The following is a 144,179-nucleotide window of genomic DNA, read 5'->3' on the forward strand; positions in this document are numbered from 1 at the left end:
AAAAAATTATTTTGCCTTGCGGCTCAGGGTGGCTTAAGTCACTCTTGATTTCCGCTCAGGTCAAGATCTCTGGGTCGTGGGATCAAGCCATGGGTCTTGGGGCTCCGTGCTCACTGGGGAGTCTGCTTGAGATTCTCTCCCTCCCTCTCCCTCCCCACCCCCACCCTGTGCTCTCACTCTCTTGCTCTAAAATAAAAAAATCTTGAAAAAAAAAATAGTGTTTTGCCTTTGCTTTCAGCCCTGCCTCTTCTACCTCCAGCTCCAGGCTGACAGCAGAGAAAGACCCTTACAAATCTTGGTTTCATAGTTCCACTCTCAAATACAAGGAGAGGTATGCTTTGGTTCCTAAATGTTGCAGAAATGTAGTAGTCACTCAAATTTAGTGTACACCAGAATTGCATGGGATATGTGTTAAAAATGCAGATTCCTGAACCCTTTCCCCAGAGATTCTGATTAATTCTTGGATTGGGCCCAAGAATCTGAATTTTAACCCCCTTCCTAGATGATACTGATGCAGGTGGTCTAAGAATCTTAATTTGAGAGAAAATTAACTATTTCCCTGCCCTTGAATATACAGTCTCCTATATTTTTCTCTTACTAGTCTTTTTTTGTCTTCTGTAAAGTGTTGGTCATTGGGGCAACTAATTGTGCCTGAAACTGAATATACAGTCAAAAGGATAAGTTGTGTGGAGATAGTATTTTCCCCAGAGTTAGAAGTTTTTCTATGACTCTGAATTCTAACAGCAAAAAGTTAGATCATCAGTAAATATGTTTTTGTGAACATCTTTCCTACTAGAAGAGAGAAGAGAGTCCCAGACTTTCCCAAAATTATTGTTCTATATTATTTTTTCAGAATTATCTATAGCCTATCCCTTGAGAAGAATATATGGTCAAGAGATTTAGGAAAAAATAGGGGCACCTGGGTGGCTCAGTCATTAAGCGTCTGCCTTCGGCTCAGGTCATGATCCCAGAGTCCTGGGATCGAGCCCCGCATCTGGCTCCCTGCTCTGCGGGAAGCCTGCTTCTCCTTCTCCCACTCCCCCTGCTTGTGTTCCCTCTCTCGCTGTGTCTCTCTGTCAAATAAATAAATAAAGTCTTTAAAAAAAAAAGAGATTTAGGAAAAAATAAAACTATTCTCCTAAAAACATAAATATATGTATATGTATGTATGTGTGTATAGTGTATAAACTATGTGCTGTGTATATACATACATAATGAATGAATTATATATGTATACATACATATGTGTGTATGTAGGTATGTAGTTTTGTATCGAAGATCGTCATTGACATGCTCTCTGTAGTACATCATTTCCCCTCTCTGAAGACTTACCTTTACCATGTAGTTAAACTTCCATTTGGTCAATTTAGAATCTTTCTGTACTTTGCCTACATTTCTATGTTTCACTTACAATTTAGGGAAAATTTCCTAGTAGTTCTCCATGTAAAACCAACAATAATTTTTTTAATCCCTTCAACTTTGGTTTACCAAGGAGATTAAGTGACTCATTTTGATATACATAGGTTATTGTTAAGGAAAAGAAACAGATACAAACATTTGGAAGATTCAGGAGATCTGCAACACCTAGCACAGTCTCCATGGATTCTTTTGTTTACCAGTGCTCTGTGGTCCTGTACTGCTAATAGAACCTCTGGCATAAAATAGATGACTTCAGTGAGTGTGAGTCAGCCCATGATTTACAGAGACAATCTAAGTGCCTAGGAGCTAGACTAACATTGATTTTATTTTATGATCTAAACACAAATTGCATGAGATGTTTGCTGAGGTTTTACTCTAAAAATATAGAGTAAAGTGAATGCTGTCCCCTTGGTCTGTAGTAACAGCTAAATTATATCCCACTTGGGGATTTCTGGGAATTTACAAGTCATTTCTTTAATTTAAATTTCCACACGGCCATAGGATAAAAGTAATTTCCTTCCCAGTAAACAGTTGCAGGAGAGACAATGCCACACACGATGTGAACTGAGGCATTGAGGGACAGTTCTCATTACTATAAAGAATGAAGTAAGGGTAGGGAGACCCTTTAGACCTTAATTCCAATTTCGTAGAGCACTTTCTCATTCATTTGTTAGGCTTACTCTGCCAGAGTGTATCTTATGTTAATATAACTGATTATAATTTTACCTCCGGGCAGGAGACTAGGATATCATAACATTCAACCACATACTAGTGGTTTTTTTCCTATTATGATCATATCTCCTTGAATTGTTGAGCAGCTATTTTGTGCAGAACACATTTTGCTTGAGACATTCTAGATTTTTTTTAAGTAGCACTTAAGTTAGGAGCTAAATTAAATTAAATGGGTAATATACTTGCGTAGAATAAGAGGACTACTATAAATACAGGAAATTTTCTATAAAATAAGAAACATTTTACTTGTGGGAAAATAGGGAAGAAGAAAAAGGATCTTTCTATGAAATCCCCACTTGAATTGTCAAATTTCCCTGCAACATAATTGTTCTCTCCTGTTTTTCCATGCATTGTTTTGGCTAAATTTTATAAGGTATATAATCTTTTACAAAATGTCACGTGCCTTTTTTTTCTTGCCACATGCATTAGTATTCAAGGTTTTCTGTTTTGTATCATAATTTTTAAGAAAATTAAGCAGTCTACTAAAGTTAATTGATTCTTACTGACATTATGACTGAACAGTAAATCAACTCTGCTCCTTGGATTCCTTTTCCCTAACATTTTATTACTATGGCAATAATTCTTCAAAAGTATTCACTCTTTATCATTGACCTATTTCTTCTAAGCTGGGCAATGTCCAGTGGTTGTCTTTTTTTTTTTTTTTTTTTTAGGTAGGGTACTTTTAAAAAATTAAATTTGTATGTAATACAATAATTGTTGTACAGTTCAATAAATTTTATTTTTATTTTTTTTTAAAGATTTTATTTATTTATTTGAGAGAGAGAATGAGAGAAAGAGAGAGAGCACATGAAAGGGGGAGAGTCAGAGGGAGAAGCAGACTCCCTGCTGAGCAGGGAGCCCAATGCGGGACTTGATCCTGGGACTCCAGGATCATGACCTGAGCCGAAGGCAGTCGCTTAACCAACTGAGCCACCCAGGCGCCCAGTTCAATAAATTTTAGTATACTCACAGAGTTATACAACCATCACAATTAATTTTACATATATTTTTTAAGTAGGCTGCATGCATGCCCAGTGTGGAGCCCAACTCAGGGCTTGAACTCAACAACCCTGAGATAAAGACCTGAGTTGAGATCAGAGTTGGACACTTACCGACTGAGCCACCCAGGCGCCCCCATTACAATTTTAGAATGTTTTTCTTTTTGGGGCACCTGGGTGGCTCAGTCGTTAAGCATCTGCCTTCTGCTCAGGTCATGATCCCAGGGTCCTGGGATCGAGCCCCACATCGGGCTCCCTGCTCTGCGGGAAGCCTGCTTCTCCCTCTCCCACTCCCCCTGCTTGTGTTCTCTCTCTTGCTGTGTCTCTCTGTCAAATAAATAAATAAAATCTTTAAAAAAACGAAACAAAACAAAAACATTTTTCTTATCAAAAAGAAATCCCCATACCTATTAGTGGTCAATCCCCCCTTTTCCCCAACTCCCTAAACAACTACCAAACTACTTTATCTATTTGCCTATTCTAGAAATTTCCTAATAATTCCTAAAGCTCAATTCTTTCTTTATATTCATAGTAAAAAAAAATTGATTATCTGAGAAATTCATACAGTAAAACATTTCTGCTTTTAATTTTTGTTTCAAAAATATGATAGGTGTTTTTTGAAAATCAAAATGAACCAGACACAGATTCCAACTCCACGGAATAAATCACTCTGTGTACACAAAAAGTCAAATCTTTTGCACATGTAAGAGCTGGAATCAATGGTATAAGGGATGTAATAATAGTAAAAACCTAGAGCTTGGTTTATGACTGAATAGTAGAAAGTCAATGGAAAGGAGAGTGAAGAATAATTAGGAATTTAACAACTAAAACATCTCCATATACCTAGATTATTCCCAATTCTCTGAAAGCCAGGTAATTAATCCAACAGGAAACAAAGTGATACCAATTTTCTGCTCTTTCATGGAAAATAGAAGCATGTCCAAAATAAAATACTCTTCCTCTGGAATCAGAAATTTTATACATTCTCTCAATCTCTCAAATCATTGTTTAATCACTGGAAGCATGAAGGAAGTCTTTAATTGAACCCCAAATTTCTACAGCAATTTAGCCAGACTTTGTTTAGTTCTTGGAAGGTTGGAAAATAATAACTTCTGTTTAAAGTCCTATATTATCTCAAGTGATCAGCGGTATTAAAATTGCAGATATAGGAGGCTCAACTTCTATAATTCTGGATCAGCTTTCACCTATTAAAAGGTGGCCTCAGGTGTCACTAGAATATGAAAAACAAGCTCGGACCTTTTCCACACACATAAACTAGGAAAACATCAGCAAGACAGAATTAGGTTGAAACTCCCAGTCTGATCATAGAATCCTCTAGTCTGTTCTTTGATGATCACAAGACAAGGTCTCAGCAATTCTCCTTTAAATTACCTGTACAGTTGGCTAAACCCACGAACGACTCCTAGAGGTACAGCAATGAGTGTGAAACATACATAATCATTTGTTCTTAAAACCAGGTCCAGAACATTTACGAACTGTTATTTCAAATTAAATAGGAGCCATTCATTGAAATGACACATTTGAATAATTGAACTTAAAAACCCATCACCTGATTATAATAAAAAGGATTTTGTACATTTTGCCAAAATACAATTTATGGCTATCTAAATTACATATTAAAAAGGCTTGATGGATTATTTAAATTCTAAAAATAATTTAAAAATAGATTTTAATACTTAAAATCTCTTGGTGTTGCCTATACTCAATATGGGCAGTAATTCTGTAAATTGATTTAACGGCATTCTAAAGGTTTGTTTCTATGGCAACCAAATTCAGAAAACTAACCTCTTAAAGATGGTTGTCATAGGATTAAAGCAGGTGGCTGACTAATCTTAACTACTGCTTTTCTTTCTCATTTTTCCATGGCTTTTCTCTCAGCTTCTTTCTCTGGGTCTCATAAGATTACATACAAAGCAATTACACAGGCTTTCTTACCCATTTGTGAGTGTCTCGTTCACATAATACTGTCTGTTGTTCATCCCCATGAGATCTGCCCAGTGACAGATCTTTTTCTTCCTGCTACAATTATACACTAAAAGAAGCACTAAGTGGAAAATACCTCCATGAGTAATGTGTTAAAGATTTCTCAATTACACATGTATTTTGGCTCCTCAAAATCATTGCCCAGGGTAGGGTTCTTTAGACAATAACTCCAGTTAGAAGAAAAGGCAACATTGTCATCAATAATTTTTTTAAATGGTCTCTTTGGATAACCCTCATTTATGACCATCTTTCACACTTGTTCACATTTCTGGTATGCTAGATCAACATATTTATCTGTGCATAGCTCTTAGGTTACCCTGACAGGAACATGGAATATATGCATATATTACCTTTATACTTAATTAATTTCCTTGCTTGCCTCTGACTTCTGAGAGAAGAGGCTATGATATGCTTTTTACATCTTTGTAGCAAAAATGCAATTTCTGGTACAGGTGTTCCATAAATGTCTCTTGTTAAATTAGGCATGTTGAAGAACTTCTGTAAGTAAACTATGCATTTGTAGTTCATAAAATAATGGGCCTAGTTGGTTCTATATCAGTACATTTGGTTCCTTACAGGCACTAAGATCAGTGTTCCTAGCCTTCCACGTCTGCCCATGAAGGAAAACTGCTATGAGGCTTGCCGTCCTATTGTAAGCAACTGGAAAACTGGGCAAAATACACAAGACAACTTGGGTCAGACATTGGATAGCAGGCAGAACAGGATTGTTTCTCAAGAGAAAGGAGACAAATGAGATGAGACCTACAATTACCTCAGCTTTTGGCTTGGAGGCAATTCCTGAACCATAAATGGCAAAGAGAAGGGAAACAAAACAGAGCCCAGTTGTCTTGTGGGGTTGAAGAAACAGATCAGAGTTCAGGAAGGTCCAAGCAGTTAGAGTTTGTGGGACAGAGTTCTGCAGAAAACTAAATGGAAAAGAAATTCAGACATTTGCATTTTAGTCATCGATTGAATACCAGTCTATGCATGCAGATGATGAATCTCCACAAGGTTGAGGAAAGAATAACTGTTGGGAGCTGGGCACCCAAAACTTTCCAGAGCTCAAGCAAAACTGGGACTTGTTCACATTTCTACCAGCCAGGATCAACTTATGGATTTCATGGAACATTTATTAGAGCCCGTATGGGAGTCATACCTTAGTAGAAGGGCTAAAGTAGCCGTAGAATTAAAGCTACACTAGACCTGTCCTAAAGTTTATAAACAAGCCTTAAATGGGCCAACCTGATCCTTAAATAACTGACTGCCCAAACAAAGTCCAACAACCTTTAAAGGAATACAAAAAAAACCCATTACTCAACAACATAAAATTCACGAAGTCTGGCATCCAATGAATAATTGCAAGAGACACAAAGAGGCAGGAGATAAATCAATACATACAAATAGATTAAAAACTGACAGGTGATGGAATTAGCATAAGGTAATTTAAAACAGCTATTAAAATATAAGTATGATCAGAGACTTAAAGGAAAATATATATGAGATAAATGAATGATATAAATAAAAAGAACCAAATAGAACTCCAAGGGATGAAAAATAAAATATCCAATATAAAAATTTTACTGATGGTTGGGGCGCCTGGGTGGCCAGTCAGTTAAGCATCTGCCTTTGGCAAAGGTCATGATCCCAGGGTCTTGGGATCGAGCCCCACATCGGGCTCCCTGCTCAGTGGGGAGTCTGCTTCTCCCTCTCCTTCTGTCTGCCGCTCTGCCTACTTGTGCTCTCTCTCTGTATCTCAAATAAATAAAATCTTAAAAAAAAAAAAATCACTGATGGTATTAATAGTAGATTAGAGCTGCAGAAGAAAAGATAAGTGAACTCGAAGAAATACTAATTATTTAAAATAAAATACTCAAAATAAAGCACAGAGAGAAAAAAGACTGATGGAGGTTGGGGGCATAGAACAGAAACTTAGTGACCTGTAGGACAATATCAAGTGGTCATATATATATATATATATATATATATATATATATATATAATTGGAGTCCCTGAATTTGGGAGGGGCAGTGTACAGTGTGTAAAATATGTGTAGAAATAATGGCCCAAAATTTTCCTAATTTGATGAAAACTATAAACCTACAGATCAAGAAGCTTAATGAACCCTAGTGGGATAAACACAATAAAAAAAAAAAAAAACAGACTAAGGTACATCATAATCCTATTGCTCAAAGCCTGTTTTTTTTTTCCCCCAGAGCCTGTGTTAAAGAGAAAACTCTTAAAAGCAGTCATAGGAGGGGAAAAGGATAGATTGTATACAGAGGAAGAAAGATAATCAAACACAGACTTTTCTTCAGAAACTTTGCAAGTCTTGTGACAATGTTTTATGATAACAGAATGGTACCTTTAAAGTGCTGAGAGAAAAAAACCTCTCAGCCAAAAATCATATACCCAATGAAAATGTTTCAAAAATGAAAGGGATGTAATGACTTTTTCAAACAAAACTGGAGAGAGTTCACTACCATCAAATTGCACCTCCAATAAATGACAGCAATGACATTGAAGGTGAGGAGGGGTGGGGCTTTGAAGGATGCTGTTGACAGTGTTTTGTATTATACCTGAAATTATATGATTTGAAGGTAGACAGTGATAGGTTTAAGATGCATATTGTAAATCCTAGAGTTATCGAAAGTAAAACACACAGTATGATTAATAAACCCATGATGGATATAAAATGGAATACTAAAAAAACCCTCAGTTCTTCAAAAGAAGGCAAGTAAAAAGCGGGGGAAAAAAAAAAGAGAGAGAGAAACAAAGAACAGATGGAACAAATGGAAGTAGCAAGATGTTAATTTATAACCCACCATCTTGATAATTCCATTAAATATCAATGGTTTGAGCCAGAGTTTCTCAACCTCAGTACTATTGACATTTAGGGCCAGATAATTCCTGGTGTGGGAGGTTGTGCTTTGTATCCTAGGGTGTTAATAGCATCCCTGGCCTCTGTGCACTGGATACCAGTAGAGACCTCCCCCACCTCTGCCATTTTGACAACCAAAAATATCTCCAGACATTGCCAAATGTTAAGAGATGCTGATCTAAACACTCTAATTAAAAGGCAAAGAGTGTCTGAATGAAAAGCAGGACCCAATTATATTCAGTCTTTAAAAAAAACCAAAACCTATACTAACATAAAGAGAGAAATAGGTTAAAAGTAAAAGGGCGGTTTCCATGGTTGGACTATTTGCACAATAAGGTCCTTTTGTGCTCCAAGAGTGTATGACCACTGCTCCATTCTGCAGTATTCCACTGATTCCCTCAGCCTTCTCCCACTATCCATTCACTCATGTGGCAAACCACAAGCACAGGAATAACATTCAAAAGACATGAAAAAAAAAGCCTCCTTGCCTCCCCTGAATTCTGTTTCCCAATTCTCCTTTCTGGTGGCATCTATTATTACAGTTTCTTCTGTATTCTTCTGAAGATATCCCATGCATTTGCAAATATGAGTACGGTCATATTTTTCCCCCACAAATGATAACACACACAGTATTGTGCACATGGTTCTGTCCTCTCATCTCCCTTAATATGGGTTGGAAATCTTTCATATCAGTACATAGAGATAGATCTTCCCCATTTTTAAACTTTTATAGCTGGATAGCATTCCATTGTATTGATGTGCTGTAATATATTTAACAGTCCTTTATTGATGGACATTTGCTTCCAGTCTTTGCTAGCACAAATAATGTAGCAATGGATGACATTGTACTCATATCACTTCACACCTCTATCAGTATATCCGTAGGATAAATTACAGAAGTGGAATCCTTGGATCAAAGACTATATATGTATTTGTTATTGGAGGACATATTGCAAAATTGTCTCCCGTGGAGGTTATAAAAACTTTTTTACTTTTGCTAATCTTATAGATGGAAAATGCTTCCTTGTATATTTTATTTGCAGCTAAGTGAGCCTGAATATCTTTTCATGTGCCTGAGCGGTATTGCGTTTGTTTTCTTGTGAACTATCTCTTCATATCCTTTGAGTTGGTCTTTTCTTGTCAATTTGTAAGAGGTAGAGTCTGTGATCTGGTAACAGATGGATGGTCATGTCCTGACCAATGACCTCGATGCCAGCATCAACACACCTGTCACCTGTCTGTGGATTTATTACCCCAGGTATGGAATCTTGGCTTTGCTATTTGCTGTGTGACCTTGGGCGAGTTTCTTAACCTCTTTGGGCTTCGATGTCCACATGAACTCAGCATAGGGTCTCGCTTAGCAACATGGCGCAGGACAGCACCTTTAAAACCAGGGAGTCGGCTTGGACTTGTGAGTCAAGTCCAATTTTCCGTGGGGAAATTTTGCTTAGGCACCGAGGCCCGCACGTGGCAAGCCTACTGCGGAGTTCGGGAGTGCGAGCGGAGGAAGTGGGGCCCGGCTCCGTAAAGGCCGAGCTCTCCCTTTCGAGAGAGCCGCAATCCCGGCCGTGACCAAGAACTAAAAATCGGCCGTGACCAAGAACTAAAAATCGAGCCAAGAGGGAGCTACTTTCCGCGGCGACAGTCGTCCTCTCGGCCGCTCCCCTGCTCCCAGGCGCCGTCCCCTACCAGGCCAAGGGCGGCGCTGCAGCCCCGGCGCCCAGACGCTGCGGGTGCGGCGCGGCCCCGGGGCCCGGGTGGGGGAGGCGGGGGTGGGCCCCGCGGTCACGTGAGCCGGGCCAGCTGTTCGTAGGGGGCGGAGGGCCCGAGCGCCGGGAGTCTGGGGAGGGGGAAGCTCCCGACGGTCGCCTCCGCCACTGCAGCTGCAGCCCCCGATGTCGCCGCAGTAATCGTCGCCGCGGCAGCACCCGCACCCTCGGCGGCCGCAGCATCAGCACCGCAGAGCCGAGCCCGGAGCCCGCCGCCCCGCAGGTGAGCCGCGGCGGGCACGGCTGGGAGCGCGGCGCGTCCTCAGCCGCTTCTCCCCGAGCGTTTCAGCCGCGTCCGCCATCGCCGTCCCCTGTGCCTCGTTGCCAACCCCTGTCCCTCCGAACCCGCGGGGAGCGCTACCCCGGGCCGAAACCCGGCGGGTGGTGGCTAGGGCAGACTGGGGTCTCTGGGGGAACGGGGGAGAGGTGGCTTCGGCCCGGGTGGCGGTGACTCGGGCTAGTAGGTTGAAGGGGCGCAGGAGAGGGACGCCCCACCCCGGGGCGCGGGCACTGCCGCCTGGTTTGAGCCCGTCTCCCCGCTGTACACCCCAACCCCATCCTTTGCCCTGACCTCCGGGTGCTTTTCCTGTGTTTCCATTTCCTGGTAGCCAAGTTGCTGCCCCGCTGGCGTGTGTGCCTGTGCCCCTCTCCCAACCCCGCCACCTCTCGGGCTGCTCCCGGGGTTCGCAGCTCGCTCGGTGGTGGCATTGCTGGTGGTGGAGTGGGCCTGACACCTTGCCGGGAGGTAGCGCACCTGCCACCCGGGTAGCGCGAACATGGCTGCCTGGTGGGGCCCGCTGTCCTTGACCTGGCTCTGCGCCTACGTCCATCCGGTTTGCGATCGCGAATCCTGACCAGGGGACTGCCCTCCCCTAAGGGCTGTTGCTGTCGTCTATGCGGGCTGCAGGACTTGACACAACAACCCCCCCCCTCCCCGCCCCCAGCCACACTCGGGGAGGTTCTTGGGTGTGTGTGGGGGGTGCCAGGACAGGTACGCCATGGCGCCAGGACACTTACTGGTAGAAGGTACTCGTGCATTTCTCCTATGATTATGCACTTCAGTCCTCGGTTCGCTTGAATGTCCGGGCGCTGATTATTTGGCGTCATCACTGCTGAGGTCTGAGACTAGTGTGGTCTGCAAAACAGGGGGGAAGCTTGAACTTTTAGGGAATTGACGAGAACTCGGATTTAGGGCTTTAAAATCTCCATTAAACCCAAGTGCATCTAAGGAAGCTGTCATTCGCTCTGACTCAAAACTGAGTTGGTAGGGTTTTACATATGGGCTTTCTGGATTTGCTATTTAATTCTGACTTGCGATTGTCTCGAATTACACTTGTGTCCAGCTTCCCCGGTGTGTGTGTGTGTGTGTGTGTGTGTGTGCGCGCCAACTGTGTTCCAAGCCTGACCAGAAGATGCCATGGGTTGCAGAGGAAACCTATGTTAATTCAAAATGGCAGCATGAAAAAAACCAGGCCAGGCGGAAGCCGTACAAACCACAGCTAACATCAGCTGCCCCCTGACTTAAGCCTTGGTGAGGAAATCGGCAGCAGGAAGGCTGTCCTGGGTGTTGCTGCCGCTGGTCCTAAGAGGTAGGGAGTGATTCTTGCAGCAGGCTAGATTTTAGGGGGCAGTAGGGTCGTGGGGAGGTGAAGTGGGAAGTTTGGGGAGCTGTAATTATCTTCTCTAATTTATTGAAAGCTGGTGTAAGACCTAATTAGAATTCTCTGTGATTTTGATCTGATTTTCTCCAGGCTCCACTAAGGATGATTTATGTGGCTGCTTGTGTCTGTTTGATGCATAACTTCTGTTTATTTTATACCTACGAGTGGCTCTTAAAAGAAATGATTGTCGGGGCTCCTGGGTGGCTCAGTCCTTAAGCGTTTGCCTTCAGTTCAGGTCATGATCCCGGGGTCCTGGGATCGAGCCACGCATCATTGGGCTCCCTGCTCCACGGGAAGCCTGCTTCTCCCTCTCCCCCTCCCCCTGCTTGTGTTCCCTCTCTCGCTGTGTCTCTGTCTGTCAAATAAATAAATAAAATCTTTAAAAAAAAAAAAAGAAATGAGTGTCTAGTGTAAACATCACCCGAGAACAGTACATAACAAATACCAGGTTCTTAGAGCAAGTTTCAATGGAAGAACTGATATAGCTCCATGATCAAGCACCCAGGCATCAGAGAATGATAAATTCTTGAAAGGTGACTCATTTTAGGATTTTTTTTTTTCTTTAAAGATTTTGTTTATTTATTTGACAGAGAGAGACATAGTGAGAGCAGGAACACAAGCAGGGGGAGTAGGAGAGGGAGAAGCAGGCTTCCCGCGGAGCAGGGAGCCCGATGCGGGACTCGATCCCAGGACCCCGGGATCATGACCTGAGCCGAAGGCAGACGCTTAACGACTGAGCCACCCAGGCGCCCTAGGATTTTTTTTTTTTAACAGCCTTTCTTTCTGGTTTTGCTGCTGTCTGCCAGCCATCTCCTCATTTAGGAAGGGGGAGATGCATGAGGAGGCAAGTGTTTCAGGGATAATGGAATAGAGGATGATCAGTGCTATGGTCAGGAATGGCGAGCTGGAAGCACTCTGCTGTCAACCCCCTTTTTACAGCCTGGGAGGCTGAATCCAGCCGGGTGACTGGGCAGCACCCAAGGTCATACAGCTGGTTGGCAACTGGCAGTGAGGATCGAAATCCAGGTCTCGTAACTGCCCAGGTCAGGGTTCCACATGCTACCTTTCACAGCCTGGGTAAAAGGGACAAACCTGTCATTATGAGGATGGCAAACAGAGCAATTCAAAAGCAAACTGTAACATGAATTTAAAAATCAATGGGTATTTAAAGTAAGTGACTACATCTTAGTTTCCAAATTCAGAACCATTTAACTTCTTTTTAAAGATTTAATTAATTTATTTATTTGAGAGAGAGAGAGAGAGAGAGCGTGCACAAGCAGAGGGAATAGCAGAGGGAGAGTGAGAAGCATGCCCCCCGTTGAGCAGGGAGCCTGATGAGATGCCGGACTGGATCCCAGGACCCAAAGGCAGACGCTTAACCGGCTGAGCCACCCAGGCGCCCCCAAACCATTTAACTTCTTAAACTGTGTGCACCTCATATCCACATTTTCCAGTGACTAGACTGCTTCTATATTTAAGCACCAAAAACATAATTTTAGTCATATTCTTTAAGGTGAAAAACACATCCTTTGATTAAAAAATGGGTGGCTTGTGTTTGTGGAGAATCATTAGGTCAATTTCTTTTTAAAAGAAACCAAGTGGGATATGTAATAGCTTTTGAGTATGTAAAAGGTAAACAAGGAACCTTTTTTTTTTTTTTTTCAAGATTTTAAAGCGAGAGAGGGAACACAAGCAGGGGCAGTGGGAGAGGGACAAGCAGGCTTCCCGCTGAGCAGGGAGCCCGATGTGGGGCTCGATCCCAGGACCCTGGGATCATGACCTGAGCCGAAGGCAGACGCTTAACGACTGAGCCACCCAGGCGCCCCAGGAACCTATTTAAAATAACTTTGAAGCAGCACTGGATAGAGAGGCTTTTTCTAGAATTTAATTTGAATTCTCTTGGTCATATACCAGTAACCACAGATCTACTAAAGCCAAACTGGAAAGTGTGCATGGGTTAATATTTGCGCAGAAGTGGTGAGGATACAAAATATTTCTTCTGGGCATTCCATTTCTTCAGCCCAGTGATCTGTAGAAGGAGAAGGTGCGCAGGTTGCAGGGAATAGAAGAATAATTTGCAATGGTGAAGCGGATGGGAGCTAGGTATGGGTGATTATGTGCAAGGGAAGACTGATGATGATGCCACACATGCTGTTTAAAAAGAACTGGAAAAAAAATAAAAAATAAAAAAGAACTTGCATTAGGACATGAATGTGAAGATTCATTCACTTAAATTCCCCTGATATGCCAAAGATATTTAAAATCACAAGGTTTGGAAATACTTACCCATGTGCAATTTGTGTTTGTTGGAGAACAATAATCCAAAGTTATTTTTAGAAAGTCACCCATGATCTCTTCATCCAGCAATAATCAGTCCTTAGGAAAGTTTGGGGCCATTTTCATTGGAATGAGAGCCTACGTCTGTGCTGTCCAATTCAATAGCCAGTAGCCACTACCCGCATGGGGCTCTTGAGCACTTGAAATGTGGCTAGTCCAACCGAGATGTGTGAACTACCCCCAGATTTCAAAATTTGTATGAAAAAAAAGAATTTAAAATACCTCATTAATAATTTGTGTATTGATTATATATTGAAGTAATATTTTAGATATATTCAGTTTGCATAGAATATATTATTAACAATAGTTTCACCAGTTTCTCTTTATTTTTTTAGATGTGGCTCCTAGAAAACATAAGATTACATGATGTGGTTTGCATCTATCTTTCATTAGACTGTATTGGTCTAGATCATTAACAGAGAGTGGAGGTTGGTTGAGGTGTGTGGTACTGTGCACAGAACTGGGTGTGTAAGGAGAGAGACACTTGAACAGAAGCTGGAGGGAGACAGAGTGGATGGAGAAGGACTACCAGGAGGGAGTGCTCAGGGACCCTTGGTAGTTGGAGAGCATGAGTATGAAGTGTGCTAGGGCTGCTGAGTTATGAGACTTCTGAGGTGGAAAAAGCAGAGTGTGCAGTTATCCAGGGTTTGAAGTCAATGGAATTGTGGTTGGCAGGGGTTGTGGTGGTAGGACAGGAACCAGAGTGGTAGAAAGGCAGCATGGACACAACTGGAAAGTAACTTCCAAGTCTGAGATGTCTGGTTTCACAAATATATCTAACACATCAAAATGAGATGAACACATCTCATTCAGGGTCCAAGCTCTGGTTCTGCCTCTAATTAAGGGTGTGACCTTGAGCAAGTCATTCGTCAAGATGCTTCTCAGTCTCCTTCTTTTTAAAATGGGATGAACAAGAGCTGTCCACCAACTTGTTAGGTGATTTCCGTGGAATGAGATATGGCATATTAAAACATAAGGGTTTATTAGAATTTATATTGCTTTATTACAACACTACACCCTGAGATCACTTTTACTTCTACATATGTGCATACGAGGACAACAACAACAAAAAGACCAGCCTTCCTCTGGTTCTACCAATATGTGTTCTAAAAATTAAAAATTTTGAGTAATAATATTTTGGGGGGGATTAAGAGTGAGTTGGGGATCTGCACAGATTTCTCCCCTGCTTTCCCCATCCCAAATAGTTAATTATCCCAACAACATTTATTGTTCAAGACATCCTTTCACCTTGCCTTCAAATTCAGCCTTCATCGTACACTAATTTCCTACATTATATGGGTATATTTCAGTAGTGTCTACTCTGTTAATCTGTCTATTCTTGTGTCAGTATTGAACTGTTGTAATTACTGAAACTTCATAACATGGTTTAATACCATGCAGGGCTACTTTTTCCTCATTAGTTTTCATTTATGAAACTTCTTGGCTTGTCCCACATCCTTTCTAGATGAGCTTCAGGATCATTTTTGGTCAGGTTGTATCCAAGATTGATTGCTGCCTAGTGACTCCATGGATTACTGTAGGGAAGACTGACACCTCCATATAGCATTGGATCTTCCCAGCAAAGCCCAGTCATCTCTCCCTGCCCTTCAGATCTTCTATGTCCCCGTAAAGCCTTACAGTTTTCTTCATCGAGGAGTTGTACATCTCTCTCTAGTAAACTTATCAGAAAATGGGCAGAAGCCCTATAAAGAAAACTACAGAACGCCAGTGATAGGCTTAGAAGCTCACACCAACAGACATGCTTCCAGCCTTTGGATGGCAGGTAGAGTTGGGATGGTTAGGGCATTCTGGAGTCTGGGTTCTCTCTCTCCTACTTTCTTGTTATATGACTCCGGACAAGACTTAACCACTCTTGATCTCAATTTTCTCATCTTTAAAAAGGGGATAATAAGCGTCTCCTGGGTAGCTCAGTCAGTTAAGTGGGCTCAGGTCACTATCTCAGAGTTCTGGGATCCAGTCCTGTGTTGGGCTCCGCACTCAGCAGGGAGCCTGTTTCTCCCTTCCCCTCTGCACCTCTCCCCACTCATGCATGTGCTCTCTCTCTCTCAAATAAATGAATAAAATCTTTAAAAAAGGGGGGAATAATGATACCTTTGTGATGTGGTTATTATAAGGATTAAATTATTGTATTATTTATATATTATATAGATTTATATATATTGCTTAGCATGTTACTAAGCACATAGTGAATGCTTCATACTCTTAAGAATAATAGTAATATTTAGGATTGTAAGATTTTACATGTTTTACATTATTATGTATAATAATGTAAGATTTTGTGATTTTAATTATTTTAGTTACTCCTGTCAAATGAATCTATAAAGCCAGTATCATTTTTGGATCATAGGTCCAGAGAGACTCTGGAAACATTTTGCCAAATTTTTAAAAAGTTCAATGGAACTTGGGAAAGAAATGGATGGAAGAGCTAAGAAATGTAAAAGACAGTTATTGGGGGTGAGGTAGGATCTGTACTTGCTTTGTCTCTGAGGTAGATGAGCCACAACCCTCTAGCACTTTGTTCCTGCCCTGTACCAAGGATAGGCACATCCTCTCCCATCGTTCTGTGGGTCTCTTCTACCCTCACTGTCATCCTTACCCCCAGTCTGGGCCTTATATGGAATGGTCTTCTCAGCAACTCTTAAGGATGGTTACAAAGCTCTTGTAGTGAAAGAGATGGCTAAGATCACATGTCCCATTTCCTTTGGGACGGAGGAGCAACCTGCCATCCAAGAAAGCAAGAGTGACGTAAGCATTAATCACACCCTCTTCTAGAAGCTCCCCATGTTTAGGATGGTGGTGAGCTGAACTGGATGGAATGTGAGGTCACTCAGTCAGGGTGACTGGGAGGGGAGGGGGCTGAGGGCTAACCAGCTTGAGCTTCACCTGAAGCAGAGACAGGTTAATGTTCCCTTCTTCTGTTCTTAATAGTTAGCCTAAATCTCCCAGTGCTTAATATACTCCCCTAAGGTGAGCTACATATCCTTGAAAGCTCCTATAAGCATTTCCAATCATTATTTTAAGTTGGGTTGCTGCCCTTCTCTCTTGGTTGTGTTCATGAGCACCTCTTCTAGGTGGTAAAGACCTTGAAAACATCGTTTTAGTTCCATTTTCTCTTTGGTTGAACAAGGTGCTTGTAGGTGGTTAGGGGCTCAAAATACGTATTGGTAATTGATCTGACTTCTTAAAAGTTCTATTAAAGTAAGGTAGTGATCAGAGGCTCCTCTGAATATCTTTTTCTCCTCTCAAAGTAAAACCTTAGTGTATTTTTAAAATTGCACTTAGAAGTGCCCTAGTGACCTAAAAGAATTAAATGAAATGTCTTAAAATGTCTTTCTTAAGCACTAAAGGAATCGGATTTTTTAAATAATTAAAAACCCAATAAAGTAATATGAGCTTGCTATAAATTTAAAATGACATAACTAGATAAAGTAAAATTTAAAGCTTCTGTCTCTGTATCCCATCCTTACTTTCACTGCCAGTTCTCAGTTAGATATTAATCCATTAATCCTTCAAGGTTCTTTTCTCTCTTTCTCCCCCCCTTTTGTATATAGTTATATTTACATAAATGTATGAATACACATACATATATGTATATACATATATACATGCATATATTCACATATACGAATACAGGTTTATTTTGATAATAAAATGGGATACATTTTCTAATGGTAAAACACAGCAAATGGCTCTAGCATTAATGGGTATTTACAAAGTAGTTTTTAAGTCAAATTTTGCCAGACGTAATAAAGTTATCCTCTGGTTACCAGCAAGATTTAAGTCTTACTACTTTATTTCTTCTGTAGGAAATGAATTGTTAGCCAATTTTTTACAGGGACAGAATGTGAATCAACATTTTAAGAATGATTGAGAAGAGTTTTTGAAATCCCGGTTTGCAGAGTTAACAGGTACGTATCAAATCACATTCGTGGGAAAAGATCAGAATAGACAATGCATTATTTAGATGGGAGACGAAAGCAGATGGTGGGAATAGGAAGGTCATAATTCAAAGCAACCTTGCCAAATTGGTGGACACCATGGCAGCAATGTCAGAAACGAGAACAGAAGGAAATGAAAGGGCCCTAGATGTGGCTTGCTTAGTAGCTTCCAGATCTTTCCCACAGAGAATGCTTTTGGCAGCTAACCACGTACCTGCCTACCTCAAACACATTCTTCCTTTATCTCCATTATCATTATGTCTCAAGAACTTTGTTTTTTTTAGAACAAGTTAAAGGAGCAAGACTTGAGTGTTTCTGTATTCTGTATATGCTATATGTATTATCTCATTTAATCCCCATAATAGTTCGTGGTGGACATCATGGCTACACTTTATAGATGAAGAATTTAGTAAGTGGAGCAACTGTGCGTGGAAGTGGGGCCTGCCTGATCCTTTCTTAAGAAGCTATAATGTAACCTCTTCGAGAGATTAACTTAACTGCACAGTCTAACCTGTATCATTAATGTGATACAAGTCGTTTGCTTTCTTTGTGTTACTGTGAAAGATGGAAAATGTCTTCCAACCTGCCACATATTGGAAAACATCTTCCTTACAATGAACTTGATATGACTATATTTTTCTAATTTGGCAAGCTTGAGTGGAAAATTAATCTTGCTTGTGCTATTTATCTACTCTTTCCTGCAATTAAAAAAAATTGTTATATGCATGAGAAATGGATGCCATTCAACTAATCTCTCTTCTTTCCTTCACTCTAATAAAATCCCTAAAAAGGCTCTTCTTTTTTCTGGCTCAAATTCTCACTTTCTATCCAAGGTAGAGGAGTCATGATAGTTGCCAATCTTGCAGCCCTGAGTTTTCTTGTAAGTGATACCATATTTTAAATACCCCAGAGTGATGGACAGACCACTGGGTGTGGTGGAGTTTTTGCAGATGGTCCTTAAATTCACATGTGTCCCAACCTTGAATGTACACAAACTAAATAATGACCATATATATCTGCACTACTGTTTTTCAAATAGTATAGGATTCTCTTGCCATTTAGTACATGCAAACCCATTGGAAGTGTTACCAAAGCCAACTACAATGACTGTTATGTGGGGGTTTCCATGAAAAGTTTTTGACATTTATAAGTTGGAAAACATCATATTAGAATATTTTGCCTTATAGAGAAATTCCTGGAGTGATGTGAAGAATACTTTTGTGAAGTGACCATTTACCACTTAACTTATTCTATGAATAAATGCAGATTTTGATGTACAGCATTCCATTTGACTATATATAGAAAGCTCTCTCTACGTTTCCTTAGTTTATCACATGAATCATTAAGTTAGACATTTGGCCTTACTCATATTTCTCATTGTGACCATATATTGCAAATGAAGCAGAATCAGATTTGGCCCAAAGGTAAACATGAGTTCATTTGCCATGACTGAGTTATACGGTTCTCCCCAATTCCCGGGTCTCTGCCCTATTGCAAGACTATATTTATTACCTGCAGTGAGTTAGGATAATAGATTATTTTGATTGCAACTCTTCCTTTTCTTTTTTTTTTTTCTTTTTAAATATTTTCATTACAAATTCTGTGCTTTGGGAAATTTGAAAATACCTGAATATATGGAGGTTAAGAAATCGTGATTCTGCAACCCAGAGATACTATCACTCTTAAAAATTTTGTTGCATTTCCTTATGATCTTTTTGCATCATCTATTTAGATAATATACATAATTTGAATGATACCATATTTAATTTGTGTGACCTCTTTTCATTTCACCAGGTTGACTCTGTGTTTTATATATTTTCCAGCTTTCCATGATATGTATAGATAGCCAATTACATATCATATGTTTGTTTTGTTTTGTTTTTTGATTCTTATTGTCATCTAAATGCTGTATTTTGGGGGAGGCGAATGAAGCAGCAGGGCCCATTAAATTATCAGGGGTTATGATGAAGTTGAATAGTCATTAATTACCTGGAATTTTGGTTTTACAATTTTTATTTATTTAAAATTGCGAGCGGGGTGGGGAGGGGCAGTGGACGAGAATCTTTTTTTTTTTTTTTAAGATTTATTTATTTATTATTTGAGAGAGATAGAGTGCAAGAATGGGGGGCAGGGTAGAAGGAGAGGCAGAGGGAGAGGGAGAGAGAGTCTCCGGGCCCAGTGCAGAGCCTGACGTGGGGCCCGATCCCACAACCCCGAGATCACAACCCCAGCTGAAACAAAGAGTCTGATGCCCAACTGACTGAGCCACCCAGGCACCCTGAGAGAAAGAATCTCAGGCAGACTCCATGCCCAGCATGGAGCCCAACACTGGGCTCGATCTCATGACCCTGAGATCATGACCTGAGCCGAAACCAAGAGTCAGACCCTTAACTGACTGAGCCACCCAGGCACCCCAGTTTTGCAGTTTTTAAATAGACACTCTTTTCATTTCTTCTAGCCAATAACCTTTATTATAGTATGTTTGGAATGAGTAACGACTAAGTTTGTGATCATTTCAATCATTAAGAAAAAAGTATACAGAGGATATTTCTTAGCCGTCTTACTGATTTAGAAATATTCAGCTACTTGAGATTATATTTAACTCTTCTTTTTTTTCTGGCTCAAATTCTCACTTTCTATCCAAGGCAGAGGAGTCATGATAGTTGCCCAATCTTGGATCTGTTCAATGAAGAACTTTTTTTTTTTTAAGGCATTTTTAAAGAGTTGGATGAAACTTTACTTCCTTAAAGTAGTAAAAATGCAAAACATTGAAATAACAATTAACAATCCAAATCTTCCTGATGATCATGCACTCTGATTTCCCTGTGTTAAAGCTAGAGACCAGGAAAGCATAGCCTCCTACTCCTCCATTTGTCATATTAGGGAAAAGAAAACCCTGCTTTCTCAAGTTAACCAGAGATGGGTTTCACCCTCCTTTGTCCTGAAGGCAGAGAGTATTGCTGCCAGTGCTGTTGCTGAATTGAGCAACATTCAATTAAAATTAAATGGTTTCCTTAAAAATAAAATTGAGAAAGAAGAAGGCAGAAAGTTGATGGCCTTTGAGGCTGGTGGATGCCTTGAGGGGGTTCATAGTACTGTTACGTGTGTGCTGCAAATTTCCACAGTCAAAGAGCCAGGCAGAAAGAATGAGTAATGCTTTTGAGGAGCAAAGAGGTTAAATAACCTGCACTTGTGGGTATTGTATACCAGTCTAAACTGGCTGCGTCAGAATCACCTGGGCATTTGTTAGAAATCTCCTGCCTGTAATCTCAGCCTAGATGTACTGAACAGAATCTACAAGGAGGGTGTGCCTAGGAATCTGCCATTTTAACAAACTCTCCAGATGATTTTGATGCGTGGTCAAATATGAGTACCATGCATGGAACCACAGCATGGGAGCCCGTTGGCAAAATGAGATTTTCCTGCTCTTTTTCTCTCATTGAAAGTAAAATATAGATATGTCCCTTCCCCTTCATTTATTCAACAAACATTTTTCAGGGTCTTATTATGTGCCAGTCTGTGCGCTAGGTGCCAGGGAAGTAAGGGTTTATGTAAGAGTTCTTGCCTTCATGGGAATTACAGTCTGATGAGCAGAGACAGGTATCTTGAAACTTGAGGGAAAGAGATACGGCAGGGTAGTGGGAACCAGAGGCTCACCTTTTTCCCCATTGCACTAACATACCAAACCAAACTAAGATCCCTCTCCATCCCCCTACTCCAATAATCCTCCCTCAAAGAGGTATCTAAGCCCCAAACAAGTTACGAGTAATAACTCCAAGAAAACATTCCCCGTATTAGATCAGTCCAGTGCTATTTCTAACCTTAAAAGAAATTTGAACATCTCATCATGTGCTGTGCTTTATTTTATTTTATTTATTTTTTAAAAATTTATTTTTTAATTTCGGAAGAGGAGAGAGAGAGAGGACCCTGAGATCATGACCTGAGCCGAAATCAAAAGTCACATGCTTAACCAACTGACCCATCCAGGCACCCCTCGTGTGCTTTGCTTTAAAAAGTTATTTATTATAGAAAATTACAAGCATATACAGTATAGAACAGTATATTAAACCACTGTGTACCCATTACCCAACTTCAGCCATTTTTATTACATAGCCAAACTTGTCTCATCTGGACTTTCACTGTTTCTTCCCACACTGGATTACTTTCATTATATCATTTCACATGGAAATATTCCACTATGTATCTCTAAAAGATACGGGCTCTTTTTTCAGACATAACCATAATGTCAGAATATCTAAAACAAGAATTCCTCCATATTATCGAATATTCAATCAGTGTTCACATTTCCCCAGCTGTCTTATAAAGTTTTTGTATCGTTTATTTAAATCAGGATCCAAATAAATTCCATGCAGTTGGCTGATATATATCTTAAGTAACTTTGTCTCTTAATCTTTCTTTCCTTGCAGGTTTTGTTGTTGTTACTGAAGAAATCAGATTTGTCCTATAGTTTCTCCCAGTCTAGACTTTCCTGATTGCCTCTCTCTGGTGTCATCTGCATTCTCTGTAAACCGATGGTTAAGATCTGGAGGCTCTATCACTCCAGTTTGATTCTTTATGCACATTTTAGTTACACTTTGGACCATGTGTCTGATGTGCCAGGTGTAAACTGTTGGTGAGAAAGGGTGAGGAGCCATAGTAGGGATTGGTGTTAATGATGGCAAACCATCACCAGTGAGTAAGAGGGAGGAAAGTAAACATTTATTAATCGCCCACTGTATACAGCCACAGGACCTGGTGCTTTCCATATGCTCTCACATAAATGCAAGTGCTATGTTGTGTATGGGGGATTAGTTCCATTTTCACATGTGGAAATTCTGGTGCAGAGAGTTCATAACCTGCCTATTTCTTGCAGATGGCGGGTGGAGTCAGATATGAGCAAGAGTCTGTTTGTCTTAAAGTGTATCATTCTCTTGCTTCTGTACACACGGGGCTGCAGGGCCAAGTAGGCATGGTAAATGAGTACAGCTGACCCAACACTGAGAAAAGAAAGAACGAGAAAAGCAATAGCCCTAGGATGAGGCTAGGTGGCACTGTCTTTGGCCTCAGTGTCAGGGCGTGGAGGGGACTGTGGGGAGGAGCCCCTACTCAGCTCCAGTCTTGATGTCATGCAGGAATGTGGACGCAGTGTTGCCAGATCTTTTGAGTTTTCTGAAGTCAAGTATCTGAATTTCTATGAAAAAGCTCTAGATATAAAAATGCTAGCTGCTAATTCAGATTTTAAAAAACACTACCTAGGACAACATTGTGGGCCAAACCAAACCACCGTGCAGCCTGCCACCCCTGTCCCACCTCATGCTGCTCAGAGGTATGTCAGCTGAAGACTGTGCTGATGACCAAGGCAGTTAACTGTCACAGGGAGGTGTTGCCCCTGAAATTAGAGAAGGGGCCAAGACATCAAGTGACAATGAACCAAATCTTCAAAAGGTGACAGAGCATTTAGATACGTCAAGGAAAAAGCCAATTTCTGAAGTCTGAACAGATCAGACCTTGACAAAGGAACAGCGCTCCTCACGTACCTTTTCTCATCCTCTTGAGGACTGAGTCCTTACTGTGTTCCGGATGGTATTCTGAGTACTTGGTACATATTTGCAAGTTTCAGCTCATTTTCGCCTCACCACAGCCTCATCATTATCCTGTCATGGAAAGGTGATGGGTCTGAGATTCGAACCTAGGTTGACTCCAAAGCCTGCTTACTTACTTACTACCCTGTGTGGTCTTTCTTCTGTGAAATAGCTCCTCATTCAAGGCATTGAGTATTAGAAACTGGAATTCCCTGGCTGTGGGCTCCCAAAGCCTTATGCTCTACTATCTTGAGCTTTCAACAAAACACTTAGTAGGATCTTTCTTTCTTTGAGGCAGAGCTTGAGGACCCTTTTTTTAAAAACTTTTTTTTTTAAGATTTTATTTATTCATTTGACACACAGAGATACAGAGAGAGAGAGAGCATGAGCAGGGGGAGAGGCAGAGGGAGAGGGAGAAGCAGGCTCCCCACTGAGCCAGGAGCCCGATGCGGGACTGGATCCCAGGACCCTGGGATCATGACCTGAGCTGAAGGCAGACGCTTAACCATCTGAGCCACCCAGGCACCCTCTGAGGACCCTTTCATCGGTTTCAGTTAGCATTTACATCCAATTTCTAGTTAGATAATTCCTTTCCCAAACACCTTATATATTCTTTACAATCCCAACAGTAGATCTACGACAGAAAAACCAAGTCGTAAGTGACTACCCTTTATCCTGTTTTCACTTCAGCAGGAATGTCAATAATTAAATGAATTTATCAATAAATAGTATAAAATAATGTCTCCCTGGCTTTTCTGGAAGCTGGTAATTCACACACCCTGGATTTAAGCTTACCCAGTCCGCTTGGTAAAACTGGGAGCTTGCAGAGTAAGGAAGCCTTGTTGGACATTTGGGTTTCATTTTTGTGTGCAAGTAAAAGCACTTTGTCACAGTTCCTTGCGAGACAGTTAATAAGCCTCTAGCTTATAGAGACAGTCATTTTCTTCCTCTCAGGCAATTGAAGGGTTTCTTCTTATTGGGTAAGGTGACTGATGAGGGACAGACCCTCGGGAGCTTCACGGAGATAAAAGGGCAAGACGGTTTGGCAGTCAGGCAAAGAAAACCCCTGCTCGACTCAGGCGCAGAGCATTCATGCCCTGCAATAACAACTCACTGGACTTGAGGACAAAGACCTTCTCTCGCTTGCGGCTTCCTGCCTCCTTGTCTAGACATTCTGTAAGTGGTCTCCTAGTTACAGGGGTACCAAGCTCCAGCCCTGCAAGCCTGCACGCAGCCTGCAGTCACCAGCCAGAGCGTGAAGATCCAGCCTCTGTGCAGGGAGCCCCGGGGATGCTTGAACATCTTGTTCCCATGAGGAGCCGCGACTCCTGAAAGCAGCTTGATAAGGAGGACAGTGGTGGTTAGAAAGAGCGTAGGGGGACATCACCACAGCGGACAGCACCATCTCTAAAGCTGTGGGGTTGCGGTTCCGCCGCCTCTAGCCATATGTGGCTGTTTAATTAAAAAAAAAATTTTAAGTGTGGTGAAATTCACATAACATAAATTTATCATCTTAACGACAGTTTTTAAGTACACAGTTTAGTTTTGTTAAGTATATTCACATTGTTGTGCAACCAACCTCCAGAACTTTTTTGGCTTGCAAAGCTGAAACTCTGTCCCCGTTAAACAACAATGCCCATTCCCCCTCCCCACCCCGGCCCCTGGCAACCACCTTTCTACTTTCTGTCTCTATGAATGTGACTACTGTAGCAGCCTCAAAGAAGTGAGATTATACAGTATTTGTTTTTGTGTGGTTGGCTTATTTCACTTAGTATAATGTTACCTCTTTAATTTTAAATTAATTAAAAATTCAGCTCCTCATGTGCACTAGCCATATTTGAAGTACTCAGTAGCCCCATCGGGCTAGTGGCCACTGTATTGGACAGCACAGACAAAGAACATTTCCATTATTGCAGAAATTTCTCCTGGACAGGGCTCATCTAAAGGAAGCCGGGCGGCTCATACAGAGATGTGGCTGGAGGGGGGGGGCTGGGAGAAGGAATTTTTCTTACCATTCCAACTGGTGAATAATCTGACTCCTTTTCTCCACCACAGAAACAATACTGGCTACCTGATGTTTTAATATTTGCCACTCACATCCTTCTCCCAGCCTCCAGTCTTCCAGCAGCATAGAACGTGAAAAATAATCCAGTTTGAGAAAATATACAGTACAGGTTACAGATAAATGTACTTTAAAATATTCTTAGCAAGTACATCTTAGGAAATGTCTGTCAGTTTAACCATCTATGGGAGTTGAATTGGAGTGTTTCATGAATGGGGACTATTAGTTTATCGCTAACTTGGCAAGAATCCTAATTGGTATTTATCACAAAGAAGCCTTATTCAGTAGACCTACCCTTTAAGCTGTTGCTTTTAAAGATTTTTGCATGAGACCCACAGTAAGAGAGATGTTGTATCTCAACTCAGTACGTGCACACACTTACATGTGTATGTGTATATACCCGAACTTAAAGGTTCTTGTAACAACACTTACCCTTATTAAGTGTGCTGCCTGTATTCCTTTATTAAAAAAATGCTTGCCTATTCAAAAAAAACCGCTGATCCTATCCACTGAAATGATTTCGTAACCCTGAAAAGGGCCACAACATGCAGTTTGGAAAACACGGTTTTAAATCCACCTAGGTTCCATTTCAGGCCTGGAGTGTAATGCTGCTCCCCACCCGCTCCTCAGGTCCCCATGACTCAGAAAATGGCTTACGAATTGCATCTCAAAACAAGCAAGTTTTTGTTTTGGGTTTTTTTCTTTTAAGATTTTATTTATTTGAGAGAGAGCCAGAGAGCACAAGAGAGAGCACAAGCAATGGGAGGGAGGGTGAGAAGCAGTCTCCCCACTGAGCTGGGGCCCAGGACCCCGGGATCATGACCTTAGCTGAAGGCAGACGCTTAAATGACTGAGCCACCCAGGTGCCCCAAACAAGCAAGTTTTTTAAAAAGCTATCGATCATAGCTTTATTTCTGAGTGAGTTCTGTCTACTCATTTTAATGCTGGTTTAAGTAGAGAGTATTATGATAGAAAATCCGTTATCAAATGGTCATACTGTGTTTTCCAAAGCCAAATATAAACAGTGAACACTTTTTCATGCAGTAAGTTTCTATATTAGCATGTGCGATTGGGAGTTCATTGAATTTTAGCTTACTTTTCTTTGTGGAGGAGGATATCGCATCATAATACTGTATCAGGTTAATGAGGGAAAGGGAGGAAAAAGATCTTAGTTTCTGGTGTCATGCATGAACAATTTAATAATTTATAAAAATCTTGTAAACAAAGATTTCAAAATGCATGTTTTATACAGTATATAGATGTGTCAACTTGTCAGGCTTCTTTTTTCTTTTGTAGTGTAACTATCTGATATGGTAACTAGTATTTTGACAGATAATAGGAACAAAATGGAGTTTCCCTGAATCACTTTCAGAAGCATTGCATCTTGGGGTCAGCAGAGAATTGACTTCCTGAAGGGCCTATTTTTTTTTTTTTCCCGCCTTAATAGAGGAGATAGCGCTGTTAGAGGCCTGCCCGCCCTTTGTGTGCATAATAGTAATGAAAATTACTCCTTTAGCAACACTGAAGTAGGCAGGCTGTAGAAAAAAGTAGAAGAAAGTATCAGAGAATAACTGTAATAATGCTGAATAAAAAATTTCATCCTTGGGGGGGTGAGGGATGGACAAAATGACTGAAGGTGGCCAAAAGGCGCAAACTTCCACTTACAAAATAAATAAGTCTTGGGGGATGTCAGGCACTGAATGGTGACTATAGTTAATAGTACTATATTGCATATTTGAAACTTGCTAACGGAGTAGATCTTAAAAGTTCTCATCACAAGCAAAATCATTCTATAACTATGTGTGGTGATGGATGTTAACTAGACATACTGTGATCATTCTGCAATGTATCCAAATACTGAATCAATGTATCCAAATACTGAATCATTATGCACCTGAAGCTAATATAATGTATGTCAATTAGAGCTCAATAGCAAGTGTCATCCTAACTATAACTCATAAGAATTGGTCAGTTTTGAAACTTTAGATGTATGAGGACATAGAAGTAGAGCCAAAGCGTTTTCTTTAAAATAAAATTCCAGGGGCCTGGCTGGCTCAGTTGGTTGAGTGTCTGACTCTTGATTTCAGGTCAGGTCATGATCTCAGGGTCCTGGGTCCTGCCCCTCGTTGGGCTTCGCTCTCAGCAGGGAGTCTGCTTGAGGATTCTCTCTCTCCTTCTCCCTCTGCCCCTCCCTATCTCTCTCTCTCTCTCTCTCTGTCAAATAAAGAAATAAATCTTTAAAAAAAATAAAATTCCCGGGGCACCTGGGTGGCTCAGTTGGTTAAGCGTCTGCCTTCGGCTCAGGTCATGATGTCGAGATCCTGGGATCGAGCCCCGCGTCGGGCTCCCTGATCAGCGGAGAGCCTGCTTCTCTCTCTCCCTCTGCTGCTCCCCCTGCTTGTGCTCTCTATCTGTCTCTCTTTGTGTCAAATAAATAATCTTTAAAAAAAAAATAAAATTCCCAAATTGGTGCTATCCACTACATTTATTTGAAAAAAATCATTTTTGTGTTTATGTAAGTATAAATACTTGTAGGGAAATTGGAAATCAAAGGAAAATATGAAAAAATTAGAATTCAGTGGTCAGGCTACCACTGTTAATATTTTGGGCACATTTCCTTGTAGTCTTTTCTATGTGTATTTTTACATAATTAAAGTAATTCATTTTGGATCTTCCTTCCCAGCCATTTCTCCATGCCATTAAAAATTCTCTGCAAATGTTTTTAATGGTTTTATAGCATTGATGTAGCATGAATTTTTAAGCTATTACTCTGATGCTGGACGATTAAGTTTCAGTTTTCCATCTGTATAAATACCACTGTGATAAACATTTTTGTGCATGAAACTTGTCCATGTTCCTGATCTTTTCTTAGGGTAGATACATAGAAATACAATTACTTGTTGACCCCTTCACTTACATCTAATGAGCTGTCTCTTCTCTCTCAAAGCCACCTTCTTTGAAAAGTTCTCTCTGTGCACCGGCTCCAGTCCCTACCTAATACTTGACTTAAAAGCCTTCAGTGGGGTTAGACCTCCATGTCTATCACGGGATAGACGCTACAGCCCTTGCGGTGGTCTGCAAGGCTTAACGTGGACCGGCCTGTCTACCTGCTTCTCCAGCCTCTTCCCCATTCTCTCTGGCCTCAGCTGCATTGGCTTTTTGATTTATTGGCTGCTTGCCCTTCCTCCAGCCACAGGACCTTCAAAGCTGCTTATCGTACCTCTGAAACAGTCTCCCTCCCCTGGCCATTTCTTCTTTGTGCAGGAGGAGGTGAGATGTCCACTTAGAGGAGGTAGGTGGAGGTTTGGCGAGAAGTGAAGGTCTCAAAAGTTCATTTAGGAGGTAAAGAGTGGAATCGACTGGAGAGGTACCCCGAAGATTTGCAGGCAGCGATGGGGAACATGCTCATGGTGTATTCAGAGTTAGGAATATGAGACTCACATCAAGAGAGATGGAATTGGCATCCAGGGCTATGATTACCTTTAGCTTTTGGAGAAAAGAGCTTACTTAAACTCAGTCCACCTGGTGAGTTAGTAGCTACTTCCTAACATTTGTTTTCAGTCTTCTGGAAGTGTATTACCTCCTCTTTGCTAATTCAGTTTTATAGATGGTAGCATATTTTGTCATTAGAATATGTGGAGGGCTTCACAAAGAAACACTTTGGGGATCATTGGAAGGCTTCATATGAAAATCTTCATTTCCGGGCTTATTGGGAAGTTGTAATGCTGCTCTGTCCAATAGCATTCCTACTACCTATGTGTGGCTATTTAAATTTAAGCTAGTTACAGTTTATAATAATAATTTAGTTCCTTAATTGTACTAACTATACTTTAATAGCTGCATGAGGCTAATGGCCACCATATTGGTCAGTGGAGATCAAACATTTCCATCAAGATAGAAAGTTCTTTGGGACAGCACTGATCTAGAGAGTAGAAAAGGATCCAAGTCATCTCTGAGGCTAGTCAGTGTCTAGAATGGTGATCCAGGAAAAATAAAGGGACAATTATCCTTGGCTAGTTTGCTACTGGTTATGTTACACAGTTTGCTAGTTCATTTAGCATTAAAAAAAATAGACATTAAAATTCTGCTCCCTTCTGGTATTCCCAGTCTTTCTCAAGATGCAATGGAAAAGCCAGCCTCCCTGGGCCCACATATCCCTGGGCTTCTATTGCCTACATCCAGATCATGATCACGTGATTCATATGACTTGCTAACCAGGCAGATGTCCTGGCTGAAGAATAGAATAGGTGCTAGTCAAAAACCCTGCGACTTTTATTTATTTTCTATAGATATATCTCATAAATGCAAGACCAGTGGATTGCTACTATTTTTAAGGGCCAAGTAAAGTAAGGTTCTGCTCATAGATGAGACACCAGCACTTTTGAAATGACCCAATGATGGAGAAGGAAGGGAAGTCCTATCACACATGGGAGGCAGACAGACACAGGTGAATGTACCCTTTCTCCACCTTATTGTCTGGATTTTCACTTTATCTGGCTCAGCCAGCAATTCTTCCCACCCTGAAATTCTAGGAACTCGCTATTAATGCATTTTATCTTATAATTATTCTAGGTTTTTCTTACACATGCAGAGTCTTGGTTGATCGCTTCCTACCCCTCAAGTCTGAAGATAATGGCGTTTTTGTGGAAATAGGAAAGGATAATGGGAGAAGGAACTGGAGTTTCTTGAGCTTCCTGCCTTTTCTTTCTCACAAAGGCGGGGGGAGATTTTTCTGAGCTGAGAGGGGGAGTGATTTTCAGAGCTCTGGGCTCCCCCGCTTTTCAGGACCCTGGGAGGGGCCCGCCCTGCACAATGTGTGTGTGCGGGGGCAGACTAACATGAAGCAGGCTGGATGCAGACATAGCAATAGGGCCCCTCAAAAAAATGGTTCCAAACTCAGAATGATAACTGCTCCAGTTATGAATGAGATGTTTTGGTTTTGGTTGCCTGCCCTGTAAAAATGTTGAGATGCTGCTCTGTTTGAACAGTCTGAACCCAAATAAAATATCTTATACTCATGTAGCCTCCGCAGTTTGCAAAATCTGTTCTCAAGCATCATGTCATCTGATACTGATGATAAACTTACGGGCTGGGGCCAAACATTTGCCAAAGAGAAAACCTAGGCCCAGAGAGGTGAAGTGACTTGCTCAAGGTCACACAGTAGTAGGTGGTGAGGGTGAGTTTTGAACCCAAGTGGCTTTGCTGAGAATGTTGCTTTCCTTCTCATTCATATTTTGGAATCGTAAAATAAAACACACCTAAGTCGGATAACTGATGACACAAAAATGATAGTTGGTTTAATAGATAATGTTTGTTGAGTGCCCATAATAGGGGGTTGGGAAAGGGGCTGCTGTAGTTGGGTGGTCTGGGCCCTGCCCTCAGGGATCTTTATTTGAAACATTTGAAGCAGTACATTTACAAGAAACAAATGCACATCATCCTAGAACAAACTGGATGCTTTAGTGCATATGGATGCTGAGAAAATGGCAGATTCCTTTATAGAAGGCGTCCTGAAAGAAAGGGATTTTGAATCAGATCCTGAAGGATATGCACAGACTAAGGGCAGGGCATTCTACCCGGGTACAGAGGCATGGTTGGCTTCAGTTTTAAGAAAGAAGAAAAGAGCACTTGTTTATTATTTTTTGAAAAGCTACCTTGCAGAAGACCTTGTGTATAGCTGGGTTTACAGTGGTGTACAAAAGAGACATGGTCCTCTCCCCTTCATATAACTTAGACTTTGGGGGGAAAGACCAAGTATTGATTGTTGGTAATAAAATCATCACACAAATATTTCAGATTGGGATTTGCTATTAAGGAAAAAGGTGGGATTCTATGAGAGCATACAGTATGGTGACGTAAATTCGACTGATGTTTGAGCTGGTACTTGAGGGTGGGTTAACTAGGAAAAATGGTTTTGGTATAGGGAACAGAGAGAGGAGTGCTCAGAGATAGGAGTGAAGCATGTGCAAAGGCCCTGTGAGGATCAGAGGGGCTGGAAAAAGGCCTGGGTGCTGCAGTTGAGAGTGTGGAATGGTAAGTGGCAGGAGGTGAGGTTGGGGAGGAGGCATGAGCTTGATCAGATTTTGGTCTTTATTTTAAGAACCATGGGAAACCTCTGAAGGATTTTAAGCAGAGTGACAAGACTAACATGATCAAATCTTTCTTTTAAAAAGATCGCTTTGGCTGCCATGTGCCAGTGTTTTGGAGGGAGAATAATAGTGATTATGCAGTAACCCCTTAAGAGACTACCGTGGGATCCAGGCTAGACATGGCGGCTTGGTGCAGAGTGGTGGTAGCAGAGATGGGGAGAAGTGGCGAGTTTCCAAAGGGATTTAGAAGATCAAGTCTACAGGTGGAATTTGGTGGTATGCTAGGTAACAGAGAAGCAGATGATAAAGATAGTTTTTGAGTTCTGGATGTTTGGGGGAGAAGATGAAATCAGCTTTGGGTATCAGGAAGGCATTTGGATCTATGGGTTCAGAGCTCCAGGAGAGAACTGAGCTGGGATTGACTGTGTAGGTCACAGCCACATGAGTGACCAATGGGCATGGATGAGCTTTCCCAGAGAGAAAGGAGCGTGAAATGAGGAAAGAGGAGTAAAGCAGTGAGGAAGCTCAGTGGCCAGGTCGAAGAGAACGAGCCAGCCCAGGAGCACTGAAGAGGTTGGAGGAAAACCAAGAGATCCCCGAGCGTCATGTCATTGAGGTAGAGCAAAAATATATAAAATAGGGGGAGTATCTTTCACTTTCTCTCTAGACCCATTTCCCCATCACTACCCCCAAATCCATTAGGTGGAATCCACACAACTCTAGATCCGAGACACTTGCATGGGACACTGTCACAAGTGTATTTATTTATTTTTCTATTACTGTGACAGATTGCAGTCTGTTTGTGTTTTCTGCCGGGAACAATAACCTCCTTTCTTTTCTGTTACGTCATTGAACTTTTGGCTGCCCCTGACTGCAGTTTGTGGCAAATCTGAGCTCGTTTACTCCCATGGAGTACTAAACACTATCTGGTCTCGGTGGCTCTGTAATTCTACTCCGGACACCCAGCTTCACGTGCCAGCTGGCATCTCTTTTTTTTTTTTTTTTTAAAGACTTTATTTATTTATTTGACAGAGAGAGAGAGCGACAGCAGGAACACAAGCAGGGGGAGGGGGAGAGGGAGAAGCAGGCTCCCCGCCGAGCAGGGAGCCCGATGCGGGGCTCGATCCCAGGACCCTGGGGTCATGACCTGAGCCGAAGGCAGACGCTTAACGACTGAGCCCCCCAGGCGCCCCCCCGCTGGCGTCTCTTAATGCGCTAGCTGCACACAGTTCAATACGAAGACGATGTTCACTGGTGCAGTGTGTTTGAAGAACTCACTGTTGGAATGTCCCACGTCACAGCTGCTTCCAGGCCGCCCCTGGCATTCTCTCTCTCTTTGCAGGATGGCTGCCCCTCCTCCAAGTTACTGCTTCGTGGCCTTCCCACCGCGTGCTAAGGACGGGCTGGTGGTGTTTGGGAAAAATTCAGCTCGGCCCAGGGATGAAGTTCAGGAGGTCATGTATTTCTCAGCTGCTGATCATGAAGCCGAGAGCAAGGTTGAGGTAAGCCCCGTGTTACGGTCTCTCCTTGGCGCGCATTCCCTTCCTCCGGCTTGGCCCAGCGCACCTCTCCCTAAGTTGGCTCACCGGCCAGAACTGGCTTGTCGGTTCTGTTGATTCCTGAGCCCACGCAGGTTTGTTCGCAGCCTTAAAAACAGGATCACATGGGGAATAATACTACACTCATGGCTATAGCCCTTGTTTTATAATTAAGTAAAATGTTTACATGGTTCCAAAGTCAAATGTACAAAATAAGGTGTATTCATAGAAGTCTGGTATCCAGCTTTGTCTCATTTACTCTACTTACTTTTTCTCCTATAGATGTTCCATGTTTTCAAAGTTCTTTTGGTTTGTCCTTCCATCTAAAAAGTTACCTATGTATGTAATAAACTACACACACACACACACATTCATTTATCCCATTTCCTTTTCTTAGATGAATGGTAGTGTGCCATGTACACTTTTGTCCACTTTGCTTTTTTCAACTTAAAACATATCTTAGAGCTCACTCCATATGGTAATAGAGGTACTATTCTTCATTCCTCATTTAGAGCTACAGAGTGTTCCATTCTATGGATGTATCATGGTTTAATCAGTCCCATGTTGCTGGACATTTGGGTTGTTTTCCAGTCTTTTGTTGTTACAGATATGTTGTTGTATTTTGAAGGGACTGATAGCCCGGTGTATCTGTCACAATATCTGGCCTTGGTTTATGTAATGTATCATGTTAAAAAATTATCCATCAATTCCTATTCTGAGTACTTACAAATCAGTTTTTGTCAATCCTTCTCTGGGATAGATACCTAAAATGGGATTGTTGGACCACAGAGTAAATAAGTGTGTAATTTTTTTGGATATTATCTTATTTCCTCACACAGGTGGTGTACTTTTGCATTTCTACTAACAATGGAACAATGCCTGTTTTTCCATATTCCCAGAGTGTACTGTCAAACTTTTGCGATGGCTATTTTATGTCGATTCTATAGTCTGCTATTTTACTAAATTCTTTCACTGGTTGTTCATCAGCTTTTATCATTGATCCTTTTGGGTTTTCCAGGTTTGTTGTTATCAACACGTGCAAACAGAGATAGTCTGATTGTTCTTACATCTCTGTTTTCTTGTCTGATTGGCCGATAGCTTGGATTCAGTGTTAATATTTAGTGGCGGTAGTGGTTATCTTTGTCTTGTTCCTGACCTGAGTGCGGCAGCCTCTAGTGATTCTCCAGTCACTCAGATATCGGCTTTAGGGCTGAGATTTATATAGTTTTATCATGTTAAAAGTATACATCAATTTTTATTTTCGTGGTTTAAAAAAAAAAACCCTCAAGAATAGGTGTTAAATTTTGTTAAAGGTTTTTTTTTTTTTTAGTGATATGGAGATAATCACTTAATTTTTTTTTCTTTCAATTTATCTGATAAATTGAACCATCTTTGCATTCATGGGATAAACTTCTTGGTTATGGTGTATTTATTTGTGTGTGTGTGTTTCAATGGTAGTTGTTTGTTAAAGGATGAAGAATATAGAGAAAAAAATTGGGGGCAGGTAAATTAACGAGCTCTTTCCACTGACATAAACCTCTACTCATTGGTGTTCTATGCTTTCTGAGATAAACTGATTCTTTTCTGGTAATTGTGCTGAGTTTTAAAGGGGTATTCATCAACGTGTGTTTTATTTTCTTATCTGAATCTTTATCTGTTTCAGTCCTTTAAAGGCAACTAAGCAGCACCAAAGAGCCACAGAGCTCTGTGAGGAGCTGCTGACGTTAGGTGCATTGAGCAGAGGTGGTGACACAGCCAGGCAGCGCGGAGTGTGACTTGGCATATGGACTGTGTGCGGTTGGGGCAGTGACAGCCTGTCTCCCGTAGGACTTTCTCAGCACCACTCTCCTCTCATGTTGCACCACTAACTGGGTCCGAGCCCCTAAACTTCAGGACTTTTCTTTTGTAGAGGCAGAGAAAAGTGCTAGGTTCTCTGGTGATCATGCTAGGTTTTATTTTATTTATTTATTTATTTATTTATTTATTTATTTATTTATTTATTTTTTAATGTAAGCAACGCCTAAATATACATGTTTTTAAGATTTTATTTATTTACTTGAGAGAGAGAGAGAAAGTGAGAGAGTGAGCACAAGCGGGGTGAGGGGCAGAGGGAGAAGCAAACTCCCCCCTGAGCAGGGAGCCCGCCACAGGACTCGATCCCACGACCCTGGGATCATGACCTGAGCCGAAGACAGACACTTAACCGACTGAGCCACCCAGGTGCTCGATCGTGCTGGTTTTTAAATGGGTATTCATTAATGTTTCAATGTCCATGTTGTTTGGGTTTGAATGTTTCTCTCTTCCCAGAACCGAGTGCACTGGGCGTAGGTGAAGTTTGCAGGTTTGAGTTATTTCGACTTTCCCTGTCTGTCTTCCCTTAATGTTGCTTTTTTTCAGAGTCATACCGACTGAAACAATACTTTGATTTTCATGTGGGCAGATTTAATTTCCCAAAGATAGCTGCAGCCAATCCCGTCCTACATGCACTTCTTACAGTGTGATGAACACTCCTCCGTGGAGAGGTGAGGGTTAGGCCCCCACCCCCCCGTGAATCTGGTGAGGGCTTGTGTTTGCTCTGACCAGTGTAGCCTGGAAGGAAATGATGCCATGTGACCTCCAGGGCCGGGTCCTAAAAGAATTCAGCACGGAGTCTCTCAGTCTCGGGATCTGACCCTAAGCATCCAGGCACTGTGCTGGAAGGAACCCAAACCAGCCCACATATGAAGAGCATAGGGAGGGGCCCACAGGGACAGGCACCGAAGTCCCTCAGCCAACAACCAGTGTCAGCCCATAGCCAACTGCCGGATGTGTGAGTGAATGTCCCTTCAGACAATTCCAGGCTTCAGACACTGTGGAGTGGAGACATGCCATCTCTGTGGCGTCCTGTCCAGACTCCTGAGCCCTCGAATTCATGAGCATAATACATGGCTGTTTTACACCACTAAATTTTGGGGTCTGTTGTTAGTAGCCATAGTGACCACAGCATCATACAAAAGCCATTTATAAATATGTCTGAAATAGATATTTTAGAAAAATGTGTTTTCTTTTGGGAGGGATAGGCTAAATAACTCAGCATTTTACTTTCACGGGTAGTCAGGGTAGAAAATAGACTAGGTTTCTTTCACTTGCTAACCCATGTTACATTATCACTCACCTACACTGGGGAGGTTCAATGATGTCCCCTGGCATAAATAAGTGCAGTTTGATTCCTACCGGAATTCGTTTCCAAGGCAACCTGACCTCCTTTCTGAGTTTCCTGTACCTGTGTTTGGAGCTGCCTCTGTACATTTCCACATCCATATTCTGCAGGTAATAAAATAGCGTCACAGGTCAAACACCAGGTTCATTTTCCCCATCTCGTTTGTTCATCTGCCTCTGTCAGCACCATTGTCTGCCACATAGTTTAATTTAGAAACCAGAGGGCAACTTTGACCCTCATTTTCCCACGCATCCCTGGATGCATGAGGACGGCTGCCACCAAGTCCTGTTGCTTACGCTCCCGAGTTCCTGTCTCCTCCCAGGGTCCCTGCTCGTTCAGAACCACCCCCATCTCCCTTCTGCTATCATCTGCTTATTGGTCGCTGGCTCTCTTTTTCGTAGATCCTTCAGCCTTCGGGGTCACCAGAATTTTCAGAGCACAACTCTGTCACTGCCTTGTTTAAAAACGGTTGTGTTTACAGGAGGAGAGTCCGGGCTGATTTGTATGCCATTCGGAACTCGTCCTGACTGGCACCGGGCTCCCTTTCCCTTTCTCTTTTTTAAAATTGATAGGCTTCTGGGGCGCCTGGGTGGCTCAGTCGTTAAGCGTCTGCCTTCGGCTCAGGCCATAGTCCCAGGGTCCTGGGATCGAGCCCTGCATCGGGCTCCCTGCTCAGTGGGAAGCCTGCTTCTCCCTCTCCCATTGCCCCTGCTTGTGTTCCCTCTCTGGCTGTGTCTCTCTCTGTCAAATAAATAAATAAATAAAATCTTTAAAAAATTTTTTGACAGGCTTTTCTTTTTTAACACAGTTTTATGTTTACAGACAAATGAGCAGAAAGTACAGAGAGTTCCCATATTAACCCTTCATCCTGAGGCCTCCCAGCTTTACAACTATCATTAACATGTTGCGTTAGTGTGGTACATTTGTTATAATCCATGAGCCAGCATTGATACATTATTATTAACTAAAATCCATCGTTTACATAAGGGTTAGCTTTCTGTGTTGTATATTTTAATGGGTTTTCACAGATGTATATAATGACATGTATCCACCATTATAGCATCATACACAATACTTTCTCTGCCCTAAAAATCCTCTGTGCTCTGCCTATTCGTTTATCTCTTCCTAACCCCTGGGAACCCCTCATCTTTTCACTGTCTCTATAGTTTTTGCCTTTTCCAGAATATCATGTAGTTGGAATCCTATAGCGTGTAGCCTTTTCAGACTGGATTCTTTCACTTAGTAGTTATGTTTTCAGAGTTCATCCATATCTTTTCCGGGTTGGTAGTGCATTTCTTTTTAGTGCTGAAAAATATCCCACTGTCTGGATGAACCACAGTTTAGTTTTCCGTTCACCTATTAAAGGACATCTTGGTTGCTTCCAAGATTTGGCAATTATGAACAAAGTTGCTGTAAACATTTGTGTGCAGGTTTTTCGGTTTTTTGGTTTTTTTTTTTTTTTTTTTTTGCTTTCTTTTTGGTTTGTTGTTTTGTTTTGTTTCTTAGCCTTGCTTCCCTCCTATGTGCAAGTCTTTGTATGGACATAGTTTTTAACTCATTTGGAATACTTTTAAAAAGTAAAGCTGCTTTTTAATGTAATTTTACATTTTGAATAGGTAATGTATTCATGTGGTTCAAAGATTAAGTGATATTGAAAAGGTTTACTGTGAGCAGTCTTACTCCCCCTTATTGCTGTTCACTCTGATTCCCATCCCATATAACCCTTCTTATTAATTTTTTGCACATCCTTCCAGTGTTTTGTGCAAATGCAAACAAATATGAATACTTAGCCTTATTTTCTCACTTTTTTCATGAAAGTAGCACATTATATATACTATTCTGAAACTTGATTTTTTAAATATAAAATATCAAACTCACAAAAAAGGTCTACAATGGTTTTTTTTGTTTAATAATAATTTCTAAAGATATTTTCTACATCTGTACACAGAGATTGTCCTTATTACTATTTTTTACAGATGCACAGTAGTCCATTGTGGAGCTATCCCATAATTTTTCAGTCTGTCCTCTGTTGGTAGACACTGGGACTGTTTGCTAGTTCAGAAAGTCAGCCCTGAAGAACCTTGAACATGAGTCATCCTGCACTCGTGCAAGTATAGTCTCTAGATACACTTCCAGATGCAGGATCGCTGGGTCATGGGGTCAAGTTTTTGTACTAATTGCCCTCCGTAGGGTTGTACAATTTCCTGCTACTTTTCTATCCTCATTCTTAGTTTTCCTCTCTCAGCTTGTACCATAGGTTCCAGCTACACTGAGCTGCTCATCATTTCTTGAATAAATAACACACTTGCATTTCTTTGTGCTTTTGTTCATTCTGTCCTTTGCTAAGAATGTCCTTCCTCTCCCCTCTTCTCATCTACTTGGTAGACTCTTAGGCATCCTTCAAGGCCTAAATACCAATATCCCCACTTCCCTCTAGTCCGTCCTCCCCCTCCCTTTTTTCTTTTTTTTAAGATCTATTCATTTATTTTAGAGACAGAGAACGAGAGCATAAGGGGAGAGGCAGAGGGAGAGAATCTTCAAGCAGACTCTCTGCTGAATGTGGAGGCTGACTTGGGGCTCTATCTCATGACCCGTGAGACTGTGACCTGAGCCAAAAACAAGAGTCGGATGCTTAACTGACTGAACCACTCAGGTGCCCTTAGACTGCCCTCCTTCTATGAACATGTAGTACTTTATGCATGTTCTGCCATTATAAATCAATGGAAATTTACGATTGCCTGAAACCAGTGGAATGAGTCGGGCCCCAGTTGCAGAGGTCCTGGCTTCCGGTCTTGCCGTCCCCATTTCCTGTACCTTGGGTCTTTGAGCCTCTTTGAGACTCAGTTTACTCATTTGCCAGATGGTGATCATAAAACCCACTGTGTCTGCCTTACAGAGTTTTTTGTGAAGCACATGGGAACTGACATTTGAAAGTACTTTGTAAACTCTAAGGAGAACATTGTGAAAAGAGTTCTTTTTCTTTTTCTTTTATCTTTTTTTTTAAAGAATTGACTAGTGTTGAGAGATTCTATGACTCCAGGTCTCAGTTCCCAAACTCCTGTCTTTAGCATATGGTTCTAAATCTGCTTTTCAAATTTACTCTTACCCCTTTAGTTCCCTTACAATTACACCTGTAACTTTCCCAAGTACAGAATGATGGGTTCTTTTCCATAGCTGGGCTTATGATCCACAACAAGTATCATGTAACTTTCATAAAAGCTCTCATTAGCATATGGAAATTATTTTTCTAAACCATGAAGAGTGAAAAGTTCCCATAAAACCCCATCTATTTCTCAGCCATTTCACGACATTTTAAACTTACATATTCTGCAGTTTCCCTAGAAGCCTCATACTTGAGTTTTGACATTCCAAGAATTCTTTTTCTGGGAATAACTCTGTGCTAAAAGTCATCCTGATTACTCATCCAATGACCCGCCTTCCCTTCCAGCTGGCCCATCCTTCCAGGCAGTCTTCCCTTCCAGGTCGTCCACTCACCCACCCTTCCTCCTTCCCTCAGTCTGTCCATCGATCCTCTATTCTATGGCAAGTTCTCTTTGCTTGAGGCTGGAAGAATAAGAAATAGGGTCCTTTAGGAGAGTTCCTCAGTTTCTAAAATTACACTGCACATTTTTGCTTAGCTGCACAGTTAGAAGATTGGAGCATTTTATTTTATGTTCTTTAGTTTTTCTCTTGTGGATTCTGAGTTTGTTTTTTTTAACAACGTCACTTTTGGATGCGGAGTAGGATAGATAAACACGTATCCATTTGTGAAAGGCCCTCTGTCCTCTCTGAGGATGCTGTACCACTGTGCATCACAGAACTCATCTCAACTTTTCCTCAAGCCCTGCTCCTTCCTATAGATAGGAGTGTCAAGGAAGCAGATGAATAATTTCCTGGATTGTGATGTTCTGTGAGTGCATGGTGTGCGTGTGCGTGTGTGTGTGTGTGCACGTATGCCTGTAGATGGCTATGTGTGTCTATTCTTATATGGTTGAATCTTCTATTTAAGAAACAAGGGATCCAACATTAGAATACTGTTCCAGAAAACAATGAATTTCAGGTAAAGTTGACATCATTTATACTTGGTGCCCCCAGAGAATAATTATATCCCAATTTGTGGAGACAGAATTCTTTTTTTCTTTTAATTTAAATTCAAGTTAGTTAAGATATAGTGTAATATTGGTTTCAGGAGTAGAATTTAGTGAGTCATCACTTCCATACAACACTCAGTGCTCATCCCAACACATGCCCTCCTTAATGCCCATCACCCACTTAGCCCATCCCCCCACTCTCCACCCCTCCAGCAACCCTCAGTTGAGACAGAATTCTTTTTTTTCTTTTAAGATTTTATTTATTTATTTGACAGAGAGAGACACAGCGAGAGAGGGAACACAAGCAGAGGCAGAGGGAGAGGGAGAAACATGCTTCCCGCGGAGCAGGGAGCCCGGTGTGGGGCTCGATCCCAGAACCCCAGGATCATGACCTGAGCCAAAGGCAGACGCTTAACGACTGAGCCACCCAGGCGCCCCCCCGAGACAGAATTCTTGATAGCCAAGTCAGGTTTGACACATAATGCTTCTTTAAAGAGTCTCTTATTATTATATAATAAACCCCATCTCCATTTTACCCCTTCCTTTAAAGTTTAAAGTCTTCATTGTTTCCTTTTTTTTTTTTTGGAAAGTGTGTTTTAATTTACTTATATTTTCCTCCACATGAAGTTCTGTATGAGTTCAGTATCCCCAGTGAGATTATATAACTTTCAGAGTTTGGGGCAGTCTTTTGGTCTTTTGGTAGATCATTTCCTTTTTCTTCCTGGATAAAAATAGTTGTAAGAAGAATAGAAAATTACCCATTAATGAGAGTTGGTAACATTGTTAGTAACATTGTCCAGATGGCAGCTATATTTGTGGTTTGTGGGATGTACATGTGTTTTGCGGGGGAGAGTGTCTGAATATTAATTCTGAAGATTGTCCTATACAGTAGGAGAGCGCAGGTTATTCTGGAATAGAAGAGAGCTCAGCACAGCTCCATGGCTGTGGGCAGACCGTGTGCCAGTCTTCCTGTCGGCTCTCTCTGGCCCCAGGGGTGGCAGGAGCCTCCAGCCTCGTGCGAAGCCAAACGTGTCTCCCTGACCTCCTGGGAGCGTGGCTCAGCGGGGGCCTGCCTTCCGGTGTCCCCTTTTCCAACCCTGTTTCCGACCCCAGGCCTTTGCACCGCCCATCCTCAAAGATCTAATGGCTTCAGGGAAATAAAAAAGCAGCTCTTCTAAAATGTGGCCGACATTCTTTTTTTTTTTGTCTTTATTTGGAATCATATGAACCTTAAGGGCGCATTTTCAAAAACCAGTCAAGTAGCAGGCAAGACACTGGAATAAAAAAGACAAAAACAACCCCCCCCCAAACCTCAGTGATAATTAGCAATGCTGTCTTAAGAGCAAATTTTCTAAAACTAAAAATATTCCTCCAAAGCGTCCCATTTTCCCTGCTCTTTTTTTTTCTTTTTTTCCCCCACCCTGGGAAGTCGGGCTGACTCATCAGCTCATTTCAGAGCGGTTTTCCCTGGTGCTGCCAGGGTTGTGTTCCACCATCTGAGTACAGTAGGAAGCACAATGGTTGCATTTCTTTAATTGAAACATCTATTGTGTGAGTGTCTCTGTTCCCCTTTCACTGGGTGATGTCCAGAAAGAGAGTGTGCTGGAATGTGCAAAGGGTAGGCGACAGCATGAAGCTGATTTTGCTTTTTCATTTTTGACACAATCACACAAAATAAGAAAGGGCTTGCTCTGCAGAAGAATTGTCTTTTGTCTCTGTCTCTAGGGCTTTGTCAAGGCTCATCTTTTCTCTCTCCCAACCTGGCACGGGTCCCCTGGAGCCGCCTGAGAGAGTGACAGGCTCGGTGCAGGCGGCCCCTTTAAAACCTCGACGATTAGCATTAGGCAGTGCCGACATTTAGAAGCATGCCTCACCATGTGCCCCACTCTGGACACCCTTATGTTGTTATGTGGCCTTGGCCCCCGAAGTCGTGCGAGCTGACAGATTTGTTTTATTAAAGGCAGGATGGGAGTGGCCGTAGGGCAGCAAGACGGTTTGCTCCTCTTTCTCTGCAGACCTCTTAAACAGCTTCATCACCAAAGCCGAGGCCAGAACCATCCCTGGAAAGATTGATCTTTTGAGTGGTGAACGTGTTCTTTCTTCTTTTTGTTTTCTACTAGAAATCTGACAATGAATTTTGACTTGATACTAAATTGTTTTTGTCATGCTGAAAGAAGATTTCAGGTGCTGTTTGGATTTTTTTTTTTTTTTCCTGGTGAGACCGTCCCTGCTGCCTCAAATCGCATTTACTGTCTGCCTCATTAATGAGGTGGCAATTGTGAAGGTCGGTGAATTTTATTGTAAAAAGAAATGACTGCCTGCAGAGTTCACGTTCTAGATGGCTGACTTTACAAACTTTAGCTAATTACCTCTTGTGTAAACGTTTCCTATTTATGAGGTTTGCTCCCAGACTAGGATCTTAGATAACCAATCTATATGAGACAAGCGTGACCATCTGCTTTGACCTGGGTGTGATCAGTCACATTTCAAACACAATGGAGTGTGTGTGAATTGCAGCCACAGAAGGGTCCTTGTTAGGCCCAGGCTGCTGCAGTCCATGACAGAGATGCCCTAAGGGGTGTGTGTTACAGGTTCACTGAGGCTTGGGCACACTGCCCCCCCCCATTTCCCCATCTCCCTACCCACCCGTTCTGTAGCATATGAGGGGATCTGGTGCTTTGGCTTTCAGCCGAGTGCTTAGGAGGGGCTGATTTGGCCCATCTGGCTAGTTGGGCATCTCCTTTCTTCCTCCTCATTCTGAGTTTGGCAAAAAAGTGTCAAGTTGGCTGCAAATATTTTGAACTCCTACGAAGACCATATGGTCTTTTGGATTCAGTTTTCAACATTTTTATCAGTCAGTACTTATTGAGCTCTTGCAGTCCTATTACTCAATGCCATCGCAGTAGCTACCCTGAGCGTCACAGAGGAGGGTGTCCCTGGATCATGAACACACCTTTGACATCCCCATCTCTCTCTCTTCTCTGGCTCTTACCTCTTTCTGGAATACCTTGATGTCTAGCCCATTTTTCAAGATCAACTCAGATGTCACCACTTGATAAAGCCTCTGTCACTTGGATAATTTTCCTCTTTCTTTGACCCTGTATTATGTCCCTCTGATATTTGCTACTCACTTATTCCTTCATTCATTCCTTCATTCATTCCTTCATTCATTCTTTCAAAAAAAGATCTGTTGATGCCTAGTGTATACCAGATTTCGGATATATCAGTGAACTAAACCACGGAGATATCTCCCTGCCCTTATGGCGCTTACCTTGTAGCTGGGGGAGATGACATAATGAACAGCATATGCAGTACATGAGTCAATTGTACAGTATTTTGGAGAGGGATAAATGGAATGGAATGTGAAAAAAAAGGCAGAATCAGACTGATCAGATGTACAAGGTGGGAGGAAGGGGAAGATGCAGTCTACGTTAGGTGACATAGGCGATACAGCTTCAGTGACAGCTACTGAGGTTGGGCTGGTGGCCGTGGTAATTTGCATGTGTACCTTCTCCTTCTTTCCCAACTGAGAGGACAGGAATTGGGCATCCTTACTGACTTATCTGCCAGTAGCACTTAGCACAAAATGCCTTGTGTGTGGTTTGTGCTCTGTAAATGGTGATATGGAAATGAATGTGTAAAAACGAATTTGAAGACAAATAAAGAAACCCATTCTATTTTTTTTTAAGATTTTATTTATTTGTTTATTTGAGAGAGAGAGAGAGAGAGTGCGTGTGAGGGGCCGGGGAAGGACCAGAAGGGGAGGGAGAAGGAGGGGGATAGAACCTCAAGCAGACTCCCTGCTGAGCATGGAGCCCAACGTGGGGCTCAGTCTCCGGACCCTGAGATCACAAACTGACCCGAAAGCAAGAGTCGGACGCTGAGCTGGCGGAGCCACCCAGGCGCCCCAAATAAACCCATTCTTTATTTTTACTTTTTTCCTTCCCTTAAAAAAACCTTTATGATAAATCTATACTTAAGAATCTTAAGGGGCGCCTGGGTGGATCTGTCGGTTAAACGTCTGACTTTGGCTCAGGCATGATCTCAGGGTCCTGGGATCGAGCCCCTTGTCAGGCTCCCCACTCAGCGGGGAGCCTGCTTCTCCCTCTCCTATTGCCCCTCCCCCTGCTTGTGCGCGCGCTCTCTCAAACAAATAAATAAAATCTTAAAAAAAAAAATCTTAAATTCCTTCCATATTTCCTCATTATTTTCAAGACAGAATTTGTCACTGGAGCTCAGTGTGCACAGGGGTTTTGGAAAATATTGGTCAAATGCCTGAACTGCTTTTTACATGAAAAAACACAATTATAAGATATGAATTTCAATTACAAATTAGAAGAGCACAGAGGACCATAGTTTGTTTGCTGCCTTGGCTAGGTTTTTGCTCTAACAGAATCGTTTTTCAAAGTAAACAACTTTTGGGAACTGAATAGGGGAAAACATTTCAAGAGTGTATTTTATTATCAGTTTGCCATGAAAAACTCAAGAGTCTCTTGACAGCCTCTGGATTTAATTAGCTGTAAGTTTACCAATATTTATCAAGTGAAACAACATTATCCCAGTGCAGAGCGACACCCCACAGGGATTATGAGGATACGTGTGTCACCTGATCAATGAGTGTGCATGCCACACTCGTTTCAGCTCTTACCTGAGGTTTAGAGATTATGGAAAATCAATGCAAAATAACTTTCTGGGCTGCATTCAGTCGATATAACTGGGTCTTGAATCAGAAAAAGATCCAAGGCCCCAGTTGAGCCAAGGCTTTTCAGTGCCCAATTTAAAATGTAAACGGTTGCTGCCGCTGATAAAATTCTCCCCCGAGAGCCAAAGAGCTCTGTGTAATTTAGAGCCCTGAATTCCATGCTGCATCCACCACACGGAGGATGTCCTAGACTGATAGAGTGCCAGGGTCAGGAGGCCCCTTACGGATAACCTAGCTTAGTGGTTTTCCAGTTTCTCCAAGGGAGCTCTCCCATGGGCCCAATGTGGGGAGGCAGAGGGATGAACCAGCAGGCCAGGCTCTGAGTGAGCTCGTCCCATGCCCCATCTTCCATTTGCCTCAACACACTTTGACCACTTTTATTGTCTTCACGCTTCTATGTAAGAAGTCGTGTGAAGGCAGGCTTCTGAGGCGAAAAATCGTTTGATCTAGAGTAGCTCACTTGTTTTCCAGGTAAAGACACGGCAGCCTGGAGAAGGTTGGATATACAACACCAAGGGGTATGTCTTGCAGGCCTGACCACAGTTAGAGACATGCCCTTTCAGGACAGTCTCCTTGTGTGTCCACCGCACAGGCTTAGTGTGTGAATCAAATGAGACAGACAGGGAAGCACAGTGTATAGGAGAGCATTTAATGCATTCGTTAAATGTTAAATATTATCATCATGTTCCCTTTTCTGCCACTAGAGCAATTGTGGAGGTTGTCAAACTGGGTTCCAGGGAGCCCTTGGGATCATTGCCAGGGGCATAAGAACCCCCGTTCTTCAGGCAACACATTTTCCCTTTAATCCACTTTCTATGTTAGGCCTCCAGGTAAAGTTCCTTCTATAGTAGGGCTCTATAACTTTAAAGAAGTTTGAAAACCACTGATCCAGAAGGATTTTTTTGCCTATGAGAATAAATAGCTATGTATGTGTGACACTCCGGTGCCCTCTGTGCCTACTGAATTGACCAGACAGAATATTTGGGGCACAGGTTGGCTGAACACCTGGTTGAGGAAGATGACTGCTGGATCCGTGAGCACTGTGGGTAAACCGGGCTTGAGCCAGAGACCGACACTTGATTGGCAAAACCGCAACTCGCCACAGACACCTCTGAGCTGCATTGAGACTTGGGGTGTTTTTTAAGTCTGGTGTTCCTGAGGCCTTTCATTTTTTGGGGCTCTGTTTGTAACTCATGTGGTGGGTCAGTGTAAGTACCAGGGTGGAAACTAAGTGGATCCTGGCAGGTGATGGTCTTTTCTTTCCTGTCTTCGTTTTTCAGTGCACTTACATTTCAATCGACCAAGTCCCCAGGACCCATGCCATTGTGATAAGCAGACCTGCCTGGCTTTGGGGGGCAGAAATGGGGGCCAACGAGCACGGAGTATGCATAGCCAATGAAGCCATCGATGCCAGAGAACCCGCCGCGGAGACGGAAGCCTTACTGGGGATGGATCTGGTCAGGTACACGGTGATTCTTTGGAATGACTGCTCACAACAGGTGGGGAATGGGGACAGGATTTATGTTCCTCCAGACCTCATATTTTGTAACACAAGCCTCCCAAAGAAGACGTGTGCCTTTTGATATGAAGTTCAAGGTGATAGAAAAAAGAGAGTAGATTACAATGGAATATTATTAAAGCAATAAAAACGAGCCAAGTGCTACATGCTTGAATTTTGAAGACATTATACTAAGTGAAAGAAGCCAGATGCAAAAGGTCACATATTGTATGATTGCATTTACATGAAATGTCCAGAAGAGGCAAGGTCATAGTAGTAGAAAGTCGATTAGTGGTTGCCTGGGGTTGGGGATGGGAAAATGGGGAGTGATTCCTAAGGGACATGGGGCTTCTTTGTGGGGTGTTGAAGATGTCCCAAATTTAGATTGCGGTGATAGCTGTGCAACTTTGCGAATATACTAAAAATCACTGAACTGTATGTTTTAAGTGGGTGAAGTTTATGGTTTGAAATACATCTAAATTATAGGAAAGAAGAAAGGAATCATATAAAATACATAAGATATAAAGGAAAAAAGAAGAGACATATGTCCCTCCTGTCCCCTCTTCGTTTCCGTCGTCTGTTTCCCTTTCCCTGCTCTGTGTTACAGGGGGGAGCGGGCGTGTGCGCTTGGTGGGATGGGGATCTTTGCTCGTTTTCTGCTGCGTCACAAGCACCAAGAGTTGTGTGCCTGGCCTGTGCTCGCTGATCAATGGCTGGGTTTGGACTGAATGACCAAAGGAGAGGGGGGGCTGGAATGAAATGACATTCTGAAATGAGTTTCTTTTTTCTGGGATCGTGAAATGCAATAGAATCATGACTAAGTTGAAAAAATATTAAGCTGGGAGCCAGGGGCCTTGGTTTTCAGTGTGAATACACCAAGTTATAACACATCTCTGGCCCACAGTCTCTACATTTGTTTGAAGGGAGGCCTTAGATTGGATGACCTCTAAAGAACCTCCCAAAGCCAACATTCTATGCAGAGGAGTAGAGGTTTTGACCCTTTGTAGGCTGTGTAGGGAGGAAGTGCACATTTACGCTGAGACCTCTGTGGTCTGTAGCTTCCACCAACCGATGGACAGGTCTGTTAACCTTTCAGGAAAGGGCCCAGTGAGCTTGACATAAGTGTGTGAGAGTCATGGGCCGCAAATAGGGATTCTTCCAAGGATTTACCATGAAACAAGAATTTCAATTTGGGAGCAGCTAACTCCAAGACCCAGAAAAACCTGGACCAAGCACACACTTTTGAAGGATCTGAATTGTGCCGAAGGTAGATGTCAGAGCGAGACTCTAACCTTGGCCCAGTAAATTTCATCCCTTTGCCTGCCCTGGTCATGCCCATAATGAGGTGAAGCAGCCAGTGTGGAAGTAGGCATGGGGGCCAGAAAGATGCTGTTCTGGTTTTGAATCACATGAATCTGCCCCATCTAAGAGGCCAGACCACTGTGAAAGGCTTTGGAACAGACATCTTGACATCGGGTGACTTATGACCCTAGACTGCTGTAGCCCTAGCACCTCTGCCCCCCGTCGGGGCCGGGCAGCATGTAACCCCGCTGCTGTTCGCAGTCTGTGGAGCAGGCTGTCCTGTCCTCGCCCCATGGCACCGAGGCGAGGTGGGAGGGGCCGGGTGGACGAAGGAGTATCGTTGCCCGTGGTCCCAGCCCGGGGGTAGGAGAGTGAGATCAGAGTCGTGTCTGTGGATGAGTGTCGAGGTCCCGCTGCAGATGCTGTGCACGGAGGGCACAGAAGTCAGCGTGGGAGGGCAAGTGCATGTACTGGGCGTCTCAGGGTGGAACGCAGCAGGCGGAACAGCGGGACAGTGAGCTAGACACCGCACAAAAGAAGTCACAGCTTCCAAAGGCGGGGTGCCCCTGGCTAGGTAGCACATGCTCCTAGCACAGGTTTGCATGGCCAAATTGGAGCCCTACGGAAGCCCTGGGGACAGGCTTCTGCTTGGAATGCATGCATGGGGCAATGTGACCAGAGGCTCCCAGGGACCTGTGGAGGGAGGAATGGGGCCCTCCTGGGGGCACAGCTTGGGCAGACCTGTAGAGGTGCTCATAGCACACTTCTTTGCTCTGGATCTTCAAGATCAGATGAGTGCTTGCTTCTGCTATTCCTCTTTGGAGAAGATGACACTGACCAACAGAAAAGTCTACTTAATCCGATCTTCTAATGAGTTTATTTTTTATCACTCTCCTAAGGTCTTAGGGTTCAGCTTTCCAAATCAGTGGTTTGTCACCAAGTCTTCCTAAATAAACTAAAATTGAGAACTGCCCAGTGAATTGATATATAATGATCTGACTATGAAAATAAGCCTGTTACAAGAATACGTGTGTAGCATAATCTTTTCCTCTCCCTGGCAGCACGGGGAAAGTCTCTTCAGAAAGAATCAAGCCGGGTGAATTTTAGTAACGATTGGTCTGTTGTAAATTCCCCGAGAACTGGCTGACACGACCATCTTAGCAGGCACCGCTGCCTCTGCTCCGAAGTTCTTGGGCTCCTGGCCCCAGAATTATAATGTGGAGGAAGAGATGGATACATGGACGTGTGCTAAGCACGTATCATGCGCCATCCTCTTTCGAATCAGCCTGAGAGGGACGTACTGCCTTTTTGACTTGACAAATGAAAAAATCAGGTTTCAGAAAGGTTAGGTTACCGAAGGTCATGCTGCCAGTGGGTGGCACAACCAGAATTGGAAGCTGGCTCCCTCTCTCTCTCTCTGAGTCACTGTTTTTCTGCCAGAGGGGGCTGCCTCTCGAACGTACCCACCACCTACGTGGGCCTGGGCAGTTGTGCTTATATTTTCACATTCATTATCTCATAAACCTGTCCTCAGAGCAACCTGATGATGTAGGTACTTACAGGTGACATAAATTTGAGTTCAAATATAGTACACAACTTGCCCAGGGTCGAGCAGAGGGCAGTATCTGTGCCCTCTTTAGGGGGCCAACTAATTGGAAGGCTGGGAGGAGACTGCTGTGTCACTTCAGAAGAAGGATGTACTTTTTGATAAGGGAAGCTGTAAGCCACAGCAGTAGAGGGAGGCTGATAGGTCGGAGGAGAGAGATGTTGAAAAGCACGGATGTCCCAACCAGGCACCCATTCCTAGTGAGATCTCTGAGTAAATTATATGCATCGAGGACAGTGGCTGGCTATGGAACACTTTTATTACCAACCCACATGCCTGGCGTATGAGATTTCCTTTTGCCCGGAGGCAGGAGGGGGGATAAGCCCCAGAAAGGGGGTCTTGATAAGGCTGGAGCTGAGCTGGCCAGTGCCAAGGGAGCCAGAGTTAGAAAAGGAACCGAGAGGGCGGGTGAGCTGCCCTTCACGAGGGAGAAGCCGCTGGGTTCCTGACTCTTCCGTCTGTGTGGGAGGGGGGTGCCCAAAGACAGAAAACACCCCCATGATTTTGAGCCGAACATGGGAGAGATGTATTCTGCGTTCAAGTGGCGTGATCTGCATCTTGGCCCGCGGACCGAACGTGTTGACACGTGTCAGCGCGCTTCGTCCCTCGGCTTCGTCCCAGTCTTTGGTTGGCGTGGCAAAAACCACATGGTAGGAAGGGACTGAGGTATACCTCCGGTTTTCTTGCTCCAGGCTTGGTTTAGAAAGAGGAACGACAGCTAAAGAAGCCTTAGATGTCATCGTCGCCTTGTTGCAAGAACACGGGCAAGGTGGGAATTACTATGAAGACGCAGACTCCTGCCACAGCTTCCAAAGCGCGTATCTGATCGTGGATCGTGAGGAGGCCTGGGTGCTGGAGACCGTGGGGAAGTACTGGGCTGCCGAGCAGATCACAGGTGAGCCCGCGTGGGTGTGGTGGCCGAGGCGGGTGCTGCCCAGACGCGTAGGAATCCCGCCGCTGACGCGCACCCTCTCTGTGCCAGACCTTGTCTTCTGGGCTCTGCTTCTAGGGAGAGACCTGGGGCGCGGGGATGTCAGCACTTGGGAAACACACCCTTGAGATTTCTTATTTTGTCTTTCCTTTCTGGGCAGGACCCAGTTTTGACTACCAGCAGTTTTGTGACCCAAATGGTTACACTGACTTGGCCAAAGGAATGGTGATTTTTCCCGTTCCATTCAGTCAACGAACCACCAGGACAGGGAGCTGCCCCTCGTCACCCCCAGCCCCGTAGCTCCTTGTGCTTGAAATGTTCCTCTGAAAGAGGAATTTGGATCCGTGTGGGGACCATTGACTGCCTCTGGGCCGACAAGCTCATTTCTCTGTGAGACAGTGTTTCTAGAAAAGCAGAGGACTAGGGAATGCACTCGGAAGGTGGACTGCCCATTCAGTGGTTGCTCCGTGCTCCCTGCAGCATTTGTTCTGAGACGGTTCTGAGGGAGGACATGTTAGAGGGGGCTGTGGTTATCCTGTCTCATCACTTAGCACCCTCATATCGGGGAGCGGCTGGCATCCCAGAATGGGCTAGAGGGTTTCCGAGAGGACTAAAGAGTTCTAGGAGAGCATTGGCCAGTGAAGCCCCACTGACATTCCTTAGGACTGAATGACAAGCACATGGACCGGGCGCTGCCGTTTCTCCCCGCCTGTGCTCGTGGCAGACACATAACACTCTCCCGTATGGGACCTATACTTGGCCTCTGTATTTTTCTCGACTGAATTTGCAAGGAAGTCTCTTCCAGTTGCTCAGAATCGATGCTAGGGATGAAACCTGTTTTCCATCTCTGCCTTAGGGGGGATTGGAACCAAGTCGCACCTGAGTTAGAAGCAGAAGAGCTACTGCAATAGTTGAGAATCAAGCCCGTTGTTTTCTGTGGCCTAAGTCAGTGCGGTGATCAGGGTTGCAGCGGACGACGGGTATGTTGGGTCCCGAATGAGGCTGGCTTGCGGTGCTTGCCTGGAGGAGGGCAGCTTCTCCACATTCTCACAAGGGCGCCCTTGCAACGATCGCGGAGAGTTTCTGCGCCGCCGCGTGCCCAGCATCCACCCACGTGTGCCCTCAGGACTGCTGGGGCCCGGGTGGGCCGCCGGGTCACCAAGCCTCCTGCCGTGCAAGAGCTTCAAACTCCTTTCCCAAAAACGTTCTCCTAGGACGAAGCCTTACTATCAAATGGTTCCATCAAGAGGGCTAGTGGTCCATGCTGATAAGGCCGTCATAGGTTGCTTTTCAGTAGAACTTAAAACTTTATGATCTATACCTGCCTTTCAAAAGCTTAGTTTCCCTTCAAGATATAGCTTAAAAAATCCATCTCCTCAAAATGCATGTTGTCTTTCACCAACTATTGACATAAAACCCCAGCCATTCCTCGGCCTCATTGATTTCATGTCTTCGCCCCCCACAGCAGTGTGATAGCAGTAGGATTTCATGAGTCTGGCCCCTGAATGCTCACATCCCCGAAAGCAAACATCTACTATAAATCAGCCCTTGAGGAAAATATTGTCTGTGGAGTTGTTCACAAGACTTTTTTGATAGCTTAGTATGAAGAATGCCAAAATCACTTATTTAGGCCAAAGCTACTTTTTATTTTTAATTTTTTTTTTTTAAGATTTTATTTATTTGCGAGAGAGAGAATGAGAGACAGCATGAGGGGGGGAAGGTCAGAGGGAGTAGCAGACTCCCCGCTGAGCAAGGAGCCCGATGTGGGACTCGATCCTGGGACTCCAGGATCATGGCCTGAGCCGAAGGCAGTTGCTTAACCAACTGAGCCACCCAGGCGCCCTATTTTTAATTTTTTAAAGTAGTTTTCTTCTTGGGTTGTCCTCTGAGAAGATGAATGGCAGAGGGCCAATGCCCATCCGCTAGGAATACTTGTTTTGGAAGAATAAGTCAGTGAAGTAGAACATACTGGAAGAACTCCGTCCAGTACTGGCCTTGTCTCTAGGAACTGGTTTTCAGGCAGTAATGGCTTTATTGCAGCTTGTGGTTTGAGCTCTCTACTTCATTCTCCAAGAATTTAGAAGATCAGCATGCTCCCTGGAAGCAGCAAATATGGAGGGCCTTTTTGAACTACAACTCATAACTTCTTAGTGTTCTAGACAGCATCTGGAAGCTTGAAGGCCAAGTCGTCCTCAGGGTATTTGCGGCTGAGGCTTGGGAGGAGCCAGAGCGAGAAGTTCTGGCCTCACCCTCCTCCATCAAGCCCAGTGTACTCTGAGTGCAGGTGTTTCTGATTCTAGACTTCTTTAGTCATACTTATATTTTTATGAGAAAAATATTCCCATAGAGTTTCCATGCTCATATACATGGATACACATGTACACACACACACACACACACACACACACACACACACCCCTGATAGACTCAGAGACACATATATTGACAGGTGCATTCCAGTCTTTTAGAAGCACTCATTATCAGTGCCATTGTGTTTTTCTAAATGTTGGGGCTCGAAAAAAAAAGCTGAATGAAGAAGTATTCATATTTGTATTTTCCAAAAATGATGTATTTGGGCAGAGGGTGGTGGCATAGAGTGTTCCTTCAAGTGGAGGAAGGCTGAATTGGGGAGGAGAACTCCACAGTTGTGACATTCATAAGTCTTGTTAGTCGTGCCATGTCTCTTTCAAGAAACCGTTCACTTTTCTTGTAAGTAATAAATGCTTGGGGCTTATTTAGCCATAATGAGGGCTTCACATGTTTCCTTTCGAATGTGAATTGTAGATCAAGTGACCGTTGCTCATTTAAAATGTGGTAATGCCCTGTCAGGACTGGTCAAACCTTCTGGGAGGTCTCCTTAAAAGAGGACCAAGGATTGTGTGTTTCTGTCTTCAAAAATAGAATCGATTCCTCTCTGTAGTTAAAGTTGAATTGCAGAGAAGGGATTCCCTGTAAATTTCCATTTCTTGACTAAGTCTTTCTAAGCACATTTCCAACTAATGGGGCTTTGTACTCTCTACAGAGGGAGTGAAGTGCATTTGCAATCAGCTTTCACTCACCACTAAGATCGATGCGGAGCACCCTGAACTCAGGAGTTATGCTCAGAGTCAAGGCTGGTGGACGGGAGAGGATGAGTTCAATTTTTCTGAAGTTTTTTCTTCAGCTGATGACCATCTAGACTGCTGTGTAGGCAAAGACAGCATAGACAAGAAAGAAGGTGAGTTTGCATATCCCTTACGGTTCTCCCTCTCACACCTGTCGTCTTGTAGCTATTTCAGAGAACTCCTCTGATCTTAGGAGGGTGAGCAAAGAGGAGGAGATGACAATAGACCCTGTACATAGAGACCGACCTGTGTTGACGGCCCTGAGGAGCCGGCAGGGTGACGACATGTATCTCTTGTTGTAGGACGCTTCCTTATCCATGGAAGGTTCTTCTCCTTCTGACGTTACTTCACCTTTAAACATCGGTGTCTTTATGATACTTATTGCAGCCTTCCTTCTACCTCAGCCTTTGTATATTTGACTTATTGTCTTCTGTGTTTACCTCTCTCATTAGCTTGCTGGGCCTTGAGGGCGGGGCGTTGTCCTTTATTCATCGTGGGATCCCCTTGTGGTGCCCATTATAGTCTTTTGCTCTGTGAACATTTATTGAGTTGAACTGTTGACCTGAATTCTCTTCCCAAACCCTCTGTCTTCCCTCCAGTTATTGACTCAATCAGAATCCAAATTGAGGTAAATGTGGTGACTGGATAGCTTGTTACTTTGGTGTCTGAGTGGAAACCCTTCCAAAGAAGCCACCGTGGCCACATTTTATATTTGCCAGTGATATTTGTGTTTTGTAAGTTAAACCTGTGATCATTCAGAACGGGGGTTGGCAGACTATGACCCGTTGGCAGCCAGAATTTTATTGGAACACAGCCATACACACTTATTTAGGGATTGTCTATGGCTGTTTCCATGTTATAGTAGCCCAGTTTCACAGTGAGTTACAACAGGGATGGTGTGGCCCCTAAGCCTGAAATATTTACTATCTGGTTCTTTAAGAAAAAGTTTGCTGACGCTTAATATAGAAGAACACTTCAAGGACTTTTGCTGTGGAGCTTAATTAATGGATTCAGGGTAGGAAGGTAAGAAAGTATCCATTTTAAAATGAGAGCTTAAAAAAAAAAAACCCTAAGAGTTAAAAAGAAAACTAGCTTGATAAAAGTATATAATACCAGATGTGACATAGTCCCGCCAAAACATCAAACCTAAATCTGATGAAGCCTCTGGATCTAGCTACTAGTTTACAGGAAATACAGAGCATGGGGGCACATTAAATGAAACACCAGGGGGTGCCATCTGCAAAGTTCAGACTGTGGGAAATTCTATAGGAGAAACGGCCCAACAAATAAAATGCAAGGAAGTAAAACGAGAGGCAGAGATTAGGGGAGATTTGAGACATTATTAACCTATTGGATCCTGATTTAAATCAATAAACTCATTTATGAGACAATGAGAACATTTGAGCACTAGGTAGTTGAAGAAATCAAGGCTTTTGTAGTTAATATTTTTAGGTATGACATACTATAAATAGAAACTTACAAAAAGGATTTGAGTTGTGTTAGTGAAGTTTAAGACACCTTTTCCCTATGTGATGCTTTGATTCCATCTTTCTGAACACAGACCGTAAGAATAGTGTTTTAATGAATTATAATCAGAGAGAGAAAATGTAAAGCTGGGGTCCTGTGTAGTTAAGGAATTGTTGACACATTTAATTGAAGTCAGAGCCAATAGTCATAATGGCTCTGAATATTCTAAATACTTCTCTATGTGAATCTCTGCCATTGCAGAGGCCATTCTCCAAATATCGTATTAACTCTAACCAGCAAGAGTGTACGAGAGAGCTTGCTTAGTGGTGTGCATAGATGGCATGTACTTTCCTGTGGATATCATTCTATTGTGTACTGCATTTGTTGAGGAATTGCTAAGTGCTCCAACAAAGACACTCCAAAATAATATGGCTTAAAGACAATGGAAGCTTATTTTTCTCCCATGTTACAGTCTAGATGTATATGGATAGTCCAGGGCTGGTGGGTTATTCTGCTTGAACGCAGGATTTCCATCTGTGGTCCACTTGCAGGCATGTCCTCGGCAGCAGCAAGTGGGGGAAAGGTGAAGGGCAAACTGTCCTTTTTATGGGGGTGATGAGAAAGTTGCACATATCATTTCATCTCCCATTGGTCAAGATTTGTCATGTGGTCACACGTAGCCACAAGGGAAGCTGGGAAATGTAGTCTGTAGCTGGGCAGTTAATGTTCCCAGCTATCCATTCAAGGGTTCCGTTACTAAAATGGAAAAGGAATGAATGGATTTTGGTTAACAACCTGCCACTGTTATAGCTTCTCTCTTTCTGTCTTTTTTTTTTTTCTTTACAGAAAGCATCACTGTGCAGACTATGATCGACATCTTGCGGGACAAAGCCAGTGGAGTCTGTGTAGACTCCGAGTCTTTCCTTACCACAGCCAGCGTAGTGTCTGTTCTGCCTCAGAACAGAAGCTTGCCATGCATTCATTACTTCACTGGGACCCCAGATCCTTCCAGGTTTGTCTGAGACACAGCTGTGCTGGCAGAGAGTATGTGCGTCCCTTGAAAGCTCATCCAATAAGTATATACTATGTTATTGTACCTCCCCTTCTGTAGCTGAGTCACATTGTTCAGTTGTGGTCAGTGTGGCCAATGAGCACGAAGAACTTTGACTAAGGGAAGCTCTTGGCTTTAGTCACATCAGTTTTTTTTTTTTTTTTAAGTAGGCTCCCTTCCCAGCATGGAGCCCAGCACGGGGCTCAAACTCATGCCCCTTGAGATCAAGATCCACATGCACTGAGATCAAGAGTCAGACGCTTAACTGACTGAGCCACCCAAGTGCCCTTAGTCACATCATTTTATGACATTCATGGAATCAAATTGTTTTAAATTCAGCAAATATGTATTGAGTTGATATCATGGGCCAGGTGTTGTGCTATATTTGAGGGATGCAAACATAAATAACCACACAGTGAGACAGATGCAGAAATGCCCAAGATTTATCAACGCAGTCAGTTCCTATAAATTAGAGGACAAAATGGTCCAGAGGCCGTGCAGATGGAAGCAATGTCAAGTGCATTGGCCGCTTCCTTAAGACGTTGTGTTTCAGGGGGTTGCTTTCTGCCCACATACTTCAGCAAAGGGGTTGTATTGTTCACTGTTTAAGAACACAGCCTCTAGAATAAATTGCCAGGATTTTGAATTCCATGTGTCTCACTTAGTGGCTGGTAAGTTACTTAACCTCTGTAAGCTTGAGTGTCTGTACTGTGTGATGAGGATAACACTGGCTCCGACTTTGTATCCTTGTTGGGGGGATTAAATGAGATAATCCAAGTAAATACACAGTAGGTTTAACTTCTCTTTATTAAGACTATCTCTGATTTGCCAGGCAGACAGCTGTCCCTCTCCCTGGTAGTGTTCAGTCCCATATACCACAGGTCACATCGTCAGTGGCTTAGACACAACCATCCAATGGTTTCTAATTCTGTTCATTATCAGAATCACTTGGGGGAGTTTTTGAAAAGTACAGGTGCCTTGACCCAAACCTATTGTGTCAGAATCTTTAAGGTGGGCTCAGGAATCTGTCAACTAAGACTGATCCCCAGCCTGGAAAACTCTAGAAGACTTTCTATTCCAGTAGTTTCCCTGGTAATTTTTAGGGGTTCCATCGGCTGAAAACCATTATCACTGTTTGGATATTGGGTGTCAAATCTTTGACTGCTACCAGGAAGTCTGTAGCTGTTCAATTTCATTCCTTCCAGCCGAACATATTTATTCTTCTCTTACTGTTCCAGGAATATAAGACAGTGATGGCGTCTAGCTAGGGACTGTTTCTTGGATGACTCAGGGGAAAGCCCAGTACCTCTCTTGACCTTTTGGCCTTACTTTTTCTTTTCTTTTTTTCTTTTTTTATGTTTAGAGAGAGAGAGAGACCCGTGTGTGCAAGTAGGGTGGGGAGGAGGGGCAGCAGGAGAGGGAGAGAGAGACTCTTAGGCAGGCTCCACACCCAGCAGAGAGCCCAACGCGGGGCATTGTCTCACAACCTTGAGGTCATGACCTGAGCTGAAATCAAGAGTCAGACACTTAACTGACTGAGCCACCCAGGCGCCTCTCAGCCTTACCTTTAAACCACTGCCAATATCAATTTCAGCAGGACCTGACTATTAAATTCAGTATAAGCTATTCTTAGTTTTTCCTTCATTCATTTATTCATTCAACAGAACTTATTAGGCACCTACTATATACCAAATATCATGCTTGTTGGGTACTAGGGATGAAGTATGCACAAGGTAACAGGTGGCTTGGAGGAGATGATGAAGGAGCAAGCTTCACGGAGGAAGGATCCCTTGAGTGCCAGGCATTCTGGGAAGAGGAAGAGTGTTGGGTACAAAAAGCAGGAATGACATTTTGGTAGAGGGAACATGCGCAAATGCAGAGAGCCCTGAAGCAGTGTCCTATTGTAGATTAGGTTTCCGTCTCTCCTCCACCCCCCACTCCTCCAGTAAACGAGCCCAGCCACCCTTGCGTGGCCCCTCTGCTGGCCTCAGCTCCACGGTGTTCCAGCCAGCCTCCCAGGATGTGCTCCTGTTTGATCCCAGCTGCCTCCTCTTGATCTTATCTCCCAGTGCTCGATGCTTGGTCTCATGGATGGCCCCGCTCTCGCCCCCTTTGTGGTCCACCAGCTCTGGGGTTCGTCCTCCCCTGTCGTCTGGGCTTGCCCTCATGGACTCTGACTCAGCATGCCCCCATCGCTGGTGGATCAGCCGCGTCTTGAGAACACTCTGCTGGCTCACAGGGGTACATGTGGGCACTTAGAGCCCTACTTTAAAGTGACGGGAATGCTCTGCCAACGTATTTGGACATGTTCATTGGGGACCAGGAGCCTTTGAGGGAGTGGGTTGCACCGAAGAAGGCCTGTACCACCCCTTTTGCTTCTGATGTCTCAGGCACCTGCTCCAACTGTGCTTAGAAGACAGGGCTCTGTGAGGCCAGGGCACTAATATAAGGAATGCCATTTCCTAGACTGAAGTACATGGTCTCGTATAGTTCTAAACTTGGGCTGGGAAATAGCCTTCTCCTATTGAATATGGAAAATTTCAAGTGATTTTTAAAAGAAAATTATTCATGGTTAAATTAATTGAAAAGACCTTAAAGAAGATTAAGGGCTTTCTGGAAGACATTCATTTCTATCTTCCAGGGCTAAGTGAGCGGCATTTCTTACTGTGACCATGAGAACTATCACACATTGAACATTTCCATGTGTCTCTCTAATTGGGCATGTTTAACATTTTGTATTTTGTCAGCAGGAAACATAATTACCTACTCTTGGGCTTTTAAGTGGTAAACCGGGGAAATTTTAGCTGGCTTCTGCTGACGCTAAAAACATTAGAGAGATGATTTCAGGAAATCATTTCAGAGCAGGGGGCTTGCAGAAGATTATGATCCTAGAGCAAGACTGTGTTCTTTATCCCTCCCAACTCATGTTTGGAACTATTCTGTCTGCTTCAGCACGTCTCTGCCCTTTGCTCACTGCATTCATTACAGATCCTTCTCTCAAAATAATTTGTTCTCGCATTCTCTTTTTCTCTTTCTCCTTCCTTCCCAGTATGCGCCAGGTACTATGCAAGTTTGAGAGCTGGATGGAGATGCAGAAGTCAGAGATTGAGAGATACAGGGAGATGCAAAAGACCTTTCATTAATTTTACTGAGAAGGCAGATTCTGTAATACTAATGTTCTGCTGAGTCAGCCGGTGCCTCTGTCACCCACGTTGTGACACCGACTGGCGTTAGCGCTCTGGTTCTGGCCTTTGTAAGCCATTTCCTTGGTGGAAGCCGGCACTTGCCAAAGTTTCAGCGACATGAAGAATTGGAAGGGGAAAGAGTAGAGAGGCCCCTTAGCACTTTGAGACCGTGACATTCGGAGTCCCGCAGGGTGCTGGCGCCAGCGAGAGCTGATTATGTGCCTCTCTTGCCATCCCCTGTGTTCAGTGGCATCACACTGGGAACTTGCCATGGGTTACACCGCAGAAACTGGCAGACATCGTGGGTCAGGGCTTATTTGCTTCAGATACAGTTGTCCAAGCGGCACATCACCCAGAGGCCCCCAGCTCTGAGAAAGCCCACAAATACTCAACGTACTGGATGGATAAACCAGGAGGGGGAGAAAATTTAAAAATTTTCCATTTTAAATATTAGAAGGCTATTTCCTAACCCATTTCTCTAATTGTTTTAGGCTGTGTACTTAAGCCTAGGAAATAGAAAATAGAGAGAAAGTTCTAGGAAAATACAGTGTTTGGCCTTCTTTAACTAGTGGCAAAGAGCAGGGGAGATGCAAGGGACCTGGAGTATGTGTGCGCGTGTGTGTGCACGCGCGTTTCCTCCTCTTCTCCCGGTGTACTAAGCTTGAGAGGCTGAATTGGATTAACTGAGACTGTCTCATCTGGTTAATTCAAATGTAGCGACCAGTGGCACCTCTTTGTTGGTGAAGACACTCCACAGCCTGTGTAAATACAGCTCTGGTGCCATGCAGGGCTCAGACGGCCACAGAGCTGAGGGCCCCATGCAAAATAGCCACCCCCCCCCCCCCCGCAATTTCATCCCAGATCCATCCAGCACCATCTCTCTCCCACCCTACAATTTTGACTTCAAAACCTTCCAGAGTATCTGGATCCAGCCCTAAGCTTGTCATGCTCCGAAAGTACTAGTTCGCTTTTCCTCTAAACAGAAAGGCTCTTCACTGGTAGGTCCTGCTCTCAGCCAGATGTGGTTGTGACTGTGTGACTAAAGTGACTCACAGTGAAGAGCCAGAGTGACCCATGCACAGGGACACCTGCAATTGAGAGAAAACTGGCTCTTCTGGGTTCTTCTGAGCTCGGTTGAAAGTTTAGCAGATTCATCTGAGCGGGAGCCTGTGCTTCTCCCCGCTGTGTGCCAGACTCCCCTCCGCGGCTCTGCCGGGGACTCCAGGGCACCGCATAAGCCTGGCTTAGTCGCCACGGGACTGTCTGCACCTTTGGTGAGAACAGAGCCATGTTTGAGGTCAGAAGTGCTGGCTGGCCGCTGATAACAAAAATTCCAAACCCCAAAGCACAAAAAGTGTTTTGTTTTTCTGCACAATGTGTATAAAAATCCAACAGAAGGATATATAATGGTGAGAAGTAGTGGGGAAAAACTGACCTCAGCTTTGGACATCTGAATAGTTCTCCATTTGCCACTTACTGGGAACGTGCCTGTGCACCAAGCACTTAGCTGCTGTGAGCCTTAGTCTTCTCATCTGTAAAATGGGATGGGAATTTTTGCCCTGCCTTATTCATTGCTGTATCCTTAGCACCTAGAACAGGTGTCTGCTACTCAGTCACCACTCAACACATATTTACTGGTAAATGAATGGATAAATAGGAGTACCAGGAGAACTGAATGCAAGCACTTTGAAAATTATGATACACTATAAAATGGTAGGGGTTTTCATGGTAATTGTGTTTTGAAAGGAAAACAGATTTTTTTTTTTTTTTTTAAACACTGGCTCAGTGCATCTATCATGAGGTTTTGGAAGACAGAAAGGACGGATAAGGCAAAGATGCCTCTAGGGGAGCGTGTTTCTTGGCTTTGGCTCCAAGTGTCACCCAAGGCTAACATTCTGCAGACCTCTGAGCCAGACCGTGGAAGCCCCTGCTGTGTTTCCTGTCATCAGACTGCGTCTTAGACCTGAGATTTGTCTCAGGGAGAGCTGATGGCTGTGGTGACGTGGTTTCTTTTCTGTTGCTCATGGCTTCCTTTGTTTAATTGTCCCTCATGAGGCTGGATTGTCCCTTCAGAGCAGCTCAGCCAGCTATAAACCTCCTCATTAACCAGGCTGCGGGGCTGCCCTTTGCCACTGGAAGCGCTCCCCCCTTGTGGGCCTATTATCTGTCACAGGGCACTGTGGAGGGGCTGAGTGACCGGAGCGAATTCCGGGGTAGGTGGCTTCTCCGAAACCGAGGACAGAGCAGAACCGGCTTTCTGGAGCCCCCTCAGCTGTGTCCTGCCTCAGAGCCATCCCTGGGACAGCCTGGCAGAGCTCCACAGTATGACGAAGTGTGCCCTGCCCTGTCCAGGTGGCCTGGGAGGGGAGGTGCCTCATGACTCCAGTGGCAGTTTCAACTTTGCCACTGGCTGGACATGTGACCTTGGTCACGTCATTTACTTTCTGGGCCATTAGTGAACATACATTTGATCAAGGGGCATTTAAGAAGCTACCCTTTGAGCTTTAAGTGTGGGAAAATGGCAGAGATTCTCCTCACCTAGTTGGAAGTTTAGTGTGATTTTCTATAAGGCTTGGCAAGAAATCAGAAGGTTTGGGGACCACTGAGTTATCCACATTCTGCTTTTTTTGGATACGTAGGCACAAATAATCAAGACTGAGTTATAATTCCCACATTCTGACTTAAATAAATATTAGTATCATTGCAGTTTGACATCAGCAGTAATTTTTATTCAATCTCAAAATACCTCCCTTTAACCACTCGACAAATCTATGCCTCGTGTTTTTAGCAGTTGAGGATGCCAGCTTCCTCACAGACTTTGGGAAAAAAATCCGTGGAGAGCTTTGGCTGCTTTAGAGTATTATGGGAACCTCCTCATATTTACTACTTATTTTAAAAAAGAAAACCGATAGATGGGAAGGATACACATATGGCGCCTCTTGTCTTAAGAAAGCCACCAGACACCCTCACTGATGATGTTAAACTAACCTCCACATTCCAGCGGGTGTGGAATGGGTTTGAAGTTACATGGAATATTCTGACCTTTACTACACTATTTTCCTGGATATTGGATGTGGAAGACCACGACTGTGCTTACCATGAACTTCTTGAAGTCAGACTCACAAGTTCATGGGCTGCACGACATACAAAGAAAAATTAAATAACAGGTTTAGAAGCTGGAAGGGACCTTAGAGATCATTTTAGTCCAGATGAGGGACAGAGAGGGAACACAAGTGTCCCCATGTTTGGTCAGAGTAGAGAGGGGACGCCCACCCTCATCCTGAGCCCAGCCCATCCTCAGTCCCAGTGGGGCCTCACTCTCATGAGTCAGGCAGATCTGGGATCTCCCAGACTGTGCCCCTCAGGGTCCCCAGAGCCACGGTGCTCGCCCACGGGGCCACTATGCCAGAATGGCCCTGAGAGGCATGGTCAAGTAAAGCCCTGCCAGAGGTCGAGCCTGTGCCAGCCCCATCGCTCAGTGTTAGCCCGTGGAGGTCATGGCTCTGGCCCTTTCTGGCCAGCCCAGGCCCTGCAGCTGAGATGTGTACTGCACAGGCTCCGGGCTGTGCAGCAGGAGCCCAGGCCCCGTCTCCCACAGAAGGGTCTCTGCGTTGGCTGGGGAGGCTGCAGATGAATGTTGGCTGGTGGACGGTATGATGCACACGGACTTTTCAAGAGCCCCGCGTGCTGTTAGCCCTGAAGGGTGGGGTGCTTGCCTGCTGTGAGGTCAGAGACCAGAAGGACCCAGAGGCAGTTAGTTCTGGATGGCTCTGTGCGGGACTCTCCTTCCTCCTGCCATTTCCCTCCTGCTTCCTTCTCCCCCTTCCGTTACCCTTTTCCAGTGACCCTCTCACATAGCAGCCCTTCTGCAGAATCAACCGCGTGACTCTTGGATAATTCAACGTTATATAATCAGAATTGCTTTAGACCCTTAAAAGCTTTGCATCGATTGCTTTCACCTTCAGGGTCATCCATGTAACACTGAGTAGAAGAGAAAAGGACTGATGTATGTTCAAGCGGCTGTAGGAGGTGGCCATTGGCAGTTTGTGATCCCTCTGTGCAGGGTAGCCCCACTCCGTCCTGGGTGGGGCGGGTCCTTGGGCAGCCTTGGCCTGGTGGAAGTAGCTGGCGTGCTGTGTGCTTCCCAGGAGATGGGTCTAGTCTCCTGTGAGTGTCCGCATCCCCTGCAAGAGCAGGGTACCTGGCACCTATCCCTCATCAGTGCCATCCACTTTGCCAGCGGGAGGCATGAAGGTTTCACTGCTTTAATATCCACATTACTTTAGCCGGAGCCCAGTCTTACAGAGTGACTTCAGGCTCTTCCTTCCTCTCCTGAGCCCTCCTTCTCTTGATAACCTCAGGGAACCAATCTAAGAGGTCACTTCTCATTACAGGTTTCTCCTACTATCTGTAAGTTTGCTTTACCCCACTTCACTTTTATGAGAGATGGACTTAGTACGGTACCTGTTTTCACTAACCACAAGAAATCCCAAGAGGATTTTTGCTTTTAGGAAATGGTAATTGCTTCTTTGCCTTACACCACTTTGGCTTATGAGAGGTTTCCGAGGAATGTTCTACCTTCAGGAACACTCTACCTTCGGATAGCTGGGGAAACCTAGCTGTGCTCCTTAGACTTGGGGTGTCAGGAGTCCCCGGGGGACCTTGTTCACATGCAGATTCTGATTCGGCAGGATGGGGGTGGGGCCCGAGGGCGATGCTGATGTCTCCCGTCCGACGACACAGTTTGGGTAGTCAGGGTCATTGGTTCCTGGCTCTTTGCAGATCACGGCACACCTGGAAATGTTTGTGTGGCACGCCGGCCCGGCCGCTGTGGCCCCCTCAGGCCCAGGGGTCAACATCCCACCTGAGGCATGGAGTGGCCGAGGTGCACCCGCTAAGGGGAGAGAAAAGAACCCCAATGCGATCAGTACCCATGGGAGTCTGCGTGTAGTCTTCTCTCTCCTCTTGTTATTGCGGCGCCGCCCCACGGTGCGGCTGAACGAACGCGGCCCACCCTCAGGGCCCGGGAGCGCTGCTTTCATCCGGCACTGTTTGCTCTGGGTGCAGAGAGGAGGAGGCTCTCTCCTTATGTTACACTCAGCTGTGGTCTCCACATGCCCTGTTGGTGGCTTGGGATCCCAGGATGCCGTTTTTTAGAAACATGGCTCTGTTGGTGTGTGTGTGTGTGTGTGTTTGTGTGTGTGGACATGTGCCCAGGTATGCACAGATGTGTGTGTGCACACAGCCATTTTTCCGAAGGTACACCATCGTGGCAGAGAGCTGAATGAGTTCTTGCATTAGTCACCTCCTGTGCCCAGAGCTCCTCTTTCACACAGCTGGGCTTCTGTTTCTCTGCAGTGTGTCCTCTCGGGGGACTCTGGGAACATTTGTGGCATCTGCAAAAAAGGTAGAACCTAAAAAAAAAGAGAGAGAGAGAGAGAGATGGGGTCTCAGAGCATTCCATTCCAGGAGGCCACTGTCCAGCGAGCCGTGGTAGAGAAAGGCAGACCTCTTTCAATGCCGATAGATGGCCCACTGCACCCTCTTCTCTGGACACTATGTGTCTGTTTGCCTGACTTTACATAACTGAAAGGGGCCTCTCAAATGGTCTTCCCAGAACAAAGCAAGTCTGTTTTGATGTCTCCTTGCTGTTAATAGAAGAACTTGCAGCTGGTAAATGACAGTTTTACTAAAATATTTACTAAAATATGCAGTGGTGTCTCTGTCTTGGCACCCACCCACCACCCACCACCCACCATGAGCTGGCTCAGGCAGTGTTTGCTGAATGAAAGGACAGTCTGGTGTCCTCAAGCCTCAAGCTCAGTTTAGCTGAAGCACCCCTCCTTTCTCTCCAGGTCCATATTCAAGCCTTTCATCTTTGTTGATGACGTAAAACTTGTCCCCAAAGCACAGTCTCCTTGTTTTGGGGACAACGACCCTGCCAAAAAGGAGCCTCGGTTCCTGGAGAAGCCCGACCGCCGGCATGAGCTGTACAAGGCCCACGAGTGGGCACGTGCTGTCATTGAAAGCGACCAGGTGAGCTTGGCAACGGGCCCGCGGGGGTGAGGTGGGGTGGGGTGGGGAGGGGCAAGGCCTCGAGAGGGGAGGCAGGGGAGCGGTTATGGAGCTCATCATTTTCCTCCTCACCAGCTTGCCTCCTTCCAGAAATCCAGATACCCAAGGCCCTTCCTAGAAGGCTGCTGTTAATTTTTCCAGCCAGTCTCTAGAATCCAAATGAAACAAAGCCTCCACTTGTGATGTTGTTCCAGAACTCAGTGGGCTTGAAATATCCCTCTTTCATTTATTGTTTACCTGGGAATAACAGAAATGTGCCGTTCTAGTAGGGATAACTGCTTTCCTGCTGTCTAAAAATCTTTGTATACTTTTGGGGGTAGAAAGTTGTACAAGATGGCAAAATTTTATTTAAAGGTGCAATCCTATGTTATTAAAAAAAAAGTAATCCTTTGAAAAAGTTCTGGAGATGGATGGTGGTGATGGGTGTTCAACAAGGCGAATGTCCTTATGCCACTGACCTTGTACACTTAAACCTGGCTAAAACAGAAAATTTTATGTTATGTGTATTTTACTATAATTTTAAAAAGTTTTAAAAAAAGATTCTCAAATTTCCAGTTTTTTAAAAAAGTTATTCTTCAGTGTGCAACTCCCCACCCCACCCCAGCCTTGCCCAAGCTTTGGTAAATGAAGTTATAAGACATCAGTTCAAACAAGACACACGCCCTGTCTCTGCCCACGGCAGCCATTAGTGATGGGTCACCTATAAAACCCAAGCCTCTGTTTTGCTGAAGGGCAGGGCAAGGAACACGGTAGTTAAATGCCCATCTGCCTCCCACGCATGTATTTAACAACTTGAAACAGGTCCCGTTTGTCCTGAAGAAAGGGACACCTTGTAGATAAATTGGTGCCTACATTTGTGTGGACTGGGTGAGCTTCTTTTCTCCTGCTTAGCATGGTGGACTCTATGAAAAGCACAGAAAGAAGGGCAACATCAACAGTAAATCCAGGGGAATTCAGAAAGAATCTCAGAGAAGGCAGCCTCGCTACTCCTAGAATTTGCTTTTCCGTGCCACAGAAACGAGCACTGGGACATGTCAAAGTCACGGTGTTTTCACGTCCACCGTGCCTGCCGAACGTTTCCCGGGAAGTGTGAGCGCGGCCATCACGCTGCACGGGGTTTTGCTCAGGGCGGTCCACCTCGCTTCCCGACTGGGCATGTTTTCTAGGCGGAGGACAGCAAGCCCCAAAGAAAAATGCCCCTTGGTGCATGGTTTTATGGCTGTTTGGCAACTAGAAGGCAGAGGGAGAAAGGGCCGTGTGCTTGAACTATTCTACACAATATGTCAAAGAGATGAGACTGATGAGGTTGGGTGGGCTTTGACATTGAGAAATGACCATTGGTTCGAGTCAAAGCCGTGTTAGGAAGTGGTGAGTGTGGTGACAGCAGCTTCTCCATTCTGGGACGAACTGGGCAAATGAAAGCTTTTCACGGTCATCCACCATGAGTGAGTGGAAGAAATCTCCCCACCTCAGAACGAGAGTGAGTTGGGGGATAGGTGTGGCACGTGTTTATTCGCTGATCCATTTATTCATTCCACAAACAGTTATTGGGAATGTCTGCTGTGACCCAGGCATTGGAGCATAGTGATGAGCTCAGTTCTCTCAGGAGACCATGGTCTAATGGCGGACGCAGGCAAGTCGACAGACCCGTATAAGACAGAAAAAGAACAGCCATGGCCGAAGTAAAGGCATCGACAGGGAGCCCAGAGGAAAGGTTCAGAGAAGCCTGGAGATGGGTACAAGTTGACAAGTGCTGAGGAAGAGCAGGGCGCAGTATCGTGGGTTGGAAGAATGCAGTTAATTCAGTCTGGCTGAAGGGAAAGGAGATGTGGAGGCCATGGCAGGAGGTGAGGCAAGCAAGAGCCTCGTATGTTACACAAGGCCTCTCCTGAGTGTGTCTCAGGAGGCCAGACTTTATCCTGAAGGCAGTGAGGACCTAAGGACGCCAAGCAGAGGAGTACCATAACCACCCTGGCATTCTAGAATGATCCCTGTAGCAGTTGTGGGGAAAGAGATTGCATGGGGTGGGTGGGCCCCTGGGAGGCTTTCTTGTCCACTGTAGTGACCCGCGCTGTTTCCGTCCTTCCTCAGGAGCAAGGTCGCCAGCTGAGAAAGACCATGCTGGAACTAGAGAAGCAAGGCCTGGAGGCCATGGAAGAAATCCTGACCAGCTCTGACCCCCTGGACCCCACCGAAGTGGGGGATCTTTTCTATGACTGTGTTGACACGGAGATTAAGTTCTTTAAGTGAAGTAAGCATTCCCTTTCCCCTTCTTATTTAAACGTTCCCACCTTACTAAATTACCAGCAAAACAAGCCACTCTCCTGTGTGAGTAAAATGAGAAAGTTCAGATGTGTTAAAGTCACACTCTTGTGTTCTGCCTTGAAGCTCAACAACGACCCCTTCTCCTACCACGTAGCTTCCCTTCTTTTGCAATGTAACGCGTCTCCATTTGCCTGTCGTTCGATTGTATGACTAATTGTGGATTTTCAGCTGCTCTCATTGCATCTCAGTGTCCGTGGACACATTAGCCTTCTCACGGAGGACGAGGGTTCATCAGGCCTTGGAAGGGGGCTCCACAGTGCTAAGTGTGCAGGAAAAGCAAAATCTTTTGGTCTTATTCTTTCTTTCAGTACTGGTTTCTTCCGGGTTAACAAAAGGCCCAGGGCTCTCGTGTGTGTACTTGAGGGAGAAGCTTCCAGGCCTCCCTTCACATGGGTGCATGCCTGTCATGCAGAGTTCTCCAGATGTGTCTGCTGAGGGACACAGCCAATGGGGAGGAACAAAGGGGGCCCCTCTGTGGTCCCAGCTCATCCTGATCCCCGTGATCCCAAAGAGCCTGTCTTCTCTACACTGCGCCTCGTGTGCGGGGGACCCACAGACGGCCCCTGCGCAGGAGAGCTGGTTAGGGGAGTCAGCCTGGAGGCGCCCACGGTAGAGACTCGGAGGCAGCCACACCGGGGCTTCCCTGCGTCACCGTGCGGCTCTCCCCAGAGGCCTGCGGCTCTCCCCGCACACGCCCCCCCTTGGACGTGGCTTCGTGTAGAAACGATTTCGGGCTTGGTGATGACCATCTACGTCAGGATTAATTAAATGGCTCTGTGGCACAGTTCCACCCCACGGGGCTGCGAATTTCCCCAGCTAGCGAGGGAAAGAAAAGGAGAAACTCCTGACTGTTTAGATTTCAGTTAAAGTAGCTGGAATCTGAGCAGCGACTACATGATCTCAGCAGAGACTTTAATTAAACTGATTTGTTTCCAACGTCGTGTTCACACGGAGGATTTGACTTACCACCAGAGCATAGACGGGCGTGTGAGGACCAGATGGGCTCAGCGTTGGGAAGACAGAGGGCAAGGAGGTGACAGATGGATGCAGAAGCATTTCGCTGCGGGGTGGCGATCCAACCCCAGCCTTCCTGCCCAGCTTGTTCAATCCCACAAAGCTGCGTAGGATGCAGCTGGCTCTCCCCGCCCTTCCCTTTATTCCCAGTAGCTGCTCTTGGAATGAAGGTAGCTGCAGGGGGCAGGTGTAGGGGGGCTTCGCCCCAGCCACTGAAACTCTCAAGCACTGTGAAATGCTCCGGGGGCGGAGATGATGAACAGACGCGTAAGCAGGTGTGGCCGCTAGTGGAAGGACGGCCCCTTCCTTACTCCGGCCTCACCCGTACCCAGTTGGGCCCAATCACGCTTTGTCACTGGTAGGAATTTGCAAGTGGAAATATTGTGAGCGTCAGTAATCTTTGAAGTGACCTAGGGTCAGTGACTCTGCGCCGAGAGCGGTGCGCGACAGGCCAGGCGGGCTGGAAGGGACGGGGTCCCACACACGGATGTGGGCATGGAGGGCCATGGGGCTTATCCGAACACATCTTGTTCTACTGACCTCCCCTTAAGGGTGTGGGTATCAGAGCGCCACGAGCTTTTGGGCCAGCAGTTTTGTGAATTCTGTCTGTGAAAGCATAAACGGTGAGCGCTAGCTGATGGGAAGGATGTTTGGGTCGACAGAGTTACCACAGCCGTTCGTGGTGACTTGTAGTTGCTGAGTCTCATCCAGGGCTTTCCCTGTTGATGAACGCAGGGTCTCCTCTTAGAGGGAGCGGCCATCCTCAGAGCATCAGTTTACAGATGCTAAGCTCGGGGGGTTCGTGACACAGGTACTTCGCCCCTCCTCAGTCCACCTGCTCAGTGGTTATTTAAGACAAGGTGATGTGGAAAGCCACCCTAAAATTTCACCACGTGGTTTCACCTCCACCTGTTATAGAAACATTTCATCAGACCTGACACGTCTGAGATACCAAGGTGATTCGGGGTTTTATCAAAAGAAGTCTAGTGAGACTAAATTACACAGAGGCCTGCTTTCATTGTTATGGGCCAAACAAAGGTCATGGATCACCCATCCAGCCTATGCCGTTCCCTAGCCACTGTGAAGTGGGAAATACAATGGCTACTTCCGTTAGGGGACATTTGTCCAGCATCTCAAAGAAGGGTCAACCCTAAATGACAATTGTCTTAGCTAACACTGTACACGTCACAATTGTGATGCCCCTGTCTTACCACCAGGGGGCGTGGCAGCCCTCCATGGCACACCCTGGCAGAAGTTAAATGGGGCTGGGATGCTTCCATCCCGCTCGGACGGGGTCTGTGTACAGTCAAACCCCCAATAATAGCAGTGGACGAATTCTTTGTGCCTTGGGGGTTGTAGGGAAAGACAAGAAGAGAGTAGGGAACCTGCTGATGCGGCTGGACTCACTTCTAGTGACTTTTATCTACTGAGGTCAACTGCTTAAAATATGTTGTTGGATTTTGAGCAGGCTGTTGGCGAGATGTTTCTTTTTAAATGCTCCTAACAGACTCTGCTTTTGAAAAATGCTTATCATTACGTGGATGATTTCTTTACCAGGGATTGCTTTTCTAAAGGCAGTGTGGGGAAATGAATATTCAAGATGAACTATGAAAGCAATGTTTAAAGGTCAGTGTGTAAATAAGCTTCCTGAAATACCATTGGAATATCCATTAAGACTTGGATGGGGGAGCTGTGCATGCTTTGTGCAGAAAGAAGACATGGCCAGGATAGAATTTCTCCCCTATTTCCATGCCCCATAACCAAACATAAGCTACTTAGTCTTGTCTAGTAGATGGGATTTACCATAGATGAAGACAGCCCTCATCCCCTAAAGGTGAAAGAGGCTGCAATAAAAGTAAATTAGCAAAGCAGAGTAGTGCTCTTCATTCTTGGAGGTTGGTTTGGAATTCTAGGTAGAATTCTAGGTAGAATAAGGATATACTTGAAATTATGGTGATTCTTTAGTGCCCAGTAATATAAGACCCAGTGTTATTATTAGGAAGAGTCTTTCTTACAAGCTAACAGAGCAGGTGTATGCCTATTAGATATTAGCAGTGAAGTTCCTTCACTACTGGGTGAATGGTTAGGTATAAAAAACAATTACCAACCAGGCAAACCACTTTGCTCGCTAACTTACATCGTCCCACCTTAGTGCACGTGTTACACCGCTCTGGCTGGCCCAGCAGGGAAGCCAGGTGGGACCAATGTGTCTGCTAGGGAACCACGAACTGCATTCTTGCCTAAAGACAGTTAAGTCATTTGTAGGGGAGGTGTTCAGCTGAGCTCTCAGCTTTAGGAAGGAAGCACATGGAAGAAGGAGGGAGGGGAGCCTGGGCCATTCTTGTGTGGCGGGTCACATGCACGTGTTGTCCCAGCACCACCCTGTGCCTCCCTGTGGCTGTGACATTTCATTCTGCACAGTCCCAAGTCCCAGCTCCCCTCCCACGGCTTGTGGCAAACGTGCCTGATCCGGCTGACTTCAGACATTCCGAAATGTCACATGCAGATTTCTCATGGGAATGAGTATGTACATGTTTGCAGTCATGTTGTGAGAAGTTAAATGTGTGAGCTGGAAAATGCTATTGGCAGGGAATAATAAAAAAGAAAATCTTTCTGTTTCCTGCAGTGGGAACTGACCGTGTAGTCTTAACAGCCTTTTGTACAAATATCTATGAACCAGATAACTTCCCTATCCAGTGCTTGCCCTTGGAATTGTCTCTAAATACATCAAGCATACAATAAAAAAAAAAAACACACAAATAAATGTCCTTGTGTTTCATGAATAAATGTGGGCATCGGTCACAAAACAGAAAATGTACGAAGGGGGATATATTTTTCTGACTGGCATCTTCAGAAAACCCAATCAGCTCAGTATTTTGGCGAACGGCATACCGTTCTGTGGATAACTCAGAATTAAACTCATATTTAAAAATAAACACAGAAGCACAATGAGACACCACTTCACACCCATCGGGATGGCTACTATCAAAAAAGCAGAAAATAACCGGTGTTGCTGAGGATGTGGGGACACTGGAGCCCTTCCTTGTACAGTGTTGGTGGGAATATAAAATGGTGCAGGTGGTATGGAAAACGGTATGGCCGTTCCTCCAAAGAGTTGAAAAGATAGAATTAGCATATAACCCAGAAATTCTACTTCTGAGTATATGCCCAAAAGAACTGAAAGCCAAGCCTCAGAGGTATTTTTACACCCCTGTTCATAGCAACATTATTCACAATAGCCAAAAGGTGGAAGTAACCCAAGTGTCCCCTGATGTTACTCTGAGTGAAATAAGCCGGCATCCAGAAGGCAAATAGCGTATGATTCCACTTACATGAGGTCCCGGGAGTAGTAGCCGGGAAGTGGAATGGTGGTTGCCAGGGGCTGGGGGGATGGGGAACGAGGAGTGCTGTCAAGGTGGTAGAGAGTTCCAGTTTTGCAAGCTGGTAAAAGAATTCTGGAGATTGGTTGCACCATGATGTGAATATACTTAACCACACTGAACTGGACACTGGAACGTGGTTATGATGGTGAATTTATGTCATGTATATTTTACCACAATTAAACAAAAACCACACTAGAGCCGGAAGTCTTGATCCCCAGAACAGCTGGTGCCATCTGTGCCACGCATCTTTATGTTAAAGGCATGGCACGGCCACTGAAGATGCCACTAGAGAGAAAGACCAGCTGTCCCCACTTTCGTGACCTAGAAATGCCAGATTGCTCCCATGATTTGGTCGCCACTGTGACAGGCAAAAGGCAACTGAGTAGCTTGTTCATGAAGAGAGGACTTCGTCACTGGTCACAAGTGACTCAGGTCAAGGTCAGAGAAGGGGACTGCCGCATTTACATGACAAGGACCAGCTAGCTCTGTAAACCTATTTCCAGCGCTTCTTTCAGAAACATAACATTCTCCCACAAAGCTCCACGGCGACAGGGCACGCACTCGTTTGCTAGGGCTGCTACCGTAAAATACCACAGAGTGCTTGGCTCAGACCGCAGAAATGGATCGTCTCACAGTTCTGGAGGCGAGAAGTCCAAAACCAAGGTGTCCGCGAGGTTGGTTCCCTCTGAGGGCTGTGGGGGAGAGTCTGTCCTAGCCTCTCCCCCAGCTCCTGGTGGTTTGCTGGGCTGCAGCAGCCCCCCGATCTGTCTTCATCTTCACACAGTGTCCCTGTGTCCGTGTCCAAATCCCCCTTCTTACAAGGACACCAGTCAGACTGGATTAGGGCCCACCCCACTGCGTATGACCTCATCTTAACGAATTACATCTGCGACAACCTTATTCTCAAAGAAGGTTACACTGAGATGTGGGGTTAGGACTTCCGCAGACGCATTTTTGGAAGACGTAATTCAACCCGTAACAGAGCAGCTTCGTGAAGGACGCCCAAACCTCTGGGGCCCCTTGTGAGAAACTGGAACTCACTCCTGGAGGTCACAGGTCACAGCCCTGCCCGTGAAGCTGCTTCCTTCAGCCTTGTAGCTACCACCTTTCCCCCCTCTTCACTCCATCAGGGGTGCCTAAAAGTATGGCTCCTTCAGCTCCGCAGTCCATGGCTTTGACCTTCATCATCCCCTTCGTCAGTGATCTTGGGCTACTGCTTTTCTTCTCCACTCTGGCCCTTTTGGTCGTGAAAGAGCTTCTCTCTACCTCTGCTGATGAGAGTGAAGATAAAACAAGTCAGGTCCTTCACTAAATAGGAGGCAAAGTGTGTGGCAGTGAACTTTGAAATTAGTTTCTAGATGAGACTTCCTTCGGGAACACCTATGAAATGTAATTAGTGTTCTCTCCCCGCAGCAGAGCCAGTGGGGTGCGCTCTGAGCCGCTCCGTGGCCATCGCAGTGGAATGCCGGGGGGCAGCCAGTGCGAGCTGTCGGGTGCTCAGCCTGTCATGTACCCTAGAGTGCGGCGTGCGCCCATACCTGCGTCTGTTGGGACCCAAGGGTGAAGGGCTTGTCTAGGGCTTATGTCACTGCATCTTTACCACTACATGCTTAGGTCCATATCTGTGTCCCTGTTTTACACGTGAGGAAACTGAGGCACAGACTGGTTATGTAATTTACATCCCCAGACTTGTAAGAGGCAAAATAGAGAGCCAGATCTCCGTCTGCCCCAAGCCAGCTTACCTCGCGGGTGATCCTCATTTCCCCTGCACCACATACCAAAGAGGCCACTTGAAAATACTACAATGGAGAGCGAGAGGACACCGCCTCATATAGATGTTTTGAGGGGTTTGCTAAGTTGGGGCAGGTGATCACTGCACTTCAGGTCGAAAGCTGTTTGTTTCATTTTAACACAAATTAGAGGCATTCTATAAGCAATACTCTGTTTTCTATGAATAGAAAAATATAGTTGTGTTTTTTTTTTTTTTTTAAGAAAATGCATTTGAGAAAGATTTTCCTTTGGTGGTTTTTCCCAAATACCCATCAGTTCAGTTTAGCTACAAAAACTAGGAAAACATTATTATTTTTTTTTTTAGATTTATTTATTTGAGAGAGTAAGTGAGAGAGAACACAAGCAGGGGAAGGGGAAGGAGGGGGGAAAAGCAGACTCCCCGCTGAGCAAGGAGCTCAATCCCAGGACCCCGGGATCATGACCTGAGCCAAAGGCAGCCGCTTAAAACTGACTGAGCCACCCAGGCGCCCCAAAGCTAGAAAAACATTATGTAGGTTAGTTAGTAATGTCAGCTCAGAAAAGAAAGGCCCCATTTTGAACACAGCGTCACAGCACGCGTTGGGTCCCGTGTGAGTATCCTTTGTGTCCCATCATTCTTAGAAGCCCGTCTAACCCTGAAAAATGGCTGGCTGGCTTCGGCACCGGTGACCCTCGACGGGTTTTTACAAGGACACGGGCAGAAGCATTTCCACTTATTAAAGTTTATTAGATACAAAGAAATGAGTCTGCAGAGGGCACATCAATAAATATAAAATACATATGAAACACGGGGGAGCCACAGACGGCGTCGGTGAGAACACTCGAGAGCGGTACGAGCGCTGGAACTCGATGCATCTGTGGGAGTTTATGGTCAAGGGGCTAACGGTCTGTCCTGCCAGAGGCGGGCGCCGCCGGAGTTCCGAGGGCGTGAATTCAGTGACAGGTCTCGAGGAGAGATGGGAGGCCAGATTCCTGAGATTTCTAACCTAGTTGCAATTCTTGGTTTCTGCTCATCCCTTCCCTCTGTCCTTGATAGGTTTTATTTTTAATTTCTATCCCAGCGGTGCGGAATGTGAGTGCATCAACACCTCATTGGGGCGGCCAGCCTCCTCTGAAGGTGGATTTGCCTTTGTCTTGGGCCTTCTTCATCATGATAATTAAAGCCCTTGTAATTATTTGCCTACAACTGGGAAGGAGATGGAGCGGATCCCGTTATAATAAAAAAATCCTGACCTTTTGGAAACCTTCCAGAACCAATAAAACAAATCAGCTATGCTCAGAGCTGATGACCTGCAAAGCTGCTTTTCCAATTGATTTAGCAGTGATAATTTGGGATGATTGATTCCCCAGAGAAGGGCACTTGACCTTGCTCAGTGGCTCCTCTCCAGAATGACAAAGCATGACAGTAATGTGGGATGCCATCCTCGTCTTTACTCTGGACAGCAGCTAAGTGTGTGCAGTCACGTTTCCCCAACCCCTCCTAACCGGCTGTTTTGGATGGCTTGGTCCGGGCACGGTGTCCTTCACGTCTGAGCACATGAGTGCGTTGTTCCAAAGGACACTTGTTTTTCCACTGCTCTTCTCGCCACCTCCCCGCCCCCCCCCCCCCAGCCTATTTCCTTTAATCTCCACCTATTTTGAGCACAGACCCGGGGGCAGTCTGTTTCCTTCTATTTTCTCTCCTTCCTCTCTTACAGCTTCCCCTCCAAGAAAGGGGAGCATTTGGGGTCAGGTGCAAGCAAACACACACTCCCATTTCCTTGCCAGCTCCAGAAAAAGGGTGTGAGAATAGTAGCCAGAGCCCTTCCCGACCAGTTCCATATTCAGCGGGGGCTGGCCCTGGGCACTTCTCCCTGACAGAGAAGTGCGCCCCCCACAGGGAAGGTGGAGCTCTCAGACCCCTCAGGTCCTCTTTAGTTTAGAAGGGAGCTAGGTTCGCCTGGCGGGTGCTTCCAGGGTTCCTAAGGGTAGGAGTGAGGCACCAGGTAGGTGAGGCAGATACTTGCTAATAGGCTTCGGTCTACACTTCCTCGTGTCATATTTACTGTGAAAATCCTGCTCTCCGGGAGGAAAAAAAACAACCCATCTCTGAGATAGAATATGTAATTGACTATAATAATGAGTTACGGATGTTTCAAAAAGTACCCGAATCTCAAGAATCTCGCCTTACCCTGGCTGCCAGGATGGAGTTGGGAAGTTAGGCGGGATGGGAGGAAAGCCACGGGCACGTGGGCACCAGGGGCACTGTAAACAGGAAGGACATTGGCTACTTGTAGGAGCATTCAGTTACAAAAGGGCCCTGTGGTTGGCATCGGAGGGGCTGAGCCCACTGTTGCCTTTCTTTTGCGTCATATTTACATTAGGCAGCAAAAATAAAATAAAATAAAATCCCTGTACTGCAAAACAGAAGCGAGACATGACATCTCGTTCACTGGAGGCTGTGTGGCATTGTCTGGGTGTGGGGACACACTACTGTCTCTGAGCTGCATCGTTTATAAGGCATTATTTGGTTTGATTTTGCAGTGTGCGTGATGAGAATATAGAATCATGCCAGTAAGAAGCGGCTGTGGGTACTCTGACTTTGGGACTACTTGCAAACGAAGGAATCTTCTCAAAATGTTTCAGAATCTAGGAAGGGCCAGCCCGCACGCATTATGTACAGTCATGGAATGGACACCATGGGGTGGGGACAGAGCTCTATCTGTACTGACGGATGAACGCCAAGACGCATCTTCAGAAAATGGAGAAACATAATATGGGTGTGGTTTTTTAAATTATGCAAATAAAAGTCGACGATCATACTGATTTAAAGCCTGTGCAAACCACATATTTACAATAAATAAATGCTCCACTCAGAGCTTATATGTCAACTGAATTACAACTTAAGTATGGCGAGGCCAGACACGTTCTCCTGGGGATGCCCATCTGGCGATATGGGCCCCCAGGTGGCTCACAGGATATTGGCTTCATCTGTCTTCTCACCGGAGTGTCTTTAGAGATAACTGTGGAGAGACAGTAACATTACCAGGGGGGGTTTAGAAGACTCTCCCCACACACACAGACAACCCACGCTGGGACTGGGCACCACAGCCTTCCTGCTATGATTCATACGAGGCTGCCAGGGTCTGAGGGTCCCATCAGATGCAAGGGGCTGATTTTGACCCAGGGGGTTGTAGGTGGAAAAGGGATGTAAGGGGACATATAGTTGATGGCATCTGAAGACCTACCACCACCTTGGAAACATTCATAAGACCAAACACCAGCACTGGACAGAAACTCAAGAAAAACAAAGAACTTGCTGGAGATCCTAAGACAAGGCAAAGGAAAAGAGAAAGGGCCTCAGGCCATCAGATTCCCCCCCCTCCCCAGGACTCCCACCCGTGCACGGATCACTTGGGGCTCTCTCCACTGTAAAAGAAGAGTGCCCCCTGGGGGCAGTTTCTGATGTCTAGAACCCTGTGATCTCTCTGGGAGACTGCTTTTTGTCTCACTGACGTGAAAATGAATTAAGAGGGTGTCCAGCTAGATGTAAAGCTCTTCTTGACTATGGGATGCCCAAGAGAGACTTTACAATCCATCCTCGACTAGACTTTTATAGGCTCCGGTGATTTAGGTATGTGCCTGCCATGAGGCCAAAGACCAGACCTGGCACAATGTTTGACCGTTCTTGCCACGTCTGAAGGGAAGAATGACTCCTGTCCTGGTAATAGGAAAATGCCAGGAAAGCGGAGCTGTATAGGGAAGGAGCGCCGGACAAGAAGTCAGAAGTTGGGGCATGTGACCTTGGGCAAGTTCCTTAATCCCTTGGAGCTCAGTTCTCTTGTCTGAAAAAAAGGTCATTAAAGGTATCGCTCCAGTTTACATCACAGTTACTAAAAGGATCAAATGAGATCACATTTGCAAATGGGCAAAGGGGGTGGTTATCTGAAGTTGCAAGTTATCTGAAGAAATGTAAAGAACTGTATAATGGAGGGACTATTATTTTGATTATCGCTGTATTTTCCTGACCACAAGAGTAACATATTCACTATAGGAAATTCAAAAATTGCAGAAATGCACTAGGAAGAAAGTAAAAAAATCAATTCTCATTTCCCAGAGTGGATGCCTGTTAATTTTGTGTATATTCTCCCTGTTTTCTTTTGCCCTATGCATATATACTTCTCCCTTAACTGCAATCACACAGCCACTTTTGAGCCTGTGATCATCTGAGTGGTTATCACAATTCTTAGCTTAGCCATGGTTAGAAAAGGGGGTGCTTGTCCTCTTGCAAGGAACTCATCCCCAATGTCCAGGGCCTTGTCGCCCTTCTCACGTCCCTTGCTGTGCTGTCCCAGGAGGCTGCAGAAGGGCCCAGTTTAACGGCAGGCCACCCCCTTTGCCACATAGAACTCTGAAACAGGAGGAGGCCAGGACACGACTAAATGCCTGTTTTCAAAGAAACAAAGGGCCTCTAAAGATGAGACCCTGTCGTGGGCAGAGAGAAGTCATCTCGGCCCAGGTTAGGAGACAGTCCATTCAAGCTGCCTTGTGTGAGGAGGGCATTTTTTCAAAGACCGTCTTATCCCACAAGAACCCGTCTGGTTCCCCTCCCAGCTTCCTCCAGCCACCGGGACTTGAAGCGTGACTACATTTGGCCAAAAGAAATGATCGTGCCAATGGGAGCAAAACCCCCACGGGAGCAGTAAGATACCCTGTATTCTGCAGACAAGACAGAACCCTGACCTACATTTGGTACCCATTACACAGTCTTGTCTCAGGCCTCTCCAGCCACCATAACCAGGGAAGAACGAGCGGGGAGGGAGTGGGGTCACCGTTGCAGAAGGACTCCAAAGGGCTTCTGGGCGGCCAACCTTGCTTCTGGATGTGGTGGGGATTCTGGGGGAATCCCCCCCTTCCCTCTTCAGAGTTTGAAACTGTACACGTTTCATTCTAGCTAGAAACAAAGGTCCACCAGATGGCTTTCCCTGAGGACAAAAGAATCTGTGCAAAAGATGTAAAGCTTTAAGGAGAAAGCACACTCTCGGCATTTCTGGCTCCCTGAGGAGAACTCCTGCTTTTACGTTCAGAGACCCGAGGGAGGTGTTACCTGAGAATTTCTGCCTTTGATGTCATCTGAGCTCTGCCCTGCCGCCTCGGCGTGGAGCCAGGGACCAGGTGTACGGCCTGGAAGAAACAGGAAAGATCTCGCCATCTATTGGCCCAGGAACCGCTGTGCGCTTTGCGGGGAAACTCAGACTCCACCAGCGATTAAATCAACAGCAAAGGGACCAAGGGTAACAGGAGCCGGTCAACCTGAAACCTCCAAGCTCCGGGCCGTCGGCTGAGAGTTTCCACCCACTGCTTCCTTGGCCCAGCCTGGATGCAGAGGCATCTCATCCAGTCTGCCGGAAGGGGATCAGGTTATTATAAAGGCCTGTCATCTACATGCATGTGACAGCTTCTTAGCTCAGAACAACCCACCATCTCCAGACTCGCTCATTTGTCCAGTACCCCAATGGTGCCAAGCACCATGCCAGGGTTGGTTTAAAAAGGGAGTAAAAGGTAATTATATGCTGAATAAATCACGCTCTGTTCTAGGAGCTTGAATTCATTCTTGAGTTCATTCTCTAAAATGTATTTTGCTTAACTATTACCCAAGTTCCATATAAATATATTCTCACAATTAAGGGTTCAAAGAATATAGAAGAAGACAATAGGAAATAAAAACCCAAAACAACCTCAAGTGCCTTGTCTTCGCCTAATCCCAGTTTCTATCCCAGAGTCACCAGTACTTGAAGCTTGTTTATCCCTCCAGACTTTTTTTTTTTTCCTGGCATTTACTTATACGTGCGTGTATATGCGTCTATGTGGTTTGGTTGGTTTAGCCAATTTTTAAATCCACATTCCCAGGCATTCCAGAACTTTTCCTGTGGGTCAGGTATTCTGAATGGTGTCCCTTGTGGGTGGACACCATTGCAGTACAAGGCTTTTCCGTCCTGCCTCTGTCACGGACCGGGAATTAAAGAACCACGTCCCAAAGCCCTCCAGACAATCCAGGCTGCTGTGTTCCTTACAGAGCAGCATGAAAAGCAGAACGACTCATCTCTGATCATTTACGATAGTGTAAGTTGATAATACCCTGTGTTCAACAAAAGTATTTAGGAACTCTATATGACAGATTATGAAGTGGCCGTTTGAATGTTTACAAAACAAAATAATTTGGGGTGATGTCTGAAACTTAGGAGAAAAAAGCAGGCTAGAAATTGTATAAATAGGATGACCTCAAATACTTAAAAAAATGGAAATAATATATTGAATGGATTCCTCCTGGATTTATTGTTTTTTTTTTTTTTTTAAGTCTCTTAAAAATACGTTGTACAATGAACATGTAAGTCATCTTAAGAATCTGTTATGGTAAGATATAGCTTTTAAAATGAACTAGTACATAGAAGGGTCTCTACAACTTATAAAACATTAATCCAGTGGACACTGAAATTTTCATTAAAATACTTTTTTGGGCAAATAACATAGGGAGTGCTAGATTTTTAGCCAGTTTATTAACTAAGTTAAAAGTAGAAAGACATGGGGGAGCCTGGGTGGCTCAATTGGTTAAGCGTCTGCCTTCAGCTCAGGTCATGATCTCAGGGTCCTGGGATTGAGCCCCACATCGGGCTCCCTGCTCAGCAGGAAGTCTGCTTCTCCCTCTGCCCCTCACCCCACTCGTGCTCTCTCTCTCTGTCTGTCAAATAAATAAAATCTTTTTTTTAAAAAAAGTAAAAAGACACTGATATACAGCCCCTGACTTAATGCCATGCCGCAGTACGGCCTTGAAATTACTTCTTAGATGTAAGAAACTCCAGTCTACTACAGAAAAGCCTTCCTTTAGGCCAGGGTTTCTTAACTTGGCTCTACTGACATTGTGGGCTAGCTGACTCTTGGTTGTGGGGCGGGCCGAGTGCCGCAGGCTGTGGGACAGCATCCCTGCTCTCTAGCCACCGGATGCCAGGAGGACCTCCCCCAGCCCCCAGAGCATCTGTAACAACAAAAAAATGTCTCCAGACATGGCCGGGGACGGGGGTGCGCAAAATCCTCCCTTTGGAGAACCACTGGGTGATAAGACAGGTTTCTCTGTAGGGAAGTGGTGCGTGCTAGTTTTCATAAATACAACTGGAAATAACAGCAGGGCTGACGGAGAATCAATTTCTTCATAAAACAGTAAAATTTCGCATCTTACTATAAAAGAAATTTCACTGCTGCTAGAAGTGGGTGGCCAGGGGTTAGGGTTACTCAGAGTGCTTCTTTCTTTTTTTTTTTAAGATTTTATTTATTTATTTGACAGAGAGCACAAGCAGGGGCAGTGGGCAAGGAAGAGGGAGAAGCAGGCTCTCTGCTGAGCAGGGACCCTGACGCGGAACTCGATCCCAGGACCCTGAGATTGTGACCTGAGTTGAAGGCAGACGCTTAACCAATTGAGCCCCCCAGGCGTCCCCTTTTAATACAAATACTGCCTTAGGGGATATTTTTCCCCCCAGCAATGAGATGTCACTAGAATCAGTAGAATTCAAAAAAGAGCTCTTCTGCTGAAACAGTCCTTTACACGGGCTGTGTTTCCGGAGAAGAGTGTTTCAGGTTCACTAAAACACTGGTTTTCAAACTTTTGGCCAACACCAATCTGTACTACGAAATACCGTTTACTTCCCTACCCGCTCCCACGCGCCTAGGTCCCTCAGAGCAGCCCGAGTGACCCCAGCTGCGGCCTCTGGCACACGGATGGCCCGGCCGCCCCAGTGCCGAACTGAGCAGCCGGATATGAAAGCCTTCTCTGAACTGCGGGGCTTAGAGAAGAAAGTCTGTGCTGGGACTGAAGGAGCAGAGGCTGGAGGGCCAAGCCGGCTTCCAACTTTATTTTTTGTCATTTGTAAATCAAGCCAGCCCGTGCCTTTATCCAGGCACAGAGATACTTTCATGTCAGAGGAAAAAACGAATCCATCCTGTAGCCGACCACCAGGAGGACAGACACTGCAGGACGTGGAGGAGGGCCGGAGAGGATTCACAGACGTGGCTGGCCATTCAAGCCGGGTCTCTCTGAAAGCCTCCCACAAGTCCTGCCAGCCTTGCAGCGCGACTCCTGTGGGCTGGGGACATGGGTTAGCACAAACTGAACTCCTAGGAGAAGCAGATCTTTTAAAAATCTAAATTCAATTAGCCAACATATAGTACATCATTAGTTTCCGAAGCAGTGTTCAATAATTCATCAGTTGCGTGTAACACCCAGTGCTCATCACAGCACGTGCCCTCCTTAATGCCCATCACCTGGTTACCCCATCCCCAACCCCCCTCCCTTCTAAAACCCTCAGTTTGTTTCCCGGAGTCCAGAGTCCCTCACGGTTTGTCTCCCTCTCTGCTTTCTTCCCATACAGTTTTCCCTCCCTTCCCCTATGATCCTCTGTGCTATGTCTTATATTCCACATATGAGTGAAACCATATGATAATTGACTTTCTCTGATTGACTTATTTCACTGAGCATAATACCCTCCCGAGCCCCCCCCCCCCCCCCCCGCCACCAGCTGTGACCAGGGGCGGCCACCCTATTTCTGCCCCGGTTTCTTCAGCTATATATGAAGGAGTTGGGTGGGACGACCTCAAAGAACCCTTCCGTTCTAACGTGGGGAATGTCTCACAGTCCCTAACCAAAGGAAATGACAGGTTTCACTGGAACTTATAATTCTGGTGTCTGTCAGATCTAGACCTTAGAAAGTACATATGTGGCCTTTCCTCTCCTTCCCCACTGTCATGTCATAGTTGAGGTTGGTATGAGCCTCGCTCACCACTCCTTCTTTCCTGGACCACATCCTGCTTGTAGAGAACTGAGTGGGGTCACCCTGCATACCATGGGGCCACACTTCCCCTCCACACGTGCTCAGACCAGGTGTTGGCCAATCAGAGTCTCCCTCCCAATAGTTAGGAATTTTTAGAATTTTAAAATTAGTTTTAATGATTATTAGAAGTAATATATATTTGCTATAGAAAACCTGAACAAAATGGTGAAGCATAAGGAAAATAAAAATCACCCAGCATTCTACCATTGAGCCCTAACCATTCTGAACACCTTGGCATACGTGCTTCTAGCCTCTTTTCTATTTGGTCAACTTCTCCTTTTCCCTCTCTATCCATTCACAAAATCATTTCTTTATTTAAATTAAATTTCAGTTCTATTTTATGTACTTTTAGTGTACTGGGTGTTTTTGCTTTTACTTCTCAAAGTTGTGTTCACATTTTCTCATGTCGCTGAATATTCAACAACACTATTTTAATGGATGCATAGCAATCTATCTGGTGGCTCTGCCTTAATTTATTTAACCCCTTATTAATGCCTTAATTTATTTAATTGTTGGGGATTTGTGCTATTTTCACATTTTTTATTCTGTAAATGGTTTAGCAATGTATATATGTACAGACATTCCTATCAATTTTTAGAGAAAGAGAGAGAGAGAGAGCACATGCGTGTGCACGAGCTGGGGGGCGGGCAGAGGAAGAGGGAGAGAGAGAATCCCAAGCAGGCTCCACACCCAGCGCATGACCTGAGCCAAAATCAAGAACCAGATGCTCAACAGACTGAGCCACCCAGACACCCTGACATTCTTGTCTATTAATTCAACAAGTATTTATTGAGTGTCTGCGTGCCTGGCCCCTTTCTGGGAGCTAGAGATAGACCAGTGAGTGAAAACTGATGTCATCCCTTCCCTTCTGGGTCTTACACTGTACTGGGGAAATAGACAAGACACAGGCAAATATATAATATGTCAGGAAGTGAAATAAATGCTTTGAAGAAAGTGAGAAAGCAGAATGAAGAGAACAAAAGTGATGGGGCAGGAAGGGCTACTGTTAAATAAAGAGCAGTCAGAGAAGAACTCTCTGATAAAGTGCCATTAGATCAAAGACCCAAAGGATGCAGGGCATGAGTCTCACAGACATCTGGGGAAAGTGTCCCATAGAAGGAATAACAAGTGCAAAGAGCCCAGAGGTGGGAGCATGTTTGGAATGGTCTACAAGCTGTACGTGGTCTATGCTGTTGGAGCAAAATGAGGTTTTGTAGAGAGTGGGGCTGGGTGTGTGAGCACTTCAGGTAGGTCTTATGAGCCATGGTGGGGATTTCTAACTGACACAGAGTGAGACGGGAACTCAGGGGAGGATTTGGAATGGAGGGTGGTCTGACTGGTCTTGGGCTTTAGACAAATCATGGGGCCTGTAGTATGGAGCAGGGAAGCCTGTCAGCAGGTTCCTGCAGCCTCCAGATGAGAAATGACAGTGGTTTCAGCCAGGCTGAGAGTAGCAGAGGAGGTGAGAGAGAGCAGACTGGGGACACATTTCACAGGAGGAGCCCCAAGATTTTTCTGGTAACTTGGATGTGGGAGCAGAAGAGAAAGAAGCCAAAGATGACTCCAAAGTGTTTGGTGTAACAAAAAATGGAGGAGCGGTGAGCACAAAGTGGAAGGAGGAGGAGAGAGAGGGCTGTCAGAAAATCTAAGTGAAGAAGTGCTTCATGGGAGGGAGTGATGGATTCTAGCTAACACCTCTGACCGCTGGCTTTGGCAACATGGAGGTCCCCTGGCAGCCTTGCTAAGGGCTCTTTCCATGGCGTGGTGGGGGGAAAATGTCTGAGAGGACAGGAAGAGAGAAAGTAGACACGGCACTGGCTGTGAGAGGAGCAGAGAAATGGCCCAGGGGCCAGGGTAGGTCAAGGGAGATGATTTATAGACATGACAACACTTTTGCCGGCTCAGAGGAATAAAGGAATAATCTAGAAGGACAGGAATAACGGTAAGAGAGTGGGATGCTGGAAGACAGCTTATGAAGAAGAACGGCTAAGGTAAGTACAGGGCAGAGGTCCTTCCTGCCCTGCTGCCCTCCACAAAGGCAGAGAGAAATGCTCGGCCACTGGCGGAGTCTACGGATTCTCTCGGGCTTGGGATAGCTCATCCTCGGATTTCATGACATGAACCATCCGGTGCTGTTAAAGTGACTGCAGCACTTGCTGGAGAAGTTTCTTTGCTAGTGGAAACAATGGTGGCTAGTTTTGCCGTAAGTGTAAAGTTAACTATTTTAAAATAGGAATTGGACTACAACAAGCTATCACTGCACACCTATTAGGATGGTTACTATCAAAAAACCAGAGAGCAGGGGCGCCTGGGTGGCTCAGTTGGTTAAGCGTCTGCCTTCGGCTCAGGTCATGATCCCAGGGTCCTGGGATCGAGCCCTGCATCAGGCTCCCTGCTTGGCAGAAAGCCTGCTTGTCCCTCTCCCACTCTCCCTGCTTGTGTTCCCTCTCTCGCTGTGTCTTTCTCTGTCAAATAAATAAATAAAATCTTTAAAAACAAAACAAAAAACAGAGAACAACAAGTGTTAGTGATGATGTGGAGAAACCCTTGTGTGCTGCTGATGGGAATGTCAAACAGTGGGAGTGCAACATGGAAAACAGTATGGTGGTTCCTCAAATAATTAGAAATCAAATTATCGTATGATCCAGCAATTCCATGTCTGGGTATATACCCAACAGAACTGAAAGCAGGGACTCAAAGAGATACTTGCGCACCCATGTTCATAGCAGCCTTAGTCACCATAGCCAACGGTGGAAGCAAGCCAGCTGTCCACTGATGGACGAACGGATAGGCACAATGTCATACATACACACAAGGGAATATTACGCAGCCCTAGAAAGGAAGGAAATTCTCACAGATGCTACAAAGTGGATAACCTTGAGGACATTAGGCTAAATGAAAGAAAGCCAGTCCCAAAAAGTCAAATACTATATGATTCCACTTATATGAGGTACCAAGAGTAGTCAAACTCTTAGAGCCAGGAAGTAGAATGGTGGTTGCTATTTCACGGGTTTAATGGGTACAGAGCTTCAGTTCTGCAGGATGAAAGGAGTTCTGGAGACGGGCTGCACAACAGTGTGAATGTACTTAACACTACTGAACTGTACACTTAAACATGGTTAAGATGGAAAATTTCACGTTATGCATTTTTAAACCACAATTAAAACTCTATTTTTAAAGGAGTTGGGATGTAAACAGATTTCTAACCAGCCACTTTCCCACTGAACTGACTGTGATCAGGATCAGGTTTCGCTGGGAACACCAGACTGAAATGTTAAGTTTGGGTGTCTGTCTCTCCTCCCTTTCTCCCCCAAAAGGTGAATTTCTTGAGGCTGTGTCAGGGCATCATTTATCTAAATTTCTCCAGTGGGTAAGGGCCTCAGTAAGTATCTGTCGTCAATATGATGATAACTTCACTCTTTCTTTCATCACTATGTTAATAAATATTTGCAACCTATGCAATTATTCCCAAAGATTCCTACTGAGAGGGTGTTTTTTTCCTACTTTATTGCAGCACAATGCACAATGCACATAACATAAAATCTACCACCAGTAACCTTGAATACATTCACAGTGTTGTGTAGCTATCACCTCTGTCTAATTTCAGAACATATTCATCACCGCAAAAAGAAACCCATACCCATTAGGAGCCACTCCTCATTCTTTACACCCCCAGCCCCTGGCAACTGCTAAATCTTCTTTCTGTCTCTAAGGATTTGCCTGTTTTGGCTACATCATGTAAATGGAATCATACAACATGTGGCCTTTTGTGTCTGCATTCTGTCACACATCGTGATGTTTCCAAGGTTCATCCACGTTGTAGCATGTATCCGTACTTCATTCCCTTTTCTTGTCAAAGAATATTCCCATCGCATGGCTATACATTTTGTTTATCCATTCATCAGTGGATGGACACTGGATGTTTCAACCTTTCGGCTACTGTGTTTATGCATGAGCTCTTTTTGAACCCCCGTTTTCAATTCTTCTGAGTGTATACCCAGGAGCAGAATTGCTGGATCCTATGGTAATTCTACAATTGACTTATTGAGGAACCTAACGCATTTTTAAAACATTAAAAAAATTAGGTAAAATCATCCTATCAAAGAAAGAAAACAGCTAGTACGTTCAGGGTGGAGACAGTGAAGAGAAGAAGTGGAAAGGCCACACATTAGAGTGTTTGTGCTGTGTGTGTGTGAGGAGCAGAGAGAGAAAGCAAGCAAGTGGGAGGAGACAAAGGCAGAACTGCGACAAGACAGCGTGACAACACACTCATCCGACAGAACCAGACCATGAAGATCTCCAGTCTCGGGGAACCAGGTCAATGGGGAGCAGGAGGAAAACTGTAAGAAGAAATGTAATCAGACAGGCATGAACTGTATCAGCCTCACACTAATAGAATTACCAAGGTTCTACCCTACGGCTCACAGGGACGGCAGGAACATGCTAATGTAACTGTGCTCGGAAGCCACAGGAGGATTTTATGCCCTCCAATGCCGCATCAATCTAAAACCACATTTTAGTTTTGAAATCGCAAATACCGTTTCTGGTCTGTAGGATGTCAGTTCACTTAGCAGGTTTTCTTTTTCTTTTCTTTTCTTTTTTAAAAAATTTTTTTTATTTACTTGACAGAGAGAGACACAGCGAGAGAGAAAGAGCACAAGCAGGGGGAGTGGGAGAGGGAGAAGCAGGCTTCCCACTGAGCAGGGAGCCCGATGCGGGGCTCGATCCCAGGAGCCTGGGATCATGGCCTGAGCCGAAGGCAGACGCTTAACGACCGAGCCACCCAGGCGCCCCTTCTTTTCTTTTCTTTTTTTTAAACTGTATCTTCCCGAGGATCAGATTATTTTTGTGTGTGTGGACACTGATTTGACTATTTCTCTGAGATGAGAGGAATAGAGCACAGACTGTCAGCTGTGCTCTCCTGGTGAGCTGTGCGAGGCATGGCCTCTCTTACGTTCTCAGGGAGGAGACTGGGCACCATGGGCTCAAAATGCAGTGAACTTTAGAATTTACTGAGTCTGAAGGTTGAAGGACTGCATAGCACACTACTGAGACAGAAGTGAGATTTTGAAGAATCTGCTTTTCTGGAACGGTTTAGTGTTGAGATCAGCAAAATATGGCCAGCAGACCAAATCCAGCCAGCACCTGTTTTTTGTAAACAAAGTTTTATTGGAAGACAGCCATGCCCATTCATTTATGTATTGTCTATGGCTCCTTTCCAGTCAAAACAGCACAACTGAGTAGTTGTGACCGAGACCATATGGCCCGCAGAGCCTCAAATATGTCCTTTCTGGCCCTATAGAGAAAATGTTTGCTGACCTCTGATTTAGGGTAGGAGTCAGTAACTGAAAAGCCTCCAGGGGCCAGGTGTCACATTCACCTGTTATAGTCTGGGTATAACAGAAAACGGTGGGATTTGTGGCATGAACGTGGCCAATTAACAAACACCTGCTTAGGGAAAGGAACTGAGCCTCGCAGGAGTGCTGACAAGACTGACTCTATCTTTGGCCCTCCATCTCATGCTGCTCCTCTCTCCTTCCTCTCTCTCTCAGTTCAGAGCAGTAGTCTTTACATATTATTTAAAAAGCACACAGGGTCACTTCTCTCTAAATGTGCAACCCCACAGGCCAGCAGAAAAAGACCTGTCCAGACTGATTCCAAGAGGACCTGTGAGCTGAGCAGGGAGAAGGCTTAAGCTCCCTGGTCTGTCCCCAGGAAGCTGAACCCTGGAGGAGGGACTTCGCCAAAGTCCCTCTGAAGGGAAAGGGTCAAAGAGCCCAGTTCATGTTCTTGGGCTATCCCAGGACACGGACGATTTTCCATGCTAGTGCACAGATGTCTGGGATTGGGGGCCTGACTCCTGTTGTTGGGTGGGAAACACCCTTACTCCATGTTGTTGCCTCTGTCCCTGCTTACCAGCTACTGACCAACTGGATTGCTTCAGCGCTGGACCAGAACTGCCTCACGTTAACTAATAGGCAGCTTCGCTGGGTGGTTAACAACCTTGCTTTTCTTTGCTTCCTGTTTTCCTAAAGTACTTGCCTCCTGCCCTTTTGGCCCTGAAGGATACGCCCACCTCTTCTTCCACTCTTAGGGGGCTAAGTAGGTAAGCAGAGTGAAGGCGTCTACTTGGAGGCTGGCCACATGATGAAATTGGGAGAAGTCAGGCTCTCAGCAGCCTGAGATTTTCAGACTTGGCTGGACACTGGAATCAACTGGCAGCTTTCAAAAATACTGCCATGTGGGTCCCTCCCTGCATATTTTGATTTAGTGGGTCTCGGTGCAACCTGCCCTTTGGGATTTTTAAAAGCTCTGTTGGTCATTCTAATGTGTATTCAAGGTTGAGAACCACTGAAGGACATTCTCCACTTCACAGTCTGCCAGGGTTCGGAACTGGGGTTTTTCAGATTCTTCTCTGGTTATTAATACAAAGCTCCTGTATCCCATTTTGCTGTTGTCCTGGGGTGGTTAGCTCCCTTGTCAAAAGCCCTAGGAGGGGAGGGATAGGTGGTAAATCAAGGCACTCAAATCCAAAGCCAAACAATTAACTCTGGAGTTCTGTAAGAAGCTTCTAAATGAATCCTTGGGGCCAGGACAAGTAAGTGTTCAGACACTTCCAGAAGTATGAACAGCACTGTATTCTCCCAGTAGTACGTGAAATCATGACATCATCTTCTAGGCAGCCTGTAGCCAATCAATGCACACTACACACTTAATTCTGGAGGGTCAGGGAAAACCGAGAGGCTTCCCAAGGTGGTACTTACTTCTGGGGATCTTGCTGGGGTAAATCTTCTGGCATGGTTTATATTCATCTGGAGGAGGAAAGTCTTCCACAGTATGAAATGTGAATTTAGATTCAAAGTCATCTGCACACGTGGAAAATAGCAAAATTACTCTGGTTATTGTGATGACCCAAGTTTTGAAAATTTCCAGGAGCACACAGGTTTGCCTGCCCAGTTTTAATGGCTGGGCTATTTCCCCTTAAGATACCCCCATCTACCTCTCAATTTTTACTGCTTAGCTCAGACAAGGGGAATCAGGAAACGTGAACTCAACAGACTCTCCCTATCACCCACCCCACCTTGCTTTGACCAGCATCTTAGGGAAACTTCTGAAGGGAGAAGTGCCACGAGCTATCCAGGGTCCAGAGTCAGAGGTGGGGAATGTGACAGCAATAAGGGACCAGCAGAGTCTCTGTGGCCTGAAGCTAGTCCTGAGCCCCTGGGGAGGGCTTTGTTTGGGAGGGGTGAGCAGATGAAAAGTCCTCAGCTTGGCTGGTGGGAAGGAGCATGGCTTATGTCCAGTGGGGGACCTGGGCTCCCCAAAGCAAACAGGATTTTCCCTGTGCTCCTGATTGCAAGAGGAGACTTGTGGCCTCTTTATGAGCTGAGTCCCTGCTTTGGGTCTGACCCCAGAGAACTTTCCTTCCTATCCCTGTATTTTTGCCCTAACCGTCCCTCTGTCTGGTGGGCCTTCTATTCATCCTTTCACCTTTTCCAGACCACTCTATTCTTTCTATTGTAATCCAATATGCATGGACTTCTCCATGGGGACAGAGACACACACACACATACACAGTTTGAATGTTGATTTTCTTCCGTCTTTCTCATCACAATCAGAAAGTTAGAGAATGAGTCCTGGAACCTTCCAGAAAGCCTCAAGAGAATCCTTATTTAACACAACTTGTAGGATGTTTTGCCCTAGAGTGAGCTCCCTGTTCTTGTAAAGCACGCACCCTGAAATGGTGGGCTGGCATACTCCCTCCAAGGGCCAGGGGAAACCACTCCCTTACCGGCAGCCGGCACAGCACAAGGTGGGCCCACTTACCAATGATACGCAGGCTTCCGTTCCGCAGCTGACCCCCAGGCTGCTGTGTCGGGGTCCAGGCTGGGGCCTGCTGGCTTCTGCTTGAAAGCTCCGTGGTGGGTGATCTCGCAGGGGGTGCTGGGGGTGGATTTAGCTTCCCCCCACTGGTCCCTTATAGAAAAGATGCCAGTGTATTCAGATACAGGAACGGGGACAGCAGATGCTATAACCTCCTGGGAGAGGTGAGGTACTGAGGTCTCTGGATGTCATAGGATCTGGTGGATAAAAGGGCTGCCTCTGGGGCTGAGCTGCTTGGGACTGAATTCCAGCTCTCCCGCTGAGATAATGACAACCTCTTTGTGCCTCTGTTTCCTCGTCTGTAAAACAGTACACACACCTCCTAGGGGTGTTGAGAGGGCTGAATGAGTCAAGTGAAGTGGCATGCGGTAGGGTTCAGTCAATGTGAGCTGCTGTGACAATATGAGCGATGACGGCCACCTTCAGGATCAGAAGGCACAGCCCAAAGAGGGGAACCTCTGCAGAGTCAGGAGAAAGGGGAGGGCTGTCTGTAGGCGAGGCGCACAAGCCGGGGGGCTTGCTCCCGTCCCCGGGGTTCTGCTTACCCGGGTTCCCTGCATTGCAGACCCTCTCTTCTCCCTCCAGTCAGCCTAAATCCACCCCGCCCACCACAAAATGTCCACCATTACAACCTCTTTCTCACCCCCCCCGCCCCCCCGAATCTAAGGCACTGTTTTTCTCACCACCCTGTGAACACTTCAGAATCACAGGCGGCTCACTGGGACAAACGCTGGCCCTTATGGCCACCAGTCCATTGAAGAGAGAATGCCTCGAACCTTATCTCCTGTGACCAGGAGCCTTAAGAATATCCTTGCCCTTTGTACCAGGAATTCCTTTTGAGGAACCTGTCCTTTCAAAATATCCAAAAGGTGGATGACAATTGCTACAAAAGTGTTTCCCGAAATATTAGTCACAATAACAAAAAATAGAATCAATTTAATTCTAGTAATCTGGTAAATGCTGATGATCCTATTAATATGCTTATGAGTAAACTTTAACAACTTGACAAAACTGCTTATAATGTAATATTAAATTAAAACAACATAGAAAATTGTATATTCAAAATAGTAGTAACTTTATAAATCTGTAGATATTTTTGAAAAAAAATGAAATACACCCAAATATGACAGCTTTTATTTCTGGGTGATGTTATTGTAGGTGATGTCAGTTTCTTTCTATTTGCTCTACAGTGAGCTTGTGCTATTTTTAATTTGAGGAAATACATTTAGGAAACCTTCTGCATGAGAAGATTTTCTTAAAGACCAAGGAATATGTGTGCATGTGAGTGTGGATGTGTGTTGGGGTGTGTGTGTGTGGATGTGGTGTTTATGGGCACGTGTGGATGTGTGGGTGTGGATATGTGTGTATGGGCGTATACTTTCCATTTGGAAGGACACCAGAGATGAACGAAGCTTCCCTGTTATGTGGAAATCAGTTATGGGCATGCATGCTCAATCCAAAATCCTCTCTGCTAGGTATGTGAAGGAATTATTCTTAATATTTGGCTCGAAATACAGACCCTTAGTTTTCTTGAGTCAGCACGAGAACGTGCCGGAAAGAAGACAGAAGGCTACTGCAATCTGCCGAGGGCCAGTGCAGACTGTGGCTGGGAGCCAGGCTGTAGTAAGTCAGGCAAAAATTACACCAGACACCTGGTTCTGGAAACAAACTGCACCCACAGCCCCCTCCACTGCAGACAGGAGATTCGGGTGTATGAATGATGAGAGTCAGAATAAATAACCCTTCTCTAGAGCTCAGTGCTGCTAGGCCCTGCTCCAGCAATCACAAGAGGTGGGAAATATTGCTGTCCCCGTTTTACAGATGAGGAGAAGGAAGCACAGAGAGGCTAAGTGATTGCCTAGGGTCACACAGCTAGTAATTGCAAGGTGATCAAAGCCAGAATGCCTGGCCTTCGGTCTGCATGATCTTGGACAAGTCTTTCAGCCTCCCTGCCCCTTGGTTTCCTGTCTCCAACACGAATACAACATCAAGTCCCATACAAGTTTTACTGGGCTCCATGAGGGGCACTGATAGCTCTGTTCTAAAACAAAATCCAAGAGTTAAGACATCTCAAGGTGTTCCCAAGTGGCTCTGCTCTAGGAGCAGGCCTCTGGCTGTGTCCCTAGCACCTTCATAATTACTGGCGAGGGTTGAGTGATCCTCGGATGCGGCCACCCTGGACCAGAAGACTGGTGCTTACCTGGGCCTCGGCCGGGCCTCTTCTTCTGCAGGAATGGCTGGGATCCTGGAGGGGCTGGTGGCACTGGCAAGGCCTGCACGCTGGACTTGGGTGACTGGGCCTGGAGGCTGGGAGACTTGGGGGGCAGCAGGAGGGGGGCTTCGCTGTTGTTGTTAGCTCCTGGCAAAGGAGGCACGGGCACAGAGGACCTCGGGGTACAGGAAGCATAAAGAGAGGGTGGGGGTGGCGGAGGGGGTGGGGCGGGAGGCTCCCGAACATCTTGGGCAGTGAGCCCGGGATACCCACAAGGTGGGAGGAGAGGGAGTGGGGGTGGGATGGGCGGCAGGTGCAAGGGGGCTAGCTGAGGCTTCATGGCCTTGTCACTGAGAACAGAGGCCAGGGGGGGTGGGGGTGGTGTTGCGGGATGGGGTGGGGGTGGAGGGGGAGGGGGCGGTGCAGAGGGGAGAGGGGGTGCAACCCCTGGGGGGTTCCCTTTGGTGGGCGGGCCAGGTGGGGACACCAGCGGAGCTTTGGTGGGGGAGGAAGGGGGCAGGGGTGGGGGTAGGGGTGGAGGAGGTGGGGGCGGGGTGGGAGGCGGTGGGGCAGGCATGCTGGGACGAGGAGGGACTGTCCTAGCGGTGCCATGAGCCTCGGAGGCATTGCCTAGCCTGGGAGATGCAGGAGGGTTAAGTGGGCCACTGAGAGTTTTCGTGGGAAGCCGGGGAGAAGGCGCGCGGGAGCCAGGTGCCTGCCCTGTCTTGCCACCTGGAAGTGAAACAAGTTCTGAGTCAGCTCAGAGGCAGAGGAAGGAGAAACCCAAGTTTGCGGGCAGTGATGACAGACGCCGTCCAGCATGATGTCCGTGAACTGCACGGCGGACGCTCTCATCCTGCAGGTTCACCCGAAGCCTCAGGGGCAGCAGCTCACAGCCCAGGTCAGGCCACCAGACTGTGGTGCAGGACCAGCTTTCCTGTTCCATCCCACCTCTGCCCTCACCTGCCAAGGGCCCAGGAATCTCCCGGCCCAGGGCACTGGGCTGCTCTGACCTCCTTCGCCCTTCCTCATTTCAAGGCCACCCTCACACTTATTCACCACTACCCACTGGGTCAATCCAGTTGGAGACCCAGCCCTCACGTTGTGGTTTGGATCTTCAGGTGTACCAACCGGAAGCTCCTTGCTAGGGAGGTTTTCCTCATTTCCAGCATTACGTGAACATTCATTTTCTGTGTCAAGATCAGAAGATGAATCATTCCTTGTATAAGGTCACTCAGAAGTCAGTGGGAAGACACCCTGCCTTGGGGATCCAGGTCCAATGACCTCGAACCTCCCAGTTCCATGGCCTCTGGAAGTTCCGAATTTCTTTTCCGAAAGACATGCCCATTTCCAACAGGTTCTCTGTCTCCTGGTCTCCTGGCTTCCTTATCCCACAGATCCACGAACCCCAACTTGAAACCAATGCCTCTTTGGAACTCAACAATGGCACACTCCTCACAGCGATCTGTGTTTGGGGTGCTTCACGGAAGACTGGGTGGAGGTGCTCCCTAGGAGGCGCCTCGTCACTCTTTGCACAAAGCCCCTTCACTGTACTGTTACCCCTTGCCCCTTTGTCCCTCTTTCACATGGAGAAGAATGTTCCTCTCCCCGTTTACTAAAGCATGGAAGTTCTGCGATCACTGCTTAAATGTGTCCTTGGAGCATCACTGTCCACCCAGGAGGCATGCTAAAATACCCCTTCCAAACAAATACAGTGCTCTCCCAAATGGAATTCTGGGGAATCTGTCTTTTCCTGTTCTCCCACCCTTATATTTTATTACCCCTCTGAAAACATGTGGAGAACACATGAAAAGATGGTTGCTTCTCCTATCTACAGCTTCCCGGGTGCTGCAGAATAAAAAACACAGCTTTCAAATCAGATTATAAACCCCAGCATCTGGTGGCGGTTCTGCGCTTTTCAGCTGATGAGTCTCTAGCTGTGTTTACCCAACCAGGTGCAAGATCGTACCCCGGAGGACTTGATGCCGAAAGCCAGGCCAATCAAAGTGACGTGTGGCGGAGGGGACGCTGGGGCTGAAACTCAGTGGGCAGGATGGCAGCATCTGGCCTTCCCCAGGCATGGCCCTCATCTGGCTATGAGGTGACAGTTACCTTGGCAGCACTACTCATTGCAAGGCTCAGCTACGGAATGGCTGCTCTTGGGGCAGGGTGGTAATGTCACCATTCCTCTGTGGAGGGTTTTCTTTGGGGCCGTTCCAGAAGAGACAATGTCTTCCACCCTGTCTGACTTGATTCCCCTTGGGGTCAGCTGGCTGACCGTGACCAGGAGGGAAGGCCCCCCACCTGGCCTTTCCAAGGACAGGACCGACCTACCACCTGCAACTCTAATGTTAGACATTTTCTGTGAGGTTTAGGGCGGGTGTCAGGCTCAGAGACTCCTGCCTCCAAGCCTGTTTCCATAGTCCACGAGATGAAGATGGAGGACCAAGGCAGTCCCTAACAAGGCGAGGCCTCCCTATATGCCTACTCGCTCCATGAACTTTAAAGGGCTAACAAGTTTGAGGAGTGGGATCAGCCCCTGAGTAACCACTGCAGACTTTTGAAGTGACTGAGGACACACCATGTACCCAAGACTCAAAAACTCTTAGAATGAGTCAGTTAAAAGTGCAGAAGCTTCTGTTTACTAAGCCGCCAAGCAAATGAGAAGTGGGCAAACCTATTTTTCCTATGACATGAACAGCAGAGGCCAGGTAGGCACAAGTCCTCATTTGGCTTACGCTCATGCCCGCTCCAGGATGCGGCAGAGGGCTGGCAGCACGCGTTCCAGGTGAGACCCACAGACAGAGGAACTAACTGTGTCGAGTGCAGGCCAGGAAGCCCGGTAGCACGGGGCCCGCGGACAGAGCCAAGGGAAGGAAGTGCCAAGGGAAGGGAGGAGGCTTTCCTTCATAACACAAATGCTAACCCTAGAAATCCAAGGAGAAACACAAAAGGAGACCACAAAGCGGGTGGGGAACGGCCAGCCTGAGTGCGTCAAGAGCCTGAGGGTTATCAAAAGATGAAATACGTCTTCTTCCTTTAATCTGTGTAGGTTTCCAGAAGACCTTAGACTGCATGGAAGTCTCATTACACATTCCATAGAACCGAGTAGTGTTACTCATCCTATCTTATTTTATTTTAAAGATTTTATTTATTTATTTATTTATTTGAGAGTGAGAGAGAGAGAGAGGGAGAGAGAATGAACTGGGGGAAGGACAGAATGGGGGAGGGAGAACCAGACTCCCTGCTAAGCGGGGAGCCCTACACCTGGCGATCCCAGGCCAATCCCAGGACCCTGGGATCATGACCTGAGCTGAAGTCACATGCTTAACTGACTGAAGCACCCAGACGCCCCCCATCTTATTTTAATTATCACTCCTTCAGAATGCTAAGCCAGGACGACATTATGACTTTTGAAGACATTTTATGGCTGCATTGCTGTAAAGACAAATATAATCTTTGACTCTAAAAGTTCATGTTTTTTTTTCTGATTTAAAAAGATACCCAAACATTTTCATGGACCGCCAGAAGTACTGTGAGCACTAGCCTCTGTGCTTTCTGGGCCTAATGGCTCTAAGCAACCATGCTACCCACTCCCACATTCCATTCAACAAATATTTACTGAGCACCTACTATGCGTCAGGCATTTTTAAGGCAGTGAGAAAAACATAGTTCCTGCCTTTGCAGAGCTTACATTTAGAGGGAGAAGACAGAAATAAACAAATAAACCAGTAAATATATGTCAGATGGTGGTAAGTAATACAAGGAAACTAAAGGTAGAGGGGATATGGAGTAAGGCAGTGAGGGTGATATTTTATATGGGTTCATGAATAAAGCCTCACTGATAGGTTGATCAGGTGCCCCTTGAGCAGAGACCTGAAGGAAGGGAGAGAATGAGCCACGTGGACACCTGAGGAAGAGTGTTTCCGGTCAAGGGAGCAGTCAGTGCAAGGGCCCTATGGCAGCAACATGCCTGGTGTGTGCACGAACAGCAAGGAGGGCCAGGTGGCTGGAAGGGAGGGTGTGTGCTAGCAAGAGTCAGGTAGGCAACAACATGAGAGAGGTAGCAAAGGCGGAAGTCCTTTTCTCTGAATGACCAGGAAGCTGATGGAAGGAGAGAGAGGACAGCCATGGTCTGTCTTACTCTGACATGGCACCCAGTCCATGCACCTATTTATTGGCTCTGTCCTTGAGCTACCATCCTGTAGCAGGCATCATCAGCCACTGCATTATGGATTTCCATCTCCTCTACAGAAATTAATCCTTGTTTAACAGAGTGGCTCAAGCATCGGACATTTGTGTCCTAGTGTTGACAGATAGGAACGCAGACGAGCTGGCTTCCTTTGGCTGGTCCCTGTTAAAACTGACTGGGGGCTATTTCTCCTACCTGTCCTTCAGTGAAGAGAAACTAGTGGACATTTTATATCACACAGGATGTTTATTTGATACCACTCAGGAATTTTGAAAAAGAAGGTGGCACTGGGAAATGCCAACCCTCTTTGCTAAACCCTTAGCAAAAAAAGAGGAAATGCAATGGCCTCTGAGAAGGTTCAAATTGGATCTCAAAGCATCCTAGAGCTCTTATCTTTGCTGGACTTTATCAGTAGGCGACAGCAGCAAATGCACCCCATTATGTCAAACAGCCACAGAGCCCATTGACAAGGTTAGCAAACCCCATGGCAGAAGATTGTATACCAGCAATGTTCGGGGTTCGATATTCCCTGATTAATGCAATTCTTGGAGTTTATTTCAGCTTGCTGGCTAAAGAGAACAATAATAGGAAAAACCCTCTATTACACATAATTAATATATATTTGCCCAATTTTAATGTGATACTTTCAAAATATCTGATACCCACTAACACACAAATGACTGCAGTAGACTGGCTGAAGAAATGGCCTTGATTATCCACTCACTCCTGATTCCATAATCTTTGAAATGTGATTTTGCCAATCCTCCCATCAAGAAGTGAAGTGTCTTTTCCCACCCTTGTTTCCGAGCTGGTCCTGTGACTTGGACAAGAGGATGTGGTAGGAAGTAATATTGTGCCAACTCCAAGACTAAGCCTTAAGAGACTTTATATACTTCTGTCCTCTCTGTTGGAACCCTGCCACCAACAGCAAAAACAATCCCAAATAGTCTGCTAGACATTGAGAGACCATATGGATGTGTCAGGCCAGTCATCTCCGCTGAGGCACCAAAGATACAAGAAATAAAAGATTAGCAAAAGCCATCTGACCAAGCTGTACGTACCAGAGGGAGCTTAGCTGAGACCACCCTAAATTGCCAACCACAGAACTATAAGCTAGATACATAGTCGTTTAAGGTCCCTAAGTTTTAGGGTATTTTGTTATGTATAATAACGAAATACCCTACTGATAACAATACCCAACTGATAACAATGACTGATACATTACGGTGACATCACTAAGATTTTTCTAAAGTGCTTTATACCTTTTGTCTGTACTTTGCAGTCTGGGCCCCAATCACACCACTGCTAAACACTACACACCGTGGCAAGTCATTCTTCAATTATTACAATGGGATGATTTAAACAGGATGATGATTTATGGTACTTCCAGGGCACGCGCCCAAATCCGAGATCTCCTGCTATACAACTTTTCACTAAAAACGTGTCACAGTCCTCATGGCTCACAAGCATTGCCCAGTTGGTTCGACACATGAAGGAGCGAACGATCACGAGGTAGCCAGTCTGAATTCTCCCTTACCTGCCACATCCCTCTGGCCGGCTGGTCTCAACACAGGAAAGCCACCAGCAAACAGGTCTCCCAGGCTTGGGGGTGTGTTTCCGCCTCGAGAGTTTGTAGACCCTCCTCCTTCTTTGTTGATTCCTTTAGAACCTTTGCAGAGAAGAGGCAAGTAAATGAGGACTTGCGAGCAGAGCTGAGCAGCCCGTTCTGAGCCCGGGGCAGTGATCCAACAGCGCCTGGGGCAGCCTTCCCATCCTCCCACCTCCAGCCTTACCCTTCCAGTGGGCATCTTTCCCAAACCCCTCTGCCTGGTTACCCCGCAGACTCATGTGCTCACGCCTGTCTGCTACTCTCTGGGGACCTACTCAGGAACCGATGACCATCAGTAGCTGAGCACCCTGAAAAGTGACCCAAACAAAGGGACCTAAACGCTGCCATTCCCCAGATGCTTGTGAGGGAACCAGCAGCACCCTTCAAATGAGAACACCCAAACGTTGTAGGTGGAGTGCTGGCCCTATTTTCAACTCGACTGTTGCTGTGGGAGGCTCAGACAGAGAAAACCCACAGATTTAGTTCAGTCGGTAATTGTAACTTCTTGTCCACAGAGTCTGGCCCAGGACTGCAAGCAGGAAGTGAAGGTCTGCAATGATTGGTGCTTTGGCATTTTCCTTCTTAGTCTCCCCAGCATTTACTCCCTACACCCCGCACCCTTCCCTGCATCTTTCCTTCTATAGAAGAGAAAGCTTGTGAAACCCTGGGGGAGAGGTGTCACAATTCTAGCCTTCCAGGTGGGTGTGATGACCAACTCCATTCAATGAGAAGACATTTGGCTTAGACAAGAATTTCTAGCAAGAAATGTTCACAGCCTGAAGCTAACTTGCACAGAGGAATCAGGGCACAGTGCCCACTGGTGGATGAATGCATTTAGATTATTCTGAGTATTAATATATATTACCTATCCACTGGAATGATTAGGGAGTGAGTATTCCAATCAAATGGGTTTATCTGGTAATTGGGCTTAACCAATTAGTGAGTCTAACTGGAAACGAATTTTTATTGCAATTGTTGAAAATATTTCTTAAAATGATTTATCTATCCCTGTATACTAAAATATATAATTACAGATACTAGATACAATTATATTTTTAGGACTGTCTTTGAGAATTACCATCATGTGCATCATTGAAAACTATATGAAGACAGATGACATTGATAAATAGTTCTGCATAGATTATTTCAACCTTCGGCAATCTTGACCAAAAAAAAAAAAAAGCAGGTATTACTACCTCCCCCATTTTGTAGATGAGCGGACTGAATCTCTGAGAAATTCCCAGATGCGCCTGGTAGCAGACTCGGGACTCAGCCTGGGTCATGTGACCCAAGCACAGGGCCCCTCTTACTCTGTACGTAGAAAGCTGCAGTCATGGGATCCTATGAGAGAATTCTGAATACATCTTTTTTCCTAGCGAACACAAAAATTTGGCATACTTTAATGTTGAGACTTTAATTTTTCTCTCTTTGAGGACTAGGTGGATGCAGGGTAAGCGATCTTTAGAAGGTATCTCACCGTGGATGAACACAGAGTGGAATATCCAGACGATGGAATATTAGTCAGCAATAAGGAGTAAAGACCTGTAGTGTGTACTACAGCATGGATGAACTCTGAAAACATTATGCTAAGTGAAGGAGCCAGTCACAAAAGGCCACATATTGTATGATTCCGTTCACATGAATATGCCCAAGAGGCAAACCCACAGAGACCAGCTGCCAGGGACTGGGGGAGGGGCGGAATGGGGAGTGACATGTAATGGGCGTGGGGTCTCCTTCTGGGGTGACGAAAATGTTCTGAAACTAGACCGAGGTGATGGTTGCAACCACACTGTGAATGTACAAATGCCACTGAAATGGACACTTTAAATGGCTAAAATGGTGAATTTTATATTATGTGTATTTTATCACAATGTAAAAAAAGTATCCCACCATGTTTTTGCTTGTTTGTTTGTTTAGCATTCGAACAGTGGTAGAAGATATGCTCTAAACCATCTGTAGACCTGGAAAGGAGCTCTGACTCTCTCACTCACGTGGCCCATACATCGTGCAAGTTTGCGAAGGCCCAAAGTGCGTCCTGGGTAACTAGTGTTGCCCCTGCCCTGAGCAAGCCAGTGGTGCCCGGCTGAGCCCCACATGGCCTGCCCCTGACTCACGGCAGGCCCGGCCCAGCTGCTCACTTACTCTCAATCTGTGGGGCACTGCGGTCATTGATCTGGGTGACTTTCCGTAGGCGAGTTCCTTGCTGGATATCAGCCAACAGTGCACTCCGACCTTTGGGGTCTGCCTTTCTCAAGCTGGAAACGTCTGTACCTACCTGTAAGGGAACAAGAGGGATTTGAGTATAACCACACATAGTATCATAATCTCCTGTTTGCTAGTACAACTTCCTTGTGTCCCACTCCCTTCTGCCTATGCAAGTCTTTCAATCTGTACAGCTCCTGGGGGCTCTTTTCTATCTGTTAGATGGGCTTTCTATCTCTTTTCTCTGTTAGATGGGCTGCTGCCCGATTTCATGAATCACTGAATAAAATCAGATCTTTAAAATTTACTCAGTTGAATTTTGTTTTTAAACATTTCCGCTGTAGCTTGGGCTGACATGGTAGGGGTGTCCATGGGATCGCAGAACCAGGGAGCACTGGACAGAACGGATGCAGGTTGGCGGCAAATAAGGGGAGGGGGAGGACTGCACTGGGAGACACAACCAGGAGGAAACACAGAAGGTTTATACCATGTGCACGGAGACCTGGTTAAACAGTTCTCAAAGCCAGAAATACTTCCTAGCACCTGCTGTATGGGAGGTACCATGTGTCTTTAGTTTTCAGCTGAAATATCATGACTTCAGAGGCTTTTTCTAACCCTCCAGTCTAAGGAACGCCCCCCAGTGTTCTCTCTTTGGGTACCATCTTCCTTGTTCCTCTGCAATTCCTATCACCTTGTATAAATTTATCTTTCCTTGTGGAAAATGGCCATTCCCGGTTACGAGTTTAAGGTTCACCACCCACAGAGGACTCTGTCAGGAAAAAGATCTTATTCGTTTTGTTCACAAATGCATTTCTTTTTTTTTCTTTTTTTTTTTTTTTAAAGATTTTATTTATTTATTTGACAGAGAGAGACACAGCGAGAGAGGGAACATAAGCAGGGGGAGTGGGAGAGGGAGAAGCAGGCTTCCCGCCGAGCAGGGAGCCCGATGCGGGGCTCGATCCCAGGACCTGGGATCATGACCTGAGCCGAAGGCAGACGCTTAACGACTGAGCCACCCAGGCGCCCCACAAATGCATTTCTAGAGAGAGTAACAGGACCTGTCCGCAGATAGGCATATCTGCAGTGACTACCAGACGAATGAAGGAGTGAGTGAACTAGACCCCGGATGTATAGAATACACTGGCCTTGCCTTCAAGGGCATGCGTGCGTGCCAGGGAGACGCGGCACACGTGCGTGCCAGGGAGACGCGGCACACGTGCATGGAATTAAGCCACTACATAATGCAGCACATGACGTAAGTCCTACAGAGAGGAAAGCCACCAAGGGTTCAGAAATGGCCATATTCGTCAGGCCACAAGGAAGATACGAGACTTTAAGACGGTCCTCGAAGTATAGATAAGATTTACAAATCCTTGCTCTGGCCATTTTCTGTTCAGAAAAGGACAATTCAGCTTTGTCGACTACATAGTCAGAGACTCTCCCGTGTCACAGGCTAGAAACAAGGGCAATTGCGGTTTTAGCTAAAGTGTGCTGAGAGTGCATTTCTACTGGCTGACTCTACTGCACTGGTAAGGCATCTTCCGCGGGCTTTGAAGGGCATACGCTTCTTGTTGCCTGGAAACAAGCTTTTTGAACCCTTGAGGGGGGCTCATGGATCATGGTCAATAATAGAGCGATAAGCAAAGGCCCCAACCCTAATGATTACCTGGTTTTTAGAATGCATTATTAATGCACACGTACAACAGGGAATTTCTCATACAACATGCTTTTAAAAAGTCTCTCTATATAAACAATTAATATCAATAAATAATTTTAAACTGCAAAGTTTTAAGATCTTTAAAGTCTCTCATTTTATTTATAAGTAGTTAATGACAAGAATAAAGAGCCAACAGAAATATCATGACTCTAGTCAAGAGGGTATAAACATTTTTGCAAAAATCTAGCATTACAATCTCAGACATGTACTATGGTCAGGGATTAGAGGGACAGAGTGCTTTGTAGCTTTCTTCCTAGTTACAAGATAAATCACACATTGAATTATGATGATAGTCATGGTGCAACTCAGGTGATAGCCTTGGGGAAGGCAAAGGTTAGAACGGTGCGTTCTTCTGCTTAAAGAAGCAGCTTGACCCATGAACAAACCTTATAGCTAATAATCCTGGGGTGGGAGTGGGTCATCTCATCTAATTTAAACTTGACTGTTTATTACCGAAATGTATCCCCTACTCCCCAAACTTGCCCATCCCAAGCTTTTTAGGTGAGGGCTATGAAGAAGGTTATATGTCCTTGGGATAATTATTTTGAGTACCTACTTAGCACAGGCCTCAATAGGTTCTTGACGATTCCACATCACAGATGTGTAGATAAACATCTTCCAAATCAGCAGGAGGAAACGGCAAGTCATATCACGTGTACATGCTGCAGTTCAATTTGCTCGACTAAATTTAATATTCCTTCTTTGACTTCTTGGCTTCCTTTCCCGCTGCACTTGTTGGCCCTGATGACTTTCCACTAGAGGGCTCTCCCTCCCCTGATAATTGAGATGGTATCAGTCAAGCCTCTCCTTCGAGGTCAATAACCAGTAACTTCAGGGCTAGGGTGACCCTAGAGATTTAGGCTGAATGGGTTTTGTACAAAAGGACATCTAAGGACATATTCATTTACACACTGAAAACTGTATTACACTGTGACAGTCTTTTCTACTCCACCTGCAATATTTTTTAACAATTCACTCATAATTTGCTTTTTTAAAAAACCCCAAGAAGTCTTGTTACTGTGGTTACAAGGGTACAGAAACAGAAAAGAGAAGATTTCCAGATATTCACTCGTTCTTTTATTCTATGCAAATCCTGGTTACTAGCAACGTCACTAAAAGTATAATCAACAGAGAAAAAGCCACTCCTGGACACTTTTCCTGTGGTAATATATCCACTAAATGTGCCTCCCTCACGGTGCGCGCACAAGTGCGTGCGCAAACACACACACACGCACACACACACACACACACTCAGCAAACCAAAACATTACTTCAACGTTTGTTCTTGTTCTTCCTCCACATTGCTATTGAGTGTGACAATCTGTTGAGTCCCACATAAACCTTTTGTGGACTCAGTTCCCCCATAGTGAGCTCCAAATGGAATAGCTTGGATCCCAAAAAGATGCAAAGTAGCAGAAGAGCAATGCAAATGAACCCACCCTGAGCCATCCAAAGGCTGAAGAACTGAAGTGAACCAGTAAGATCACAAAGACAAAAACTGACTGACAGTTCTAACAGAGCCAAGGGTGGTGAAGTGTCTGTTCTCCCATCCTGATAAATCAGAAAAGCTTTCGCATGTCCCTTTGTCATCCCAGCAAATGAGCTGATCCGGTTTCGGTGTGGTTGGGGGTGGGGGGCGGGGAATGGCAGTCCAGCCCAGAAACGCATGTCCTGCTGTTTGTCACGCTGCCACTATATGCCATTCCTGCATCTGATTCATACTGATTTCTGTGAGAAACATTAATAAAAAAAAATCCAGCCGGTTAATCCAAATCTAGCAGGTTGTTTGTCTCAAGGATGATCTAAACCCTACCATCTTCATACAATTTCAGCTTTGCAGCTTCTGAAAGGTACATTCTCCAATGTGGCTGTTAAACCTAAAATTAATTATCAGGTTTCCAGGCACACAGCTTGCTCATTCCCTTGGCCCGCAGCCCACTCCTGCCTTCCACACTTGGGGGCAGACAGCTCTCAGCAGCCAGGGTACTTGGATTTCAGGACCAAACCTGAGTCCCCAGGCCTGCCTGAATAGCACTGCCTCCCCCTGCCACTACCAGCTTGCGGGAGGAGAACACCGGGAGCCTGGGATATGAAACACAGACAGGAAGTATTTTCAGAGAAAACTGACACAATGTTCCCTACACCCCAAATGTGCTTAAGTGAGGCTGTTCCAGAATGAAGGGTACTGGGGTCTAACAGTGTTAGGTCTCATTTTCAGAAATCCAACTATTCAATTAAAATCCACAGCAAAAAGAACAGACCCTATAACCTCCTTTTCTATAGCCTGGTTTCCTGAACAACTGCACACAGACCGTGACGTTCCCTTGAGAACCCAGCCGCCTCCCACAGAGCCACTTCCTTTACCAGGAGGGTGAAAGCAGCACAACGGGCCCAAAATGGAGCCACCTGCCCCTCCAAGACAGCAAACCAAGACTTAATTTTAGTTTCAGCCCCTCCCGGGAATGTGACCTTTACCCAGTCAATCTGGGTTGACCCCACCAGCACTAGTGAGATAATTTGTGTGACTGACCCCTGCCCTTCACCTTGTCTGAAATACTCCTTTCTTTTATGACTTCCCTCTCCCACCCACTTTCTGCCTTTATTTATTTATTTTTTAAGATTTTATTTATCTATTTGAGAGAGAACACGAGCAGGAGGAGGGGCAGAAGGAGAAGCAAGGTCCCTGCTGAGCAGGGAGCCCAGTGTGGGGCTCGATCCCAGGACCCTGAGATCATGACCTCAACCGAAGGCAGGCACTTAACCCACTGAGCCACCCAGGCGCGCCCCGCCCCTTTCTGCCTTTTTTTTTTTTTTTTTAAGATTTTATTTATTTGCGAGAGAGAAAATGAGAGACAGCGAGCATGAGAGGGAGGAGGGACCCCTTTCTGCTTTTAAAAACCTTCCATTTGGGGCGCCTGGGTGGCTCAGTGGGTTAAGCGTCTGCCTTCGGCTGGGGTCATGATCCCAGGGTCCTGGGATTGAGCCCCGCGTCAGGCTCCCTGCTCAGCAGGGGAGTCTGCATCTCCCTCTGCCCCTCCCCCTGCTTTCTCTCTCTCTCTGTCAAATAAATAAATAAAAATCTTAAAAAAACACAAAAACCTTCCATTTGGTACGGCTCCTCAGACCTCCCTTCTATTTGCTAGATGGGATGATCCTCAATTCCTGAACTGTTGAATAAAGTCTATTAGATCTTTAAGTTTACCCAGCTGAATTTTGTGTTTTAACAGAAGGCAAAACAGAATTAGGGCCCTTTCGTTGGAGCTCTAGGTGTGTCTGTTCCTATTCTCTACACCCTCAGAGAAGTCCATCCCCTGGAGTAATCTCCTCCCCTGGAATGACTGGCTACCGTTTGCAGCTACCTCCTTGCCCAAGGGCCGGGAGGCTATCTCAGACCTTCCCTCTTCCTCATTCCCTACAGATATCCAATCACAAACTCCTATTGATTCTTCCTGAGTGATTTCTCCAGAATCTGGCTCCTTTTCTGCAAAGCTGACTCAATGCAGGTGCTGGGGTTCAGCACAGGCTGCTTCCAAATATACCATTTGGGCATACTGATTATTTTGAATTAAAGTTACATAAAAAACAGCCAATGCAAGGACACTGACTATCCTTCGTCCCCCTGTTAGTGGGAAAGAAATTTCCTATATGAAAAGTAACCCCTTGTACCAGGAGGAAAGGAGACATTCTTAGCCCCAGAGATAGGAATTCAAGGCCAAGAGGGCTGTATGAACAAACCTTGTTACTTCTTTGCTAATTTACTACTCCAAACCCAAACTTCTTTGTCTTCTCAATACTTTAAAAAAAACAATTTTTTTTTTTTTTTTTTTTTTTTTTTTTTGAGAGAGAGAGGGAGAGCATGCGCGGGGTGGGGGGAAAGGGGTAGAGGGAGAGGAAGAGAGAGAATCTTAAGGATCTCACGACCCTGAGATCATGACCTGAGTTGAAATCAAGAGTCAGCCACTTAAACCAACGGAGCCCCCCAGGCACCAATGTCTTGTCAACTCTTTACAAACTTAATTGTTTCTTTGTCTAAAAGGTCTAAAAGCTGCCTGCTTTGGTCACTTCTTTGAGTCTCCTATTTCTATGAGCTCCTATACATACAAAATACATTTTTTCTCCTGTTACTCTGTCTTATGTCAATTTAATTATCAGACCAGCCAAAGAACCAACCGGGGGAAAAAGGGAAAACTTTCCCCCCACGCCCCCCACAGGCCACGATCAGCTTGGGATTCCATCACCTGGCCTTCATGCCTCCCGTCTTCTTGCTCTCCTCCACTCGGCTCTCAGAATGACCTGTATAAGGGCCATATCACCTGTCATGTCCCTCCCCTCCATAAAACTTTCTGCTGGCTCCTCACTGCCCTCAGGAGCAAGTTCAAATCCCTGCACACAGTGCAAGGCCCTCTACTTCTCAGGCATTCTATGCTGGAGCTCACTTCTGGACCTTAGCTGGAGGTAATCTCTTCTGCTCTTTTTATAGTTGTCTCTTGGATCAGACTTCCAGTCCTGGAAGGCCAGGTAAAGAGCCCTTTCTTGTTCCTAGAGCAACATGTTCGCCCTTAGCAGAGCACCTGCCACCCAGATCATGTCACTCTGCTCAAAACTTGCAGTGTTTGTTTTTCCATCTCACTTGGGATAAAAAATGCAAAGCCCTTCCTAATATGGTCTGCTGGGCTTAACTGTACTTCCGTATGCTACCCTGAGTTTACCTATCAATGCCAGCATTTTTCTACCCACACCAGTGTTATAAAGCAGTTCCACTGTATGGCAATCCCTCCCTAACTACAAGCTGTAGTTGTGGGTACTCATTTTTAGCAATACTGAGAATTTTGATTTTAATATGAATTCCCAAGTCTCTTCAGTAGGGAATAATCAGAAGAAAACAGAAGAATATAGGCTGGGAATGGAAAGAGCAGCAATAAAGAAATACAGAGAAAGAGGGATCTGACGTGGGTATAAACAGGGACCATGGGTGGGTTTTAGAGGCAGGGATTAGGCTTAACTCTGCCAGAGCCTTGAATTTAAAAAGGCGGTCTACTGATGGATAGTGGATTGGACACTGGACAAAAGCACACCATTAAATTCATGTGATAGTTATTTGATCTGCACCGTAGCAAAATGAATTTGTAAGTAGTTCACAGAAACTGCTGGAGAGAGGGACCCTGAAAAGAGGGCAAATAGAAATCAGTAGAGCAAACCTGTTGGCTATTAATATGACTCAATAATATGTAAGATTTGAGTGTTGACTCTGCGCCATTGGATCAGGAGTTGGGGATACGGTATGGGCAAGACTGTGAGGATCCTGTTCTCAGGGACTGTATCTATGTGTGTGTTTATGTGTCTCTCTCTCTATGTATATATGTGTGTGTATACATGGATTGCACACATGTACATACACACATACAGGGATCCTCTGCTGTTTGAAAGTTCATGTTATTTCACTTTTACAAAATACCTACATTAGCACCTATTTTTACTAAACACAAGAAACCAGAAAAGGATTTTTGCTTTTGCAAAAAAAGGCAAAAAGCGAAAATAGCATTCAGCATTTGTTTGGCAGTGAGCCTTGCGGAGGCAGCCTGGCCCCGGAGCGAGAGTAGCGCCACCAAGCTCCTCGCCGAGAAGTACGCTCAGCATCTTAGCATCCATCTTAGCATCTTAGCATCCCACAGAACTGTATCTGTGGGCACCTGTGCTTTATCTCGATTTATTTTGTGCACCTGTTAGCAAGATGTGCCCTAAGGTACCAGAAAAGCCTGAGAGTGGTTATATTTTGGGTTTGGGAATGCTCAAAGTGGTTCTATATAAATTGATGGTAATAGCTTCCTCGATTTACAACATTTTGACTTACAAAAGGTTTCCTAGGAACTCTACTGTCAGATAGCGGGGTAAACCTGCATTCCTTGTTATTGATTTTTCTGGACCTGAGCCTCTGAACTGGTCTCCACAACTAGGATCCCAATGTATCTTCAAGGCTGCCCTCAGATAACTGTATTGGAGGCACCCATTGTCTGACTCTCCTCAAAATGCTTCAGTGACTCTCCATTCTGTACCAAATCAAGGAATCTAGCGACAATTTCCCAAGGAATCTTTCAACCTTTTTTGGTATTTCTTGATGAGTTAAAACTGCTCCGGATGTCTCCCGTGTTTCTTTTCCCCTTCTAAGCCTGTGCTCACGTGTTTGCCTCTTCTGGGAATGCTCCCCTGGCCCCAGCCCTGCCTACCAGCCCAACCTTTTACTTCTCTTTTAAGCTCTACATCAAAAACTGTTTACTTTACAAAATCTTTTTTCTTTTGAACTTCTTCAAATTAATTTTTTCCTTATATGATCCACACACCTCCTCCAAAGCACACTGTAATTCTCTACAGCACTACTCAGGTCTTTCAAATATTAAAGTTTTTATATGCTGTTCTTTCTGCTTATTTATTTATCTTTACTCTGGGATTCCCTTCATATGACGTTCTAGAAAAGGCAAAACTAGAGATAAGGTAAACATATCGGGCATTCTTTGGAGCACGGAGGTTCAATCAGTGAAACACTTCCCAGGATACTTCAATGACAGGCAACTGCCACTACGCATTTGCCAAAAGCCATAAAACTTTATAGCATAAACAGTAAACCTTATGCACATGAATAAAAATAATCACTTAGGAAGTTGCTATCTCCCAGGAAAGAATGCAGAATGTGACAAAATTATCAAACCGTGTTACAAACGAATGAAATGATCTCACTGCACCCTGTGTGAGAAAAAGATACGGATACATGTAAATTTATAAATGAGTCAAAACTTTTGAGAATTAAGGCAAAGGAATTGCATAGAAACCCTGGGCTCTGTATGATCCTATTATTTCCCACAGAGGCACTGGCTTACAATTCTGAAACTGCTATCCAGGTATTCAGGTGTCCTGGAATGGGGACAATTCGTAGGTGACAAATGGTGGCTGTAAGGCATCTCGTTGTTGGAGTAGGAGGTTAAGGATAAGCGAGAAGAAAAAATCCGAAGGCCCAGATGAACAGGCAGTCATCAGGAGGCACAGGACGTGGTTCCCTTTGGAGAGAGTGTCGCCAGAGTTTGCGCTGGCAAAAACTTGAGTCTCCGAATTCCCAGTCATGGTGCCAATGGCAGTGCCCTGCCCGGTGGTTGTCTCCTTCCTCAAAGCCAGGTCAACAGTCCCCAGATTAAAAAATAAAAATATCCAGGGCGCCTGGGTGGCTCAGTTGGTTAAGCGACTGCCTTCGGCTCAGGTCATGATCCTGGAGTCCCGGGATCGAGTCCCACATCGGGCTCCCTGCTCGGCAGGGAGTCTGCTTCTCCCTCTGACCCTCCCCGCTCTCATGCTCTCTCTCTATCTCATTCTCTCTCAAATGAATAAATAAAATCTTTAAAAAAAATAAAAAAAATAAAAAATAAATAAAAAAATAAAAATATCCAGCTCTGGAGTTCCTGCCACATCCTGCTAAGCTCTTCGGGTCCCAGGGGCAGTTCTTGAAACTCTGGAAATCTGGGGTCCATGTCGTGGCTACATTGACAGACATCCGTTCCAGCTACTGGAGAGCAGCGCCATGAAACTCGCCCAACCTCCTCATCTGGACACCTCATGTTTGATCACAGAAGTTCAAGACTTGAGTTCCAGGTGCTTCCCCCACCCCCTTTCCCCAGAGGAAAGCATCCTATCACCACAGTTTAAGGTTCTTTTGAGGTAGATCCAGATTTAATTACAAAAGAGCTAAAAGGCCAACTGTCATTTCTCTGGAAAGTGGGATCATTTGTCTCTGCCATTTCCCCTTATTTTTGAGTGGAAATTCTTAACATGCAAAAACTAAGCCATTCCACTTTTATTTTATTTTATTTTATTTTATTTTTTAAAGATTTTATTTATTTATTTGACAGAGAGAGACATAGTGAGAGCAGGAACACAAGCAGGGGGAGTGGGAGAGGGAGAAGCAGGCTTCCCGCCGAGCAGGGAGCCCGATGGGGGACTTGATCCCAGGACCCTGGGATCATGACCTGAGCCGAAGGCAGATGCTTAATGACTGAGCCACTCAGGTGCCCGCCATTCCACTTTTAATAACCAGCATATCCAGCCTTTTTTTTTTTTTTTTAACTGTACGAGCAATCTATCAGTATTTTATTAAAATGAACTTCGTGTAAACCTTAGCCCCTGGGTCTTTGACATCTGTCTGCTCTGACAAAATATGCAGGCGTGGGAAGAGAAGCTGCTGTCTTGAAGGTTATGCCACAGTCCTGATTCCTCAGGCTGTCTTCACACTTTTTCACCTCTGGTCACCCTGTCCCTAGAGATGGGAATTCAATTCTTCTCTCCTCTCTTTTTCAATGATGCCAATATTTCCAGGCTTTTAAGACTAAAATTTAAATGAGGAGAAAACCTGATTTATAACCTATGCTGGACCTGGAAAGAATAACCTTGTAAACTAAAAAAAAAAAAGAGGCCAGTATTAGGAGTCAAGGGCTTGGCCACTAGGAATTGCTAATAAATAAAACATAGTTTGAACAGTGTCTCAAAAACTGGCTGAGGTTTCGTATCTTCCATTTTTTTTAGACAAAAATTTACTACCAAAAAGAAACATGCTCTCATCCCAGCAGATTAATCTGCAAACTAATGAAATAACACTACTGTTGATTGCAGAATCACCATTTCTGTTAAAGGCTTTGTCTCATTTCCCCGAGCTGATACCTAGGATTCCTTCCTCTCTTTCATTTCAAATAACCAACTTTTCCTGAGACTTGGTTCCTTCTTTTTACTCTACGATGCACAGAAGTGATTCTGGAGTCTAGGTACAGAGCTGTGACATGCAAAGGCTGAGGACAATGACGAGAGCAATAAGACAAAGAGATGGGAAGGCATTCGTGTGTGTCAGGCACTGTTCCAAGTACTCGATGTGTCTTAGCTCACATAGAGGGCACTTGAACAACCAGCCCTATGATGGATGTACTAGTTATGAGTATTATGTCCACTTTACAGATGAGCTTCAGAGGGGAAGCGTGCTGTTCATTGCTAGTGAGGGGAGAGCGGAAAGGTGAGGCCAGGCAAGTAAGTCAGGGTCCCTCTGTCACCATGCTGGACAGCCTCTTGGTAATGACATCACCTGGGAAAATAGTGCAGGCAAAAACCCAGGAATACATGGCCAGCCCGTAGCTGGGTGGGGCAATGGTCCGATTATCCTCTGGCTTGGGACCATGGTAACTATTGCTTCACAAGGAGGGTGACAGCCAGAGCAGGAAGGAGGGGGCAGTGAAGGGGTATCAGAAGGAAAAGGATGGGAGGATGTTGCTGTTGAGATGGCTGGGGCCCAAGGAGCTAAGTGCTAGCTAGGCCTTTGCCAGGGCCAGCAAGGACAGCCAGAGCTGAATGACGGACTCTGAGACCAGTCTGATTAGTGCCTCAAACGTGAGCCAGCAGCCATCTTGGCAGGAAGAGGACTGAAAACACTTAAAATGGAAACTGCAGAGAGTAACCCTAGCTCTGAGGCTGATATCCGCAACTGTAAACAGCTTGTACCTGAAACTCCCTCGTCAGGTAACATGGAACCTCCCTCGGGGCAACCATGACGGCCCACCTCTTTCTTTCCAAGTGTCAGCCCCCTATTCTCCTTTTACACCTCCCTGCTGGCTGCAGGGCACCAGGCAGGGTTTTCAGCGTATGGCCTCCCTTTTTCGACTCTGAAATAGATTAAGATTTTGAACATTGCTCAAATAGGAGAGGGCACAAAAGCAACAAAAATAACCAAGAGGGGGAAATTCCAAAATTTCTAGAAAGCTCAAGATGTTCCCAAAGTACTGTACCTATTATAGATGATAATGTAAATGGATCTAGACTTTCTTTGGTCATAGTCACTCTTCTAGGTCCCTAGAGGCCAGTGGAAGCCTCTGGATCTGGATGTGGATTGGATCCTACTAAGTCTACCAAAAGAATCTTACATCTGGATCTGGTGATACTCTCATCCTTCCAGAACCTGCTTCCACACCTCTCTGGTTTGCCCCTAGGATGCCAGACCTGGGTGCTCCGTGCATGTGCTCTATAGTTCTGTCATCACCCTGGGACCTCACTCTAGTTCTGGGCCCTGTTGATGAAGAGTGGAATGCCCTATCTGGCAACTAAGGGATCCTTCTTTGGCCTGCGGGTGATTCTCTACACCCTGCCTGATATCTCTGTGGTCCATGCCGCTCACATCCTTTGTTTTTCCTTGGGCCACTTCTTTTATGCTGTTGGGCTGCTAAAAGCATCTTCAATGGCCAGTTGGCAAGAAGGTAGTATGGTATAGTGGGAAAAGCTACGCTCAAGGGTCAGTTTTACAATTTACAGTTCTGTTCTGGCTGAGTTAACACTTAAGGGAGCATCTGAGTCCAGTCTGCCAGTGGCTAAGTGGTCTTGATAGAGTGAGTCACCCAAGGAGGAAGCCATCAGCCTTCTATCAGTGGGAGACAGCCCTTCCTTACTTAAAAATGAGGATTCCAGAGTCTCTTCACCTTGAATGGAATCCTGGATCCACCATTTATTAGTGGCATAACTTCGGCAAGTTACCTTACCTCAACTAGGCTCAACCATCGGTTTTTGACAAAGCTGGAAAGGTAATTTAATGGAGAAAGGATAGTCTTCAACAAATAGTGCTGGAACAACTGGACATCCACATGCAAAAAAATGAAACTAAACCTTATATATAGATTAGTCTAAACCGGATCATAGCTCTAAATGCAAACTCTAAAATGATCACATTTTTAGAGAAAAAACAGAGGAGAAATCTTTGTGACCTGGAGGTAGACAAAAAGTTCTTAGGAAAGGCATCAAAAGCACCACCCATTAGAAAAAATGACCAAATTGGACTTGATCAAAAATTTAAAACTTTCGTTTTGGAAAAGACACTGTTAAGAGGATAAAAGACAAGCTACAGATTGGGACAAAATATTTTCAAATTGCCTATGCAGCAGAGGACTTGTATCGGAGTATCTAAAGAATTCTCAAAACTCAACAGTAAGAAAATAAAAACCCCAGTTTTAAAAAAAGGGCACAAGACTTAAACAGATATTTTACCAAGGAGGATATATAAATATAAATATATATATATGGCAAAACATGAAAAGATGTTCAATGTCATTAGCCATTAGGGAAATACAGATTTAAACCATGATGAGACACCTCCTCACAGCTGTTAGAATGGCTACATAGAACAAAACCAAACCAAACCCTGATAGTGCCAGGTGCTGATGAGAATGAGGAGCAACTGGAATGCTCACACACTACTGACGGGACTGTGTAGTGGTACAGCCACTTGAGCAAACAGTCTGGCAGTTTCATATAAAGGTAAGCATACACTTAACATATGATCCTTACTCCGAGGGATCTGCCCTAGAGAAACAGACTTATGTTCATTCAAAAAGCTTGTAAATGAATGTTTAGATCATGTTTATTCATAACCATCAAGAATTGAGAACACCCCAAATGTCTGTCAGTGGGTGAATGGATTTAAACTTTCTTTTTAAGATTTTATTTATTTATTTATTTATTTATTTATTTATTTATTTAGAGTGCATGCAAGTGGGGGGAGGGGTAGAGGGAGAAGGAAAGAGAGAATCTCAAGCAGACTCCGCGCTGAGCTTGGAGTCTGACACAGGGCTCCATCTCATAACCTTGAGATCATGACCTGAGCCAAAATCAAGAGTGCGGATGCTTAACTGACTGAGCCACCCAGGTGCCCCTGGATTTAAACTTTAAAATACTACCCAGCAATGGCATAATAAAAAGGAACTAAAAAGGAAGAATGCTTGATGGTATACAATTTGGATGAATATCAAATGCATTATGCTAAATGAAGAAACTAGTTTCATAAAATTACATACTGTATGATTACATTTATAGGATGTTCTGGAAAAAGCAAAGCTGTAGTGACAGAGGCTAGCTCACAGGCTGCTAGGGGTTAGGGATAGGGGAGGTTGGGACTACAAAGGGGTAGCAGCAGGGAGTTTTCTGGGTGATGGAACCATACTGTATCCTGATTGTGGTCAGGGTTAAACAATTTCTACATGTGTTGTAATTTAGAGAGGTGTTACCCTCTCCTAAAGAAAAGTCAATCATGTTATATGTTACTGTAAAAATAAAAACATAATTAGCTGAGAAAATTTGGGAAGTGGAAGAGAGAAAAAAGATGGGACTAAAGAGTCTAGGCACCAATGACCTCATTTCACAAAATAGAGGGGGTTCAAGCACAATGTCAAATGCTGACCAAAGGCAACAGAGGTTTAAGTATATTCTTTAAAGTTACAAAGTGTGATGGTAAATTTATGTGTCAATTGGCTGGGCTAAGGGGTGCCCATGTAGCTGGGGAAAACATTATTTCTGGGTGTGTGTTCCAGGATGTTTCTGGAAGAGATTAGCATTTGAATTGATAGACTGAGTAAAGAAGATTGCCCTCACTATGCAGGTGGGCATTATCCAATTAGCTGAGGGCTGGAATAGAACAAAAAGGCAGAGGAAGGGCCAATTTGCCCTGTGCTTGAGCTGAGACATCTGTCTTCTCCTGACCTTGGACATTGGCGTTCCTGGTTCTCAGGCCTTCGAACTCAGAATGAATTATACCACCAGCTTCACTGGTTTTCCAGCCTGCAGATGGGAAATTGTGACTCTCAGCCTCCATAATCGTATAAGCCAATCTCTATAATAAATCTCCTGAAAAATATATCCTATTGGTAAAAAATATGTATCTCCTATCGGTTCTGTTTCTCTAGAGAACCCTGACTAATGCACAAGGTAATGACCAAAGGAAGTACAAATAATGCCACTAATATCAAAAACAAAGAAGAGGGTGGGGAAGGGGAGGTAAGGGGTAATAGAAGGGAGCTAAATTCTCATCTCTCATAACAGTAAGTCAATAGATGACTTCTCAATGTAACAAATAAACAAGAGTGTTGGTATATTATTTAGAGATTGTAATTTAAACTCAACACATCCCAAACAAACAGACTACTTCCCCCACCCAAAGAGTGAACATCATTAAAATACTCAAACTATACTCAGACTCACGCTGCTACTCTTCTGTTATCATTGACTTTCTGTACTAGCTCATTTCTTAACCGTGGGCATGTATTAGTTTGATGTGCCCACTGGGCTGCTCACCAAATGCTGATTTCTGTTCATTTGCAGAATAGAGATAACATATCCCGAGGGCAACAAGTGACCAGGTCCTGCCCAGCCCAAGTGACCATGCTTGTCTACTACCCCAGGGTCTCTCTGACCCTTTATCACTTTATGGCCCTAGAGTGAGTCTTTTACAATATGAGTCAATTTGAACACCCAGAAACAACCATGTCTGACATTTCTTCTAAGAAGGAAGGCTGACATTTTCCCCAGCCTCAATTGAGTTGCGAACTCTCTAGTCTGGATGTATGCGGGGCCTTCGTAGAATAAGGTGGGTGGGCCAGGAGGTACTGTTGGCAGAGAAGCGAACAGGAACATGTCCTGGGAAGAAGAAACCCCTCTGAGTTACAATCCCCAGGGGACCTATGGAAACCACGGAGCGCCCGAATAATATCCCTCTCCCATTTCAGCAACCACGCCAGGCTCTCCTCCATCAAGTACTTCCTGAAAACCCTCGTGGGTCTTTCTTTCACCTGCCCGATCTTTGCCTAATACAGTCCTGTAATTACAAACATTTACAGCTTACAAGCCTTTCTATATCTTTTTTTTAAAGATTTTATTTATTTGACAGAGCGAGCACAAGCAGGGGGAGTGGCAGGCAGAGGGAGAGGGAGAAGCAGGCTCCCCACTGAGCAGGGAGCCTGATGTGGGGCTCGATCCCAGATCCCAGGACCCTGGGATCATGATCTGAGCCGAAGGCAGACGCTTAACCAACTAAGCCACCCAGGTGCCCCAAGCCTTTTTATATCTATTACGACGTGTGCTTCCCAGCAACCCTGAGGGGTAAATGTGAATGCCTTCCTTTTTCACCATTTAAACCTAGTGACTGCTGTATGCCAGGAATTCAATTCGTTTTGTTTGACTTTATTGACTATAAGGCACAACATTGTGGTCCAAGGCTTCCTACAAAGACAGTCTCAAGTTGCTGCTCTTTCAGAGGACAATATCTAAAATGAATAAACAATAAACAAATAATATCTAAAATAAATAAATGACAATTGGGGCGCCTGGGTGGCTCAGTCTCGTGGGCACATATGCTTCCATGTTCCTTCTTTCACACATCCTGTCTCTGCTCTACTCCTTATGGTCTCAGAAACACAAGCCAAAGCCTTCTGTGAGCCTTTCCCCTCTTCCTCAGGAAAACCCCTAAACACCCACACGAATCATTCATGAGCACAGGAGACTTTATTGAAATGTGGGTGGAGAATAGGAAGGCTTTCCATTCTAAGAACCAACACCCCTGCGCTGAGCGCTGGGCATCACTGGCCCTCGAATGGCCTTTGCTCATCACACCACGGGAGGATTTCATCTGGCCCAGCATCCCCTTAGTCACCTTCCTCAAACCAGTGTTCTGGCCCCTTCCCCCACCTCCCTTCTGAACTGTTTTCCCCTCTGCCCAGCTAGTGATGCATGAAGCAAATCCTTCTCCTTGCTTTGTGTGGTGCAGTGTAGCCATTCTTATTTTTTGCCTCATTCCTACTTTCAAGTTCCACCCTCCCAATCAAGCCCTCCACAGTTTGTCAGGATATGTCCCCCAGACAGGTCCTGCCTTGGGAAGAATTTTGGCGTCAGTTGCTGAGATTGTATGTTTCACATCTTGACATACGTCTGTCTTCCCCAAGTAAGTTCCTTGAGGCAGAAATGATGTCTTCATCAACTGTTCTAGTGCTCAGCACAACGTCTTCTATATAATAAACACTCCAAATATTCACTAAGGTAAAATTAGTTCTTTAATGTGAAAAATTTGGTGTAAATTTTTTTTTACAAAAGTATTTTTGTCATGAGAATCACAGAAGGGGCCCACCTGAGCTCATGAAGTGTGACTCACACAACATACTCTTATTAATGACACTTCTTGTGTATTTTTAATAAAATGGGGCCACCTCAAACCCTCCCTTAAAAATACAGTAGCATCTGTTTAACAGAACGCCAGGAGTTCTAGAGGACAGCAGAAATAAATTGCAAGTCCTGACAGCTGCAGTGAATCGAAATAAGATGTGGGCTTTCATTGTGCTTAATAACTGTCAAAAGTCTTCATGACAATTATGACAGGGAAAGACTTTTGCATAAACTGAACAGACTTAGCACCTGAGGGAGTGAATTGTAACAGAATAAAGGGGGAGGGCTATTTTTAGTTCACTTCTCTCAACTGTATTTTTGTCTTACACCTCCTAAAATTAGGCCTCCTGATTGAGGCCATATGTAATCAGAGTGATGTAGGCTGTTGTAACAATTGCTCCTGCAAACTGAGATGTATCTCCAACCACTGTCCTTCCTTTGCACTCCTTGGCATCTCAGTGAGGTCAACCCTGCACCCTAAGGAAGGGGCTACACCCCTGGCTCGAGGAAAAGCCATTTAAAGACCACCCACCTACTGGCTCCCAGGCCAAAGACTGTTCAGATGACAAAGCATCTGGAAGTCACAAGACGCTTTAAGGAAGAGAATATCAATATAGTCAACAAACATCAGCTGCCTTTGATGTCCAGCTATTGCTCTGATCTCTAGTACCTTGAATTCCAGTTTAGGAACCGGTAATTCTTGTACAGGCAGAAAATGTGTAAGACCCTGTAAAATATTAGTACATGAACATTTTTTTTAAAAATCACATTTAAAAAATGCTACCGATCTTTGGTTATTCTGTTCATTTTAAGTCGCCATGCCCTCAAAGAGAGAGTTTTAAAGATGATGAATCTTTAAACGCAGGATTTAAGACTTGATGAAAAATCTGCTGTTGATTTGGGGGAGGCTCCACATGTGCAGGGGCAGCAGGTGTAAGAGAATTCTCTGTACTTTCCACTCAATTTCGCTCAGAATCTAAAACTGCTTTAAAAAATAAAGTCAGTTAAAAATAAATCACATCCATACACGGATACATTTCCGATTCCAGGGTTCAAATGGAACTATTTTAAAGAAAATCATAATAGTAAAGCACTCTAGTCATCAAAGTCATGGGGGCGGGGTGGGGTCAAGGAGTGGTGAAGCCCCAGATACAACCATCAATGGCCAACAGCTGGTCCCCAAGAGCTGGAGGCCTGGAAAGTATGTTTTAGGACTGCATTGGTGGATGCCCTCACAGAGTTTTTTGAATTTTTTTGTCAACAAGTGAATTAGACAACTGTTCAACCGGAAAAGAAAAACAAACAAACCACAGAGGCCAACTACTGTGAAAAGGGTTTAGGAAAAGTTTGTGGAGGCAGAATTTTAAAAAATGCCTGTGTCAACTTTTTTGTGGCATGAGGTGGAACACAGTGAAGTAAGGATCAAGAAAAATAAATTCATTTACTTTTATTTTTCTCAAATTGGAAAAAATGGTGTCATGATTCTCTTTGAAAGAGAAATACCTTGGTTGAGCTTCTTAAGTGCTGGGTTATGAGGGAGCAAAGTTTAACTGCACTATGTGATAGAGCCAGGACAAAAGTGAAGTGAGGGAGGTGCGCAGGGTGCAAAATGAGAAGAGGTGGAAGTTCCCAGAGTGAGTGCCCTGGGTGCTCCCGCTCTGTCTTCTACCTGGGGAGCAAGGCAGCCATTTTAACCCAACCCCTTAATGATGAAGGTCTGTCATCACTCAGTTCTGGCTCAACCTACACTCCTTATTCTCTGCTGCAAGGAATACATATTCCTTCGTATTCTTACCTTTGCATGTGTCTTATCTTAGGGTGAAGACCAATGGGTTTCACTGATTTAGGAATCCCACAGCCTTACATAATGGTTTGTTAAAAAAACAAACAGATGACATTAGAGGGATTTATGCCTATTGACTGGGAGGTTTTAAGACTTACTAATGAGATGTAACAAAAGTAAAAAAAAAAAAAAATCCTCAAACTTCTTACGCTGCCCACGAGGTTCCTGCGTGACCCGTATCCTGTGCCACCACAATCTGTACGAGGGTACGATCCCGTTTTCATATTAAGGGCCAGTGATCCAGCAAGGCAAAATAAATATAAATAAGAAAAGCAAAAAGGAAAGGAGAATGTCTAGGCTGATCATGACCTTATTTTACTGGTTTTTAGACAAAGAACTATCAAGTATTCTACTTCTCAAAAGGTTAAAGTAGGAAGGAAACAAGTTATTTATTAAGTGTGACTATCATTTAGGGAAAGGAAAACTATAGTTTTTAAGGATAGATAAAGGAGATAATATAACAGGGGAGAGGATGCGGAGAAACGAAGAAAGGTGGAAAAAAATATGTGTAACCACTCCTGTACATATGAATGAAGGCAGGGGAGTGTGTGTGGTGGGTTTACAGGGGAAAAAGACATAAGGAAAACTTGCGAGGGAGATATCTATCTCTGTCTAGCTAAATCTCTGTGTACATACATACCTGTATATATGAGAAACACACAAAAGAACACATATTCAGAGACAAAGAGTTGCCAGATAAAATACAGGATGCCCAGTTAAATTTGAATTTCAGATAAACAATAAAAAATGTAAGTATAAGTATGTCCATATTTGCTCCCTGCTTATACTAAGACAGTGATTTGTTTTAGTTGTAGTATAGCTATTTAATTGAAATTCAAGTTTATCTAGGTATCTTGTACTTCTATTTGCTCACTCTGGCAACAGACACAAAGTAACACAGGGAAGGTAGAGTGAGAAAAAGTGAAGGAGACAAAAAAAGGGAAAGTAAGATGATTTGTATAAAAAAAAAGATTAACTTTCACTTCTTGTGGTTTCTCTGGTACCATTAAAGACCTGAAATCATGTTGCACTTTTGCAAAGCCAGGTCTACACTAGGACCTCCCGAGGCTTACCCCAGGTCTACACCTAACCGAGCCCCCCCACCATTGCAGCAAGAACCGGCTAGGATCAAGGAGATCCCAGCAGAGAGCCAGCAGCCGCTGTGCCGCGAGCAAGCAGAGAGATCTGCTCTGTGATGGCTGGAAGACCGTCCCATAATGGATGCTAAAACGATCTAAGGTTGCATGGAATAGACACAACTCTCCATCTGAGCTTCCAGAAATAGAAGCTATCAGTCCATGGATTCTGAAATGCATGACTCCTGCTGCAACCTCAGCAGCTTAGGTCATTTGTAGCAAAGGCTATAGAGGCTTTTAAACAAGGTCTTGGGGGCAGAAGGCCCCTTCTAATCAGAGTCTGTGTGCTTCTAAACAGTAGCCAGAATAAGACAAAACAGAGCAAGCAAGAACAAAACAAATCAAACCAAAAAAAAAAAAAAAAAAAAAGCTCAAAAATTTGGGGGCAAGGATGTGCACATGCAGCAGGGGATGAAGAAATAAGCTGAAGATTCTGTCTGGGGCTGGCTGACTCTGGAACCAGATTTGCCCCAGGTGACCCGTCCTCGAGGTGTGGTGGAGTAGCTACGCGGGGGTGGTCCCTGAGCTGGGGGAGACGGTGAGAGGTCTCTGCATGGGCCTACGAATGAAGGCACCTTCGTTTGCTAGGGCTGCCACCAGAGTCCCATGGCCTGGCAATTTATTAAACAACAGAAATGTATTTCCTCCCAGTTCTGAGGCTAGCAGTCTGAGATCAAGGTGTGGGCAGGGTTGGTTTCCTCTGAGACCCCTCTGCTCCCTGTCTGTGTCTTGATCTCCTCTTCTTATAAAGACACCAGTTCTATTGGATTAGGGCCCACCCTGATGACTTCATTTAACCTTACTTTTCTCTTTAAAGACCCTATGAGTCACGTTCTGAGGTACTGGCCGTTAGGACGTCAACATATGAATCGGAGGGGGACACAATTCAGCCCATAACAAGCTGAATCTGTGACTTGGTGTCTAGGCTGTGCAGCTATAACCCACCTCCCACTACTGGGCACCTCCTACCTTCACCACCAAGAACTTGGTAATTGTGAACAAGCACCGCGGCTTAGGTCGGTTCTGCCTCAGGGCCCTCCGCACGCCACAGCGGGTCCGAGTTCCTCATGCATAAAACAGGGCCCCCAATTTGACCCTGACCCATTTCAACAGTGCGTCAGGGTCAAAGAGATGTTAAAATTAGTCCACCTGTTGCCACACAGTGTTATCCGTAACGACACAGCAATACCAATCATTACTGGCAGATGTTAATACAGCACTTTGGAATGCCCCCCTCCATCTCTCAGCTTCCAATTTCATCTCACTGAGGATTAAAGACCTGAGCCACAGCTGAAAATTCTTTTGAGGGCCTCAGAATAGTGTTCTATAAATATAGAGAAAATTCTGGGAGGAGTACATCTCTGGCTCAACCTCTTAAATTCTTTTTACGCTGATGTCACCACCAGCAGGTGGCTTGCCTGAGTAACATGAGCTTCGGTGTCACCAGTGAACCCCTGGGAGGGTGCGCTCTCATTCACCGAACACCAATTTCCGGAGCAGCTCCCAGGCCAGACAGTGCCCTTACACTGCTTGCTCCGTGAAGGGCAAGGCCGACACGAGCTCCCTCGTTAGGGAGTTTCTCAACGCGGGGCGAAAACAGGCGATAAACAAGTTGTCTGAAGTGCCGTGGTGTTTAAACTTGGCAAGATGCTTCTCAGACATGAGCGCAGGACGAAATGTGAGCTTTCGTTTTAGAACGAGTTCACATGAATCCTACAGCCAGGGAAATGCTAGTGACAGGAAAAAGAGCATCCACATGCACCGTAACAACACCAACTAACACTCTTATGGTTGTTCTTCCCTGCTAAGCAATTTTCGTGTATTAATTCATTTAGTCCTTGCATCAGCCATTAAGAAGCAGATGGTACTTTAATAGATAACAAAACAAAGGCACAGAAAGTTTAAGTAAGTTCCCCAAGGCCACTCAATTTCCAGGACAGGAACCCAAGAGGGCTGGCTCAGAAATCTTCATCACTATGCTGTGTTGCCTCTAAAGAAGGGGCTAAACTGGTCAGGCAAAGTTCCCTGTGGAAACGGAAACGTGAGAAGCACATCAGAGAAGGCATTCTGCCAGTGCAGCTCTCGGGCCTCCTAACCCCGGCTGCCTTGGGCTTTTAGGGGATGTCCCAGCCACCTCTGTCATCATCGCAGCCCTGGAGGCCATGCGGGGCGAGGGACAGCATGGGGGTGAAGGAGTGCAGAGACTCCACCAGCTGTGTGACTCTGAGCAAGTACTTTACCTCTCTGGGCCTCAGTTCTTCCTCCATGAATTGGTGAGGACTATAGCAGAGGCTGCTGGGCCCCCACACCTACCTGCTCGGCTTGGCCTAGCCCAGAGGCTGACACCAGACAGCCCCCCACGTGCTAACTGCTGCTTGGTCTCTGCCGGAAGAATTCCCTGGATGGGCACGCATGCCCCTGTTGGACTGCCCAAAGTGCCAGAGAGTGACGAGGGTGGGTGCATAAAGCCCCCAGTCCTTCGCCCCTCAGTAGTGCAATCCAGGCAGATTCTAAGTCTCTCGGGGGTCCCCTGCGGGATGGAGCCCCACGTTCCCACACACCCTTCCCTTGCTTTCCTCTCTCCTCTATTTTGCTTCCTCACTCCCTTGCTGGGGCTTCCAGGAATCACCTCCCAAATAAACTACTTGTACCCAGACCCGTGTCTCCAGGTCTACTTCTAGGGAAACCCAAATTAGACAATGCTGTTATCAGTCTCACAGGGGATGAGGAAAGATCCAATGAGGCTCTATGAGAAGTTGTTAAATAGTCAAGCTGTTTACAGTAATATGTTAGAAGATTACTATTTTGAATAATAATACAAAGGTACTATTATAATTGCCATGGAAAAGTTTTTATGCCAGATATCTTTGGATGCACCCCCTTTTTTCCAAGCTTGTCCTCAAAACCTGTAACTCAGCCATCATGATGGGTCTGTGGCAGAAACTTCAATTACCTTTGGCAGCAAACAGAACCAGAGGTTTGGTGGAATGCACTGATTCCTCAAGTAAAGATGGGTAAAGGGGCCCCCTGCCAGGAGGGGACAACATACAAGAAGTTAGAGCAGGTCAGAGGGGCCCTGAGGGCAAGTGCTCTGGACATCAAAGCAGAGAATTAAGGAACTGCGTGCTTGGGTGATTCTTGCTGGTCTTGGTGCTCCTGGGGTCTAGGCGTTAAAGGAACACATTCCAGAATAGTGTATCCTAATATAACTGTTCATTTCACCTAAAAGCTAAACTAAGGGAGGGTGTGCTTTTGTGTGAGTTTAGAGTTTTCATAGGAAATCTCATTGGTTCCTCATATCCCCTCCAGGACACTGGTCCCCTTTATCTCCCCTTGTCCAGCCTCCCCTAGTATTGCACTCCTCTAGTATTGCAGCCTTTGAAGAACATGTTTTAAGATTTAGAAGAGCCTTTCTTTTTAGGCATTATCTAGCAACAATGAAAACGAAATGAAACAAGTCCTTGACGAAGCCAAATGAAATACAATCAACAGCGAGCAACCCCACCTCTCTCCGTATAGGACTGTCCCCATTGTGCAGCCTGAGAAGGGAAGGGCAGGGAAGCCCCAGATGACACACAGGGCAGAGGTGAGGCAGATGTGCGGGGCTCCTGAAGCCCCTGCTCAGGGAGAGCCCAACCAGCGCGGACACGTGGCTGGTCTCACCAGCACGCTTCTCCGTGCCAAAGTGCAGCAGGAAGGAACACCATTGAATTTCATGAAGTTCACCGAGCCTTCCATGTCAGTCGCTTGACTACTACTCTTATCCAAGCCAAACAGGTCAAGTCTGGCCCTGTTACTAATGGAAAATTTATGTGCCTTGAACACAAAATCCTATTATTCATGTTAACATAAAAATCAATGGAGGGAGCGGGTGCTTTTGTGTGGTCCTAACGAGGAGAAGCAGCCTTGGTTTTTCCCAGGTGAGGGTCAGGAATTGATGATTCAAGGAAGTATTTGGTCAAAATAGGGAAGGGGAGGTTGGGATAAACTGACATCACCAAGAAGGGAAAGAGGAACTGATGTGTGAGTTTGCACGCTGCTACGAAATTACTGGAATGGAAAGGGGAAAACAAGTATGCCAAGGGCGAAATTCTGGACGCCAGGAAATGACCTTCACATCTTGCTGTGTAGGGCCCCAGGGGACAGGAAAATCAATGATCTCTGTCCCCCGACCCCTACTCTCAGGATCCTCCCGAGGGCAGCCTTCCATGGCACAGAAACAGAAGGCTCCTGGACCAAATCCCGCTCAGGTGGGACTGACAACAAAGTAGCTGAACTGACACAGGAGGGTTTACTGTCCTCATGGAGAGACCAGCGTGAAAGCCAGTGAGACCATGCTCTAACCCAGACTGTGGGGGCGGGGGGGTGCGGTAGAGGGGCTGCCACTCACAGAACTGCACGCCTGCCTGTGTCAGGCACTGGGCTAAGGTTTTCAAAGCATCATTCCCATTAATCCTTTACCACCCATAGAACAGTGGTATTTCCATTTTGCAGGTGAGGAAACTGAGGTCTAGAAGGATATGTTCAGGTTCCAGTAGCCACTGAGCTTGGGGTCAGGTCCGTCTGATAGGGAAGCCTGCAGCCTTCCCCTCCCTGCTCAGGGGTCCCGGGAGAGTACTTGTGTGTCCAGCGGGCACAGTGCTCTCTGCCCCCCGGGAAATCACCGCTACCATGTGTGGCGAGTCTCCACTTTTCCACCTCCTAACCCTAGCTTTCCACAGTTATTCTCAGCTGGGGAAAGAAGGGCACATGCTCCCCTAGCTAAGTCCAAATCTGGCCTTTGAGGAGATGAGCAAAGACATGCCACATTTCCAGTGGGGCTTTTCCCCCCTTAGCAACTGGCTTGTTTTGTTTTAAATCCTTTCTGTGGATATAATAAGTGCTTTCGGTGTACATTTTTTTAGCAATAGTTATGAACTAATGGCAAAAAAAAAAAAAGGAGCTCACCTACCAGTCCTCACTTGGGTTTGCACGAGGGGCCCTTGAGCTAAAGGAATGGGTTTTACTGGGCCACTCTTGTTGTGTGTGCCAAGCCTCCAGGGACAGCTGCACTCTCTTCCTGCCACAGATCTGACCCCCAGCCCAGCACTATTGTACTTTTTCTTCTTCCAGTCAAAACAATGGTAGTTTCTAAAAAATGTGACAGTCTCTATTGCCCAAAGGGCAAAAGTCTGTATTTCACAGTTGCGAGGTTTAAAGAAGTCCCCGGATGCCTGTGATCTGATTTCTTGAGAAGCGCTGTTCACTTGCTCGGGGACCCACATGGTTTTTGGTTTTTGGTGTTTTTGTTTTTTTTTTTAAGCCCTAACACATTTTCCAAGCTACCTCCACACCCAGAGTTTTTGCCTCAGAGTTGGGTTTTAAAGTTTTAAAGTTCCTCTCCCATCCCCACCCTCCAGAATCCTTCAGCAACACAATGACAAGTGGCATGTAGGCAGAGGGAGGACAAGGCTGAAGGTGAAAATTCTTCCCTATCTGGGTGGGGCGACCTTGGTGCCGAGAAGGGCTGCTGGCTGGGAAAGTTCTGCCTTAGCGATTCCCACAATGTCCTCTGTGCTTTGTCTGAGGAGAAAACACCAGCTAGCACAGGGTGTCCTCGTACCAGGGCAGGGGCGGTAAAAGCAACAGTATCACAAACCCGTGTGTAATCTGGCTGTTCCCACCAGGGCTCCGGGTTGATTGAAATAAAAAGTAGCAAGGGAGACTGGGATGTTCAGCTCACTGCTTCTCTGACACTCCCCTTCAGAGTCACTCATATCAGTGCTCAGTCTGAGGAGGGAAAAACCAAAACATTCCATAACCCAGTGATTAGAGATGGCGCACGGAAGTGGCGCTAAAAACTTTAACACTAATCCCCGGAAAAACAGGAGCCAGATTACATGGTGGCGGGGGCGGGTGGGCACACAGAATTTTAAAAAGACGTTCTGTGCCTACATGGCTTTTATTTTTCTTAATTAAAAAGCATATAACAGGGGCACCTGGGTGGCTCAGTCATTAAGCGTCATGATCCCGGGGTCCTGGGATCGAGCCCCGCATCAGGCTCCTGGCTCAGCGGGGAGCCTGCTTCTCCCTCTCCCGCTCCCCGCTGCTTGTGCTCTCTCTCTCTCTCTCTCTCTCTGTCAAATAAATAAATAAATCTTGAAAAAAATGCAACAATAGTATTCTTAAGTAAAATTAACTATAATGTCTTTATATCAACCAATATCCCATCAGTGTTCAAATTCTCCTGGTCAGTAGAGCTTTATTTTATTTTATTATTTTTTAAAAGATTTACTTATTTTATTTTACAGAGAGCACGTGCTCGAGCACATGAGTGGGGAGAGGGGCAGAGGGAGAGAGAGAGGGAGAGAAGCAGACTCCCTGCTGAGCGCGGAGCCTGATGCAGGGCTTCATGCCAGGACCTTGAGATCATGACCTGAGCCGAAATCAGGCGTTGGACACTTAACCAACTGAGCCACCCAGGCGCCCCATTCAATAGAGTTTTCAATGAAAGTTTGGGCCAGGCAGAGAGAGACCAAGCCATAACATCTGAATCACAGTCTCCTCAAGCTGCCACAAGGCCCAAAGAACATCTTAACATCTTTCTTTGCTGTAGATAGGGGCCCAGAGTCAGCCAGGTGATCTAGAATTCTTGCATGAGCATCACCGTTATATCTTCTAGGGAAACGTGTGCCTTCCCCCCGGCAGCCTCTTGGTTTGCTACTGCAGCTGCTTGCACAGTGACGAACCAAACAGCAGCTGAGAAAATAAAGCATCCTCCACACGTTTACCATATCTGCCCCGGGCTGCCATTCCGCCGGGGTGGGTCCTAAAAGGACACTCTCACATCTCCACTCCCTCCTCACCCACAGCCCTAGTCCTGAATCTAGGTACTTCCTGCTATACCCACGGACTCCGGCCACGCAGCTCAGTGGGAGGCACAAAAGAGGAGGGAAGGCCAACCATTCACCTCCTTGGACTCATGCTACAGGAGCAGATACTGGCACGGTAGATTGGAACCCAGGAAAACTCAGAAGTGGTCAAGTTTGCCCTCTGTTTTTGGACTGTTTTCACACCGTGGCTGGCCTAACTCCCCACTTGAAATAACTCAGGCTTCCGACCTTGATCTTCACTTCTGGTGTCCGACCTCCTGCCCCACACTGGTCACAGGGGCCTCTGCCTTCAACTTACCAGTCCCGGATCTGGTCCCCGGGCCCTGAAATAATAGTAGCTCCCATTGACTATGCAGGTACAGAGTAAACAACAGCTTCTCTCAATATCCTATTAGATCCTCACAATAACCCCATGATTTGTGCAGTCAACGCATATTTGCCAAATGCCCACTCCATGCCAGGAACGGCTCAGGTGTTGAGGAGGCGCTATAAGCAAAACAGACAAAAATGGAGTTTCCACTCTCGAGGCAGTGTGCCCGGGGAAGGAATGATTATTTTTCCCATTTACAGAGAGAAAAGCGAAGCCCAGAGTTACTAAGGAATTTTCTTGACATCATATAGCTAGTAAGTGGTACAACAGGGATTGTTTCCAATCTGTATAATTTGAAAGCCCATATATACATATTTTTTAGCACACCATGTTGCATCATCGCATGATCCCTGCTAACCTGACGGCTTGGCACAACGAGTGCTGACGGGGGATGCACACACAAACATGTTTTTACACCTTTCTGTTTTAAATACTGTATGTGATTCAGGTGCCTTCCTGCTTTCACCAGCTTGAAAACACATTCACGCTCCTCTGCTGTGAATAGACCTTATTAAAATGGAAATCTACTGCTATCATGTACAAAATGGGTACACCATGTTGCCTTCCTGGAGTTTTCAAATGTGTTTATGTAAAGAAAAGGGGCAAGGCCTATTCTCTTTGAAAACATTAACAAATTGGAATGGGTAAGGTTTGCCAAAGGCCCTTTTAGGGCTTTTCAAGTAATGCCTGGGTGTTCACTTTTGCTATCCGTAAATTTGTTACTTCTGATAGAACTACATTTGCTTTATGAAATATTCTTACTAAAATCTGAATGTGCTGATGCTATTCTGGCACAATATAGAACATGTTCTGGCTTCCACAGCTTAAGCAGGTGTAAGATGTAAAGTAGTGGCTGCCTAGCTCCCAGTGGGTTTACCTTGCGAATGAAATAATACTAGGTACTAAGCTCCTACTATGTGCCTAGTACGGACCTAGGCACAGACTCCCTGTCTCAAAGTCACTCACTCACTGCTCACCGGCCCCATGATCCTTTCAGTCCTCGACTTGTCTGTTCCGGGGAGATCTCAAAGCATTAGCAAGACACAGCTGATGCCTGATGCTCAGAGAAGCAAGCTTAGGAGAATGAAAGGTGACTAATTCAGAGGACCTGAGGGCTCTTAAAAGATGAGGCCTCGAGGATCCCAGATGTAGGAAATACATAATGAAGCAGCAACCCAAGGTACAAAGTTCTGGGCTGGGAATAACCAGTTGTACTCTCAGTACTACCACGATTGAGCAGTGATCAATGACAAGCCCAGACTTCTCTGGATTCAGGTCCGAAATTCAGAGGCAGAGACTGGGTAAGTCTGTGCAGTAAAAGGCCCGTAAATTTGCACGATGGCTTGGTCAAGGTGAAGGGCACAGTCTGCGATCACTGAGCTCAGAGGCATTTACAGTCCCAGCTGTTGTGTCCTGTGCGCCCAGCATTGCTAGCAGCAGAGACCTTGAGCAGTTAGACCATGAGTAAGCATGCACAGACGCAGTTTTGTTTTGTTTTATATAGTTGGGACCATACTACTTCTATGTAGCCGCTTTTTTCATGCCACGCTACCTGTCTTTTCATTACATGTTCTAGGAAACATGACTTTTACTGGCTGCCAAAACCCCGCTGGACAGATATGCTCGTGGGTCCCAGCACCCCTCCCCTCTTGCAGCTTTCTCTACGCAGTCAGGGCTGGATATCTAACCGCCAGCAATCACCTGACACTGGTAGTTTTTGCCTTTTATGGCAAGAAAGGAAAGAGCAGTTTGGGGGAAAGGGTCCATGGCACCAAGGATCCCAGGCTCCAAATCACAGTGGTGCTCACTCCCGAAGAGCAACATACATATGAAAAGACAACCCTGGTGCAGGGATAATGGTCTGCTCGCAGTTTTCTAGGAATTGTTAGTTACACTGTAATTTTAAAAGATTTCAAAGGCAAAGAACTAGCAGACTTGGGTGTAAAATAAATCCCTGGTTAGTGATTGCTAAAGAGATGGCCGAGGCTCTTGAGGATCGTCCTTTGGCCTCATACCCCATGGCACCTGCCCTTCCTTATCCCTCGGCTCAGGCGCAGCACGAAGAGTGGCTTACGCTCCTGGGCTCCTATGAAATTTGATAAAAGCCTTTAACAAGAGCTTGCAGGCTCTCTAGCCAAGTCCCAGGCATTATTATGGCATAATCTTTGCCTCCAGCGCACCACTGCAAGCCTTTTCCTTTTTGTTCCCACCACCCCGCCCACCTCACAGCTGGGAAAAAGGAAACACATTTTCAATACCATCCAGAATGGCCCTTTGCAAGGATGACTGGCAGGTCCTGCCACACCTCTCTCGCTTACAGACCCAGTGAATCTGTTGCAAAGACTGGCTCCTTTTTTTCACTGAAGCAGGGTTACTGCTTGTGGGTGCACATGGGCAAGAGAGAGGGAATCAGGTTTTTTAAAATTACCAGAAGACAAAGGTGCAGTTTTGCAAACTGTTAAGTGGCGACCAAATGTCAATTTAATTCTCTCTTAATAGCTTGGCCTAATGCAAAAGCCTTCTCCTTATCCCGACGGTCACTGTCAGTTCTGGGTAAGTGTTCCCAATCCCTTATTAGCAACACTAATCGAAGCAACAGAGTGTCAGGAGAATCTTTTAAGATTTTTTTTAAGCCTCTCATTATTCCACATGTACCAGTAAACATGCAAATGACCTTTTCCAGAATACAGGGTAATATGCAATTCTACTAAAGCCCCCTTCCACCTAGTGCATTTTTTTAACCACAGCAAACACAAAACTCTGAAAAAGGCTCTCATGGGACTTCAGACACCACTCCATTTTCCACAATTTCTTTCTTAGATTGACATATTTTTCTATACCACGTGAGCCCCTGCATCCTAGAGATGGTGGGAAAACCTCCCAGTGTAAGCCACAGCTGATTATTTCCTGACACTGGAAAGTCTACCTCGCCTGTAAATCACACAATCCTTAGCCTACAAGCAGAAAAATGATCTTACGGACTTTCCTGAATGCAAAGACTCTGCAAATGGTAAGGAAGGAACAGAAGAGCGAGGGGCCACAAAATGCTTCTCATTGTAACTTCCCCTCAGCATCTTATTAAACACGGAACAGGCAGGCAGAAAAATATGGCACCATGGTGTTTTCCTACTTAGAGTTTTGCTTTTTGTGGTAAAAAAAATGATTGTCAAACCAGTTTCCCCTTTGTTTTTAAACAACAAGATACAACTTCTCTTTGGGGCGCTGTTTCTTCCTTAGGATGTTTAAGCTTGAAGAGCAACGTTACAAAATAATGTTGTAAAAATGTACAAATTTACTTCTTAAATAAACATCCGTGCTGTGGCTATGACCCAGCTCCAATGAGTTTATCAGTTGGTCAGAGACATATGTATCTCCTTCCTTTTGGGTAGATAGTGTTACGGGATTATGGCAAGAAAACAGAAATCACGGGCCCTCAAGAAGTTTATTCTCTCATCTTGGACATTACCAAAGGGTCCAAGTAGATTTGAAAACAAAAGTTCAGTAAAAGTCTGCTGCGTTTCACAAATCAAATCCACTATATTTTCTTTAGATTTTTAAAAAGTTACATCCCATAACCAAAGCAACAATAATAATTTCATTATAAGTGGATCAATGCACCATACAGGCAGTTTTGATATTGTTACTGGATTTTAGAGGGCTAAGACAAAGGAGTAGAGCTCAAAAGACAGGGGAATAAGGGGCAAGAAAAGGGGAACAAGCTGGTGAAGGCTGTCTGGCTTTTTTTTTTTTTTTTTTTAAGAGAGGGAAAGAGAGAGAGGTGGGGGAGGGGCAGAGGGAGAGAGAGAATCCCAAGCAGACTCCATTCCCCGCACAAAGCCCGACATGGGGCTCGATCTCATGACCCTGAGATCATGACCTGAGCTGAAATTAAGAGTCGTATGTTTAACTGACTGAACCATCCAGGTGCCCCATGTCTGGCTTTTAATTAAAGCCTACTTCAAAATTTTAGCAAGCCCCATCTGCCCTTCTCCCTGGTTCCACACTAATGTTCTTGGGAAAAGAAAAGTTGCACATCAGACAAGAGGAGGAGATGAGGACGGGAGGGACAGGAAGGGGAGAAGTGAGAGATGGGAGGAAGAAACCAAGAAACTTTCAGCCCTGGTCTGATCTCCAGATCTTCCAGAGCTAAGTTGAAGCCTGACAGGATGCTTTTCATTACAAGGGAGCGGACATAACACACAAAGTGCCCCCTCCTTGCAAAGGTTCCATATAGTACCACCTGCCACATTGCTCCATGAGCATAGATGTGTAAAGTCCTGAACACTGGTTAGGAAGAGGTTCAGCGCCATTTCTTAACCTTTTTACACAGATATTCCTTCATTCATCCATCAATGAGTGGAGTGCCTATGTATGAACTAAAAGATCACAAAACACACACTGTGGCCCTCAGTCAAATAAAAACAAAACTAAAACTGGTAACTGCTACAAAGGAGGGGTTTAAAAGTGTGCTTTAAATGCCAGTATGAGTGTGAGGAAATGATGCTCCAAGGAAGCGACATTTGAGCTGAGATGCCCAGAGCTTTCCAGACAAAAGGAAGAGCCATGCTGAGATCCTAAAGGAGGAGACAAGACTAGAGGTGTGAGAGGTGGCATGGGCGACAGTTAAGAGAGGGATAGGAAGTCCTGCAAAGCGATGCAGGGGAGGGACAAGATCTGAGGTGGGCGTATCAACATCTCTGGCTGCTGGTGACCAAAGGAAGGCTGAATGAAGCCAGCTGGCTTCTGGGACAGGTGCTGGCAAACTTTTTCTGTAAAGGGCCAGAGAGTAAATATTTTAGGCAGTGTGGGCCAAGAGGCAAACTCATTGATGTTATGTAAGTACAACATAACAAAAAAAGACAACACATGTCCACAAAATTTTCATTGATGAAGTTCAAAAATGTAATAATAATAGTAATTGCGTATAATTTTAAAAATACAGGCTGACTAGTGAGAAAATGAAATTATTTTTTTGGGAGGGATAACAAGTTATCTAATTGGTGTTCAGCCACTGAGGCATTAAAGCAGCCAAAGACAATATAAATGAAAAGAGCATGGCTGTGGTCCAATAAAACCTTACTTATGAGCTGAAATTTGAATTTCATATCATTTTCATGTGTCATGAAGTATTTTTCTTTGGACTTTTGTCAACCATTTGAAAAAGTAAAAACCATTCTAGCTTGTAGGCTGTACAAAAACTGGAGCATGCGTCCCCCTCTTGTTTGCCAACGTCTATTGTAGAAGATCCCACATCTAGATATGTCTCATTGCTTGCTCAGAGTACATTCGTTTTTGGCAGGTGATATTTACAGGGCGATGCTATGTATTTCTTTTTTCATCCCAGCAAAAGGCTTGGGATATAAGGTCATTCCATTATAGGTGACACGAAGATCACCGTTTTTAAATTTTTTTAAAAAATATTTTATTTATTTACCTGAGAGAGAGAGTGCGTGCGCACGCAAGTGAGAGAGCACAAGCAGGGGGAGGAGCAGAGGGAGAGGGAGAAGCTGACTCCTGGCTGAGCAGGGAGCCCGATGTGGGGCTAAATCCCAGGACCCTGGGATCATGATCTGAGCCAGAGGCAGCCGCTTAACCAACTGAGCCACACAGGTGCTCCTAAGATTACCATTTTAAAGGTACATTTTCCCCTTTGTAATTAGAAGTAATCCGGGTGATACTTAGGATCCTGTGAACATCCGGTTCCCCCAAAACATTTCACTGAGTGGTTTTAGCTTTCATGGATGATTCTTGCCTGAGTCAATCATTACTCTGGAAGTAACAAAATAATTTTGATATGACTTTAAATGGCTGCCTAGTATGCCATTGTGTGGATTACATAATCACTTATTTAGGGAATCTCCCGGGATTGAAATTTTAGATTGTTTCTTTTCTTTCTTTCTTGGTTGCTATTACAAGTAATGCTTTCATTTATATCCTATAGCTAAATATTTCTGTGTATCTGTGATTAGTTTTTTTCTCCTTAAAGATTTATTTATTTATATGAGAGAGAGAGAGAGTGCACGAGTGAGTGGGGGGAAGAGGCAGAGGGAGAGAATCTTCAAGCAGACTCCCCGCAAAGTGTGGAGCTGACACGGGGCTCCATCTCATGACCCATGAGATCATGACGTGAGCCGAAACCAAGAGTCAGATAGATGCTTAACTGACCGAGCCACCCAGGCGCCTCCATCTATGATTAGTTTCTTAAAGAACATTACTTGAACTGAAACTAGGTCACAGAGTATGGCCATTTTTTAAAGGGTTTTGATCTATATTAACAAATTGTACTTTAGGGAATTATACCAAGTTTTGTTCCCATTAAGAATTATTAGTGTTTTGTTCCTGATATCTGAGCCAACATTTAAAGAGTACCATCACCATCATCAGATGAAAATGGTTTCTCATTATTTTAATTTGTGTTTATTCAATTATAGTGAGGTTGGAACATTAGTATTTCTTCTACCTGGTCATATCCTGTGCCCATTTTTCTATTCATCCTTTCCATATTGCTCTGTAAGAGCTTTTTATATATGAAGGATGTTAATTCTTTGCCTCTAATATGCATTGTACATATTTTTCCTAGATTTAGAAAAATGTGTTTTTAAAAAATATTAAAATTTATATGGTTATTTTCCTCCTCAAAAAAATTTAGGAATGGGGGAGGGAAGGCAACAAATTGACCAAGTGTAGAATTATTTTTGTTTACTATGAACTTAAGCATCTTTAAAGAGAAAGAACTGCCTAATGAAATTTAAAATTTTATTATCAGCACTCAAAATTCTCTTCTGATCTTTGCTACATATGCATATTATACAGCTGATCTCATTATGCACAAAATGTGCATTGTTTTTAATCCATCATTCCATATCTGCTTTATATAATCAGCACAGTTATAAATATAATTTTTAATTAAGTCTATGACATAATGCAATTTTTAATTAACAGCATGACTTAATAAATTTCATTTAGTTCTCATAAACCATTTAAGACCTATTTTTTCACTAGAATAAATAGCATTGCTGTGAACATCCTTGTATAAATTCTTTTTGGTTTCTTTAGGGTTAAATTCTTAAGTCAGTCTCAAAAATAAAACTACTCAATAACCAGAGGAAAAGTCATGATACATTTAGGTTTTTATTGATCTCTGCCAGAGAACACTCCAGAATGACTCATTCAACATGTACTGAGTCCCAGGTATTTGAGTGTCACCTGCAGTGTTTAAAAGGGCTTATTTCCCCAAATCTCCAACAACATGGGTTTTGTTAAGTTTATTTATTCTGGCTAAGTTTACAGTGTTGTGGTTTCTGAAGTTATTGTAAATGGCACTTCCTTGGTGCCTTCAAGTCTACGCAAGAGCCACATGATTGTCCCATATATATTTCCTTCACTTATAAACTTCATCTCCTTTATCCCTTGTGGGATCAGATTCAGCAGTGGAACTCCCAACACTCACTTCTATTCTTTCTACACTGGCTGGAGAGCTTTTAGATATAATTCACATTATGTGTTTTCTTTCTACTCTCTTCAAGGGCCAGAGCCAAGTTTCAGACAGGTCCATGTCCCTGGCACATCAGATATGGTCAGCGTGCAAAGCTAACGTCAGAGGGGGCGGCACCCAGGCACACCCTCACTCTCTCCAGGGGAGGAGGGCTGGCTTCTGCTGACTTGGTTCATCATCCCTAGGTAGCCCTGCCTCTGCATGCCACGTCAACACGGCGTTTGTATCTTTCATCTTCCACCAGAAACAGGAGCTGTGGTCAGTGCTGGACCCGGCTCTCTGCCGTGGCCCGTGGAGGTCAGGCTGAGGGGGAAGAAATGCTCTAGAAGATGCTCAGAAGAAAGGTTTGTTGTCAGCATTAAGCACAAATACCCTTCTAAGATAAGAGGGGGATGACTGCACCTCTAGGGAAGATTTGGCAAAGTCTGGAGACATTTCTGATAGATTCAATTGGTGATGCTACTGGCATCTAATGGGTCAAGGCCAGGGATGTTCTTAAACCTCCTACAACACACAGAACAGCCCTCCATGACAAAGATGATCATCTGGTCCTAAATATCAGTGGTGCCGAGGTTGAGAAATCTCTGTTCTAAAGCAAAGTAGCTGCCCTCTGGGCCTCTCCTAAGCCCAAACTATTAAACCGAAGAAGAGTATCCAGTAATACAAACTGGAATGGACTGACTTCAGTCTTGTGTAGATAGGGAAATTTCATTTGAGATTTACGTTGCACTGCGGTGTTTCATATGACATTTGGCTCGTGTGGACCCAGAACTAGGCTTCTGAAGCCCAAGCACTGTGACCACCATCCACAGCACCCACCGGGAGCGGACTCCACAGCATGCCTTGCTGACTGTGCACTTCCCCACGGCCTCTCACCTGAGGTTTCCAGTGAGATGGGAGAGGCAGTTAGGCTCGGGAAGCCCGCACAGAGCAGCAGGAAGGAGAAGAGAAATGATGCAGACATTTGTACACAACACCAAGGCAGCGGGTGAGAGCTGCTGAGAAATGGGGAGACAGCCACCTGGCCAGGCTGGTTTGGAATCAGACCCTGGAGCCCCCAGAGTCAGCTCTGAAGATTCGCCCTGCCATAGGGGAGCTGGGTGGTGGCTGGTTCTCGACGTTTAAAACCTGCTCAAGTGTATTCAAAGCAGCTTATGCTCAACAGTAAACCAGACTGAACGACAACAGGGCTTACCAGGGGCACTGGCGGCGGGGGAGGGGGAGGAGCCGCCAAGGGTGGGGGAGGTGGAGGCAGAGGAGGCGGCGGCGGTGGTGGTGGTGGTGGTGGCACTGGCATATGTCACAGCGTTGGTGCCTCTTGCTTCTGAATGGTCCCAGGAGAATGGTTTCTGCCCTGAGAGGGAGAAAAGAGCCAGTTTTAAATCTGGATGTCTTTATTCACGCACCGGTGATACGTGTCATGCAGACACGTGCATTTAATGGATAGCTTCCTTCTTTCACTTGTCCACTCACTCATTCGTGCTCTCATTCATTCTTGCGATAACTACTGGAGGCCCCCTGTGAGGCAGGCATTGTGTCAAGTGCTAGGAACAAAAGAAGTAGCTAGATTTGGGCGCCTGGGTGGCTCAGTCAGTTGAGCGTCTGCCTTCGGCTCGGGTCATGATCCCGGGGTCCTGGGATCCAGTGGGGAGTCTGTTTCTCCCTCTATCTCTGCCTCTCCCCCGTGCTCGTGTTCTCGCTAGCTCTCTCTCTTTCAAATAAATAAATAAAATCTTTAAAAGAAAGAAGTAGCTAGACTTTAGAGAGAATTAGGTGATAAAACTGATTAGCTATTAGTCTCAATATAAATAGAATATATAAATATGTCAATGGCGACACCTCATTCCATAATGATTTTTCCAAATAACTGCATTCTATCTCTTTAGCATTAAACTTTCAGTTTTACCATTTCCGATGCAATTTAAAAATATTCTGTACATACTCCCATTTTCCTAAGCAGAGCAAATGGAATGAAATCTAACCTTTCTGAATGTCACAGGCTCAACGTTACTCACGACGCCAGCCTTGAACAACGCTTGCAAAGTGCATTAATCATTTTCCTGCTTCCTTCTCTTCTTTCAGCTCTCACTTTGCTTGCTGTTGCTGTGCTGTTGTTTCTATACAATCTGGTATTTGCTACATAGAGGGCTTTGGGGCACAATTCTGCAAATATGGTTATGTTTCAAACAGTTAATATTACAGGATGTCTGATCTCCAAATAAATGTGGTCTTTCTCTGTGGAGCGTGTGTGTGTGTGTGTGTGTGTGTGTGTGTGTGTGTGTGTGTCTTAGAATCCACATCAAGACACACTGAAAAAGCTTAAAATATATACTAAAGAAAAACCCCACAGTTTACAAGAATGAGGAAAACCTATATGAGAATCTAACAATTTAAGTGGAAACAGAAATAAACATCAAACTTAGGCAAGGGTGGTTTTGTGTTCCTTCTGTCTCTGTAGTTAGTAGAAGGTCAGAACAAGGCTTGTGCCCATTTCTTTAGCTTTAAACTCCTGTGGCATTTGTATTATTCCATGATAATATTCTTATCTCTTAGAAGCAAAAAGCAATTACGTAACCTGGTACTTTGTTCTTAACCTAGTCCCCTGGATTTTGCTTCCTTCAAACATGTTCTCTTTACCTTTGTGGATCGTGGCTGCCATGTGACCGGCTAATCACATTAATTTCCTCTAAGGTCAGTAGTTTAATCCCAATTTTATAGATAAGAAAAATGACATTCAGAGATACTAAGTACTTTGCCCCAAATCCCACACAGCTAGTAATGGGTGGACCTGGGACTGGAACCCAGGCTTATCAGGCTCTAAAGCCCAGCCTCTTCTCAACATGATTTTTTTGTGTGTGTGGTAAAATGAACATAATACAAAATTTATTATTTTCATAATTTTAAACTGTACAATTCAGTGGCATCAAGTACATTCGCAATGTTGTGCAATCATCCCCACTATCATCTCCAGAATTTTTCATCATCCCAAACAGTACCCATTTAATAATAACTTCCCATTCCTCCTTCCCCTAGTCCCTGGTAACTTCTATTCTACTTTATATTACTGTGAATTTGCTTCTTCTAGGTACCTTAAATATAATATTTGTCCTTTTGTGTCTCGTTTATTTGTCTTCAAGTTTCATTCATTTTGTAGCATGTGCCAGAATTTCCTTCCTTAATTGTATGTATATACCACATTTTGTTTATTCATTCATCTGTTGATGGTATTTGGGTTGCTTTCATCTTTTGGGTACTGTGAATATGACTACAAACATTGGTATACGAATATCTCTTCAAGACTCTGCTTTCAATTCTTTTGGGCATATACCTAGGAGTGGAATTGCTGGATCATATGGTACTACCCTGTTTTCAGCAGGGTTAAGAACCCCCTAAAATTGTACAAAAATTTAAAGTGGTGGGGCACCTGGGTGGCTCAGTCGGTTGAGCACCCGCCTCTTGATTTTGGCTCATGTCATGATCTCAGATTCATGAGATCGAGCCCTGCATTGGGTTCCTCACTCAGCAGGGAGTCTGCTTGAGATTCTCTCTCTCCTTCTCCATCTGCTCCTCCTCCTGCTCACGCACTCTATAATAAATAAATAAATCTTTTTTAAAAATTTAAAGTGGTATAAGATATACATGTAAGTTCAACTTTCATGTAGAAAGAGTCCATGATAGTTTTCATAAGAGTTCCAAAGAGGTTCATGAGCTGATCACTATAGGAGACCATGATTTTCTTATAAAGTATTTCCCTCAAAGTTACTAGAACCTGATAATTTTTGTGTCACTGTTTCTTTCCTTGATAGTAAAACAGGAACAGAAAGACAGAAAAAAATAATACTCATCAGAGTCCAGAGAGTAAAACTATACTAAAATTGAGCAGAGGTCCCAGGTGGTAGTAGATACTTCTTCTAAGTAGTGTCAATGTTATCTTATTATACAATAAAATGAATTGTGTGTATTAGACAATACATAGAATCAGATAAAGCTGGCGTTTTACTGGCTGAATGCTAAAGCAAGTTGGATGTGAGCCCACAGTTTAGTTGGAAAAATATGAATGATCAGTTATTTGTATTTTAACAATTTCTTTCATAAAAGGCACTGGCTATATCTTTTTGTCATCCTTAATTCAGTGGCAAAATAATTTCAGTCAAAACTTTACAATAGGGATTAAAGGGTTGGCTGAAGTATCACAGAACAAGAGAAAACACAGAGGTCTCATTATATAAGGATTATATCTTTTAAGCAAGATAGATGAGACAGAGCTGCTTCCCTTGAAGAACTGGAAAGGGATTAGAAAAGTAACTTAAGAAACTTAAATGTCACTTCCCTAAGGGTTTTGTCAATTATCAAAGGAAAAATGACCACAGGAAGTAATTAAGGGAAACTGTGGCCGAACGATTCATGTAACCCCTTAGCACACAACTGGATTATATTTCCCAGCGTCCTCTGTGGTTAGATGTGACTACGTGACTGAGCACTGGCCAAGAGAATGAAGGTAGGCGTGATGTCTTCCACGTGTAGGTTGGCCCATAAAGACCTTCCAGCCACAGCATTCCTCTCTTCCTCCACCCACTGGCTGGAAGGAAAGGTCCGATGTGTGGGCTCACCCACAAGGTATACAGAATCTGGGTTCCTGACTCACCTCTTTAAGGCCATCTGCCAAACACTCGATTGGACTTTACAAAAATGAAAAATAAACTTCTACTGTGTTAAGTCAGGGAGAGTTTGGAGTTAATTTATTAGAGCCACTAATTTTGAAGCTACCCAATACAGGAACTTAATAGAATATAGCCAATTCTCATTATTTGTGGTAGTTATATTCTATGAAGTTGCCACAGACGCTGAGCTAGCAAATACTGAACCACTGCTCTTCACAGAAAGACAGGGTCAGACTCCTCTGGACATCTAGTCACAAGACTTTTGTAAATTCACTAATATAGAATCTTGTTTTATGTGTGTTTCTGCTTAAAGACACCTTATTTAATATATATTGTTGGTACATTAACTTGAACTCATGCCAACAGCATTATACCTCATGCCTGAATGAAGGTTCTCTACCACACATTTTCTCTGTAAGGCACGTCACAGCCTTTTTGTGCTCAACAACACTAGGGAGCACTTCAGCATTGTATTTGGGAGGGGCCGTTTAAAACAGCGAACTCACAAAAATTTGAAAAACATGGCACTAAACAGAATGTGCAAAGAACACAGGATTACAGTGTAAGAGCTGGAACAAGACTGCAGAGTCCTGCCTCGTTCCACCTCAGCTGGGAATGCACATGTGCATGGGGCGACTCCAGTTTTTCCCCTCTCGGCACGTTTCCTCCAGCAACCATGACAGTGCCCGTGAATACTGACTTTGGGGTTGCAAACAGAGTTCAAGGAGTAGGTGATTAGCAAACTATGGAATCTGTGAATAATGAGGGTTGACTCTATAACTTTTTGAAACCCCTAGATGGGCTCAGGACTGCATTAGGTACTTATCATACAGTGTTCTGTTTAATGCCCTCAACGACTCTACAGTAGACACGGGCATTTCCTATGATGGAGAACTGCATTTTGTCTCGGAGACATTACCTCGTTTCTACCAAATTTCAGAAAGAGTACAAGAGATGAATTAAGGCTCTGGCCTCTCTGATCCAAAACCTCATTTCTTTGTTGTCGGTTTTTAAAAAAATATTTATTTATTTATTTATTTATTTGAGAGAGAGAAAGAGAGAGCACACACAGAGGGAGAAGGAGAAGCAGCCTCCACGCTGAGCAGGGAGCCCAACGCGGGGCTCGATCCCAGGACCCTGAGATCATGACCTCAACTGAAGGCAGACGCTTAACTGACTGAGCGACCCAGGTGCCCCATCATTTCTTTATTTTAATAACTTGGTATCATTCAGGTCATATGCCTTCTCTGCTTCCATTTGGCAAAGATTTTTAAATATTTCTGAGACCTTCGAGTGAAAGGGACCTCATACAGGTAAGTATAATTCTTCCACTTGCTTCTCCTGAACGGAGGCATCCTTGCTGTCCATTTAATTTTATCTTGAGAAATCTGAGAGGAATTAGGTGTCACTGGGCTTCTGTCTCGCTGAAGTCACCGGAATGATTTTTCAAACTCTAGGATTAAAGGATATTTTTACGTGTGGGACTGATGGCTGTGAAGGCTTTTTCTTGACAGGTAAAATAATTAAGCAATTACCTAGAGAAGTATTTGTTAAAATCTGACAGTTAAGAATGCAGAGCTCCAGGAAGTCACAGGCTGTACCCATGAGCTCTTTGAAGCTTTTGCTCTCCCAACACACTTAGAACTGTTATTCTGCTCTGTAATGTATTAAAAAAAATGCCTAGGATAAAAAAAGCCAGATTCTCAAAGGCTTTTTTATATTTTCTCCCGACTCAGGAAGTAACTTTGAAAAACAACGTTGAGATGCAGGTTAGATATCCAAGCACCCTTAGAAGGTGTGCAGGATAACAGAACTAATGCCATTTCCACGTGAGACCCCGAGGACAGGGGACTGTGCTGCTCCTCGAGTCAGACCTGCGTCCTACTTGTGCCTCTGCTTTTCCCAGCTGTGTGGCCTTGGTCAAGTCACTTAGCCTCAGGGGGTCTCGTTTTCTTTATCTGTAAACTATCTATAATGCTTAACTCCTAGTTTGTCATCAGGACTAAAACAAGGACTGTACATGAAGAGTATTATTACAGAGGTCATGACACACAGCAGCCCCTTAACTGGAAGCTATATTTATCATCATCACACCGCCACCTGCATCACCACAAATAACTACAACAAAAGGTGGAGTAGGACACCTGCCCCAAGAGGGCTGTGGGGCGCTAAGGAATGTAGCCAGCAATTCAAACACCAGGAGGGCGGGGGAGGGGCAGTAAATAAATGTTTGGTAGAAGCTATTGCATTCTTCAGCAGGTGAAAATGTGGCTATAGGAGGCTGTTCTAGTTAGAGGGAGTAGCACATAAGCAGAGATACAGAAGGGGGAGAATGCAAGCAGCCTGGGAGGCTGTGTGTGTGTGGTTGGAGGACAGAAAAAGCCTAGAATCACAGAGGCGCCGAAAGGACACTACGCTATTCTGCAAGTATCTCTTCTCTTGGGGGGGGGGGGACATCTGTCTCATTGTGGCTATCCACCATCTTTTGAACGTTTTTCCTATGCCTGAGGAATTTCTCACAGGAGTCCTACCTCCCTCAGCCAGAGGCCAGGAGCTCCTTTTCCCAGCATCCCTTGCAGGCAGGGAGCCGACTTGCGACCACTGAGTCAGAGGTGAGGAAACAGTGGATGGACAAGGTGTGGAGGGGCCCTGGCTCACAGGAATGACAGTCTGGGTCTGCAGCGGGAGGCTCCCCCTGCAGAAGGAATGCAAGCCCAGTATTGGCCCCATCCCCCCAGTTTTCCCCCAAAGGCCCCAAATCCAGACTTTTGTGGGAAGTCCAGTTTTGGAATGTGGGTAACTAATTCAAAAAGCATTTTTAAAAATCAGTGGGCCAACAGAACATCCCTGCAGGTCACACAGGATCCAAAGACTGCCATAGTGCAACCTCTTATCAGGAGCTAGTGGGGTTGAGGGTGTGGGAGTGAGTGATGAACCCTCCCTCCTACTCCTCTGCTCCCCTTCCTTCCCCACCAGATCCAGAAATAGATGTGGACTGGGCTTGCCCAGCTTGTTAATATAAAAAGTTCTATAGGTATATATACCAACTGAGCTTTTTCAGAGTGATTTCAGAGAGAAATCGCTTATGGTAAACAATTTTACACACCAGTTGCTTTTGTCAAAACTATGCGCTCCTTTTTTTTTTCCAAGAGTAATTTGTCAGATTACAGTTGGTCACAAGTAGAATATGTGCCTATTTTAAAAATATAAGTGAGAAGGATTACTGCTACTATTTGACAAAAGCTTCTTTTGCTGGTTCTTAAAATACATTTCAATAGGAATTAGAAAATAAAGTTCTCTGTGCACTTTTTATGTTTTTTATGTTTTGTCACTGTCCCACTGAGTCTCTTATTTCTTTGACTATGAAATGGGGGAGGCGAGCAGAGATTTCTCACCTCTGAACTTTTTTTTTTAAAGATTTTATTTACTTATTTGAAAGAGAAAGAGAGCATGAGAGAGGGGAGGGTCAGAGGGAGAAGCAGACTCCCCGCTGGGCAGGGAGCCCGATGTGGACTCAATCCTGGGACTCCAGGATCATGACCTGAGCCTAAGGCAGTCGCTTAACCAACTGAGCCACCCAGGTGCCCTCACCTCTGAACTTTTTTTTTTTTTAAAGATTTTTAAAATTTATTTGACAGAGAGAGAGAGACAGCCAGAGAGGGAACACAAGCAGGGGGAGCGGGAGAGGGAGAAGCAGGCTTCCCGCCGAGCAGGGAGCCCGATGCGGGGCTCGATCCCAGGACCCTGGGACCATGACCTGAGCCGAAGGCAGACGCTTAACGACTGAGCCACCCAGGCGCCCCACCTCTGAACTTTTAATAAGGCAATCGAGCCCCATGTGACTGACAACCCATTGCTCACATTATGGTCTCAGCAGGGTCCTACAGATCAGTCATTTATTTATCGAAGGTGACTTGTGGCCAGGAAATCACAATCCACAAGCCCATGAGCATACAAGGCACAAATAAAACACTCCTCGAAAAATATACGTGGCAAAGTTGCCAAAGCTATAAGGAAAATAACAAAGAAAATTAAAAAAAAAAACCACCTTCTCTCCAGGCGACAGTGAAAATGATTTATGAGAGCTCACTTCTGCTGTCACTTCCTCATTGTGTGATGAGTGAATTCTTTGGGCATTGCCTTCTCCTGGGGCTTCCCACCTGTAAGATCTCACGTCCCACACACCACCTCTCCCAGTTAACACTGTCCTCATTTAGGCCAAAGGGAAGCTGATACCCTCACTGGTATGTGTCCTCAATGGTACAAAAGTCCTGGAAATCTTTAGCCTTTTGGGGGAGTTGGGGCATGTTGGGCTGAGTAAGCAGGGAAGCAGGGGACAGGGGGAGGGGAAATAAAAAGCACAGGATAAAAAACCCTTGACCATTTGTGTTCTAGAGAATAGTAAA

At 44.8% G+C, this 144,179-nt stretch overlaps 2 protein-coding genes across 2 annotated transcripts; one reads left to right on the forward strand and one right to left on the reverse strand.

Annotated features, from left to right (window-relative positions):
• The first annotated feature begins 9,806 nt into the window (after positions 1-9,806).
• SCRN1 (secernin 1) lies at positions 9,807-71,339 on the forward strand. The gene is made up of 8 exons (XM_032401858.1): positions 9,807-10,023; positions 32,833-32,992; positions 46,301-46,482; positions 50,119-50,321; positions 53,380-53,574; positions 55,775-55,940; positions 65,020-65,200; positions 67,331-71,339. Exons 2-8 carry the CDS (start codon positions 32,834-32,836, stop codon positions 67,487-67,489), a joined length of 1,245 nt encoding a protein of 414 aa, XP_032257749.1. The 5' UTR covers positions 9,807-10,023; position 32,833; the 3' UTR covers positions 67,490-71,339.
• Positions 71,340-74,166: 2,827 nt separating this feature from the next.
• On the reverse strand, positions 74,167-100,957 carry WIPF3 (WAS/WASL interacting protein family member 3). The gene is made up of 7 exons (XM_032401857.1): positions 100,629-100,957; positions 98,415-98,546; positions 92,674-93,417; positions 90,417-90,566; positions 89,354-89,455; positions 78,818-78,894; positions 74,167-76,733 (listed from the first exon to the last, which is right to left on the reverse strand). The coding sequence occupies exons 1-7, from the start codon at positions 100,798-100,800 to the stop codon at positions 76,710-76,712; spliced, it is 1,401 nt and encodes a 466-aa protein (XP_032257748.1). The 5' UTR covers positions 100,801-100,957; the 3' UTR covers positions 74,167-76,709.
• Between the last annotated feature and the right edge of the window lie 43,222 nt (positions 100,958-144,179).

Source organism: Phoca vitulina, unplaced genomic scaffold (assembly GCF_004348235.1).
Source record: "Phoca vitulina isolate PV1807 unplaced genomic scaffold, GSC_HSeal_1.0 scaffold4, whole genome shotgun sequence".
Lineage (NCBI taxonomy): Eukaryota > Metazoa > Chordata > Mammalia > Carnivora > Phocidae > Phoca > Phoca vitulina.

Bases quoted from the DNA above. Each gene is read 5' to 3' on its own strand.
- SCRN1 (XM_032401858.1), top strand. From the start codon at position 32,834: ATGGCTGCCCCTCCTCCAAGTTACTGCTTCGTGGCCTTCCCACCGCGT. The intron at 50,322-53,379 runs GTGAGCCCGCGT...TACTCTCTACAG, and splicing joins GGCTGCCGAGCAGATCACAG to AGGGAGTGAAGTGCATTTGC. The intron at 53,575-55,774 runs GTGAGTTTGCAT...TTTTCTTTACAG, and splicing joins CAGCATAGACAAGAAAGAAG to AAAGCATCACTGTGCAGACT.
- WIPF3 (XM_032401857.1), bottom strand. From the start codon at position 100,800: ATGTGTGGTTATACTCAAATCCCTCTTGTTCCCTTACAGGTAGGTACA. The intron at 98,547-100,628 runs GTAAGTGAGCAG...TTCTCTGCAAAG, and splicing joins CAGTGCCCCACAGATTGAGA to GTTCTAAAGGAATCAACAAA. The intron at 78,895-89,353 runs GTAAGTACCACC...TGTTTCTTCCAG, and splicing joins CCCCAGCAAGATCCCCAGAA to GCCGTACACCTGGTCCCTGG.